This window comes from Andrographis paniculata, unplaced genomic scaffold (genome assembly GCF_009805555.1).
Source record: "Andrographis paniculata isolate CXL003 unplaced genomic scaffold, ASM980555v1 Contig62END, whole genome shotgun sequence".
Classification (NCBI taxonomy): domain Eukaryota; kingdom Viridiplantae; phylum Streptophyta; class Magnoliopsida; order Lamiales; family Acanthaceae; genus Andrographis; species Andrographis paniculata.
Window position 1 is genome coordinate 4643146 of NW_026137598.1, and position 116577 is coordinate 4759722.

At 34.4% G+C, this 116577-nt stretch overlaps 16 protein-coding genes, 1 long non-coding RNA gene and 1 other non-coding gene across 40 annotated transcripts in view; 8 read left to right on the forward strand and 10 right to left on the reverse strand.

Moving 5' to 3' along the window:
* Positions 1-9939, reverse strand: part of LOC127260795 (BRASSINOSTEROID INSENSITIVE 1-associated receptor kinase 1-like) — a 15690-nt gene extending 5751 nt beyond the window's left edge. The window contains exons 1-4 of one of the 4 annotated variants that reach the window (XM_051288726.1): positions 9656-9939; positions 9121-9253; positions 8947-9018; positions 8125-8268 (exon numbers count right to left, since the gene is read on the reverse strand). In XM_051288726.1, coding sequence (XP_051144683.1) covers positions 8125-8268; positions 8947-9018; positions 9121-9253; positions 9656-9740 — 434 coding nt within the window. In that variant the 5' untranslated portion in view covers positions 9741-9939. The remainder of the gene's footprint in view (positions 1-8124; positions 8269-8946; positions 9019-9120; positions 9254-9655) is intronic. The other 3 variants (XM_051288727.1, XM_051288725.1, XM_051288724.1) reach the window with 3 other exon arrangements.
* A 21288-nt stretch (positions 9940-31227) lies between these two features.
* Positions 31228-34777, forward strand: LOC127261065 (beta-xylosidase/alpha-L-arabinofuranosidase 1-like). Of its 2 annotated transcripts, XM_051289226.1 has the most exons (6): positions 31228-31424; positions 31546-31984; positions 32245-32535; positions 32626-33244; positions 33310-33720; positions 34105-34777. In XM_051289226.1, the coding sequence occupies exons 2-6, from the start codon at positions 31556-31558 to the stop codon at positions 34683-34685; spliced, it is 2331 nt and encodes a 776-aa protein (XP_051145183.1). In that variant the 5' UTR covers positions 31228-31424; positions 31546-31555; the 3' UTR covers positions 34686-34777. The 2 variants fall into 2 exon arrangements, with proteins under 2 accessions (XP_051145183.1, XP_051145184.1); XM_051289227.1 differs by having other exon boundaries at positions 31228-31984; positions 32248-32535.
* Positions 34778-40073: 5296 nt separating this feature from the next.
* Positions 40074-46513, forward strand: LOC127260606 (sulfate transporter 1.2-like). Of its 6 annotated transcripts, XM_051288428.1 has the most exons (14): positions 40074-40192; positions 40475-40626; positions 43425-43785; positions 43881-43929; positions 44032-44236; positions 44332-44506; positions 44618-44683; positions 44771-44884; positions 44963-45079; positions 45152-45278; positions 45356-45833; positions 45905-45990; positions 46071-46153; positions 46248-46513. In XM_051288428.1, the coding sequence occupies exons 3-14, from the start codon at positions 43474-43476 to the stop codon at positions 46383-46385; spliced, it is 1950 nt and encodes a 649-aa protein (XP_051144385.1). In that variant the 5' UTR covers positions 40074-40192; positions 40475-40626; positions 43425-43473; the 3' UTR covers positions 46386-46513. The 6 variants fall into 6 exon arrangements, with proteins under 6 accessions (XP_051144385.1, XP_051144384.1, XP_051144387.1 ...); XM_051288427.1 differs by lacking the exon at positions 40074-40192 and having other exon boundaries at positions 40238-40626; XM_051288430.1 differs by lacking the exon at positions 40074-40192 and having other exon boundaries at positions 40238-40626; positions 43429-43785.
* A 168-nt stretch (positions 46514-46681) lies between these two features.
* On the reverse strand, positions 46682-47490 carry LOC127260610 (non-specific lipid transfer protein GPI-anchored 11-like). Its single transcript, XM_051288437.1, has 3 exons — positions 47055-47490; positions 46945-46971; positions 46682-46870 (listed from the first exon to the last, which is right to left on the reverse strand). Exons 1-3 carry the CDS (start codon positions 47368-47370, stop codon positions 46716-46718), a joined length of 498 nt encoding a protein of 165 aa, XP_051144394.1. The 5' UTR covers positions 47371-47490; the 3' UTR covers positions 46682-46715.
* A 234-nt stretch (positions 47491-47724) lies between these two features.
* Positions 47725-50330, reverse strand: LOC127260609 (uncharacterized). Its single transcript, XM_051288436.1, has 4 exons — positions 49957-50330; positions 49810-49870; positions 49576-49720; positions 47725-48204 (listed from the first exon to the last, which is right to left on the reverse strand). Exons 1-4 carry the CDS (start codon positions 50189-50191, stop codon positions 47953-47955), a joined length of 693 nt encoding a protein of 230 aa, XP_051144393.1. The 5' UTR covers positions 50192-50330; the 3' UTR covers positions 47725-47952.
* Positions 50331-50338: 8 nt separating this feature from the next.
* On the forward strand, positions 50339-51903 carry LOC127260608 (uncharacterized). 2 transcript variants are annotated; one of them, XM_051288435.1, is made up of 5 exons: positions 50339-50664; positions 50743-50860; positions 51234-51396; positions 51486-51745; positions 51843-51903. In XM_051288435.1, exons 1-4 carry the CDS (start codon positions 50458-50460, stop codon positions 51706-51708), a joined length of 711 nt encoding a protein of 236 aa, XP_051144392.1. In that variant the 5' UTR covers positions 50339-50457; the 3' UTR covers positions 51709-51745; positions 51843-51903. The 2 variants fall into 2 exon arrangements, with proteins under 2 accessions (XP_051144392.1, XP_051144391.1); XM_051288434.1 differs by having other exon boundaries at positions 51486-51903.
* An 861-nt stretch (positions 51904-52764) lies between these two features.
* On the reverse strand, positions 52765-54804 carry LOC127261356 (uncharacterized). Of its 2 annotated transcripts, none has more exons than XR_007840899.1 (2): positions 54532-54804; positions 52765-53431 (listed from the first exon to the last, which is right to left on the reverse strand). It is a non-coding gene; the product is annotated as an uncharacterized LOC127261356 (long non-coding RNA). The 2 variants fall into 2 exon arrangements; XR_007840898.1 differs by having other exon boundaries at positions 52765-54154.
* A 1514-nt stretch (positions 54805-56318) lies between these two features.
* On the forward strand, positions 56319-63103 carry LOC127260776 (potassium transporter 7-like). Its single transcript, XM_051288693.1, has 10 exons — positions 56319-56768; positions 57775-58009; positions 58088-58336; positions 58466-58516; positions 59466-59726; positions 60114-60166; positions 60284-60398; positions 60616-60870; positions 61217-61739; positions 62320-63103. The coding sequence occupies exons 1-10, from the start codon at positions 56502-56504 to the stop codon at positions 62861-62863; spliced, it is 2553 nt and encodes an 850-aa protein (XP_051144650.1). The 5' UTR covers positions 56319-56501; the 3' UTR covers positions 62864-63103.
* Positions 63104-63125: 22 nt separating this feature from the next.
* LOC127260775 (copper-transporting ATPase PAA1, chloroplastic) lies at positions 63126-74164 on the reverse strand. Of its 2 annotated transcripts, none has more exons than XM_051288691.1 (17): positions 73620-74164; positions 73426-73479; positions 71142-71295; positions 70367-70441; positions 69756-70033; positions 68411-68644; positions 68046-68144; positions 67587-67736; positions 66338-66484; positions 66038-66088; positions 65776-65945; positions 65121-65259; positions 64928-65025; positions 64450-64690; positions 64078-64281; positions 63915-63995; positions 63126-63790 (listed from the first exon to the last, which is right to left on the reverse strand). In XM_051288691.1, the coding sequence occupies exons 1-17, from the start codon at positions 74028-74030 to the stop codon at positions 63578-63580; spliced, it is 2799 nt and encodes a 932-aa protein (XP_051144648.1). In that variant the 5' UTR covers positions 74031-74164; the 3' UTR covers positions 63126-63577. The 2 variants fall into 2 exon arrangements, with proteins under 2 accessions (XP_051144648.1, XP_051144649.1); XM_051288692.1 differs by having other exon boundaries at positions 73575-73648.
* Positions 74165-75513: 1349 nt separating this feature from the next.
* LOC127261264 (uncharacterized) lies at positions 75514-76783 on the reverse strand. The gene is made up of 3 exons (XM_051289533.1): positions 76114-76783; positions 75828-75948; positions 75514-75746 (listed from the first exon to the last, which is right to left on the reverse strand). The coding sequence occupies exons 1-3, from the start codon at positions 76136-76138 to the stop codon at positions 75551-75553; spliced, it is 342 nt and encodes a 113-aa protein (XP_051145490.1). The 5' UTR covers positions 76139-76783; the 3' UTR covers positions 75514-75550.
* Positions 76784-79041: 2258 nt separating this feature from the next.
* Positions 79042-81310, reverse strand: LOC127260760 (ubiquinol oxidase 2, mitochondrial). The gene is made up of 4 exons (XM_051288673.1): positions 80768-81310; positions 80033-80161; positions 79465-79953; positions 79042-79361 (listed from the first exon to the last, which is right to left on the reverse strand). Exons 1-4 carry the CDS (start codon positions 81173-81175, stop codon positions 79302-79304), a joined length of 1086 nt encoding a protein of 361 aa, XP_051144630.1. The 5' UTR covers positions 81176-81310; the 3' UTR covers positions 79042-79301.
* A 6816-nt stretch (positions 81311-88126) lies between these two features.
* Positions 88127-90469, forward strand: LOC127260762 (probable protein phosphatase 2C 9). Of its 2 annotated transcripts, none has more exons than XM_051288676.1 (6): positions 88127-88395; positions 88589-88685; positions 89108-89347; positions 89433-89706; positions 89778-89932; positions 90026-90469. In XM_051288676.1, the coding sequence occupies exons 2-6, from the start codon at positions 88647-88649 to the stop codon at positions 90158-90160; spliced, it is 843 nt and encodes a 280-aa protein (XP_051144633.1). In that variant the 5' UTR covers positions 88127-88395; positions 88589-88646; the 3' UTR covers positions 90161-90469. The 2 variants fall into 2 exon arrangements, with proteins under 2 accessions (XP_051144633.1, XP_051144634.1); XM_051288677.1 differs by having other exon boundaries at positions 88616-88685.
* On the reverse strand, positions 89961-92421 carry LOC127260761 (metacaspase-1-like). 3 transcript variants are annotated; one of them, XR_007840806.1, is made up of 6 exons: positions 91981-92421; positions 91551-91875; positions 91354-91465; positions 91071-91256; positions 90623-90771; positions 89961-89977 (listed from the first exon to the last, which is right to left on the reverse strand). XR_007840806.1 is itself a non-coding variant. In XM_051288675.1 (5 exons), the coding sequence occupies exons 1-5, from the start codon at positions 92270-92272 to the stop codon at positions 90715-90717; spliced, it is 951 nt and encodes a 316-aa protein (XP_051144632.1). In that variant the 5' UTR covers positions 92273-92421; the 3' UTR covers positions 90530-90714. The 3 variants fall into 3 exon arrangements, 2 of the variants coding, with proteins under 2 accessions (XP_051144632.1, XP_051144631.1); XM_051288675.1 differs by lacking the exon at positions 89961-89977 and having other exon boundaries at positions 90530-90771; positions 91572-91875; XM_051288674.1 differs by lacking the exon at positions 89961-89977 and having other exon boundaries at positions 90530-90771.
* A 195-nt stretch (positions 92422-92616) lies between these two features.
* On the reverse strand, positions 92617-92702 carry TRNAY-GUA (transfer RNA tyrosine (anticodon GUA)). Its single transcript is given in 2 exon segments — positions 92617-92652; positions 92666-92702. It is a non-coding gene; the product is annotated as a tRNA-Tyr (tRNA).
* Positions 92703-102156: 9454 nt separating this feature from the next.
* On the forward strand, positions 102157-103306 carry LOC127261298 (protein EXORDIUM-like 2). The gene has a single exon (XM_051289592.1). The coding sequence runs from the start codon at positions 102189-102191 to the stop codon at positions 103086-103088; it is 900 nt and encodes a 299-aa protein (XP_051145549.1). The 5' UTR covers positions 102157-102188; the 3' UTR covers positions 103089-103306.
* A 1163-nt stretch (positions 103307-104469) lies between these two features.
* LOC127261025 (phospho-2-dehydro-3-deoxyheptonate aldolase 2, chloroplastic-like) lies at positions 104470-107539 on the reverse strand. Its single transcript, XM_051289158.1, has 5 exons — positions 106908-107539; positions 105981-106258; positions 105606-105882; positions 105253-105498; positions 104470-105047 (listed from the first exon to the last, which is right to left on the reverse strand). Exons 1-5 carry the CDS (start codon positions 107436-107438, stop codon positions 104781-104783), a joined length of 1599 nt encoding a protein of 532 aa, XP_051145115.1. The 5' UTR covers positions 107439-107539; the 3' UTR covers positions 104470-104780.
* Positions 107540-109631: 2092 nt separating this feature from the next.
* On the forward strand, positions 109632-112262 carry LOC127260601 (dicarboxylate transporter 2.1, chloroplastic-like). Of its 3 annotated transcripts, none has more exons than XM_051288414.1 (5): positions 109632-110466; positions 110736-111049; positions 111169-111617; positions 111710-111872; positions 112142-112262. In XM_051288414.1, exons 1-4 carry the CDS (start codon positions 109705-109707, stop codon positions 111823-111825), a joined length of 1641 nt encoding a protein of 546 aa, XP_051144371.1. In that variant the 5' UTR covers positions 109632-109704; the 3' UTR covers positions 111826-111872; positions 112142-112262. The 3 variants fall into 3 exon arrangements, with proteins under 3 accessions (XP_051144371.1, XP_051144373.1, XP_051144372.1); XM_051288416.1 differs by having other exon boundaries at positions 112152-112246; XM_051288415.1 differs by lacking the exon at positions 112142-112262 and having other exon boundaries at positions 111710-111963.
* A 58-nt stretch (positions 112263-112320) lies between these two features.
* Positions 112321-116209, forward strand: LOC127260602 (bifunctional riboflavin biosynthesis protein RIBA 1, chloroplastic-like). 6 transcript variants are annotated; one of them, XM_051288421.1, is made up of 8 exons: positions 112321-112466; positions 113285-113651; positions 113721-113942; positions 114240-114562; positions 114800-114929; positions 115189-115485; positions 115587-115828; positions 116086-116209. In XM_051288421.1, exons 1-7 carry the CDS (start codon positions 112417-112419, stop codon positions 115818-115820), a joined length of 1623 nt encoding a protein of 540 aa, XP_051144378.1. In that variant the 5' UTR covers positions 112321-112416; the 3' UTR covers positions 115821-115828; positions 116086-116209. The 6 variants fall into 6 exon arrangements, with proteins under 6 accessions (XP_051144378.1, XP_051144377.1, XP_051144375.1 ...); XM_051288420.1 differs by having other exon boundaries at positions 115587-115843; positions 116086-116189; XM_051288418.1 differs by lacking the exon at positions 116086-116209 and adding an exon at positions 115927-115996 and having other exon boundaries at positions 115587-115843.
* The last annotated feature ends 368 nt before the right edge of the window (positions 116210-116577 follow it).

Genomic DNA, 116577 nt, shown 5'->3' on the forward strand with positions numbered 1-116577 from the left:
AATTAGGATAAATATAATTAATAGATAATTAAGAATATAATATAAATAATTATAAATTAAAATTAAGATAACTAATTAATTTAATTGAAATTAAAAAATTTAAAATAAAATTAAAGTGTGTAATATTTATTAAAAAAAAAAAACTGACATGGGTGTGCAATAGGTAGAAACTACAATGTGGATATGATAGGTTGGACGGGAATAATTATTTTATTTAATAATAATAATAATAATAATAATAATGTAATAATAAAACTAACACTGTACTAAATGTAGATGTGAGCAAAATATCCGAAATCTGAAAATCCAATCCGAACCAAACCGAAATTTAAAATTTGGTTCGAATTTTTCGGATTTTCGGATTGAATCGGATTGAATTTTTAACAAATTTTGAATTTTCGGATCGGATCGAATCGGTATACTTAAAATCCGAACCAATCCGAAATCCGAAATATAATATTTTAATATATATTTTTATTATATATTTAATATTTTATTAGAAAATATTATATTTTAATATAAAAAACTCAAATTTATTAATTATATCTTAACATATTTAATTTTTATATATTATATATATTTAATATTATAAAATAATAATAAAATATAAAAGAATTTAAAATTTTAAAAAATAATAATAAAAATATTTAGAATTTCGGATTTTTCGGTTTGGTTCGGATTTTTAGTTCGGATTACGGATTTTTGGATTTCAGTTATTTCGGTTCGATTCGGATTGATTTTTTCAAAAATTTTGAATTTTCGGATCGATTCGAATTTGACAAAATCCGAACAAAAAAATCTGAATGCTCATCCGAAACTAAATGCCTGTGCACAATGAATCACTCATCGGTTACAGTGAATCCACACATTTAATTAATTAATTAATTTATTTATTTATTTTATTCAATTTTGCTGTGGGTTTCTAATCATGAATCAATGCCAAATAAATACTTGGATATCCAAACAAGTGTATGTTTTTTATTAAATTAATTTCAATCTCAGTTCCGTAGATTAGTACCGAATTGATCAAAATTATTATTATTTTTATTTATTTTATTATCTTTCTCTTATAATTAGATATTCATTTGTTTTTTATACATAATTTTAAAAATATTAATATTATATTTGTGGGATATAATATGAATAAAATAGAAATGACTAAAATAACCTTATTAGTATATGTGATATAAAGATAATGACATTAGTGTAATATATTGTAAGTTGTAAGAGTATTTGTAATGTTAAGTAAATAGTACAATTACTAAAAAAATTATAAATAAATATTTTGTTATGATACGGAGGAAAAAAAATAATAATAAATGAATTCTCGTTTTGCTATGTGATAGAGAAAATAGATTATAATAATAGATCAATCAATTACGTGAAAATAGGTCGGAACGGCGGTCAAAGGGCGGCCGCCAAAACGAGAATAGAATGACATAGAAATCGTGTTTTCAAATGTTCCTAATTCTTCAAAAGATCGCATTTTAACTAACTTTTTTTATTCTCATTACTTAACCAAACATTTAAAATATTAATGAATTGGGACAGAGTATTTATTTTCAATAAAAAATAAAAATAAAAAAAAAAATCTGGGAAGATGTATGGGTGGGGTGGTGGTTAATTAAATTATTATTGCCGAAGAAAATAGAAAGAAGTGAAGGTGATTGAGATTTGAGTGGAGGAAAAATAAATAAATAAATAATTAAAAAGGAAATTGAATTTAAATAAATCCAAGTGATGTTTAGTTGTCTGCCAACGAAGTAACCAAACATGATTATGCACGTGCACCATCATCATCTCTATCCCTATTTTCTTTCATTCACTTTTTCTTATTTTTCCACATCACAATCATCACCACTTCTATTTATGTTATATTTCATGTATATATACAAGGATGATAATTGAGAAATTTAAATTTTTTTTTTTAGAAATTAATTGAAAATAATAAAAAATAGCTATGACATATACGAATATATATGATGCAAGAGAAGTGCCCCTGTTTTCTACCTAATAAATACGTGTAATGTGGTTGGGACATAATACTGACCGAAACCGTTAAATCTGTAAAATAGTACTACCTTCGTCCCACATTTGGTGTTTTGGTCACTGTAGACACGAAAATTTAGGACAAGTATAATTAGTAAATAATTAAAAATGTATTAGTAACCATAATTTATCTATCATATAAATTATTATAAATTAAACTTAAGATAACTAATTAGTTTAATAAAATTTAATAAATTAAATTAAAAAATTTAAAATAAGATTAAGATGAGTTATCATTTTCCAAAAAATTAAAAATGACATGAGATATGAGACGAACAAAAAACAACAACCTGAACATTGAGTAGTAATAATAATAAATAAATAAATAAATAAATAAATAAACTGATAAATTGTCACTCAAAACCTTTTTAATTATTTAAATTGTAGCCATTTCGGATTCTTATGTACTCCATAAAAGAGTGGATTGATATAATTTTATGTTCCACATAAGGTGGTTATTATTTATATTTTTATCATCTCATATACTCTCTCCGTTTCATAACAATTATCTATTTTCTCATTTTAGTCCATCATAACAAAGTATCCATTTTATTTTTTTTAGTAACTATACTATCTACATAACATTATAAATACTCTTACAACTTACAATATATTACACAAATGTCATTATCTTTGTATCATACACAGTAACAAAGTTATTTTAGTAATTTCTACTATATTCTAATATAATACTAATATTTTTAAAATTACTTGCAAAAAGCAAATGAATACTTCTTTTTGGGACAGAGAAGTAATATATTTACTTCTCTGGTTTTGTAACTATATATTTATTTATTTTTTAAATATTAAATTTTAAATATTAATATTATACTAGTATAAATTATATATATATGTTTATTAGTGTTCTATAATAGAAATATAATAATATTTATATAAAATATCATACAAATATAATAATATTTTTAATGTTAAGTATAATGACATAAAAGATAATTAGATACTTTGTTAAGGGACGAATGAAATATTTTTTTTAAAAAAATATAATTATATTATTGAATCATATTTTAATTTTTATTATTTAAATCTTAATTAAATTATTTAATTATCTTAATTTTTATTTATAAATATTTTTATTAAGAAATAATTATTTTTATTAATATTTTTAAATTATTCATTAATTATAATCTTCATAAAATTTTCTTATCTAAGGACATTTTATGTGATAAAGTATCTAATAAGAATTAGTTGCTATTCTTGATCTCCTGCATTTTGTATGTTTTTATATGAAGTTAATTCGGGTGGGGTTGCTTGGGGTTTCGGTTTTTTTAGTTTCAAATATTATTATTCCATTCGTCCATTTTCTAATATCCTATTTGATATTTATACGTATTTTTAAGCAATTAAAGTTTTTGTTATAAAATGACAAATTAGCCCTTAATCTTGCGTATAGAAAATGAATGAGTAAATAAAGTAAGGGTAAAAGAGTAAATTTTGTGTATAAAAATAGAAAGAGGACAATAATTGTTGGACATTCCAAATAGGAAAGTAGGACGTTAGTTTGTGGACGGAGGTAATATAATTTATAATTTATAATTTAAATATTTATTTAATATTTTAAATTTCAATTAAAAGTATTATATTTAATATTTTTGTCTATTTTATTCAAATTTTTAATTTTACTCCCTCCGTCTCATATTTATATATCAATTTGTTTTTTGCACAGAGTATTAGAAATATTAGTACTTCTTTCGTCCCATAATTAGATATGCATTTGCTTTTTGCACGTAGTTTTAGAAATATTAATATTATATTGGAATGTAGTAGGAATAAAGTAGAAATTACTAAAATAACTTTATTAGTACGTGTGATATAAAAGTAATGACAATAATATATTTTAAGTTGTAAAGATATTTGTAATGTTAAGTAGATAGTACATTTACTAAAAAATGAAATAGATACTTTATTATGAGACGGACTAAAATGAAAAAATGGATATTTTGTTATAGGACGGAGAGAGTATTATATTTGGATAAATTATAAATAAAGGTAAAAAGACTAAACTAACCATATTAGTATTATATGATATAAAAGTAATAACATTTGTGTAATATATTGTAAATTAGAAGTGTATTTGTAATGTTAGGTAGATAATACAATTACTAAAAAAAGAAATAAATACTTTGTTATGGACACATCAAAATAAAAAAATGGATAGATTGTTAAGGAACGGGGAATATATTACAGTAAAAATAATCATACATTAATATCAAAATATTTTTAATTTTGTTTATAAATTTAAAATAATCACTACATTTAATTACATATAAAATACAAATAATAAAATTATCAAAATTATTGTACATATTTTCACTAACAAAAAAAGTACTACTATTTACAATGTACTATGAAACTCAAAAAACTATATTGTGTTTGTCTGGGGGTTTGGATTTTGAGCTGGGATTTGAATAGTAAAAATTTTGAATTTAAATAGTTGTATGATGTGATATAAATAGATATTGATGTGATGTTTTGAATGTAAAATTAATTTTTAGTATAATATAAAAAAATAAAAAATAGGTGTTTAGTTTGATATTTTTTGGGGGAAAAAAATTTGATGAATAGTGAAAATTAAATCAATTCCCCAAACAAACACAACCTAGAGGAAAAAAATATTATGTTTTGAATATAATATTAAATTTTTAATAAAAATATATATATAAAAAAAAATTAGTTTTACATTTGATATTTTTTAAAATAGTAAAAAATCTATGCAAACTTCACCCAAACACGCACTCAACTTTTTTCTGGATTTATTGGGTTTGTTCTCCTAGTATTTTTTTTTTTTTATGATATGATTCTTTATAAATATTATTTGTTTCATCCCAATTCAAGTGGCTTTTTGGAATATTGTAGTATTTCTCTCTTCGTTCATATACAAAGTAAATATTTATTTTTGGCGCGATGTTTAAGAAATAACAGTACTTTAATAATAACGGATAGTTAAAAAAATTGTAATGACATTTTTTGCACATGCTTTTTGGTGTAAAAATAATAATGTGATATAAAGTAAAAGTATTTAATGAAATGTTTACTTTGTAATTGGACATCCCAAAATATAGATATGTATATTTTTTAACTGGACAAAGGGAGTAGTAAAAAATAATAATAATTTATTGGTTAATTGAAGTATTTAAATAGTTTTGACATTTTTTCCTATTGATTTGATGTATAAAATAATTTTATGTGTAATGGTATATTTGTAATTTAAGTAAAAATTAATGATATTTTATTATTAGTGTATAATTAATTTTACTAAAATAGAAAAACGATATTTTAAAGTGAGATTACTTTTTTTTATTTAATGTTGCCTTTTTTTTTCTCCCAATACAATCGGGTAAACAAGAAGAAAAGAAAAAATAACTAAGAATTAAATTTTTAGAAAAATATTTAAGAAAAATTAATAAAATTCAATAATTTCTACGAAAAAATTAAAACCTAAAAGTGTAAATTAGCAAAATTACAAAAGATTTATTAATTTTTACACTATAAAAAAAAAAAAAAGCATTGACAAGTAAAGAGGGCTAAATAATAGAAAATATATCATTTTATTATTTTTAAAGCTAGAAAAAATTGGAGATCCTACCCTTTATGTAGTACCATCACTGTATACGTCATGTTAATGCAATATACTTCCTCTGTCCAGTCAGAAAGTATACATATTTCTATTTTGGGACGTCCAATTACAAAGTAACCATTTTATTAAATACCCCATTTTTTCTACAAATACCCCTACTTTACATCACATCGTTACTTTTATACCAAAAAAACAATGACAAAAATGTCATTTTACTATTTTTATCTGCCCATTATAATTAAAATACTATTATTCCTTAATCTCCGCGCCAAAAGTAACTGTATACTTTTAGCTTGGACGAAGGGAGTATAATATATATAATCAATTTATTCACATAAAATCAACAACTCAACACACATATTATTTTATATTACTAACACAATTTCTAATACTAACATAATAAACACACACACACACACACGAAGTGAACAAAACTTATTCATGTTTATATATATATATATATTTGTACTTTATAATTACCAATTTTTTTACTATTTAATTATTCATTTCTAAGAATATTAAAGTATCATTCTTATAGCTTAGCTATTTCTAATTATAAAATGTGAAAAAATAAATATACAAAAAGTACTACACCCTAACCTTAATAATGTACTTTGTATTATTAGGTAGCACATCCAAGTCAAAATACTTTTTCTTTTATACAAATATATATACTTTATCATCGCATTATTAATATTACATTAAAAACATAAAAATAATTTTTTTTATACTATTTTTAATTATCAATTATAATAAAAATATTCTTATTTCTTAAATTTTTTGAAAAAAAATAAATCTATATTTTTAAAATAGAGGAAAAGAATATATACTTTTATAAATTATTATCCAATAAAAATAGACAAAAAAACAAAAATATATATAGTTTTGTTTATTTTACGTCTTATGTTTTTTTTATATTTTTACATTTAAAATATAAAATAAAATATGTTTAATTATAAATAAATATTGAATTAAATAGTCGACAGATTATAGTGAACACATTCAAGAAAACCCATCCAGTCAAAACGCCTCCAAATCCATTACTATTTTAGAAACTTTTAAAGAGTGCATTTTTAAAGAATAAATTGGGTAAAATTCATAATAATTCCGTATTTTTATTATAAATATATAATATAATATTTTATTTATTATATAAAATTTTACTAAAATATAGAAAAAAAAAAAAAAAAAAAACAACAACACTTTCTCGACTCAAAGGCGATGTTAATTGTAAATACACGACTAATTATGTGTGATACAAATAAATATATTTGAATGTCTTGAATATCTTTTGATGAATGAAAAAAATCATTTATTTTATAATTTCTAAAATCAAGTTACAACACATTTCACCATTTTTATTTATAACAACATGAATTTTGAATAAAAAGAATTTTTTATGCACATTTTAATATGAAATAATTTTTAATAAAAAAACAATAGGACACTATAAAAAAAAATAATAATAATAATTAAAAAAAGGTCCAAAATCAAGCTCAAATAAGCATGGTAACATGAGAGCAAAATTAATGTTCATAGGATGTTATTTCAATTCCCTAAAAACACATATATCACACAAACTTATTATTCATATTACTTTCCAAAAACAATTAATATACACATTCATTATTTTTATATTAATTACACTTCTATCAATTTTTTCAATATATCACACATACTAATTATTTTTATATTTATTACTTTCCAAAATATCAAGAATATTCATTATTTTTATATTCCTTACACCCCGGCTGCAATAGCTCCGGTAGCACTATTGCCAACTGCAAATTTTAACATATTAGTAAGACTATGTTGTTTAATTGGATAACAGATTGTTACTGAATGATGCATTGTTAGCTGAATCACAGAAAGTAATGCACAATGAAACAACAATGGGGGAGGCAAACCTCCAGAATTAGCCGGTGTTATTGGTGAAACCGGAGGGGCGGAGAAGCAGGAAGTGGTTCCAACAGATTATTTTCAAAACTGGGAAAGGGAAGAAAAAAGCAGAAGTCATAAATCAGCAGTGACAATAATCGAGGAACACCTTGGCATATAAGAAGTGAAAAAACTTCATGGGAAACCTGATAGGAGTGAAAAGCTGAAAGGATCCATTAACAGGAATCTGCCCTCGCAGACGATTATTTGAAAGATCACTGCTTGTGACAATAAACAAAGAAATGGAATATTAGCAAACGAAAGAAATGGAAACTAAAAGGCACCATAGAGAGATTATAATAAGTGTATCGACTTCATACGTACAGAACATGGAGTGTAGATATGGTAGTCAGATTCCTGGGGATTTCTCCGTCCAAGGTATTATTGTTGAGCCTCCTACGCAATAGAAGAACTATTCAACATGATTCAGGTTTAAATAAGTCAAAAGTTCTGGAAGCAGGATTTAATACCAAATCAAGAAGATATTTTGGGTCATAAAGATAAATGGATAAATGGAAAGTTCAGTAGAGAGAAGCAGGTACAAGAATCGTAGCTTCTGAAGCTTGCCCAAGGTGTCGGGGATCGGACCACTTAGGTTGTTCAAATAAAGATCCAAGCTCACCAAGTTGGTCAAGTTTCCGAGCTCACTTGGAATTCTTCCAGAAATGTTATTACTGTAAAGTTCCCTGAGGAAACAAACAGCACATGAAGATAAAGATAGGGATCCGTCACGACATTAAACTGACAACCAGTTTGTAAAACCATCATAAGAAGTACAATGCTTCTATCTATCCTGATCAAAATCAAAATCATTACAAGATTAGTCTAGAGACCAATGCATTTTGCAGAATATTTAACAACTGAAGAAATGCAACAGAACAAAAGCATTGTATCCGCCAAGCTAATATACTGGTCAAAGGAAGGACAAGAAACCAGTCGCAAACTGAACTTCCAAACTTACAGGTAAATGTTAGATACGTGAGCCCTACAAGACATAATCGACAATACTGCCTGCCTATTCTGACAATGAAAACACAGTTCGTTCGTGTGTGTAAGTGAAATGGAATGATTGCTCGTGTTGGGTGGAAGAAACGAACAAATAGAGAACCAAAGAAGCAAGGGGTGACGCCATTGATAGATTTCACTTCGTAAGTAGAGTAATATACCCTTTGGGGACATGTTAGTATCGCTCAAATGAGCCGAATGATGAATAGAAAACATACGACCATGTTCAAGTCATTTCATACCGAGATGAACGAATACAATCTAATTTAATTGTTGAAAGCGTGCGAGAAATACTAATACAGAAACTATATAAACAACATAATGAAGCAAGTTTGGAGCCGAACAACCATTGGACTCACAAGTACTGTAAATACTGAAGCTGACCGAGCTGCGGAACTAACTGACCACTCAAATTTGCATTCCCAAGATCACTGCAACAACCAAAAACATAATATCATCATCATCTTCATACCAATCAGATATGATTCCATTGCAACAAAACTACATAAAATCAAATGTATGAACAAGCATACACTCGAGTAACGCTATTGTTGCTATTGCAAGTGACATGAAACCAGGTGCAGGGATTGACGAGGGTCGGATCCCAACTCTGCAGAACATTGTTGGGATCGGCCAAATTGCTCTTCAGAGCATTCAAAGCATCGCCTGCAGATGAATGAACAATTGGCTTTCAATAAACATAACCTTCAAATAAACTGCACACTAATGATCACCAATCAGGCAATCACCAAACCAACAAGTAACAATCAATCACCTAACATTTATTAGGTTTGGCAGAGATTTTTGGTTCACACAAATCGACAGAAATGCTTAAAATTGAGGACTGGACACAACAGATTCATTCAATGACATCCCCAATTAACACCAAACCTCTTCATAAAAGTATTTCACCCTCAATTGATTTCCAAACCCTCAAATTCAGAGTTAGCCATGAATTCAACAGATATGAATGCTCTAACATCCACTTCAGCTCAACGGTAAATTAAAGACAAACATCAGAAACCCAGAAGAATTCAATCGGCAAAAAGCGAAAGGTGAACAACAAACCTTCGGCGTTAGCAGAAACCCGCAGAAATCTGCCAAACAGGAGAATCAAACAGTACAAAATCGTGGCCATTGACAACCGATCCATGAGAAATTTCGAGCCCCGCCCACTCCCAAATTCACCAACTAGAAAAACCACAGATTATTCATCAAGACCGCTGCCCCATTCCAACTCGGTTATTGAAACCAAGTAGCTATCTACCCAACGAATCAGTCAATCCAGCTGAACTGAAGAACCCAGAATTGAAATTTGAATTCAGGAACAAAAATTATGTCGGAAAACAATAATACAGAATGTTACGTACGAAATTTAGAATTAGGTTAAAAGCCCAAGGTAAAAAGAATAGTGGGCTTGGCAATAGAGTTGATTGAACTGACTGAAGGGCACCATGAGGAAATCAAGAAAAATAGGTTTATTACTAAGGAAAATCTTCAGGTCGGTAGGTCCTCAAGTCGGAAGGTTTTCAGGTCGGGAAGTCCTCAAGGCGGAAAGACCTCAGGACGGAAGGTTCTTTGGTCGGTAGGTCCTCAGGACGGAAAGACCTCAGGACGGAAGGTTCTTAGGTCGGTAGGTCCTCAGGACGGAAAGACCTCAGGTCGGAAGGTCTTCAGGTCGGGAGGCCCTCAAGATGAAAAGACCTCAAGTCGGGAGGTCTTCAGGTCGGAAAGTCCGCAAGACGGAAAGACCTCAAGTTGGAAGGTCTTCAGGTTGGGAGGTCCGCAAGATGGAAAGACCTCAAGTCGGAAGGTCTTCAGGTCGGGAGGTCCGCAAGACGGAAAGACCTCAAGTCGGAAGGTCTTCAGGTCGGGAGGTCCGCAAGACGGAAAGACCTCAAGTCGGAAGGTCTTCAGGTCGGGAGGTCCGCAAGACGGAAAGACGATGAGTCGGAAGGTTTTCAAGTCGGGAGGTCCTCGATACGGAAAGTCGTCGAGATGGGATATCCGCAGGTCGGGTAAACTGTAGGTCGGATAGAAGGAGGAGTTGGACAAACGCGGAGGCCTTTGATCAAAGACAGGGGGCGGTTGATATGGAGGTCGGCCCAAGTGGGGTCGGGCGAAGAAGTAGGTCGGACGAAGGACGAAGTCGGGCCAAAAGAGCGGAAGGTCTGTGGTCGGCTCAAGGAGTGAAATATAGGGAATTTTGGTCTGCTGGGGACACGTGTCAGCATGAGAAAGGTTGGAAGACGGTTGAGAAGGAGACGTTGTAACCGTTCGGGTGACGGTTTTCAGTACGGTTTCCCAGGGAATATTTAAGGATTTGGATCATCATTTGGCAAGGTATCTTCAATCAACTTCAACAAAGCAAAGTCAGATTTGGGGATCACCACTTTAAATTTCAGTCTTTTATTTTCCAGTTTATTTTCTGTACCATACAGTGTTTAGAGATTCTTAATCTCAGGCACTAATTAATCAAGTTTAAGGATATTTTCTATATCTTTGAATTTTACTTTATTTTTGTTGAAAAATTACATCAACAAATTGGCGACCACAGTGGGAGCAAGGCAAAATTGCTCATTCCAATTCCGGCGATAATTACATACGTCTAAGATCCGGCCGTATCATCGGAAGGGTCCATATGGCAGGTTCACAACCTCAATCATCGTCGGCACCGGTGGGAGAATCCGTTCCACCACCTAATGTGCCAAATGCCGGGGAAATCCCACAACCACCAACAGATTGGTGGTCTTATGTTCAACAAATGTTGCGTGAGCAACAAACGAACATGTTGCGTGAGCAACAGAGTATGATGCAGACCATGATAGATCAAGCACTGTCTAGGGTTAGTCTTCAACCCACTCAAACTCCACCAGGAGTATCACCGTCCAGACTACAGACAAATTTCGCAGGGCCATCATTCGTGGATAGTGCATTTCCAAGTGCCACAAATCCCAACCGAATGGATAGGGGAAAGTCTCCTCTAACTTTTCCAAACACTGTTCCGCTGGGACCAAGGGTTACCAATCCGCAGACGAACAATATAAGGGAGGACAGGCCTGAAGGATATATACATGATCCTATTCATATTCCTGTGCAGGATCCGTTCCATGTTCCTGATCATCAACGCTTTCATGTAGATCCTGATGAGCTTGCACATATATTAAGGGATCAGTATGGATTAACTCCTCAGATGGCTAACCGCCCTGCATATCAGAAACCTTTCCCAGAAAGGGTCATTAATGAACACCCTCTCCCAAGGAATTATCGACCACCCGATTTTCATGCATTCTCAGGGGAGGACGGATCTTCCACCATAGAACATGTTGGTCGGTTCACAGCACAATTGGGAGAAGTTGGTAATAACCCTTTTTATAAGTTGCAACTGTTTGGCTTATCTCTTACTAGAACCGCGTTTTCGTGGTTTGCAAGTCTGCCTCCTGGACAAATTCAGACGTGGGAAGGACTGGAGACGGCATTTCATGCTAGATTCTTCAATCCTTTACCAACTGTTTCTTTAACAGATTTAATGGAATTGAGGCAGTATCCAGAAGAATCTGCTTCACAATTTATAGAAAGGGTACGATTGATGAAGGGACGATGTCCTACGGTAATCAGTGAGAAAGAGATGACCAATTTAGTGGTCCGGAATATGCATACTCGTTTACGAAAGGCACTCACTGCCCTGGACGTGGAGGATTTGGCAAGTCTTGCATCCAAGGCAGGGCGTCTAGAGTCCTTGTTCAGAGAGGAAGATCAGCATAACAGGCGTAATAGAAACCAACATATGGCGAATGTGGGAACAGAAACATGTGACTTTGATTTTAATAATCAGTCAAAAGAGATGGCAGCCGAAATCCTTTCTGGAAAACCTTATGTATGCCCTAAGTTGAAGCCAGTACTAGGATCTGAAGGAAAAGAGCAACCGACGTTTGATAGTTCAAAAGCTGACGAAATTTTTGATATCTTGCTGACTGATGGGCAGATCCGTATTCCAAAGGGGCAAAGACTTGCCACTAAAGAAGAAATCAAAGGGAGACCATATTGTAAATGGCATAATTCTTTCACACACACTACAAGTCAGTGTACTCATTTTAGGAAGGAAATTCAAAAGGCCATCAAGACAGGTCGGCTCAAATACATCACTCTAGGTGTAGACCAGCAACCGTTTCCGAATGTAACAACGGCAATGGTTGACATCCAACCAAGTTCGGAAACAAGGAAAAGTTCGGCCAACGATGGACAAAAAAGGGAACGAAACCAGCCAAGCCCCGAAACAAAAAAAGGAAGTCGGTCAAACAGCAGCCGACCGGAAGAACGACTCAAAATTTTTGAGAAGCCAGTTGCTGAAAAGTGGGACCATCCAGATGGTTCTTTTAATGTGGAGGTGAAAGAAAGGGCGTTAGTGCGTGACCACCCGACCAGAAAAACAGGGTCAGTCGGGAACAATTGGGCTCGAAATAAAAAGCCTTTGCCAGTTGATATAGATCCTCGTTTCCCAGGTATGAATCGTACACAGATTCGCAATGCCAAACGCAGGTATGCTGCAAAGTATGGGAAACGAGTCCCTTCAGCAAAACATCTAACCGACGAACAAAAAGCAACCAACCACTTGGCAGGAGATCGGTCCGTTAGAGTCTCTACAGAACAACCGACCAACGAGCAGGGAGTAGCCATTCAGTCTCCAATTGGTCGGTCCAGTCGGGTCTGGTCAGGAAAGCAACCGAATGACGAATCAGGCGCTTCCGACCATTCCAAAAGAAGTTCGTCGGGACAGGGGAAAGGTAAAGGAATGGCAGATGAAATAATTAAAGGGTTTAGATGCCAACATTGTGAACGGATCAACATCAATCCATCTCTTGAAGATTTCCGTATAGAATCTTTGACGTTTCAACCTCAGAACAAGACGAAGGAAGAAGTTATAACTACAGAGGAAAGTTCAAGATCTGTTAAATCTCGTCTGGGACCTCGCATCCCTTGTCGGATGACAGAAGTTAATCAGATGAGAGATGAACCGATATGGGCGAGTCTGGTAGATGATATTATGGACGAACCGTTATGGGCATTCTTGGCAGATGATGAATTAGAGGAAACAGAGTGGGCAAAGACTTCAAATTCTGAGCCTCAGTCCGAAACGCCTTCGATAGTGTTTCCTCCTATTCCAGAGGGTGCAATCTCCCATTTGAAACCTCTGTATGTTAATGCTCACATTTGTGGGAAACCAATTACAAAGGTTTTCGTGGATAATGGAGCAGTCTTTAACGTTATGCCATTGAAGACTCTCAAGAAACTAGGGAAAGGAATTCATGATCTGTCTCCTGTGGAATTCGAAATGACAAGTTTTACAGGGCAGCCGACTAAGCCTGAAGGGATGATGGTTGCCACCATTGAAGTCGGACCAAAGAAGATTTCCACTGTTTTCTTTATTGTGGACGCAGATACTACATACTCTCTCTTGCTGGGAAGAGACTGGATTCATGCCTCCCAATGTGTGCCATCAACCCTGCACCAACAATTGATGTTCTGGGAAGGAAATCAGGTTCTCAAAATGGAAGCGAATGACAACCCCTTCGATATATCAGAGCAAGTTGAAGAGTCAGTGTTTTATTCCAGTCATTTGGCTCCGATGTCTCAGTTGTATATGGCCAGGGAGTACCCATACAAGGGTTATAAAGTCACTGGCCAGAACTCGATGTTCTATTAAAAGAACACCTTGATTGTATGGCTCATGATAAAGCCACACCCATTCCCATATAATTTGTTTGCAATGGATGATACAAGTTTAGAAGTATGTAGTTCTCTTATTAATAAGTTCTATTTAAAGCAGTTATTACATAAAGCAGAAAATAGTAAAGAGATTCTTGATGTTCACCTCCAAGAAGATGAACAATTTCGTTGGCCTGATTTATTGGAGAAAACAGAACCAACAGCTTCATCACAAGACCCATTATTGGAGTTTAATTTAGGAACCGAATTGGTTCCAAAAGTGATCAGGTTAAGTGGTTATTTGTCTAAAGAGCAACAAACAATGATGCTCGAAGTTATTAGAAACAACATTGATTGTTTAGCATGGGATTATTCAGAGATGCCTGGTTTGACAAGAAGTCTAATAGAGCATCGATTGCCTATCAAAGAAGGTTGTAAACCTTACAAACAACCTCCAAGGCGAATGAGCCCGGACCTAATGCCTCAAATCAAGGAAGAAATCCAAAAACTTCTCAAAGTGGGTTTTATTCAGCCTTGCCGTTATGCGGAGTGGCTGGCTAATATTGTGCCAGTGGTCAAGAAAAATGGTAAGATTAGGATATGCATCGATTTCAGGGATTTGAATCTAGCTACCCCTAAGGACGAATATGTGATGCCTATGGCCGACATGTTGATAGATGCAGCAGCAGGGCATAAAATCCTTAGTCTGATGGATGGTTATGCAGGTTATAACCAAATATTTCTGGCAGAGGAAGACATTCCTAAGACAGCATTCAGATGCCCAGGGGCTTTAGGTATTTATGAATGGACAGTCATGCCATTCGGGTTAAAGAATGCAGGGGCAACTTACCAAAGAGCCATGAATTCAATCTTTCATGATTTAATTGGCAGATCTATGGAAGTGTATATTGATGATGTTATTGTTAAATCTGCCAGTTTTGATGAACATCTGAGAAATCTTGAAGAGGCATTTGAAAGAATGAAGAAGTACAATTTAAAGATGAATCCAACCAAATGTGCCTTTGGAATATCAGCCGGGAGCTTTTTAGGATTTTTAGTTCATGAGAGAGGAATTGAAATCGATGCCAACAAGGCTAAAGCCATTCTTGATAGTCGGCCACCCAGGACGATTAAAGAAATCCAAAGTCTTTTGGGTAAGGTGAATTATTTGAGGCGTTTCATTTCTAATGCTGCTGGCAAGGTCAGACCCATCACTAAACTGTTGAAGGCTGGAAAAAATGCTTTCGAATGGGGTCCCGATCAACAAATGGCTTTAGATGCTATCAAGCAGGCATTGGTTCACCCTCCAGTCTTGATGCCTCCTAAACAAGGTCGGCCACTCAAACTTTATTTGGCAAATACATATGAAGTGGTTAGTTGTTTATTGGCACAGGATGGTGATGACGGGAAGGAAAGGGCAATCTACTATCTCAGTAAAACCCTTACAGGACCAGAACTGAATTACACTATGCCAGAAAAAATGTGTTATTCATTGGTCTTCGCTTGTACTAAACTCGAGCATTATTTGCTGCCCAGAAGAATTGAGGTCATATCAAAGGTGGATCTCATCAAATTAATTTTGCAGAGACCTACTATGAAGGGCAGACTTATGAAGTGGGCCATCAAATTGGCTCCTTTTGATCTTCAACATTCCCCGCTGAGGGCAATCAAGGGACAAGCAGTAGCCGACTTCTTAGCAGAATTTTCACAAGTCGGATATTCTCTTTGTGATAGCGTCCGACCACCTGGTCGTTCATCATATTTGGATAATCTACAGGTCGGATGTGTGCCATATATAAGTACCAGAACTTGGTTGATGTTCTTTGATGGTTCTACCTCTGGAAACAAATCAGGGGCAGGGGTCTTTTTGCAAGGACCTGATGGTCAAAAGATCAACTTACAATTACGATTGGAAGCCATGACCCATAATTCGGCAGAATATGAGGCTTTAATTTTGGGTCTGGAGGCTTTAATAGCCAGGAAGGTCCAGTCTGTAATCATAAGAGGGGATTCTCAACTAGTAATCAACCAGGTAAACAACCAATATGTTTGCAATTACCCTCATCTTCGCAGATACAGGGACATTGTAGGTCGGTTACTGACGAAAATCTCAGAAGTAATAATTGAGTTCATTCCGAGGAAAGAAAACCAACGTGCCGATGAGTTGGCTCAAAGGGCCTGTAAAGGACTTCTGGAGGATATGTGGTCGGAGGTCAAGTCGGGCATAGAAAAAAAGACAGACCCAATATGTGACCGAATGGTCGGGCAAGAGACGGTCGGTCAGGAGTCCGACTGCGAAGTTACGGTCGGGCAAGAGGATATTGGACAGGAGCCCGACTGCGAAGTTACGGTCGGGCAAGAGGATATTGGACAGGAGCCCGACTGCGAAGTTACGGTCGGGCAAGAGGATATTGGACAGGAGCCCGATTGTGCAGTTATGATCGGGCAGGAGAGTGTCGGACAGGAGCCCGACTGCGAGGCTGTCGGGCAGGAGACGGTCGGTCAGGAGCCCGATTGCGAAGTTATTATCAGACAGAAGTCCGATGGTGAAACAGTGCCCGATTGGAGAACAGAGCTTATCCTGTATTTACAGAATCCTGGTGCGAGTGTTTCAATTGCGACACGATTGAAGGCTTTACGTTTTCAATTGATAAATGGAATTTTGTACAAAAGATCATTTGAAGGTTTACTTTTGAAATGCTTGGGATCTAAAGAAGCTCTAGAAGTGATGACAGAAGTACATGGTGGGATATGTGGAGCTCATCGAGCAGGTCTGAATATGAGATGGGCCATTCATCGTTTGGGGTTTTTCTGGCCAAAGATTTTTGAAGATTGCATACAATTTGCCAAGGGCTGTCAGGAATGTCAAAGACATGGAAACTTAAACCATTTGCCAGTAACCGAACTGCAATTTTTGGCAAAACCATGGCCTTTTAAATCATGGGCTATGGATATTATTGGTAAGATACATCCTGCTTCATCGAAACATCATTGTTTCATATTGGTCGCGACTGATTACTTTACCAAATGGGTAGAAGCAGTTGCTTTGAAAAATGTGGATCAGAAAGAAGTGATAGATTTCGTTTTGAACCAAATTATTTACAGATATGGTATTCCTCAGTCTATAACAACCGACCAAGGCTTGGTCTTTACAGGGGAAAAGTTCTCTAATTTCTTGGCAGAATTCGGTGTTCGGTTACATCATTCTTCACCTTATTATCCCCAAGCCAATGGACAGGCGGAAGCAGCAAATAAGATTATCATTGGGATTATAAAGAAGATGATTGAAGGGAACCCAAGAAAGTGGCATTTGTTATTGTCTCAGGCTTTATGGGCACATAGGAATACCAGAAATACGGCCACAGGGTTCTCACCTTACCAACTCACATTTGGCCAAGACGCTGTTTTACCAGCCGAAATCCGAGTATCATCTGGCCGAACAGAATTTACTGATGGTGATCTTACAGAAGAATACCAACAACTTATGATGCAACAGTTAGAAGATTTGGATGTCAACCGACTCCATGCAATAGGGCGAAGTGTGAAACAGAGTGAAATCAGAGCAAGGAGTTATGGAAAGAAAGTTCTTCACAGGACATTCCAAAAAGGAGACCTAGTCTGGAAAACCATTCTTCCTACATATAAAAAAACTGATCAATTGGGAAAGTGGTCACCGAATTGGGAAGGACCATACATTGTTCAAAAAGATATTGGAAATGGCGCGTTCATTATTGTAAATCATGAAGGTAGAAGAGTACATGAGTGTATTAATGCTAAATATCTGAAGAGGTATTATCCTGCCTTTTCAGATAACAAAACTGCCTGAAACAAAATATTATTCAGAACCCATTTGTAGGGTTCGAACCTATTTAAAGGTTCATTTCAGTTAGTCATCATGTATTGGTGAGAAATTTTCTGCCTCTGAATCAGACTTTTCATCCCAGTGAGTGGATATTAGCTCTGGTTCTTCTTCAATAAGATCTTCCAAATCTGGTCGGTACCTTTCCCATTGGCTTTGCATTTCGTCTAAGTCTTGATGGGTACGTGCTTGCATGTCTGTTATGGCTTGATGTTCACGATCAACAATGGTCCGTAATCTTGAGAAGACTTTTCGTTGATTGGAAAAGATGTTATCCCAACCAAGATCTGGAAGTATAGTTGCTGCGTGATTTTCTATCATTTCCATGTGGTGATGGAGATCAGGAATGCGGCTAAGGATGTCACGAAGAGGTTCATACCCCTCAATGACTTTTTCCATCAGGCGGATGGCGCGATGAATGGTTCTTCTTCCTCGTTGGGAGAATCGGAATTTGAAGTCTAGTTGCTTGAGTATATGTAACAAGTCTTCTGCATGGCTTCCAATAGGGTGATTACCCACAAAGAAGGGTTGAAGAACACCCTGCCAGTTGTTTGATGGAACATAAGGTCGGTCATTCGCCATGTTTGTTAATACTTTAAGTGTTGTGATTTTCAAAATATGCCTTGGAATGTGTTTCTTAAAATGTGAGAAACAATGTTCTTTTAAAGAAGGAGTTTGTTTCTATTCCTACAAAGTTGGAAATTGAAAGGTGATCCTTGTTTTGTGAGACGAAAGAAAAAATGGATTACTAAGTCAAACGTTGTTACAGAGGGGAAAATATTACAACAATGCCCCTAGGGCAGTTTTTATATGGGTCCATTTGATTTCATCCCTGGATAGCCTTCTGGTATTGGCAGCCGTCTGATATCTTATGATGAATTGGGATCGGGCTTGGGTTTTCAGCTCTTGATCCAATTCAGCCTCATTTTTGGTATACTTCTCAAACAGACGCTGTTCATTGGTAATTTGCTTATCTAGGGTAGACTGTTCTTTCCTCAGCTCCCGTAATTCTGCCTCCTTTTTCTGAATAGCTTCATCAACTTGAGCTTTTGTGCTAAGGAGACCACCCAGCCTTTCAGTAGTCTGCTGAAGAGATTCTCGGGTCTTAGCCAAAGAATTCTCCAGCGTTGTTTGATCGAAGTCGGGCTGGGGGGTTTCGGCTGACAGGAGTCCAATGACTAATACTTCAGTCTTGAGCTCTGTAAGTCTTTCCATCAGCCGATGCAGAATGGGGACGGCTGGTGATTCCGTTGGAGTGTAAAAAAGAAGGCCACCAACCGTCTGAATGAGCTTGTCCAATAAGTCGGACCTTAATTCGGACAGGGGACGGTTAATGGCCTCAGTGAACACAGTCTGGGCCTCCGCTGGTACCGGAACAGTCGATAGGACAGCTAAGTCCGAAGGCCCCTGCAAGTCCTACAATGTCAATAAATATTCCAAGGGAGTTGCAAATTTGTTCGGAGAAAATATGTGGTACCTCTGGGCGGACTGCTGTCAGTGAGGGGGGCAGCAATGAGGTCGGTCGAGTAGGGCAGACAGCTGGTATAATAGCAGCCGACTCGTCGGCTGCTGCGAATGGTCGTTGAGGTGCCGACCTGGGTCCCTATGGAAAGCAGTATATAAAACAGTTAGTGTTTTCTGAAAGAAACGTTGTAGCATGGATTGGTTTTGATCTTACCAAATTCACAGAAGTCTCCGAATCGGACGAAGACACTTCTTCCATTTCTGGAGGTTGGGCTGCCACAGGTGGTTCTTCTGCCTGCCACTCAATTGCTGGAGGTAACGCTGCTGCTGGCTGGGCGGCTGCAGGTTGGGCGGCTGCATCTAGAGTCATTGCAGTCGGGATCTCTGGAGCACCTGAGATAGCCTCAGCAGGGACACCTTCGATTTCGGGATTAGCAGCATCAAGGATGTCGTTTTGAGGGTCAGCTTCGGCGAGGGCGGCTGGTTCTTCCTTTGACATGGATGAGTCTGATGCTATGTATGGCGGTCGACCCATCTGGGAAGTAGTTCCCTCGCTGTCAGAAGAGACCCCGGCTGCTGATGCGATGGGTGAAGGTGTCTGTGAAAAATCATGGAACTGTTGTTGGTTAAATATATCAAGGTTGATCATTAGAATCCTAAGTATTGCTGATGAGGGAACTTACTGATTCTCTAGGCACTACTGGTAAAGATTGCCTCCTGGTCGGGTGCCTGGCCCGACCACTCCTCGGTACAAGAGGAAGAGTTTGCCTCCTCGTCGGGTCCTCTGTCCGACTGCTCATTGGCAAAGTGAGAAGTGGAGTAGGGGTTTGGAGAGGAACTGCCTCAGTCGGGACCAAAGGTTGGTCGGCTGGAGTTGGCGTCGGTTGTGTGGTCGGTGCTGCCAAGGTCGGTTCTGGTGAATGATATGTGAAATCAAAGTTAAGATATAGTGAATTGGTTTACGGTTTTAAGAAAAATTACCTATTCGGGGTCGGATCCTTGCTGATGTTTTCGTAGTTCCAAGGTCCGCTGGTGCTTGCTGGTCGGCCCCAGAGGTCGGGGGTGTTGGCAGCCGGGACGCCTTCCTTTTTCGTGTTGGAACAACAGACCCGGTCCCCGGGGCGGCTGTTTGTTGTTGTGTGCTAGTATGTCTAGCCGCCCCTAGAACCAATCCTTGGGGTGGAAGGAGTATGTTCAGTAACCGACCCTCATCAGGGGAAATCAGGGGCCATACAACCGACCACCATTCATTGAAAGTATCTACAGTCTCAGGGTTGGAGCGGAAAGGAATATAAGAATTGGAAGTTATATACGTGGTAAGCTGGGAGATATAAGAAGGGATTGAATTCGGTAGGACTCGTCGGTCAGGGCTTTGAAAAATTATATGCGGACACGCGACGGGTCCAGGGATACCTTGGCAACAGCCGAATTGGCGTGCCATGAATTGAGGTTCATAATTATAAGTGTAGAAGGTTTTCTGCCCCTTTTTATCAAGTTTTTTGCTACTAAAAAGAGACCTAGGTTTGAGGGCAACGTCCCAGGCAAAAGGATAAGTGGAATGAGGACAAGGCTCAGGAGTCGGAAGCGGATTTGGTACTGGAAAAGGCCAAAAATGGTCGGGAGCATAGCCCGCATACTTTTTATACATAGAAAATCGAGAGTTACTGCGGGTATCTGTTAAAACTGCGATTATTATTGGATCGGAAGATTGGAGGTTATTGCGTCCTGAGCAGAGTCGGTTAAGGGCTAATCCCAAATGTTTTTCAGCTGTTGGCATAGTGGGCGGAGATCCTAAGTTAAACGCGTTGGGGAAGTAGAGCCGGAACCAAAGTTCTAAAAACCAAAAAGGACCCGACGCGGCAGTGTCTAATTTTCTATTATCATTATCTGTTAAACGAAGGCTAACTCTAGTGAGTCCTTCAAACAGATTGGCTAAAAACAGGGTGCCAAGAGAGAAAAAACGACCTGACGCGATTTGAATGGCTAGGTCGAGATGAGAAGGAAGAACACATTTGGAAGGGGAAACAATGACGTACCTACAAAGCCAAAAAAGGATAAAGGCAGTATGCTCCCGGTCGGTTACAGGGGTCCCTGGAGCCCCTTGCTGGTCGGTTGCGAACTTTGTCCAACCCCATTCCTTCACACCTTGTAAAGACCACCCTGGATGGTCTTCTGACGGCTCCTGCCCATCTAGGGCTCCCATTACAGGGTCTTCACCCACGACTGGGAGATGCGCGATCATTGCAACGTCCATAAGAGTTGGGCCAAAAGGGCCTGATGGGAAGAGGAAAGTCCCATTTTCCGCATTCCAGAAGGCAGACATGGCCAACAACACCTTCTCATGCAGGTTGATAGGCATGGTGGACAGTAGTATTGCTTGGTCGATCTTTTGGGAACGCCATTGGGTTTGGAAGTGTTCTGCTACCCGTCGATACCAAGCGCGGTAAGGATCTTTTGGGTCCGTCAGATGGGTTTTGATGCTGTCTCGAATGCGAAGTGCTTGGTAGTTAGGGTTGTTGATAGCCAAGAGATTTCGGGATTCCAAGACTTCCCTCATCCGATTTGAATCTTCAGGAGTAGTGCAATATGGACGGATCGTCGGAGTTAGTACTTTCGAGGCTGAAAATGGGCCCTCCGGGAGGGTTCCGTCGAAGGGAAGGGCAGGAATGTATTGATTCGCCATGGTTCGAGTGCTTTGGGATTGTGATTCACAAAAGCTGGGATGGCGGAGGAGGAAGTTAATCAGGAGTGTTGCAGTAACTGGTGCAGTTACTAAGGGAGTTTTTCAAGAGGGTGGTGCTTTATGAACTTCCAAACATTGATTGTTAAATGGCGTTTGAAAGTCCCTTGGCGGCGGGCAAGTTGTTACGTACGAAATTTAGAATTAGGTTAAAAGCCCAAGGTAAAAAGAATAGTGGGCCTGGCAATAGAGTTGATTGAACTGACTGAAGGGCACCATGAGGAAATCAAGGAAAATAGGTTTATTACTAAGGAAAGTCTTCAGGTCGGTAGGTCCTCAAGTCGGAAGGTTTTCAGGTCGGGAAGTCCTCAAGGCGGAAAGACCTCAGGACGGAAGGTTCTTTGGTCGGTAGGTCCTCAGGACGGAAAGACCTCAGGACGGAAGGTTCTTAGGTCGGTAGGTCCTCAGGACGGAAAGACCTCAGGTCGGAAGGTCTTCAGGTCGGGAGGCCCTCAAGATGGAAAGACCTCAAGTCGGGAGGTCTTCAGGTCGGAAAGTCCGCAAGACGGAAAGACCTCAAGTTGGAAGGTCTTCAGGTTGGGAGGTCCGCAAGATGGAAAGACCTCAAGTCGGAAGGTCTTCAGGTCGGGAGGTCCGCAAGACGGAAAGACCTCAAGTCGGAAGGTCTTCAGGTCGGGAGGTCCGCAAGACGGAAAGACCTCAAGTCGGAAGGTCTTCAGGTCGGGAGGTCCGCAAGACGGAAAGACGATGAGTCGGAAGGTTTTCAAGTCGGGAGGTCCTCGATACGGAAAGTCGTCGAGATGGGATATCCGCAGGTCGGGTAAACTGTAGGTCGGATAGAAGGAGGAGTTGGACAAACGCGGAGGCCTTTGATCAAAGACAGGGGGCGGTTGATATGGAGGTCGGCCCAAGTGGGGTCGGGCGAAGAAGTAGGTCGGACGAAGGACGAAGTCGGGCCAAAAGAGCGGAAGGTCTGTGGTCGGCTCAAGGAGTGAAATATAGGGAATTTTGGTCTGCTGGGGACACGTGTCAGCATGAGAAAGGTTGGAAGACGGTTGAGAAGGAGACGTTGTAACCGTTCGGGTGACGGTTTTCAGTACGGTTTCCCAGGGAATATTTAAGGATTTGGATCATCATTTGGCAAGGTATCTTCAATCAACTTCAACAAAGCAAAGTCAGATTTGGGGATCACCACTTTAAATTTCAGTCTTTTATTTTCCAATTTATTTTCTGTACCATACAGTGTTTAGAGATTCCTAATCTCAGGCACTAATTAATCAAGTTTAAGGATATTTTCTATATCTTTAAATTTTACTTTATTTTTGTTGAAAAATTACATCAACACAGAAATTAAAGCGGCAGAAGAGGCAATGAATTAGTCCAATTGGTATGATGTAATGTATTTCCACTCATTAAAAAAATGAGAAATTTTAATTTTAATTTCCAAACATTAAATTCTATCTACTATTTCACCTATAACAATTTGACATAGTCTAGAAGACTAAATCATCATAATAAGTTGGTACTTTGTCACACTTACCGTATTTACTTTTATATTTCCGTCCTGTGATTTTCTTTTTTTTTAAAAAAAAAATAAAAATTATACACTTTAATTTTATTTTTAAAATATAAAAAATTATAATTAGACTAATTAATTAATTTAATTCTAATATAAAATTATTTTTATTATACAATAATTATTTTCACTAATATATTCTTAATTATTTACTAATTATACATCTTCTAAATTCTCGTATCTACTCTAAAGGAACACCGTAAGCCGGACAGAGGAACTATTATTTGGGTTTAATTGCATTTTCTTGCGTAACGTAATATATATTTGTTCTATAAAGTCTCATTTATTTTTTACATGTTGATATTTAAATATTAATTATTATATGAAAATATAGTACAAATCAAGAAAAAATGACAAAAATACTTCTTATAATATCATTATAATGACATTTGTGTAAAAATTATACAAATATAAGGATACTTTTAATGTTAATATAATAACGCAAAATGTAAATAAAACCTTAGAGCCGATTAAGGAATAGTATATTTCTTCTATTTTCATTTTTAATAGATTTATTCATTTTAAATATAATAATAAATATAAATTAATTAAATTAAATTCATAATACATAATCATTCAAAATCCTTTTATTTGTATATATTTTGTATAAAACTAGTTTAAATTAATTATAAATAAATAAAAATATATTTGTATTATATAAATTTTTATTATTTTTAAATAATATTTATATTGTATAAACCTTTTTGAAATATAATGTTAAATTTATTTAAATATATATTTTAATTTTTTTAATTATATATCTTAATTCATATTTTTAAAATATAAAGAACACTATTTATTTAAAAATAATAAAATAATATCATAATTTATCGTTTATAATTTAATAATCCACACTACATACAAATAAATGAATTATCTATTACATAATAGAAGTAGTATTTTTTAAAATAACATAAAATATCTTGTTTTCCATTTAAATATCAAATTTATTTTTTTATTTAAAATTTTATATTTGATATTTATTTTTATTCAATCTTTATTGTATGTTTGGTTTGTCTAGAGATTAGTATAATTTTTAATTCAAACAATTATTCAGTAGTATCTATTTTAAATAAACAAAAAAATTGAAATAGTATCTATTTTTGGAATAAGAATTGAGAGAATAACTCCCACAGTCTTGAAACAATAGTGTCATTGGACTGCAGTACTCGATTTAAGAAATAATAATATTATACTCTCTCTTTTCCACATATCATGTCCACGTTACTGTTTCTGTCCGTCTCACGTACCATTTTTTGGAAAATAATTATACACTTTAATCTCATTTTAAATTTTCTAATTTTATTTTTTTAAATTTTAATTAAACTAATTAGTTATCTTAATCTTAATTTATAATTATTTATATTATAGGATAATTATCAATGATATATTTTTAATTATCTACTAATTACACCCCTCCTAAAATACTGTGTCTACAATATAGCAGACACGGTATATGAGACGGAGGGAGTATTAAATTTAGAAGAAGAGTAGATAATAAAAAAATACTAAAAATATCATTGCGTGTATTGTGTAAAAGAAATATAATAATAATAATAATAAAGTACGAATAATTTTAAAGTGATACTCCCTTCGTCCCGCAATAAGGATAGATGTTTGTTTTTTGCACGTAGATTTTTTAATATTAGTATTATATTTGATTGTAGTAAAAAAGACAAAAATACCCCTATTAGTATGGTGTAATATAAAAGTAATGACATTTGTATAATATATTGTAAGTTGAAAAGGTATTTATTATGTGAAGTAGGTAGTACAATTACTAAATTAGGAAATGATAACCTTGTATTGGGACGGACGAAAATAAAAAAATAATAACCTTTCAATGGGACGGAGGGAGTATGATTAATTTTGAAAATAGACTATTATTTTAGATTGTAAAAAATAGAAAAATAGAAAAATTAAAAATTTATTTTGAAATGAAATGAGAATAGTTAAATGATAGTTGGTGGATATTTTTTGTGTAAATTTTTTTTGCCTTTATATTTTTCAATTCAATATACATTAATGATATTGATACGAAAAAATACAAATTTGATAGTAATATTTATGAAGTTGCGGGGTTACACATTTACTAAGAAAGTAAAACACTATATACATTGTCCTTGGATAAACGAAAATAATAAAATATATTTTATATATCCGAAAAATTAATATAATTTATTTGGACATAAAAATTTTATATTTTTAATATTAATATTAAAATGAAGTAGATAAATATATATATATTATAAAAAATTTATTAAAGAATGATAAAGTATTATGTAATTAGAAAAAAATATAATAAAATGGTTATAATTTGTTAAGCCGGTAATAATAAAATTTTAGATTGATAAAATTATGTACTATAAATAAATTAAACATAAAATTATTACAAATTGTATCACGCTCCCTTATATTTTCAAAACGTTGTATGAAACCTACCGTAATAAAACTTTTTTTGTATGACAAGAAGATGATCATTTTCTATCGATATATTTTGCATGACGGGGTTTTCATACAATAATTTTGAAGTATAAGGAGACACCCTGCAATTTTTAAAGTAAAGTGGAAGAAATTATTCAGAGTTTTGAAATCATATATTATAAAAATATATACATTTGTAGTTTATTGTTTAATTAGTGTTTTTGAATGAATTTACTTTTATATTAAGTATAAAGAATTATATTGATAAAGTAATACTAGTACTATTTTATTTTGAACTTTGACTTTTTGAATAATTAAAATATACTTCCTCCGTCAGCCTCTAAATGTCACATTTATCTTTTGCGTCATTATATTTAACATAAAAAATATTTGTATAATTTTTTTTTGTACAAATATCATTTTATTAGTATTATAAGACACTAATATAAGTATTTTTACAATTTTTTCTTTAATTTGTACTACGTTTTTTATATGATAAATAATATTCAAAGATCAACGTAGAAAAAATAAAATAAGACCTTAGAGCCGGATGGAAATAATATATTATATATATTGTATTAATGTGTAGTGTTTTTATTTATAATATTTATAAAATTTTCTCCCAAGGCAAGACAAGTACACAAAATAAACAAGCCTTAAGACAATATCGTAAACACCCTAATTAGCAATCAAACAATTTTATAAGGGTGTTTTTGTTCGAGGGTTTAGATTTTAAATTGAGAAGTGAGCAGTAAAAATTTTGAATATAAAGTTATTTTTAAAATAATATAAAAAATAAAAAATAAATTTTTGATTTGATATTTTTGGGGAGAAAAATTTGTGTGAGTAGTGCAAATCCTTTGGAATCCTTCAAAGTTTGAAGGATTTTGGTGGATTTTACTATTCACACAAAATTTTTCTCCCCAAAATGTTAAATTAAACATATATTTTTTATTTTTATATTATATTAAAAATTAATTTTATATTCAAAGTATCAAATAAATACATATTTATATCATATTATACAATTTATTCCAATTCAATTTTTTTACTATTCAAATTTCAATCCAAAATTCAAACTCCTGACAAACACACTCTTAAATGTACTTTTGGAACTACATATATATATATGAAGATATATAGCCATTTGTAATATCTTTCTCAAGTAAATCTAAAATACTCTTCAAGTTCAAGATCAAGATGAAGATCCGTCCATTTAACAGTCGGCAGCAGCGGCGGAGGGCCTCCACTTACGGCGGCGGCGGCGGCGCTGCTACGGCAGTTCAGGGGTGACGTGTCCCCTCAATTCCGCCGTCAGTCACAATACCTTATTTTAATTGGTTTCATGCCCATGCATGCACGCATCATACACATGTATATTTTAATTTATTTCTTAATCAGTCGATTCTAAGTTTTTTTTTTTTAAAAAAAAAATTATTATTTAATTTCTATTATATAATATTATAAAAAAATCTGTATAAAAATATTTTTATTTTTATATTTTTTGGTGGACAAGATAATCAATTCTTTTGTTTAAATCAGGATAACTGAGAAATATAACAAAAAAGTAATTATTATTTATTCATAAGTATATATAATATATATATAAATTAATTAAAAATATAATGATCAATGGAAAAAAAATTCTGTAAATAAAACTTTATAATAATAATAATTATTATTAATATTATTATTATTATTTAAATAAGTGTTGAATGTGATAGATTTATAAAAAAAATGTTACATACTAGTCCCTCCGTCTCATATAATTTGTCCCTATTTTTTATTTTCGTCAGTCTCACATAATTTGTCCTTTCTATTTTTGGAAATATAATTATGCATTTTAATCGCATTTTAAATTTTAAATTTTATAATTTTTTTAATTTTAATTAAATTATTTACTTATGTTAATTTTAATATATAATTATTTTTACTAAATAATAATTATTTTTACTAATACATTTCTTAATTACTTACTAATTATACTTTACCTAAATTTCCGTGTCTACAGTAATACACCCGTATTATATGGGACGGAGGGAATAATAAACTTTTATATTAAATCTTAATTACTGTACAATAAAAAAATTGAAAAATAATCAGTAAGTAATACAGCTTATCGTTCTAAAATTAAAAAATTTGGATGTGTTTGCTCTGGTTTTGTACTATTCATTTTTTTTTTCAAAATTATGTTTTTTAAATTTATTATATTTTATATACATACATATATATAACTCAATTTTCTTTCTATGTTAAATACATAAATATTATATTTAATAAAAATTTTTATTCAAATTATTATTATTCTCAAACTCAAAACTAAAATCCAAAATCTAATAACACACCATTGGTTTGTTTGATTTTGATTTTAAATTGATGTTTTTATTTACATTTTGTTTATATAGCATTCTAATGTGATATTTTGTAATATAAAATAGTATTTACGCCATTCGCTATTAAATTTTTTATTTATCATTTTAGATTGTTCAAATCAAAATTTTTATTTTTATTTTTTTTAAAAAAATTCTTAGTTAAATATCAAAATATTTATATTTTTTACTTTTTAAGAACATAATGAACATTATATTACTTTATTACACTACATATTTATAAAATACTAATTTATATTAATCATAAGTATAAAAAACAAATGATCAAGAATTTAGTCAACACAAGAAGTATATTTTATATTAAAATCATATGAACTAAATAGTAATGAATTTGGTTCAAAATGCAAACCAAACATACACTTATACACTTATATACACTTATCATACACTTATATCTAAAAAGTAATGACTATACATTACTGTTAAAATACTTATATTTCTTAATCTGTATACAAAAGATAAATATAAATCTTAAATTGGATGAAAATTATTATTTTATTTGCATGGTTGTTAATTAAAATGTGTAGTATTATTTATATATATATATATAAAATATTATATCAAAATACTATTTAAACTAAAATTCAAATCAAAATTTTAAACCAAAATCAACAAACCCTAAATTCCAATAACAAAAAAAAAGCTATTCTCTTTGATTATATTTTGAACTTTTTTATTATATAAAATATTGGGTGTGTTTGTTTTGTATTTTAATTTGAATTTTTTGTAATATAAAATATATATAATTGTGTAGATAATATAAAAATAATAAATATATATTGTATATTAATTTTTGAAGAAAAATATATTGATTTTGTTTTTTTTTTTTTTTTAAAAAAAAAGCAAATCCCAGTTATTGTCATTAAAATAATTTATTTTACATATAAAACACAATAGTATTTAAAACTGCTTTGCCTTAAAAATAATAAAAATTGGAAAAAAAAAACCACTCTCTTCAAGTGACTTTAACTGTATTTTTATTTTTATATTATTTATTATAAATACTTTTTCAAAAAATATCATATCAGAATTTATTTAAAATATTATAAAAAAATAATTTTATTTGAAAGTATATTTTATATTCATTCAAATCATAATATTAAAATAATTCAGCAAACTTTTAAAAGGGATTATTATTTTTTAATATGCATAGTAGTATATTGCAAGTTGGTAGAGCGAGAAACTAAAAGGAGCCATGGGGAGGAGCGAAAGTGGCCTGTGGCCTCATTCAAATGAACCTTTTACTTATTAAATTAAATTTCAAATATATATACACAAAAATTGTCTTCTCTTGGATTGGATTTGTGTTCGCCTAATATTTTATTTTTAATTTTGAACTTATTTATTAATAATAATTCTTTTAATAAAAATAATTAAATTTCAAGATTAATTTTCTACATAAAAAAATATATTGAATATTTATTTATATTATAACAAATACTAGTACTTATTTTTATTTAATATGATTAGTACTTTTATTATTTTTAGAAACTTCTAAAGAATACTATTACATTTTTAAAGAATAAATAGGGTAAATTTCATAATAATTCTGTATTTTTAGTATAAATATATAAAAAAATTCATTTTTTTTATAATATGAATTTTTTTCATGTTACATTAAAAGATAAAAAAAAAAAAAAAACACTTTCTACGTCCAAAGTCGATGTCAACTATAAATACACAACTAATTATGTGTTATGCAAATAAATATGTTTGAATGTCTTAAATATTTTTTTGTTGGATAAAAACATATTTTAAAATTTAATAAATAATTTACTTTACAATTTTAAGCTACAACACATTTCGCCATCTTTATTTATAACACATGAATTTTGAATAAAAATAATTTTTTATGCACATTTTAATATAACAACAGTATTTAATAAAAACAATAGGATACTATATAATATTTTATTTTTTTAAAAAAAGGAAAGTCCAATATCAAATTCAAATAAGCAGAGCTATCATGAATCTGGGTTACCGTAGATACAAGATTTTATAATAAATATAATTAGTAAATAATTAAAAATATATTAATAAAAATAATTATTTTATAATATAAATAATTATAAATTAATATTAAATAATTAATTAGTTTAATTAAAATTTTAAAAAAATTAAATGAAATTAAAATATATAATTATTTTTTTTTAAAAAAAAAAAAGATACGATACAATATAAATATGGTAGGTGTGACAAAGAGAGTATTTCTTTGTCCAATAATGATGACTTGAAGGTGTGAAGATTGTTTTATCTGGATCTATTTTGAAGACTATCAGGTTCGACTGAATTATTAAATTATAAAAATTATATACTTTATTTTTGCCATATTTGGATTAAAAGAAAATATTAAAACAAAATAAAAACAGATGAAGTATCTTTTCCAGTGGACGCCAAAATTCTAATTGATTTGTACAAAGATTCCTCGAATTAAATGTGTTAAGTATAAATGTGCATAAATTAATTCCATTTATATCCTTCCTTAACCAATGAACGAACACGAACACGAACACCTTCAGTTTCACTGCCCACAATATACATACACCAAACTGTATCTATCACCTTCTCCCTTCCTCCAATATACAAAAATCCCTTCACGGGCACGTCCCCTTTATTTCTTGCATCCAATTTCTCTGACTTTTCTGGTTTCAGAGCAAACCAGGGTGGATAGTTTCCTTCCCCGTTCATTAATGTTCCCGAAATCTCATCCCTCACGGGTTCCCTTTCAACCGCATTTCCTCAATTCCTACAAATTAAAATAATTAAATATATTCCTTCGATTTCAGTTTCACCATCGCTGCATTCATTTCTTACCGCCTCTGTATTTTTGCTTTTTAGGTTTTTGTTAATGGCAACGGTTCGAAATGCTTTTTCGATCCCCTGTTTTTCAGTTCTGTGCGTCGCCTGGATGATTTCCGGCGCGGCGGCGGAGGCGCCTTCGCCGGCTAAGCCGCCGTTCGCTTGCGACGTGGCGAACAATCCAGGGCTGAGGAACCTCAGCTTCTGCGATACGTCGTTGTATTTGACGAGCCGAGTCGATGACCTGGTGAGCCGGCTGACATTGCCGGAGAAAATCGGGTGGCTCGTGAATAAGGCGACCGGCGTGAGCCGGCTCGGGATTCCGAGCTACGAGTGGTGGTCGGAAGCTCTCCACGGCGTCTCGTACGTCGGTCCGGGGACGAGGTTTTCGTCCCTGGTCCCCGGAGCCACCAGCTTCCCGCAGGTCATCCTCACCGCCGCCACCTTCAACGAGTCTCTGTTCGAAGCCATCGGAAAGGTAAAAACTCAGACACCTTTGCTGATTGTGTCTTTTTTTCCCGACAAATTTCATTCCCATCGCCATTGTTGTCCGAAACTGAAAGCTTTGAAGCTGTCGGTTAAGTTTAATTCCACACGACTGGTAATAAACAAGTAGTTTATAGTTTGGTTTGGCAAATTAGGTGAAGAAACTTGTGTAAGGAATCAAAGAAATTCATCATTAATTACATATTGTATAGTCTTTTGATTCATTGAATGAATTCGATGTATGTACTAAAGCAGGTGGTTTCGACGGAGGCAAGAGCAATGTACAATGTAGGATTAGCAGGGCTAACGTTCTGGTCTCCGAACATCAACATATTTCGCGATCCGAGATGGGGCCGAGGCCAAGAAACTCCCGGAGAAGATCCATTCCTCGCCAGTGTATATGGCGCTGCGTATGTAAGAGGATTGCAGCAGCGCGAAGATGGCGATTCAGACAGCCTCAAAGTCGCGGCGTGCTGTAAGCACTACACGGCGTATGATTTGGACAACTGGAAAGGGATTCAACGATACACTTTCGACGCATTGGTAGCGTGCCGGATTCAAATTTTTTCTTACATCGTTTATAAGCCATCGATCGACTGAATGTCTTGATTCTGCGATGATCCCCTGTGATAGGTGACGCCGCAGGACATGGAGGACACGTTCCAGCCGCCGTTCGAGAGCTGCGTAGTCGATGGCAATGTCGCGAGCGTCATGTGTTCTTACAACCAAGTGAATGGCAAGCCGACATGCGGCGACCCCGACTTGTTATCCGGCGTCGTAAGAGGACAATGGAATCTTAACGGCTACATTGTCTCTGACTGCGATTCGCTGAAGGAGATGTTCTACAACCAGAAGTACACGAAAACGCCGGAGGAGACGGCGGCATTGGCCGTAAACTCGGGTTTGGATCTCAACTGCGGATCCTTCCTCAGCAACCACGCCGAGGCAGCCGTCGACCGTGGGCTGCTGAATACAACGGCGATCGATCGAGCTGTCTCGAACAATTTCGCGACGATGATGAGATTGGGTTTCTTCGATGGCGACCCGAGGAACCAATTTTACGGAAATCTCGGCCCTAAAGACGTGTGTACGCCGACGAGCCAAGAACTTGCGCGCGAAGCTGCTCGGCAGGGGATTGTGCTGTTGAAAAACATCGAAGGCTCGCTGCCTTTATCTCTGGCGGCAATCGAGTCCTTGGCGGTCATCGGGCCTAATGCTAACGCGACGCACACCATGTTAGGCAACTACGAAGGTATTCTCGGCTATTTACGCGCTAAACGCCGGTCGGTGTTTCATGGATTCTAACTGTAATTTTAGGCAGCCCGTGCAAGTGCACGAGCCCGTTGCAGGGTTTAACGGCATCTGTCAGGACGGTGTACGAGCCGGGCTGTGCGACGGTCTTGTGTCCGAAGGCTCGAGTGGATGCTGCGAGGAAAGTCGCGGCGGCTGCTGATGCTGTGGTGTTAGTCGTGGGCTCGGATCAGTCCGTTGAGCGGGAAAGCCTCGACAGGACGGCGATCACTCTACCCGGCCAGCAGCAGCTCTTGGTGTCTCAGGTCGCGAATGCGTCGAAAGGGCCGGTGATTCTTGTCATAATGTCAGGAGGAGGGATCGACGTGCAATTCGCAAAAGACGACCCCAAGGTCTCGAGCATCCTTTGGGCCGGCTTCCCCGGAGAAGCCGGTGGCGCTGCCATTGCCGACATCATATTCGGATACTACAACCCGAGTAAGTTCTAACACGGCATATTGATACTTAAAGTATGATATTGTTTGCTTTTGGACTTCTCTAAGGTTAGATGATCAGAACGATTGTTTTACCTAAACGTTTATTTTTTGACTTCTCTAATGTGAGACGATCAGATCGTCTCATTTAAAAATTTAAATTATTAGGCTCTGAAATCAGATTAGATGATCAAAATGACTATCTAACCTAATAACTTAAACGGTTAGAGATACGCATCATTAATTATTTTTCAAATATAGGAGAGTCCCCAACATCTAAAAGATCTCGTACTATGTAGAGTTTGTTGGAGCTTCTCCTTTGTGCATATATAAATTAATGGCTGCATTTTTCTGACAGTTCTAACTTTTTTTTGTCTATCTGATGTAGGTGGAAGACTACCGATGACTTGGTACCCGCAAGCGTACGTAGAAAAAGTTAACATGTCGGACATGCACATGAGAGCCGATACCGAAAAAGGGTACCCGGGCCGGACGTACCGTTTCTACGAGGGACCAACGGTGTTCTCATTCGCCGACGGCCTGAGCTACTCGGAATTCAGGTACAAGTCGGTGAAAGCTCCAACGTCGGTGTCGCTTGAGTTGGATGACGGGCACGAATGCCTCCGGCGCAATTCGACGGCTTGCGAATGGGTCGATGCTTCGACGATGACCACGAATACGTGCAAGAATACGAGAATGGAAGTCCGGGTTGTGGTGGAGAATGCAGGGGAAAGGAGGGGAGGGCACACAGTGTTGCTGTTCTGGGAATGGAAATGGAAATGGAAGAAGCTGGTAGGGATAAAGAAGATGGAGATGGAGGGGTTGGGGGAAGGGGTGGGTGTATTGGAGGTGGATTTGTGCAGACATTTGAGTGTTGTGGATGAGATGGGGAAGAGGCATGTTCCCTTAGGACAGCATCTTCTTCGTGTTGGGACACTCACACATTCATTTGTTCTTGGGATTATTTGAACATTGATTCTTGATTTGTTTGAATCCTCGTATTGTCTTGTCTATTTGTTTGATTCGACATCAAGATCAAGAAAGAATGTTAGTTGGGTTTTTTAATTTGAAATTGTGCATAACGAATTGTTAATCTGCGTGTGTACTGTACTGTTAACTGTAAACTGCACTGCCCCTTGATAATTTTAAAGATGGCCAAAAAAATATTGGGTATACTCCAATTGGAATATATATATATATATATCTTCCTACGGCTCTAAAATTTCATTTACTTTTTTTGTGTGTTGATATTTAAATATTAATTACTTTCCTCGTCTCAAAAGTAAGTATTCATTTACTTTTTGTACGTAATTTTAAAAATATTAGTATTATATTGGGATATAGTAAGAATAAAATATAAATTACTAAAATAACCTTATTAGTACGTGTGATATAAAGGTAACGACATTTGTGTAATATATTGTAAGTTGTAAAGGTATTTGTAATGTTAGGTAGATAGTACAGTTACTAAAAAATGAAATGTAATGTTATGGGACAAAGGGAGTATTATAATAAAATATAGTTCAAATTTTTTAAAAAGTACAAAAATACTTTAATTAGTGTATTATAATACTAATCGGATGACATTTGTATATAAAATTATATAAATATAAGAATACTTCAATGTTAATTATAATGGTGTAAAAGATAAATGTGACCGGTAGAGACGGACAAAAGGAGTACTTTTTTTTTACTACATATAAATTCGCAGCCGCTATCCGAAAGTGCGCATTGGGTAAACCCCGATCGAACCTAATACCCTTGCTAATTAGGCATGGTAAAACAAGTCACACTAACGAACCATGTGTAACAAGTGGACTCCTTTGAGTTAGACTTAAGTTTTAACATGGTATGTAGTTTTTACCTTTTATAATAATAAAATTTTGAAAAATGATTGTAAATAATGGAACTTTTTACTAAAATACACAACTCACGCAATGAATGCTTTCATGGATTTATGGTCGGGAGATCATGAATTTAAATTATGATACCTCTAAGTCTTATCTGTTACGCAGGATTTGTGCAGTATGACTTGACTTGTCTTACCAAATTTAAAATAGCAATGAGCCAAATTTCACGTCATCAAAATAAATAAATAAATAAATAAATAAGAATGAAATTTTTTAACAATACCTATATTTATAGAGTATGAGAAGTTGAAATTTGGAGGATAGTATTGAAAATATTTGCTGTTAAAAAATGATGTGTTCACAAATATATATTTTTAGTTAATAATACAAAAAAAAAAAAAAATCTATACATACTCACACAAATATAATAATATATTATATCCATTTACAAAATAGATAATAATTCAATAAATATATATATTTTATATTATCAATATGATTATCTGAATACACATAAATATATTTATTTATTTAAAAAAAAAACAAGAATTATTATAAGTAAGCTCCATTTCATTTTTTTTTTGTTTTTTTTCAAAAAAACTTGTTTGTGGTAAAAAAATATTGAAAACATATTGCTAAGTTTGGTCCAACTAACATCCAAACGAACCCTCAATGCCATAAACATATTGAATTTTGGCATCATTTCATTCTATCAATGCTACAAAATAAGAAAATTTGTTTGGAGAATGTCAAAATATTGACACAAGTTGTTGATACACTCATGAGATCCATTGAAAATTTGAGGAGTTGCAACAATTCAAAGAAGAAATGTTATATATTAACAGAGGTGCTAATAACTTACAATTTTCAAATAACTTTTGTAGCTACACCTTGACATTTCCAAATTTTTATACTCCCTCTATCCTAGAATTATAGCCGGGGTTGAATTTGATACGAGATTTAACGAATATTAATATTATATTGGTAGTTAGTAAAAAGTACATGTAAAAAGATTTTTTTCTCCTTGTGAGTGTATTAGTGTAAAAAATAGTGACAATTGTGTAATAATAAAGAAAAAGTAAGGGTAGTTTTATAGTGATATGATTATTTATGGAAATGAGACTATTGTTTTGGAACGAACAAAAATAGTAAACAGAACTATTGTATTGGGACGAAGAGAGTATATCTAATTCAAACTTTGCATGCTTGTTTGAATCTACTATAAAAATTCAAATATAAGTAAATGCAAAGCAATCAATTAAAGAAAAAAAATTATAAGAACCAAAAAAGAAAAACAAAATGCAAGTATTTAGAGATATTGATCTTATAAGAGAGTATGTCAAAACTTTCCCTTTGTCATTAATATCATATTACATTATTCGTGGTGTCGTAAATTATACATACTATACAATTTTTTAAAGTTCAAATATCGATTTTCCCCCAAATATAACAATCAATTGAATTTTATATCATTTCTCCACTGATGTCCTCAATTTCATTTTCATTGTCTTCTTCTTTTAGCGGACCACCATCTAACCTCGCCTCCTATATATTCTATTCTATTTCCATTACCACCATTGCACGTGTATCTCAATCTTTCACTTTTTTCTCATCTATATATTTTTATCTCGTTTTATCATATGTGTAGTGTTAGTCAACTCTACTATAGTTTTTTTGTGACGCTATTGTTTCAACTCTTTGCCCATCTTAGTTGCAATTTTCTCCTCCACTTCAATCTCCTTCTTGCCATCTTTTTCGATGTCGCTGTCTTTTTTTGTTGCTCTTCGTTATACCAGTCGAGATTATTATTATTTTTTTTTTTAAAAAGAATGATTAGAAGAATTAATGATAAAATAGTGACTAAAACACCAATATCATTCATTGAGGATTAAAATTGGCATGGGTATAATAATAATAATAATAATAATAATAATAATAAAGGGTAGATACTAAAACACACTGAAATTTGTTTGAAGATTTTGAATTATACTATTCAAATATAAACAAGTTAGATCTAATTTCAATATTTCCCTTTTTTTTTTTTTTTTTTTTTAATGACTATTGAGTAGAAGTCCGTGTGGAATATTGATTTGAAATTGTCTCATTTGTTTGGCATGATTCCATGAATGATTCCTCCTTCAATACTCACTTCATCTCAGCATGCATCCATTCATTAAATCATTGCAAAAAAATATCTAACATTTTTATTCTATTATCACTTTTGTCCAAAATATGTCTCGTATATTTACAAAAGTTGTTATTTATGTTCTTTGCCCGCGCGGCCAAATGATAAAAATAACGACTTTTGCAAATATGTAAAATATATTTTGTCAGTGAAATAAATATAGGACAAAAGTAATGATTGAGTATACGTGTGAGATATTTTTTGCAATTTTCCCTTATTATTATTATTATTATTTAATCTTTCAATTGAACTCTAAAATTAAACATTACAACTAACATCTATTTTTCATGCAAAAGATAACATTTAGCGATTATTCCATCTAAAAAACAAACATGAAGCAAAAAAAAAGAAAAAAAAAATTTCGAAGAGTTTTTTTATTTTTGTTTTTGTTTTAATATTTAATATTCATAACTTTTATTCTTTTTATTTTATAATTTTTTTCTTATTATTATTCAATTAAAATAAATTTCAACTCCTTTTCTATTACTATTTTCAAACTCTCGCAACAAGAAAATATCAATTTTGTAACAACGTTTTTTTATCTCTAAATCACTTTTTCCGTTATCAATGACATTAGAGACAAAATTAAAAAGAGAATTGTGTTAACTACGTAAACTTTAGAGACGAAATTCCGTTACTAAAATATATATATATATATATTTTTTTTTTGTGTGTCTAGGCCCAAACCTAGGAAAACTTCAAATTCCCTGTCAATTCGATCTACTTGTCTGCAAATATCCTTAATTATGCATTCTATTGGTTATTTTGAATTACAAATAAATAACTAATTTATATACATATACATATATGAGAAATTAGAAATTAATACAAAGTCGAGTAGTTCGACCTTCTAGAAATTCATACATTACTTATTTATTATTATTATTATTATTATTAGGCTTTTTTATTATTTCGCATAAGCTCCATCGTGTGGACATAATTTAATTAAAGTCAAAAGTTTTACATATGTAACATATTTTCTAACATTGTTAATTAATTAGAAGAATAAACTTATAATTAACTGCTACGTTGAATATTTTGCATGACATGACATGAACATAAAGTATTTTTATAAAGATTTAATTAATTATTATTTATTTCTCGAATAAATAAAAATAAATAATTTTTACTGGGGCAAACATTCATCATAGTCATTTCTATATAATAATAATAATAATAATAATAATAATAAATATATGTTTCTCTTTTTTGTGAATTCTAAACCTCATATAATATTTAAATTTGATTTTGTAATTAATATTATTATGCTTAGTTATTTGATCGTAGATTATACTCCGTCCCAAATACCGTGCAACATTTTATTTTTGATATGTCCAAAACACCTGCAACATTTTCAAAATATGAAATAATTAATTATACTTAATCTCTATTTCACACTTTATTCCATCACATCATCCAAATAAAACCATCACATCACCTAATTTCTAAATTATCCTACTTAATACTACCCACCTAAAAATTTGTGCCCAAAACAAATATTGAACCTTATTTGGGACGAGGGAGTACATTTTTGTCCCAAATTATTGTATTTTTTTATGAATCCACCAGCCATAAGGCCCACAACCCAAATACCAAATATTGTGAATTAGGGGAATTAATGACAAAGAACTCAAACTTGCATTTGCATCCAAACTAATTACGTATTTGTAAACTAACCACGTAAGTTACGCAAAATAGTAAATAGTATAGAATAAAGAATTAATGCAAAGAATCAAGAACAATCTTTTGCCAAAAATACATTTTATTAAATTGTTAAATAGAAAAACAGCCAGTAATAGTAAGTTCAATCATTACCTTAGAATTTAATAAACCACATAAGGTCAAATGAGTCTGTATTGTTTAATTTATTTAAAAAGCTGTGTACGTCTCTACCTCATTGGAATTGACGAACCTCACCATATCTTCAAAAAGAAATCTAACAATATAAAATATAGTCAATGTGCCTTTTAGTCATTTTTTTATTTTTTATTTTTGCTAAAAAAAGAAAAAAATCTATATTATTATTATTATTTTTAAATTTATGTCCAATCAAATAAACACACAATTAAATGATATAGAAATATTAAATAATCAGTAATATATACCCAATTAAATTATTTCCGAAAAAAAAAAAAGAAAAAAAAAGAGGACCTTTCTATATATACAGCCCCACACTAACGTCCAATTTGACGATCATATTAATGAAATAAATTCGCTGAATAAAATTAAAAACAATGCATGCATAAGTTAATTTATTAAAGATTTTTAAAAAAAGGGAAAAAAAATAAAATAAAATTGTATGTATCTACGTCGTCGTTGACTTGAAACTCTCTCTCTCTCTCTCTCTCTAATTTAGCTACAACTGTTTTGTGTATACTCCTCCTCTCCTCCATTAATTCGTATTTTCCCAGCTCCTAAGACTAGGACGGATGCATCTTCAGGTACATCGAACCTGGACTCAATTCCGACCGCCTATACTTGTAGATATATATATACACACATATATATAATATATATTATCGTATTATTTATTTATTAAATATGTATCGACGACGATGATCTGTCGCTTCCGTCGTCGTACGTCGGAAGAACGTATCGGTCGGTCGGTCGGAGCGAGCGATATTAATTCTTAAATACTCCTATTACGTAGTGTTTGTTGAAATATATATCTAATTATTTTTTTTTTATCAGATATATATATCTAATTTAGTTTGTGACGACAGAGTGTTAGTTTGTTGGATCGAATTACAAAATGGTGATGTAGATGAAGGTGCAGAGGTGTAGAGAGAGCATTCATTATTCTCAATTTCCGGTAAATGCAGAAGTTCGCCGGTGACCGATTAGGGTTTTGACTAGTCAACCGGTTTGCCAAGAGGTAAAACTTTGCCATACTGTTTACAGTTTACTCACATTTTATAAAGATTTTTGTTATTTTATTTTATTTTTAACAAAATTATAGTTTTTATTTTATTTTTAAAAATGTAAAAAACTTTTATCTTAACGTTGCGTATTACTAACACACTGAATTATCCAACCGGGTGGAGTTTGGGAGCAATTAGGGGTAGACGAGTGGGAACTAATAAATAAATAAATAAATCTTGGGCCTAAGCCGAAGCCATGAAGCTACCTAGGTATAGGGGGTAGGGTAGGGTAGGGTAGGGGGCTAGGGGCGTTTGCTCTCGAAATTTCTCATCGATTTTGTGATCATTATTAAAGTTGTTTTTGTCTTCATTCGGAAATAAAGATTTGTTTGATGTTGGGTTACTCACACGCTGCAATATTTTTTTTTTTGTATGTTTTAAATACGCTGTAACATTTTTAAAATAAAAAATAATTAATTATACTTAATTTTTACCCCACACTTTATCCCCTCACATTATCTAAATAAAAAAAAATACTCCCTAAGTCCAAGCTAAAAGTATACAATTACTTTTGGCGCGAAGATTAAGAAATAATAGTATTTTAATTAGAGTAGGTAGGTAAAAGTAGTAAAATTAACATTTTTGCCCTTACTTTTTTGATATAAAAGTAATGATGTGATGTAAAATAAGGGTATTTGTGGAAAAAAATGGGATATTTAATAAAATGGTTACTTTGTAATTGGACGTCCCAAAATAGAAATATGTATACTTTCTAACTGGACGAAGGAAGTATATATATTTCTATCTCCATCACATCACCTAATTTCTAAATTATTTTACTTAATACTATCCGCCTAAAAACTAATGCCAAAAATAAATATTACATTTTGTTTGAAACAGAGGAAATATTATTTTTATTTGAATTTGAATTTATATAATATTTTATATAAAAATATTTGTGCCAATTAAATAATAATATTGGTAGATAGGCTAACACTTCATTTCAAAAAATAGATAGGATAGAAGTGTATTATTATTATAATGAACCATTATTAATTTTAGAATGTAAGTAATAAATGATAAATTGGAGTATAGTTTTGTGCAACTGTAAGTAATAAATGATAAATTAGAGTATACTTTTGTGCAACTTTAAAAATATCAAATCATACACATATTTTTTATTTTTTATATTATACTAAAAATCAATTTTACATTTAAAACATTACATAACACCTATTTATATCACATCATACAACTATTTAAATTCAAAATTCTTACTATTCAAATCGCAATTCAAAATCCAAACCGCCAAACAAACACACCCCTAGATTACGGATGTGTTTTGATGTTTTGTGAAAAAATAAATATATTTGATGTGATATTTGTGTTGTGATTGAACCAATTAACACTAATATGATACTATGTAATTTGATGCTGATGTTTTTGGACTTGTTTCAAAAAATCTCATTATTAGTGGAATTCATTTGAAATTTATTTTTTCACTTCTAATGTGAGAGTTGGGTTTCTATCCCATCAACAATGCAACATATTATCATCGTAATATATTTATAAAATATTGGATTTCGTTGTAACGATTTTGCTCATTAGTGATCTATTTAGATTTTTAACCATTCAATTGTCATTTTCTTTTTTAAATCAAAACTCAAACTCTAAATTAAAGAAACAAGTAATATAATAAATCCATCCTTTTTTTAAATGGATTTATTGTTTAAAGTCACACGCATATATAATTAACTAATTAAGTCATTAAATGGAATATAGGATTAAGTAAGTAAAAATTTATTTATTTAATTTAAAATATAAGGATAAAAACATCTATTTAGTACTAGTAATTATAAACTGGAAAGAAAGGAAGTGGGTAATAAAAATGTCAGGTTTCTAGAAGATACGCGGCCACCCTGATTGGGAAGGTTCCGTTCCATTATGCTGCTGCTGATCAACATTTACATATATACTTATAGACTGCTTTCTATCATTATTATTATTATCATTATTATTATTATAACGTCCGAATCCGCAGCCGATACACTTAGACGAACCAGGTATTATAAAGACATCAAAATTTGAAATTCGTGAATTCATTCATTCCCACACCCACTAGGCCATACTTACGGACAGGCTAGGCCGTCCCACCCACTTGCAATGGGAATTAGAGAAGAGAAGAGAAGAGGCTGACTTATTTGTCTGATTCTGCCTTTCATTTAATAATTCCAGCCATTCTTAATGAATTAACTAATTAATTAAAGGGACAGATTGTCTCTTCTTTCTCTCCCTCCCTCTGTCTCGTGAGAAAATTCTAAAAGGTAGGCTGTAAGTGGGGCAGGGCAGGGAAGGGCACCCAAAGACTACTACTACTACTACTACTACTACTACTACTGTGTGCATGTATTGATGTTATGTATGTCTCGTAGACTCACCCACCCACCTCTTCTTAAGTCAAGACACAACCCTTGTCGCTCTCTATCTCTCTTGCTACTCAATCTATTTAATTAATGTATCTAAGTGTAATCACAGGATATATATACTACTACTACTAGTATGTTGTTGGTTGGTTAATCTAATCTCTAATCTCAGGGCAGTTTAGCCTTGCCTTGCCATCCATATATACATACTCATTCCCATCAGTTGACCTCATCTCACCTCATTATATAATGATGCATTGGGCAATCCTAACTCTTGCATTCCATTTCATTCACTGCTCTCTCTCTGCCCTTGAGCTTTTCTTCTTCTTTCTTCCATGTTTAGATTACTAACCATCCATATACATCTCTCTTTTCAATTAATTCATTAGTTAGTTGGTACGTAGCAGCAGCAGCAGGTGGAGGGAGGGAGAAGGAGATATGGGAGGTCCAACTGCTGCTTCTAATTCTCAAGGAAACTCAAACTCACAAGACAATTCACCTCCCTATGTTCACAAGGTTGGAATACCTCCAAAGCAAAGCCTCTTCAAGGAAGTCAAGTTCGGCATCAAGGAGACCTTCTTCCACGACGACCCTCTTCGTCCCTTCAAGGATCAGCCCAAGTCCACCAAGCTTCTCCTTGCCATACGTGCTCTCTTCCCAATCCTCGACTGGGGACGCCATTACAAACTCCACATGTTCAAAGGTGACCTCATCGCCGGACTCACCATTGCCAGTCTCTGCATCCCTCAGGTACCCCTACCCCTACCCCTACCCCAACCCCAACCTACTACTTACCAATCATTTATACTAATTCAGAATCATCAGCAGCAAATATAACTATGCAGGACATAGCTTACTCGAAGCTGGCGAATTTGGATCCTCAGTTCGGCCTATGTCAGTGAGCTGAGCTTCTAAACTGCATTTACTTCTTCTTCTTCTTCCTCAGATATATGACAGTCTCTTACCCAATGAATTGCATCTTCCATTTGCATGCAGACACTAGTTTCGTCCCGCCCTTGATTTATGCTGTCATGGGGAGCTCCAGAGACATTGCCATTGGCCCTGTGGCTGTCGTGTCTCTCTTGCTTGGAAGCATGCTTCAGAATGAGATCGATCCCAAAAACAAACATGAGTACCAGCGGCTCGCTTTCACTGCTACATTCTTCGCCGGAATCACTCAATTTCTCCTCGGATTCTTCAGGCATTCATTCATTCATTTGCTCTTCTTTTCGCACATTTAATTAATACTGCCAATTTGTCTTTCCTAACAGCTTCCATCATCTCTGCTTCTTTCAGGCTCGGTTTCTTGATCGACTTCCTCTCCCATGCTGCCATTGTTGGATTCATGGCCGGAGCAGCCATCACCATCAGCCTCCAACAACTCAAGGGCTTGTTCGGCATCAAGCAATTCACCAAGAAAACTGACATAGTTTCCGTCATGCGCTCCGTGCTCACTAGAGCCCATCACGGCGTAACATCATCATCATTCATTCTCTCCAACATTCTTTCTACACCTTAAAAAACATTTGTAGATGATCATCCTCGAACTAATTCAGTACCTACTTACATTTATATGTGGCAGTGGAATTGGGAGACAATCGTTATCGGACTTGTATTCTTAGCCTTACTTCTCCTTGCAAAGTTCATCGTAAGAACCCCCCCAAACTTAAATCCAGCCAAGCTCCACACAACACCAAAGCTCACCACCACATTTGTTCTGTTTTGTTGAATTCAGGGAAAGAAGAACAAGAAACTGTTCTGGATTCCTGCCATAGCTCCACTGCTATCAGTAATCATCGCAACCCTCTTCGTCTTCATCACGCATGCTGAAAAGAACGACGTTCAGATTGTGAGTAGTAACCAAACATGACAAGATTCTCCTTCATACCTATATATGCATCCTTCTTTAACATCACTCTGTATGAAGGTTAACCATATTGACAGAGGCATCAACCCTCCATCATTAAATGAGATCCATTTCACAGGCAGCTATGCCGCCACTGGCTTCAGAATTGGCGCTGTCGCTGGAATGGTTGGACTTACGGTAACTACAAACTACTCCTGTGTGTCTTGTCTCCCTGACTCGCGCAACTAGCTAACATCTTGTGTCTCCCAGGAAGCAGTAGCGATAGGTAGAACTTTTGCATCAATGAAGGATTATCATCTAGATGGAAACAAAGAAATGGTAGCATTAGGCACCATGAATGTCGTCGGCTCAATGACATCTTGTTACGTCGCCACAGGTCAATACCTGAATTTCTTCGATTATTTCTTGCCAAACACATATCTGATCTACACGATGTTCCAACTTCTATCTTAGGGTCCTTTTCGCGCTCCGCTGTCAACTTCATGGCTGGATGCAACACGGCAGTATCAAATATCGTAATGTCCTGTGCTGTCCTGCTGACGCTTGAAGTGATCACACCTCTGTTCAAATACACTCCGAATGCGATCCTGGCTTCGATCATCATATCAGCTGTAGTTGGGCTGTTCGACTACGAAGCAATGATCCTCATTTGGAAGATTGATAAATTCGACTTTGTCGCCTGCATGGGAGCCTTTTTTGGCGTTGTCTTTGCCTCTGTCGAAATTGGGCTTCTGATTGCAGTGGCCATTTCCTTCGCCAAGATTCTTCTCCAAGTGACACGGCCACGGACAGCAGTGCTCGGAAAAATCCCCAGAACTCAAGTTTACAGGAACATTCAGCAGTATCCGGAGGCGACTAAGATCCCCGGACTCCTGATCGTTAGAGCAGATTCCGCCATCTACTTTTCCAACTCCAACTATGTCAGGGAAAGGTATAGACTGTCTCTATAAATCCATAACTCAACAACAGAACAAAATGGTTCATCTTTCAATCCAAATCCAGGATACTGAGACTTCTGGCTGATGAGGAGGAAGAGATTAAAGAGAATAGCCAGCAGAGAATCCATTATTTGATAGTCGAGATGGCGCGTAAGTGATCTATCTCTGAAGCATGTCGAAACATTCCTAACCCCAGCTCAAAACTTACAGTTGTTCTCTTGTTTGTCTAGCTGTAACTGATATCGATACTAGCGGCATTCATGCTCTGGAAGATCTCCACAGAAGTCTACATAAGCGCGACATAAAGGTACAGGTGACTCCATGTCGTTCAATAATAAATAGTACTTCATCAAGGAGCGATTCATCCTTCCCGAACGTGACAATGGTTTCTCATGTTTGTTTCACAGCTTGTTCTAGCAAATCCAGGGCAGGCAGTGCTGGACAAGCTGCATGCATCGAGCTTGGCCAACACAATCGGAGAAGACCATATCTTTCTGAGTGTTGCGGATGCTGTCATGACTTTGGCCCCAAAGACAGAACCTTGAGGTCTTTTTTGTGTCCGAACAGGTTAACAGATCGATAAGAATTAATAATGTTAGAGGTTAAAGGTATATATGTAATCCAAACAAAGTAGTACTCGTAGTCTCACAAATAGGATGAAGATTTCATTTTATATATGCATACACTGTAAACATTATCCGGGCGGGATTGCAATGACTACATTTTCAAATGACTATTTTGAGAGAAGCTCGTAGTAAATATATGACTAATCAACAATTATAAGAGGCTGCCATCAAGGTGATACTGCCAAATTGGTAACAAGAACATAGAAGCCTCTCGAATGGGATAACAGAATCAACAATCACCAGATGCTGTTAGAATAAAGTAAGTGCTGATACAAGGGTTACCACGACGAGCACGAGCAAATCATACGCTGTGGCTAGTGAAGCAGAACTGAGGGTATGAGGGTCTGGGGGAGGTGCAACTTCAGTGACTCCACCTGGTGCCGAGCTAGCTGATGGAGGGGGTGCTGCAAACATCGATTTTAGTATATAGTCATGGTTAAATAGAAATGGAAAAATCTGAGTGCAAAATCTGAAATACCTGGGGGAGGACTTGTACCAAAGCTCACTGTTGACAGAGAAGGGAAGAGCAAATTCAGGTTAGATTCACCTTGTACAAAATAACAAGAAGAACTCAGTAATGAAACTCACAGCTACAATGGCTGATGGATAGATCGGAGACACGACAGATGGAGGGGAGCGTCAATGCCATGGTCACATTGAAAGTCACACCTAAAACCATGGTGTTGTTGAATGCCTCACAGAGACATTCAACGCCAGTTTCAAGTACAACCTTGAGCCCTGAACAGCACATTTCATCAGGGTTCTGCATTGTGCTTCCAGGTGTCATAATTGGCAGACAGGCAGCCATGTTCAGCATCAGCATGCTGGAGCAGTCCGTGCCAAAAGCTACGGGGAAGGTGAAAAGAATGTAGAGTAGGAGAAGTCTCGGTGCCACCATCGCCATTCTGCTTTTCCAAATCTGAAAAATACAAGTAATGTGTGATTAATGAGTGAATGTGTGTGTGTATGTATATATAATTATATATATATATATATATATATATAGAAGCCATGGATGAGAGGTTAGGTGCTCCATGTCTTGGATGGCAGTATGGCACCCCTCCACACTAATCATGCCGCTGATTCACATTGTTCACTCATGGTGTGGATTTGACCCCACCCAATTGGGCCATGTGTGCATCCTACTAGAAAATTGAAATCATGAGTTATCAGGAGTCACATGTATAATGAAGATTGTAACTGATCGAAACAACCTTCCATTTCAAGATGACAAAAACCTTATTTCATAGGCAACATATAAAGCTGGAAAAGGAAAGACCACTGATTTTTATTCTTGTCCCATGATGGCCAAACACCATGTCAAAATAGGGGTACCTCTTATCTGAGGAAGTTTGAAGACAAATCACTTCTATCAAATAACATAAAAACCCGATCGATCTTAGAATTTGACATTATCATTCGAGGAAAAACAGGAGACGGATGCTGAGCTTGTCAAACAGCAACATACAATACATGGTTAAGAGTATCATTCATTCCCCATGGCCATCAAGAATTCGCCCTCACAGGCAACTTCGCCACCTACGTATGCTTTTCCTTCCATCTTTGCTATTCCAAAGCGTTTCTGGAGCTTGACAAGGTTCATTCTCATTACCAAGGTGTCTCCTGCGATAACTGGCCTCCTGAATCTTACTTTATCGACTCCAGCAAAGAAGAAATTTTCACGTGAGCCTCCCACTTCTGGCTGCAGCATGACCAATCCTCCAACCTGGGCCATTGCCTAAATCCACCAGCATAGAATACATCATTTTACGTACCATCATTGAAAATATGCATTTCATAACTATGGAAGTAAGCAGCTCCTATCATTGTTATAATTCACATTTGAGAGAGTAAATTAGTAATAGAGAAAAGAGAGAAGGCCAGATAAAGCGGAAATTCTTCATAATTTGGCAAAGGAACTATCTCATAAAAATCAGGGGAGTTGAAGTAGGATAGAGACGTTGCATTGAAAATAAACCAAAAAAGAATCACAGAAAGCTCTAATGCACTTAAGTCTGCTACAGCAAACAATAACAAAATTTGAAAATTCAAGAAAGGGAGAAATGAATACCAAAAAGAAATTTTATTTTTCTAGTTTTCTAACTTCCTACATCCTTCCAATATATATACATATACATATATATATATATATTTCCTCCTACTTTGGAGAAGAGAATCAATAATGATTTAAAAATAATAGCAAATAAATTAATAATAATGAGGAATCCCCCAGTCTGAAGTCGTGGCAAAGTAATTTTAGCCAAAAACCTTAAAAGATGTTACCATTTTGGCCTTTCCAATCGATTGAGTTTTACAATAAGAAACACATAATTCAACAAAACATAGTCTCACAGTCACTGAACAACTGAAAGTAGATCTTTATAGTTAAGAATTTCAACAGCTTGTATAGATCTCGACAACAGTAACTCAAGCACAATGCTGGAAAAATGCAGACACTTTTCAGATGTAATGTACAGCTTCCAGGAAATATTAAATTCCAAACTTCACATGCAGATTTGGCATTCAGATCCAAAGTGACCCATTAACATCGATCCAAGATGTACATAATGTACCAGAAAACCATAAGGTATATCAAGTTACAACATTTTCCACCATTCAAAGACCCTCACGCAGACCATACATAAAATGCTAACACGAATGCCACATTATTGTGAAATTTAATCAAGGCACTTAATAAATGAGGATTTAGAAGCACATAATAATCAATGTGTTGAGAGCTTAAGTTGATTGAAGCACTAGTGTTATGTTAAAATCCGCTGTCAAATAGTTTAGACGAGAATATTAATTTGTTAGGCAGGTTGAACAAGATTCTTTATTTCTGGAATATATAGATAGGGCTCTGTTTGTTTGTGGCCCTGAATTTTGTTTTGTTTTTCACTCAAAAACATCAAATCATCCTCTCATGCCTTTTTTTCGGAATTTTTTTTTACAAAGATCATTCAAAATATCATAATATCAAATAACTTTTCCGGTTTAACATTTCACTATTCAAAACCCCAAAAACAACTCCAAGAGCAAGAACACAGAAATATTGACTGAAACGTCTCAGCGCATTTAATCATAAGCCAACAAAGAGTTAAGAGTTCACCTCAACCATGAGCACTCCAGGCATGATCGGTCTTTCTGGAAAATGACCAGGAAAGAAATTATCATTTATGGTCACATTCTTGATTCCAACCGCAGTCACACCCGGAGTATATTCAATCACTCTATCCACTAGCAAAAAGGGGAATCTACGATCCAAAATGTCAAAAGCCAGGCAGAAAATCAAATCAGTTTCTTATCAAGAGCTAAAAAGGAAATCAATTCAAAGAGCACGCACCGGTGAGGCAAAATCTCGCGAATCTGATTAATGTCCATGACCGTCGGAAACGGGGGGTACTCTGCAAATTACAGCTCCAAACATGAGGAACAAGTTAAACAAAATTTGTCAAATACGTTAGCAAGAAGGATTCATTACTACTCTTACTCAATTCAATCGGTGTCTCCGACGAGGAGCCGTCGGAAGTGCACTTGGAGACAAAACTTTTCCCCGCCTTGCTGGAATGAATCGAAAGGGCAAGAGATCCACTCGAATTAACCGAGTGCTTGACAGAAACATTAAAAGGCAGCACATTCCCGGCGGCGCCGTTCCTACACATCGGCGACGGCGAAGAACATCTCTGGGCGGAGAAAACAGAGTGCGAGAACACCGAGGACGTCATTGTAGGCGAGATCAACGGAGCTCCTATGAGATGATTCGATGGCGGAATGCGTGACCAGCTATTTAGAGACGGAAGCAGACGGAGAAACCGAAGAAGTGCAAAACGAAACCACACCAGTGGCACAATCGTAATTTTACAAAAGACGGAAGTTTCTCTCTCTATTAAAAATTTAATTGTAATCTAAAATATCTTTCAGAGAATTCTCAGAGAGAGAGAGAAGCGGCGGACGAACGCACCGATCTGCGGCGGCGAAGAGACCGGCGACGATGAGCTTAGCGCTGCTGCAAGGCTACTCTTCCGCGGAAGAAGACAACAACGACGACGACGGTCACCATCTGCTACAAGAGGAGAATTCGTCCGAAGACGAGCAAAACGGCCCCGTTTCAAAAACAAGTCGGTCGTACAAACCATTGTTCGATCCCAATCCTCCCTCCGCTTCGTTGTTGCCCTCCGCTTTCGACGCCTTCTCCGAGGTAAATTGCTTGATTGATTTTCCTCCTGTTTTGCAAATCTAGGGTTTCGCGCTCAAAGTGTTCCTGTCATTACCGGAGGTTGCAGGACCGCCGCGGTTTCTGAACAACAGTGTAGAAGACACCGAGAAAGAGGACGGGCAGCGGCGGAAGCACGGCGGTCGGAGAAATCGTAAAGATAAAAAGGACCTTCCTTCAGGTGGTGAAACCCCGCCTCTTTCTTTCTCTGTACGTTCAAAGCAACTTCAAATGCAATTTTTTGTCCATGGCTTCTTCTGTAATTAGTTTTTCATGACTATGAGAACTTCAATCCATGGCAGCAGTTTAGTTAACAAGATAAAAGATCTAGCATTGTGTTCGAACATTTGCCTACATTACATTTGTGTTCCAATTTGAAAATCTCCCAATGCATCAAACTAAGGAATGTGCAATGTTCTAGGCCAAATACCTTCTAGATTTGATTTTGAGTGTGATCCAATTGTTGATCCTTACCGCCTGATAGGATTGATTACCTACTTGCAAGTGTATGAAATCAAGACTTGAATTTTCTCCTGCACTTTGCATATACACAGGGGCTGTAGTAGAGTCGAAGCCTCAGTTAGTCGGGATACACGAGAGGGTGAGGAGTGATATTGATGGCAACAGCTCCCAAGCCATATCCGGAAGTGCACAAGGTGGGAAACGCATTGCAACTGTTGGAAACCCCGGCCCAGAAGATGCAGCCGAGCTCTTGGGGTGTAAAATCTAGCAACTATTCATATTGTGCTGATGAAGATAATCCTTTGTGAAGTATTAACATGTGGTTGCCCTTGTGATCGATTTAGGATGTGCGTGAGATGTGGGATCCCCAAAACCTACTCTCATGGGAAAGGTGTAGTCTGCCCGATGTGCAATGATCGCCCTCCCGATGAATTGGATAAAGAACCTTCAAAGAAGAGGGGCTCTGCCATGAAGGAAAAGGAAAAGGGTAAGAGGATGAGAGGCCAATCCTCGCATGCGACATGGAAGAGCGAATCGGAGATGCAACTTAGACAGCAATTTGATTAGAAGCTGTTTGAATTTAGTCGTCGTCATCGTCATTGAGGTTTGAATTTCTCGGACCCTGGAACTGTTGTTACCTGAATGTGTAGTTTTACTTTTGGAATGTGTATTTGCTAATTGCTATATATGATCGTGCATAGACAATCTTGTTCGAAGGATCATCAGATTTAATTGAGTCATCGTGAAGAATCTTTAGATCCATTCGTGGAACAAACTGAAGGGCAACATAAGGCAAGAAGTTTGAAATTTTGTCAAGAAGTTCGTTCCGGTAGCGTTAGCGTTTGACATAATAAATATTGTTTGGTCGTTTTGAAAGTTTGTGCAAATAGTCGAACTATACAAAGTGAGTACGTGATATGAGTTATTGTATGTAACATACATATATGTAGTTTTAAATGGAACTAATTTGGAATCTTTAGCTACGAAGAAATGTTATTCCAAACACACCAAAAAACTTTTCAAATAATATTCATATAAAAAAAAAAGGATCAAATTTGAAATTGAAATACGGCCGTGCTTGTGCTTGTGCTTGTGCTCATGCTCCTAACTTTCGTACACTATCAGCGGCGGAGCCAATGATCCTCCACTGAGGGATTGAAGGTTTCGTTGAATTCAAAAATTCAAACGGCAGCAAATACTCCTTTCGTCCAATAGTCTCATTTTCCTCTTAAAAATATCTTTATATTTATATTTATATAATTTTTTACATAAATATTATTGTAAAATAGTATTATAAGCAAAAAAGTAAATAAGACCATTAGAACATTAAGTAATATTTTATTTTTTTATAAATTACTTACAAAATCTTACTTCCTCTGTCCTATATAAATTGTTTACTTGTTTATTTTTTTCTATTTTTGACTATCTTAAATAATTTGTTATATTTTTTTATAAATATAGAATCACATTTTAAATTTTATTTTTTTATTGATTAAATATTAATTATATTTTATTTAAATTATCGTATTTAACGGGGCACTTTAACATACACGAAGGGTATAGTATATAATGATAATTGCTTGATATAAATACACTTATTTTCATATAAAATACATATAACGGCAACAAAAATATTCGAATTTGATATATTTAGCCCATGAGATTAAGAATCTATCTTTAAATATTGTACAAGTAAAATACTGGAAATTTAAATGATGATCCCCGAATCACTGACTTTGCTGTCGTTTGAAGATGATTGAAGATCCCCTGTCAGTTGCAAGTCCCGATCGTTAAATACTCTTCAGAAATGGTACTGGAAACCGTCGCCCGAACGATTACAACGCCGTTTTTTCAACCATCTGCTAACTCTTCTTCTGCTAACTCTTCTTCGGCTGACACGTGACCAGCCGACCAAACTATTACTCTCACTCGCTCTCAACAGTATCCGACCTCCGCACCAACCAGTTTGCCTATCCACCCACGAATCTTCCGACTTCCTGAACCGACCGCAGACCTTCCACTTTATTGGTCCAGCCGTAAACCTCTCGACTTGCAGACCACCCGATTTGTTGGTCCAGCTGTAAACCTCTCGACTTGCAGACCACCCGATTTGTTGGTCCAGCCGTAAACCTCTCGACTTGCAGACCACCCGACTTGTTGGTCCAGCAGCAAACCTCCCGACTTACAGACCATCCGACTTGTTGGTCCAATTGCAAACCTTCCGACTTGCACATTGTCTGACCCGCAAACTTTCCGTCTTATGGACCACCCGACCTGCGGACCTTCCGATCTGCGGATTTTTCGACCAACGGATCATCCGACCTGCGGACCTTCCCACCTGCCTATTTCCTTAGAAATACATCTATTTCACTTTATTTTCTCGCAATATCCCTAGATCAAATTGTATGCCCATTTTTCCTTTGTAACTTGGGCTTTTTAAATTAATTATAAATTTCATACGTAACAATTTTTTCCCCTCCAATTCAATAGAAAATATATATCTTTTATAAAAAATAAATTTTACACAATACAAGATATAAATACAAATTATTAAAAAAAAAAACCAAAAAGTATAATTTTATAATTTTTTTAAAATGAAAATGATGATGTCCCGTGATGAGGTAGGTATCTAAATGCTCTAATAATTTCGCTTTATTTTTTTTTTTAAAAAAAATTATTATCCGTAAGAAAATGTCATAAACATAATATTGAATTAAATATATTTTTTATTTTTTTATATTATATTTAAAATATTATATCTCACAAATACTGAAATATAAAATTTTCTATTATTTAAAATCCAAACAAATAGAAAGAACCACCAAAATCAAAACATGAAATATGAAAAGAAACATGAAATATGAAAAGAAGGCATCCAGTTAATTTAAGGAATACTAATGCAGTATAGATACGGTATTATTTCACAACGGAAGTAATTAGTAGATAATTAAAAATATACTAGTAAAAATAATTATTTTATAATATAAATAGTTACAAATTAAAATTAACATAGCTAATTAATTTAATTAAAATTTAAAAAATTTAAAATAAAATTAAAGTGATCATTTAAAAAAAAAAAAAAAAAAGTGAGACCAAAGAAACCACAATCGTGGACATGGTAACCATGTGGAACGGAAAGACTAATATTTAGCTAAATTAGTATTATATGCACGAATATTATATATATATATATATAGAGAGAGAGAGAGAGAGGCAGGGAAGAGGCAGTGCATGGAAAGAGCACAGCAGGACAGAGAGAATGGAGTGGAGTAGTAATTGAAAGGAAAGGCAAATTAGAGGTCGTCAATGCCCATCCCCATCCCATGCTCGGCCTCGTCCCTGTCTCTCTCTCTCTCTCATTAAATATTTATCAACAAGTGTTTCTCTTACCATTACCAGTGCCAACAACACGAGACATGCTCCTCTTCCTCCTCCTCTCTGCAATTTGAGAATAGTGAATAGTACTTGCATATATTTATAGATAGCTAATTACTACTTCACTGGATAAGGATTGATGGGGAGATTGCATCAGAGTATTGCTTATTGGAAGGGAGAAAGAGAAAGAACTAGGGTGAGGGTGAAGGTGAAGGTGCTTGGTCTTCAATGGATGGATGGATGAATTGGTGCAGAGGATAGGAGAGGAGAGACAGATCGACAGATGGATATTTAATTAGGAAATCAAATCCATCCATCCATGTACAGTAAGTACTATTATGTATGTATGTTTGTAGTAGTACACGAACTAACTAACTGCTTTTTCAGTAGTAGTACACAAAACAAGAGAAGATCCGACCCACCCCACCCTGGTCTGCCCCATCCCAATCCCCATCCCAATCCCCATCCGTACTTGTTACTACATAGATAGCTGTACTGTACTGCCCTGTACTTTTAAACTTTCCAACTGTACTTCTCTTCTCTTCTCCTCAACATTAGTATTTATTTTACTTTCTTTTATTATAGCAAGGCAAGTCTTCTTTCCCAAAACTGAAAGTGGGTAGCACAGCACAGTACAGAAGAAAGTACATGCTACGGTATGCAGCAGCTTAGGCTATGTCAGACCAGGCTCCGGACGGATTTTGTAGGCCGGTCACCCACGATCCAAGATTCGCCACTTTCGCTTCACTCCAGCTCCCGGACCGGGCCAATTCTACAAATCCATTTTTTAAAAAATATATATATATAATTTTTTAAAAATAATTTAATATTTAAAAAGACATATGGATTAAGGTACCAAAAAATTATAGTTTTAAAAATAAAAACAATCAAATATAGAGCAGTATGTTTTGAAAAAAATATTTAGAATTAACGTTCAATATTATGTTTAAGATATTTAAAATAAATAAATATATGAATAAATTATAATAATTATTAATGTATTCGGGTGCAAGTCCAGGGAATGACGAGTTAGTAAAATCTGTGATTCGTCCCGAATTCGATTGGATTTAAAACTCAAAATTCACAGTCTACTCCGAACTAAAATTTTTAAACCCAATCAGCCCAATCAAGGTACAATTGTTTGATGTCTTGAATGGTATAAACCATGTATTTGATTTAGTTAAAGACTCCCTTGATTAAAATCACCCTAATATAGATTTTGATACCAAACTGGATAAACAAATCGAATATGTTGTTTTCTTTTTCGCACTTATTCCGCATTGATTTGTGCTCTTATACACTTTTGTTTCAGCTGCGAGACAACCATATTGTAAAAATTATGTTTACGTCAGTAAGTTCAATAACTCCATTGTGCAGGAAATTCGGAGGTGTTGGATCTCTTATTCATCCAGTGACCCATAAATAATACTCATTAACTCAAGTCTTGTTTAGTAGTGAAAGTGACAAGAGCAAGACTATCACTCTTTTTAAAATGAAAAGTATCAATTATGCGAGGATGGATGAAATACTATTTAATTAAAAAATTTATTATTATGTATATAAAACCTATAATAGAACATAGTTAGCGTGTTATTTGTATTTTTATAAAAAATTCAAATAGACGCCTTCTTCGTAATAAATTATCATTTAATTCGAAAAATGAACTAATGTAATGAGTTATAAATGGATTAGCGTTTATTTTACAAATAATGAAGTACGCTTATTATTATAGTAGTCCAATTAATGAAACACGCTTATTAGCACGACGTGGAGTTTTTTCGGTGTACGTATGTATTGTATGGCATTCGCATGTTCTGCCACATTACCTAGCATGGACATCGTTCCTCACTGACGTGACCAATCGATCCAGATGCGTTATCAAAATCGAGAATCCGAGTTCGAAACTGTGAAATTTTGTATGATCTGTTGTGTGGATCCATGTTTCCGCACTGGTAGAAATTCTCGGGGCATTTGCTGAAGTATTCATGGCGGAGGAGCGATCGGGGACGGGGAAATTGACGCTGAAGTCCGTGGATTCCGCCGAGTGGCGATGGGTATATCAAAGCGATGAGGGATCCGAAGTCAATAGCGATGGTGAAGCCTGGGCTCCCGGGGACGGTGAGGATGCGCTGCTGCGGGATTCCGACGACGAAGAATTTTTCGAACAGAAGTTGATTCGCACGGGGTGTAAGGTCGATTCTTTTGATGTTCAGGTCCTCGAAGTTCCCGGTGTTAAGAGAGATGATTTTGCGGTACCTTTCTATTTCATTTACTTGTGGTTGTTCTTTAGGATTGCCATGGTAAATGTTCTGCACAGTTTATGGATTAATTTGGATATGCTTTATGCAAATATGAGATTGGATTTATGATTAATTAAACGGTATCTTCCATTGTGATTTTGGACTTTTAAATCAGTGTAGTACTTAACCAGCTGCGGAATTTCGCCCCACTTGCATATTTTACCGTTGTTGATAATATTTCCAGTCGATGAGATTTCAAAGATATGCAGAACTTTTTAATACAGCAGTGCTGTGGATTATGGATACACACAAACGGATCATAATGCCTGGAAAGAATTGAAAGCAAATTTTGGTGGGATCTTCTTCTAGCAATGCTAACTTTATCTGTGAAAATATCCCAATTTAACAATGGCAAGATTACCCTATTTCTAAGAATATTAAGTTGTAGAATCTTGGTATTTAAAAGAAAAAGAAAAAAAGGAAACAGCAATAAATTAAAGGATGTCACAAAAGCTAATATTTGGCGGATGATAAAACCAATAAAAGATTAAAGATAAGGCCTTCTATTTTGATAAGGTATTGATCTATAGTTTCCTGGTAATTTGCTCAGGGCTCGGAACCTGTGTGATGGGAAAATTTAATATGTCTAAACGGACAATTCATGAGATCTAAATATTGACACACCACACAATGTCTAGAAAGTTTATTTGCTTTTGATATTTACCTTCATATTTCAGTTGTACAGCAATCAGTATCTGAGACTAACAAGAATATATTTCCAAATTTGATTAAACTTGCTCCATATATATATATATTAAGTTTATATATCATTTTACTAGCACGAACAATTTTGACTAATTAATTTGTACAGAGTCCCTGAAATTGCTTTTGATATTCATTCTTAGCACTGCTTGAGAAATTTAGCATGGGAAGAACGCATTCCTCGAACAACTATTTCCTTATTAAAATTTAAAACTATTAATCATGAATGTTTTGTGTATTTGGCTTTGAATTGTAGTCACAGGATATCTCTTTGGGAAGGAGAATCATGCTGGGTTTTCAGATTCTTGCGGTTGTTTTTGGTGATGTGGGGACTAGTCCGTTGTACACCTTCAGTGTGATGTTCAGCAAGGCACCAGCCAACAGAAAGGAAGATATTCTTGGTGCAACGTCTCTAGTTTTGTATACCTTAATTCTGATTCCACTTATGAAGTATGTCTTTATTGTTCTCTGGGCTAATGATGATGGTGAAGGTATATTTCCTCAACTGAGTTTTTGTGTGACTATTTATGCATTCAAAAGTACAGTTTACCAGTTGGTACTTTCTTCAGGTGGTACATTCGCCATATACTCTTTGATATGTAGGCATGCTAAAGTTAGTCTTCTACCAAACCACCTTCCATCAGATGCTCATGTATCTAAGTTCAAACTGCTACTGCCAACTCCTGAACTAGAAAGGTCACTGAGAATAAAGGAAAGGCTTGAAACTTCTCTAACCCTAAAAAAGCTTCTTCTGATGTTGGTTCTTGGTGGTACTGCAATGGTGATAGCCGATGGTGTTGTTACACCTGCAATGTCAGGTGGATGCATTTCAGGACATTTACTTATAATCTGTGTTATTGTCTAGTGTATAATTGCTTTGTTTGATAACGAAGAAGGAATTATAACACTATGATCTCGATAAGCTTGACAGATTTTGATTTGTGCAGTTATATCTGCTGTTGAAGGTCTCAATGTTGGAATTATATGGGTGGAGCAAGGTAATTGATGTCAGTACACTTTCGATTTTGTAATTCTATTTTCTGCTGTCCAAATTGTTTTCCATTTGTTGAATTTTTCATACTGTTGACTATAAATTTTTGTCATGAAAAACGTTGTTGGTTTCCAGTTGTTGATTTGTTAAATACTTCAAAGATAAAATTCAATGGTGAAAATGATTCTGGGATTAATTATTAATAACTTGGATTAAAAGGACTGGAGTTCTGAGCGACAGATCCTAGTATCTTACATTATAGAGATTTGCATACCCAAATTGTGTGAAACTTCTGCTGTTTGAAGTTTTCCTGTGGGTTTGTTACACTGCTGAAGTATAAGACAGTTAAATAGAGGCACAGTGTGCACTGCAAAACTTTTCAGTTGTTCAAATAAAAGTCTTGAATCATCCTCTGGGATGGCGTCCTGTTAATTATCGTTTGCTCAAAGCTGCTGTTAGGAAAGTAGATCTAGGGTTAAGCTCATCAGGATTATGGCCATTAGTTCATCATCCCTACTATTGTTACAATTTGAATTTAGGAATCAGCCCATTGGCTTGGACAGGGACACTAGTAGAAGAATTCCTAAAATTCTTTGTGTTTTTTAGTTTTAATTTTTATTTTTGCTTCGTAACCAAACTAGGTCTTAGTGCAATGAAAACAGTAGAGAAAATTGTTTAGATTTATATATTTCTGTATCACTTTGCATAATAAGGAAATGTTGCATTTTTCAACACTCTTAGATGGGGTCGTGAGTCGTTATTACACTTGTCCTAGCATGTAAATTTATGTCCTCATCATAAACACATCAGGATGCAAGCCAATTTCGTAGTACTAGTGGTTGGCATGAAATGTCCTGGATCTTATTCGACTTACAAGTTCATTTGATATTAAGATTCTTTGTAATTATGAATTAAGTATGCTCCATTTAAGCTGATTATGTGTTTTTGAACTGCAGATCATGTGGTGATGATTTCAGTAGCGATTCTAATAGTTTTATTCAGTGTACAAAGCTATGGGACAAGTAAAGCGGGTCTTGTATTTGGTCCTGCATTGCTCGTCTGGTTTTGTTCTCTCGGAGGCATTGGTATATACAACCTTGCCAAACATGATTCTAGAGTTCTGCAGGCATTTAATCCAATTCATATTTACTATTACTTTAAGCACAATACAACCAAGGCTTGGTATTCCCTTGCAGGCTGCCTCCTTTGTGCTACAGGTAATTCTAAAGTATGAAAGTTGTATGCCAATGTTTTTACACCATGTAGTTTTGTAACCACATGTTTCGATTGACAACTTATTGCTATCTCTCTTGTGTCATCTAGTTCTGAGTTAGGTTTCTATTGTTCTGCAAATAATAATTGTAAAGAGTTATTTTCTCCCTTCTTTGTTCTCTACTTGTATCTTGGGCTTCAGTTAGATTGTCATATCTAGCGCATACAAATGTAAGTCTCTTTATATAATCAATTTAATTTCTGAAGGAATTATCAATGTGCTTTAATGCTCCCAATTAATCAGTCTTAAAATGCATCAACTTCGAGAATTTTTGGCCCTGTTCTCTCATAAGCATTCCTCTTTGATTCTGATGACCTGCTATGCAACTCAGGTTCTGAAGCAATGTTTGCTGATCTTTGTTATTTTTCTCTGAGGTCAGTGCAGGTAAAGCAACAATCTCAGCAATTGTTTGACTTGTGTTTGTTTTTTATTATGAGAACATTCTTTAATTTGATCACAATTTAAGATTTTCTTACCAAGGAATGGATTTGGTTGTTGCAGCTTACATTTGTGTTTCTCATACTGCCTTGTCTTCTATTGGGTTACCTTGGTCAAGCTGCTTATCTAATGGAGAACCCTGCTGACACAACACAGGCATTCTTCGCTTCTGTTCCAAGTATATTATAAAATTTTCTTGTTATATACTTCTGTCATATATTCTTCATTATAAATGAAGAAAATGTACACATAAACCCCACTTGCATGCATCTAGGAAGCTAAAGTTGCAGTCATATTTTTGGTCTCCTTTCAATTTAGACACTTGCTTCTATGTTTTTCTATAACATTTGATTTGTTATGTTTCATAAGGATTCAAGATTTCGTATCTATTGCAGATGGAGCTTTCTGGCCTGTCTTCCTCATAGCCAATATTGCTGCTTTGGTTGCTAGTAGAACTATGACGACTGCCACTTTCTCGTGTATTAAACAATCAACGGCACTTGGTTGCTTTCCTCGTCTTAAAATTATACATACCTCACGGAAATTCATGGGCCAGATATATATTCCAGTTATGAATTGGTTTCTACTGGCTCTGACCCTGATTCTAGTTTGCAACATACAAAATATTTATGAGATTGGCAATGCTTATGGTAATTTCTTGTTACCTTTCCTCGACTACTGTTTACAGATAAGTCTTCTAATAGAAGTTGATATACTTTCTGAAAGTCTCATCAATTTTACGTATTACAAATATGGTTCTCACACAACGCTCTTCAATGTGTGTCGGTGTATGTCATCCCAAGCCGCATAATGAATGGAAGTACATGTATTTTGATAATTTCAACTGATATTGAGCATGGGAAAGATCTATAAAGCTTGAATTATTGTTGAAATAGATTAATTTAATGTTCCGTCTGTTTCTCAATATTAACTTTTAACAGTTAAGCTGTGACTGTTCTAAGTTACCATGGTAACATTTTCTTTTTTCCCTGACAGGTATTGCTGAAGTTGGAGTCATGATGATGACAACCACCTTAGTAACTCTTGTCATGCTTCTTATATGGCGGATAAATATTGTTATTGTGCTGTGTTTTGTGATTATTTTCTTGGGGTTGGAGTTGATATTTCTTTCCTCAGTTTTGTGGAGTGTTGGAGATGGAAGTTGGATCACACTGGTGTTTACTGTTGTCATATTTCTGATCCTGTCTATATGGAACTATGGAAGCAAGCTGAAGTATGAGACCGAGGTGAAGGAAAAAATGTCAATGGATTTGCTTCGGAAACTGGGACCTAACCTGGGTACGATTAGGTCTCCTGGAATTGGCTTGCTCTACAATGAGCTACCAATGGGTGTACCTGCTGTGTTTGGACATTTTCTTACCACACTACCTGCAGTGCATTCAATGATCCTATTTGTGTGTGTGAAGCATGTTCCAGTATCCTTTGTCCCTCAAAGCGAGAGGTTTCTGTTTAAGCGAGTCTGCCCCAGAAGCTACCACATTTTTCGCTGTGTTGCCAGGCAAGTCTCCAGGTTTTCCTTGCATTGGGTTAGTGCATATGTCCTTAAAATTCTACATTTCTTAGTAAAAGAAGGTGTGCATGTACTTTGATGCATGAAATTTTCTATATTAGCACGAAGTCTAGTTTAGAAAACTCTTCACAATATTTATTTATTGGGTAAATTATATAACACATCCTTGTGTCTTACTAAAAATGCATAAGTGTTTTATTTATTACATGAAATCCATGCAAACTTTACATTAACACAAGTAGATTTCACACAATAAATAGAAACATATGGATTTTTGTGCATCTTTACTATAAAACACAAGGGGTGTTATATAATTTACCTTTATTTCTACACAACACAAGTTTACTGACATAATGCCCGCGTGAGAGCTTAGTTGTCATTACTTTTAAACGGATAGGGTATTCTATGCTAATTTCATGATAAAAAAATGAGAAGTTTATACAAGAAATATATATAGTGTGTTTTGTGTATTTTTAATAAAAGCAAGTTGCATGTATACTGCATAATCACTTGTTAGAAAAAAAAGAAAAATTGGGATTTTATGTTTGTGTACTCTGTCTTACAACAGATATGGCTACAAGGATGTTCACAAAGAAAACCACCAGATCTTCGAGCGATTGCTGATGGAGAGCCTCGAGAAGTTCATCCGTCGAGAAGCTCAGGACAGATCGCTGGAGAGTGATGATGATAGTGACTCAGTCTTTGAAGAAACAGAGGCATACTCAGAGACATTCAAAGCTCCCAATGACAGTGCTTTTTCACTTCAAGCTCCTCTTCTAGGTGACTTTACTACAGACAGGGTCAGGTTCGCCCCAGAAGCGAGCACATCCGAAGAAGGGACAAATGAGCCTTCTTCTGCTCGTCACAGCAGAGAGAATCCAGAGCAAAGCCTTGAAAAAGAGCTTTCTTTCATACACAAAGCAAAGGAGTCTGGTGTTGTATATCTTCTCGGCAATGGCGACATCAGGGCGCGTAAAGATTCTTGGTTTTTTAAAAAACTTACCATTAATTACTTCTATTCTTTCTTGAAAAATAACTCCAGGAGGGAGACTGCAAATTTGAGCATTCCACAGTCGCATCTGGTGCGGGTGCGCATGACGTACATGGTCTAGCATTGCTCATTACAGATCACACAAACTTGTACAAGTTATGATCATGCTCAGGTAAGTCTTAGGCATTGCTTTAAAATCACAAATCTAGTAGATGAATCTATACCATACATAGTATACATCTTGGATGTTTAGAGGCAGGTTATGCATTTGGAAAATACTCCAGTTTTGGAAAGTGTACATTTGTAATTTACATGTCAATAAAACTTGGATATTTTTACCATGCAATAGTTAACCTGCAGGCTGCAGATATGAACAACAACCAGCATGATTTCCAGGTACATTTATTTAGATTGGATTGAATAATGGCATCCTCCTTAATAGTATACAAGAACACAAAATGACCAGCACAATGGCGTGAACAAACAAATCCTAATCAGTATCAGCTTAGCTTTCATAATGGAAATAATCCAATGACTAAAAAACATATGATGCTATAGTCGTATTAGATTATTTTTGCAAGTACCTTATACTATTACTGGACTTGTTCCATCTTCTTCTGCAATAACTTCGACTGATGTTTCTTCTGGCTTCTTTTCTACCCATAGAATAAATGTGATCAATGCATTTGATTCGACACCAACTGTTGGTTTTATTGCATCTTCAGCCAAATGCCTATATTAGCTTTGCATCATCTCTCAATTGGTGTTTATTTTGTATCGATTCAGTGCTGATTTCGATCATTTCATCTAGCGGCAGTGTGGGCGTTGCAGAGTGTCATTTTCTATCATTCCCAGAATTCGATAGGGCTTTGGCATACAGCGGTGTCTTTGCCAAGGATTCCTGTCTCGATAGGAACTTCAATCTCAGTAGCAGCGAATTTGTCATCACGCCAATAGAACTCAAACCCATGAGCGCACCGGCAATTGAAGGTGATAGCATGGTTCCAGTAACAGGCAGCAATGTTCCTGCTGCTACCGGGATTCCAACCTGCGACACACAAATCCCGATTAGGTAATCGAAGACTCTGAATTTACCTGTCTCCTAGGCATGAAATGTGCAAAACCACAAGTTTTTCTAATGAAGTCCGGGCACAAAACACTAGTAGACTTACAATATTGTATGCAAAAGCCCACCAAAGGTTTTGCTTCACAGTCTTCATAGTAAGTCTGCTCAGCTCCAGAGCTTCGAGCAACTGAAGGAGAAAAGCCATCAAAAAGGTCCCTCCATAACAAAGCAATAAATATTTAAAATAAGGTCAGAGTCGCGAATAAAACCTGGGACAATCGGTTCTGCATCAGGACAATAGAAGACACCTCACTGGCTGCCCCGACACCGCCACCAAGGGCAATTCCTACATTTGATGAAGCCAAAGCTGCTGCGTCGTTTATTCCGTCCCCCACCATGGCAACAATGTTCTGATCCCCTTGAAGCCTGCTTATGAACATCTTTTTTTCCTCTGGCTTGACTCCGTACAGCACCTGCGATTAACCGATACATTGGCTAAAATCCTTTCATTTTCTTATAGAATGGAGTATAAAATGGACACAGGAAAATAATTTAGAGTTATAATATGCTTTCCAGCTTTTGGGGCTTTGTCTTCCAATTTTATATTCAGATAACGATGCTCAAATATGACAAAGTCTTACCCTTTCGTTTGGAATACCGACAACAGATGCAACATATTCAGCTGCACTCTTTTTATCACCAGAGAGAAGGTAAGTGTTGATTCCTTGGCGATTCAACGACTCGACAACATGCCTGGCATCTTCCCTGATCTGATCTTCGACATAAATTATTCCAGCGAGGACATTGCCGACACCAACGTAAACAATTGATTGGTTCTTGAACTCCTCAACTTCTTGGAGTGGAATCTCTCCAACTCCATTCCTACATGTGTTTAAAAAACACTCATTTTAATTAAATAACACTCATAGGAAAAGTAAGATGAATATCCAAGCATTTAACCGAACCAGATGTGATTTCAAACTAAAGCTTAGTTGCAAACTTGGAAAAGGTAGTGCAATTCATAGTGATACGTGAACTGGGACTATTGATTTTCAACCCCTTGCAAATTTTATTTATTTATTATCATTATTTTAATTCTGTAGATAAGGATATAATTACCTTTTAACCCACTCCAAGGTACCGACGGATACCTTTTTATCATTGATAGTCGCCACTGCACCAGAGCCAGGTTCCTCAGTGAATGTTCCTTCTGCTACCTGAAAAAGAATCCTCAGGACGACCTTAGTACAAGAACAATGAAAATAAGTGCTAATGTGGAGAAGATAAGCTGAATGTACATGTAAAACGGTACCTTCAAATTTGGACAGTTTGAAGCCCTTGCAGCCTCCACAATTGCTTTGCCAATCGGATGAATTGTGTTGGATTCAACACCAGCCGCTAGCTGAAGTACATCAGCTTCGGACCATTTATGAGTTGAAGTCGTATCTAGTCTGCATCGGCATACAGCTTGTTAGTGCAATGAAAGCAAAAGAAATGAAAATTAGAACATTGCTAACAAGAAGACAAAGAAAGAAAATGCACTGAATACTTGAACACAATATCCAGAGTGTAAATTTACATATATAGGGCATGAAAATTACATGGGAATATTAAAATGGAACTCTCATCACCAGTGATGCAGTGGAAGAGTTAAGAACAATCAAGACCATCATTGGTGAAAGGACGATCGTTAACCAAAAAATAATGAGAAGGCAAGTTTAGCAAATGAAAAAATGGTAAGATAAAAAGGGTGCAAAGACACATTTTCACAGTACATGTTTATTTTGAGTCGATACAAATGTTCGTTATACATCCAATAACAATTTCTAATGACCATAATTTATACCAACAATGATATAATGATACCAATTTCTAAAAATAGCTATGAAGCGGGAAAATAGGCAGAAAACGAACCCAAATACACTTAGTTCAAAAGAGTGATTGAATGGGATAGTTTCATACTCAACTGTGCGATATTTACTTGATCATCATGTGTTACTACTTTGGTCACAGTAGGCCTCCCAATAGTTAGCGTTCCAGTTTTGTCAAATACAATAGTATTCACTGTCGAAAATTTTTCCAGGATACTGCCACCACGCAATAGCAGTCCTCTAGTAGCACCGAGTGAAGTTCCAACCTAGATGTTAATAATATACAGACAATACCATCAAGATCTTTTTAACCTGTGGAAACATAAATTGAAACCACATTTTTCATACATAACATTACCAGGACAGCAGTAGGTGTTGCAAGCCCAAGTGCACATGGACATGCAACAACCTGTACACGATAAACAAGAGGGGGATCAGTGAGTTCAGTATGAGCGATGAGCAGCATAACAGGAACACACACGATATTTATAATATGAAGAATTCAATTACTATCGGAAATAGGACAGATGCAATATAAAGGCTAGGTTATATGAGTCATAACAATCGTAGCTCATGTAAAAAGGCACATTATCTATCTGTTTATACCATTGACATACGGGGTAGGGTCTTAGATAAATCACCAAAGTTGCATTCATACCAGAACACTGCAAGAAAGCTGCAATGCAAGCGACATTGAACTTCCATGCTGAAGGGCGACAGGAATAATTCGTGAACCAAAAAGACTCCAGAACATATATGTGGCAGCAGAAAGTGCCATTACACCATAGGTAAAGTGTCCAGCAACCTAGTTTTAAAAATAAACATATCAAAAGAGTGGTTTAATATCAAGCAGATGTAATTTCCAGCAATATAGCATACTCCATTAATCAAATGTATGGTGATGATGATATAGGAAAATTCTATAAGGGCGATGTAAACATAAAAGTACATAGTAAACAGAAAAAGATTCCATTTTCCAATCCAACTGGGAATAGAGAAGCATACCCTTTATCCAATGAAAGGTGCAGTTATACAATATAATATTGCTGTGACACTATGACAAGATCATAAAATAAGTATGTGACCTATGCGCTAACACATCCAAAGCATTTTATGTGGAGAAAAACCTCTTAGTTTTAGACGACTGAAGCTTCTTCCACCCCAACCTATCATAGTTCATCGACTGTGAAGTTTAACTACAACGGTGCAACCACCCTATTTAGACTGTAATTTTATTTAACTTATCATTGTTTATCAGTAAACTATAAACATTAAGTTGGAAGCAAATTTGCACAAATGGCAATAACAAAAGATACTGATTTTTTTATTGTAGAACAATGATATTGATTTCCCTAACATTTGCTTTATGATAAATTCAAAAAGTGTAGAGACACATAAAGCTTGTATCGCACAAAGATCTCAAGCAGGCATTGGTGGCATGTCTGTTGACATTTCCTACACAACAAGTTGGACTTTCTCTGTGTGTGTGTGTGGGGGGGGGTTCCGAGGAGTCTAAGTTTGGGAGTGTGTGTCCAAGGATCCTTCGTGATGATTTGTTAGTGAAGTTTACATTTGATGTGTGGCATCAGTGGAAAAAGAAGTGTCCCTCCCCAGAGTAGATAGTTACCAAATTGGTTTACCAAGTTCTTGTGATCATTTTACTTTTACAGTTTTACTTAAGTATTCTGTTTAAATTTCAGTTAAGACAATCAAAGTTTGGGTAATAACACGACAAACCATGTGGGGACATGTCAATTGCCCTTCAATTTCCTATTCTGATACCTACTATAAGATTTCCTAAAACTGTTTTCTATTCTGATTGCTAGAAAAGATTTCTTAAAACTAGTACTGTACGATAGTACTATCATAATCAATGAGAGACAACAGGCAAGGTACAAATAGCAGACCTTGTCAGCCAACCGTTGTACGGGAGCTTCTCTAGTCTGTGCTTCTTCTACCAGCCGGACAATGTCACCAATAGCAGTCTCACCACCTGGTCTTCTTACCTCAACAGTTATTTGTCCATTTAAATTTATGCATCCAGCTGCAACATCATTCTAGTACATAAATGCATTATATGAGTCTGGATACTATGAACAAAACAAATTATGAAATAAGAATTCAAGAATGAAATTATTGACTCCTGCGATATCTGAAAGGCAAAGAAATTAAATACAAGGAATTAAAGTTACTTCCTTAGATTAAAAAACCCCAAAACCATTGACAGAAGTCCTGTATCCATCAAAATACATAATAAAAATAGGATAGTATGTAAGCAACGTAGTGTATCTATTAAGATGTTTTTGCTTCACTATTTGACATGTGAAAACATAGGGACCAAAAAAAAAAAAAGTGTAATGGCTTACCCCTGGTAACTTGGTGACAGGAAGAGGTTCTCCTGTAAAACTTGACTCGTCCACACTGCTTCTGCCAGCTACAACAACACCATCAGCTGGAATTCTGTCCTAAAATATGACAAAAAAAAAAAAGAAAGAAAGAAAGAAAGAAAGAAAGAAGGAAGGAAAAGACAAAAGGCAAAATTAATATGAAAGGCTATATGACATTTGCTCAAGCCATGTGCTAGGAATTTTGAACAAGTTTGACACATAAGAACATAGATCCCCAAGCAAAAACACAGCTACACATAATGAGAATGTCTTCTCATAATATAAATAAATACTCTGAAGGATCAAGGAATTCTATCTGTTACAATATTAAATGGGGTACTTACACCAGGCAGTACTATAATTTGATCTCCCACAGAAAGACTGTTAGAAGGTACTTCAACAATTGAGCTCGAATCTTCCGCATTGCCATTGATCAGAAGACGAGCTTTGGAAGGCAAAATACTTAAAAGGCCAGTCATATCACTAGTTGCTTTTATTTTGGCTCTTTGTTCAAGATTTTTGCCAAGCAAGACAAAAGCTATCAACATTATGGGTTCCTCAAAGAATGTTTTCCATCCCTGGTAAACCAAAAAATCATTCAATAGAATGCAGTTTTCACATCAGTATAACAAAAAATATCAGTAAAGGTCAACCTTCCAGACACTTAACAGTGCACAGAAACTGTTTGACTTCTAAAACAATTAATAAGTGAAGTAAATTTTACAGCTGAAAAATAAATGATGTATCTGGCTACCTTCTCACTTTTTCCACACCCAAAAACGTATTCAAGACTACTATATTCCGTTTCTTATTGAAACAAAATTTCAAAATCATTACTATCCATTCACTGCATTCAAAGTAAAATCCAAATTACTACCTATGCATGCACATATACTATGTAATATCACAATTCAATCAGTATCACCTTCTCAACATCAGCTCTATCAATCATTGGATAAAACTAAATATATAAATGTCCAAAATCTAATCAATCCAAACTAAAATTACCATCCACTAAATATAATTACCAAAACACACATTTTCACCCATCAAAAAGGAGAACCTGAAAAGGTTTTAAAAAAGAAAAGGTAACCACTAGAAAACCCCTTCGAACTATGTTGAAATAGCACAAAAGTACACTGTTAATTTTATGCATCATCCCCTCTTGTTTTATAAAAAATATGAAAAAATCTTGTCTAATTTTTAGGGTATTTCTAGCAAAATATTTTATAAAACAATGGTATATAGTGCAATTAAATTAGTATAAGATATTTTATGCTATTTCAACATAACCCAGGAAATCATAGTATTTAGCATAACCAAAAACAACAAAAAAAAATAATGCCTTCAGTTTAGAATCAAACAAACCAAGATAATCATACAACTGAATGCTCTCCCGTCCAATGCAGAAACATATCTAATGGGCATGAAGATTGTCTAACTTAAAAACATTAATCACGGAGATTCAATCAAGACTTACCAGCTGGACAGCAAATATATTTTCATAACATATGTTTTTGTGGTCATTGGTTCACTTATCAATATATACAAAAAAATTATTTATTCTATCTTCAGTTGCGGCTCTTCAAATAAGAAACAAAACCAGATCCAAGAAATTATGAATCACACGATATGCTTTACATTAAATTAAGAAAAAATGCATCCGGAAGTTAAAAATAAATACTTAACCAGTTTTGGTACAAATGCCGCCAATGAACTGACAGCAAAGGATGATAAAGCCCCAAGACCAACTAGTGTATTCATATTTGGGGCTCCTCTTAGTAGACTTTTCAGACCATCCAAAATGAGTTGACGACCAGGTCCAAGCAATGTGAACAGAGACAAAGACATATGAAATCCTGTGGAGTGCAATGCATGGATCCATGCAGCTTTTGCTCCAAAAAAATGAGAGAGGTGACCAATAATGCACACAGCACAGAGGGCCCAAGAGACTGCTAGTCCACGACCTGCCAAACATAATGTTTCAACTACATGGAAAAATAAGAAGTTGCTATATTACTTTGAATTGCATCAAGAACAAATTTAAATCAGATTTGGTCAGGTCAAACTTGGATTTTTTAAGTCGTAGAATCTCGTGGACGAAATGATGAGTTAAAAAGGGAGACAAGATACATTAAGTAAACTAGCATCTATTATCCATTATTTAAACACATGAACCGATGCAAGTAAAGCTGATAAGAGAAGTTTCATACTTTGGCAATCGATCTCGTGTAATTAGAAGATAAACCACATAGACATTTCCAGTAAGGCAGTAATAATAAATACTCAAGAATTTTTACCACTTTCTTTTAACAATTTGCGCTTCTCATTTATTTTCTTCTCAAATGTCTCATAGATGTTCCTCTTCCCAGAATCTGCATGTATACAAAGAAAAAGGCATTACCATATATAACAATACAAAGTGATTATTCTAGCACATATTTGGATCAATCCTCATTCTATTGCATTCATGCCAACACAATCACTAATTGTGTGCAATGATACTGTGAAGTCACTATTTAAGCACAGGAAAGTTCAAGTAAAACAATAATGCAGTCTCAGCCATCAAATTTATGGCATCAAGGTAGACATCATAAGAAATAGAAAAGATAAGAATTGCTTACACAACAGAGAAATGTATATATATACAAGACCCTGGGTTATAAATCAATTTGAAAACCCAATTAGCTCTATACTGGCATTTTAGTAGTTTATACACTGGCATTAGAAAAACCATCTTACCACCAACAGAAATGCAATATAAAAATGAACAAAAAAAGAACGTGTGATTATTATCATTACAGTAGTATTTGGAAACAACTTTGCATAAATGTGGAGACCATAAATGTTGGGAACATGTCAATGATTATGACCTCTTTGAATCTTCACCAGCAAGCCCACGGCCAGAGGAGAAGCAAGATTTACATATTTCTTATGCAAAGTTCTCAAAGTGCAATAGTAGCTACTATATCGTTGAGGTAAAATTACAGCCTTAAATGCATTATCATGAGTGACATAAACACAACAATAGAAAGAATCTATAAACAATCCACTCAAAGATACTTGATTGCTGACCTCTTAGATTAGATTTGAACCCACAACTGGTTAAAATATTAGCAAGTAATTCTCCTAAATCATTTTGCCACTTGGGTGCAACCTTGGCTTCAGATTCGGGCCATACGATTGCCGTCTCAGTCGTGAGATTAACACTGGCGGAAGAAACCTGTGGCTGTTCAGCATTTGAAAGCATTGGTCATCAATTATACTACCAGGAGTAGACTTTACTAAAACGTCTGATATAAGATATATGCAAAGAACTGTAGATATAATTAATTCCTACATTAAGACATCAACAATTGTTTTAAAAGTAATGACACTGACTATCTTCAAGTTTTAATGCAAACATCTTACAACAATCAGCTCGTCCCAATTGTACACACTCAAATTAAGTTGTTCTTATTTCCCAACGTCCAACCCATCCCATTTTCCTCGAGTTCCTCTTTTCCTAGCCCATTCATTTGTCTTTCTTCAAAGGAATAGAAGAATTAAGATGAAAAAGGAAAGACAACCATGGGCAGGGAAATGATTGATTAAAACAGAAGATAAAAGTCTGAAATAAGATAGTAAACAATTAAACATACAACATTCCAAATGGGCCTTAATCGTTGGAGGACTCCACAGGTAAAAAAAAAAAGAAAGAAATGAAAATTTACCACATGGAAAAATATTTTGATATGAACATTAATGAAAGTTCTATTGCACCACACAAGCCCTAGAAGCATTAAATTCAACATCTTCTTTATTCAGGGAAGAGAAGAAAACAGTTAGAAGTGGCACTAGGCCAGAATTAGAACAACTGATAAACCCTCAAAAAACAGGAACATAAAAAGGCAGAAACCATTTGAATATCTAGGAAGAAAAGAAGACGAATGAAGGAATGACTAATGAAGAATGCAAAATTGATATAGACCATTAGAACTTCAAATTAATGAAGTAAATAATGCCTCAATCTATTTCTAAACACAAAAATACACAAATCTATACACTTGCTAGAAGATATGAAACGCCAAACAAAACAAAAAAGAAATAGAAGAAGAAACAATAGGACACTAAATAAAAAATCTAACACTTTCCTAAAAAGCAGGAGCTTACATAAGCTCGCATATGTTTCTTATTCACACAAAATATATACTCCTGTATCCACCAAATCTATGTTGTTTTCCTTTTTTGTTTGTCCACAAAAAATATGTACTTTCCATTTATAACAAATAACTCTTGCACACTTACTAATCTATAACCTTCAACATTACATTTATTTTAAAATATGTCATCACTACTTACACTCTCAATTTATCAAAATTTTTCTCACCTCATTAACTCATTTATATACTTGCCAAAATAACCTTACTTTATATCACAATCAACTAATATAATATTATATCCATTAAAATCTGTGTCCAGCTCAAATGAGCACAAATTATGTAGACGAAGGGAGTAATATATATGCTCTATCCATTCAAAAAAATCAATAATTTAATACAAAATATTATTTTTTTATATTACTGACACATTTCCACATACCTAACATAAAAACTAAAAATACTAAAAAAACACACCCCATATTTCTAAAATAAAATACCTTGTCTAGTCACCTTTTCAGGTATCTTATAATACCAATTGCAACATTCCAATGGATTTTTTAAGGTGAAGGTCATAAATTGACTAACTTTAGACAATTCAATTTTCCAAAACACCTATATATTTCAGATCTTTCAAGCATTTTTCAGATTAGATTGATAAGAAAAAGCACTAGAATCAATAGCAGACTTAAGAAGACCAAGAGCAATGTGAGACTCAAGCCGAAGTAGAAGCTAAAGAATCATCCTGAGAAAGAGAACAAAAGACAAACTAAGTAATCCTCAGGGGCCTTAAAGTTATCTTATAGAATATGACATCAAAAGATGTAAAGAAACAATTTAGGGATAGACTAAAGCATTTATACCCTTTCCGAAGATTAAGAATGCCCAACAAAGAGACAGTTGATAGATGTGCTATCTATCTTTTCAATCTCAAGGTATATTACATTTTATAGCATTAGAACTAATCCAATCCCAGGACAAAGTCAATTAGTTAAAAGATAGTAATAATATTGCTTTATGATTGGAAACAGTTCAAACTTGAAATTGGCGGCCAAGTGTCAGAGCTCAAACAAGAACACATTGTTTAACAAGAAACGTAAAATAGCAAATATATGAATAGCTCGACTCTTCCTGATTGCAATGTAAATTAAAAACTTTATTTTCTTTCTTTTTAGCAAATGTAAATGGAATATAGAAGGTATCCCCTTCAATGTACTCACTTGATTTTCCAAAATTCGCTTCACACTTGCCGCGCAACCCCCGCACGTCATTCCCTGCAACATAAGCAAACTTATAAACATATAACCATAAATCGTCTACAGAAGTCCCATAAAGTTCATTTACAGTAATGGAACACAGGAAACAATACAGCTTTCCAGGAAAAGCATCATCCCTCAATAAAGCAAGCGCTTACTCCAACATCGAGAATGATAACTTCAGAGCTCAAAGATGAAGCATCCGCAGCCCCTGACGCCACTGCTCGGGGCTTCCCGCCGCCGCCCTCCGACGCACCATCCCCGCCGCCGCCGCCATTCCCACCAATTCCGCGAAACCCACCCCCGCCGGACGCAAACGACGCCGCATAACTAGCAACGAACTTCAGCCGTCTCAAATCAGCCGAGTCAACGCCCTGCCTCAAGCAACCGGATCCCACCTGCCGCAAGTCGCTTCCCCCGACACGAAATTGACGAAATTGGAGCGGTGTGGTCGAGGGATAACGGGTGTGGAGCTGAAGAACGAGATGGATTGAAGCGAAACTGCGGAACTTGGAAAGGGCCGCCGCCGACATTGTGGAACCCCCAACCGAGAGCAATGCGGACTCCATAGCTGGAGCCCTCCGCCCTGCCCTGTTGTCTATACGCTGTATGTATGTATGTATGTATAGGCGGGTTTATGGATTGGGGTCAGAGATTATGGATTGGGAAAAGTAAAGCTGAGAGGAGAGAAATAGGACTAACTCGGGTAGTTGAGGGAAACGAAACCCAGCACTATTATTTATTGATTTATTTATTATTCATACAATCATACGTACTCATAAATCACGTGCCCATTTTATACTTAAAGACATCTTTCCCCTGTGTTTGCCCAACTTTATATAATACTCCCTCGGTTGTCACAAATCTCTTTTTTTTTTTTTTTTTTTTTAAAACAAAAGATGATCTATTTTAAAAATATAAGTTTATTAATTTTAATTATATTTAACAAATATAAATCAATCTAATTAAACTTTTAATATATGATCCATTAAAAAAAAATTATTTAAAATACCATTCAGTGTGCATTTTTCGGTAGCCGTTGAGGATTCATATGTCATTCAAAAAAAAATATTATCATAACTTATTATAATAACTTACTAACCTGTACTATCTAAAATACTGTGTTTCTAACAAAATTGGTTCATTTTTTGCGGGACTGAGGGAGTAGATTTCTTTTTCTAAAAATGATTAATAAATGAAAAATACTTTTCTCATGTAGTTGTAACATTATATTTTTTTTTCACTTATATTAAAGAATACTATGGTGTGTTTGTTTTGTAAAAATAATTTGAAAAAATATTTTTTATATAAAATATAGAAAATTATATAAGAAATATAAAAATAATAAATGAATGTAATATATTAATATTTTTTTATAAATGGGTCGAAGAAAAAATTAAAAAAAATAATAATTTTTTTATAGAAGTGAAAAGATATTTTGGTATAAAATGTAAATGCTACAAGTGCACAAATGATATAATGAATCAAAAAGTTATGGTGTTCATTTTAGATTACTAGTTACTGACAGGGTTTACTGTTACTTAAAAAATATAAACATTTGAATTAAATTAGGGGTATATTTATTTGATATTTTATTGAATTTTAAAAAATCTATTTCGCAGAATTTGTTAGATTTTATTAATATATTTAGATGGATTTTTTTTTATACATTATGATTATTTCTGTTTTTATTTTTGTCATTTTCATTTTCATCACAATTATACATACGGCCTCATTTTTCATATAGTATTAGAAATATACATTTATCATGTATTTATTTTTGTTCTTTGTTGTTATTATTTTCATAAAAATATTTTAAATATTTATTTTTCATGTCTAAATGTGAGCAAAATCTTCATCTTCAAAATTTATTATTTTTTTAAGTAAATGATTTTTTTTTTGAAAAAAATAAACTAACTGTTAATTAATATAAATACAATATATTCTTTCACGGCGTTAATACTACTATAACTAATTTCAAATACAAAACGTTATGCCTAAACGGTAGTACCAATTCAAATTACTAAACCGAGCAAACATACAATCAATTTCGATAATCTATTTCACAACATTCGTTGGCAGAAATTTTCTATGGCATACATACACATAGTATCACTAGCATAACACAACATACTACAGTAATAAGTTTCAATTTCTTAACTTGTTGCTTCAAATTTATAATTTCGGTCCCTCGATCATTCATCTTTTTCAACAACCCCGGGGCTAACAACCTTAGCTTGAGGATCTTCTCACCGAAAAAAACCGCACCCGGAGTGTGTTCCTTTCTACACATAATCCACATGTAATACAATGAGTGTTCATCTTATACTATATCGTATGCACTAATTTATAACATAAATTCTTACCTTGGATTTGATACAACAATTGAATCTTCTCTCGGGATTATCGACCGTCCATGAAGTCGCAATACCGATTTCATTCCACAGTAGCATTCCACCTCACCAGATGCAAACGAAGATATTCTACCTTCGAACATCAACACATTTCGAAATGTATAATTGATACACATGAAGCAACACCCAATTATCAATAACTTCACCAAGATTGGAAGATTAATCACCCTACGAAATACAAAGTTTAGTAAAAGGAAAAAATAAAAAAATAAAAATAAAATAAAATAAAAAAACTCACTGGAACTACTATGATGCTTCTCCATTCTCCACTCGTGTCATGTCGACGAAAGAATCACGTTGGAAGACAAATGATTTGATGTCCGCAAGCGAAGGGAGCAGCGGTGAGCGGCCACAGTGGACGAGATTGACGATTTACGGATCAATTGGGGAATTTAGGGTTCTTGAGAATCGATTGGGGGTGTGTTATGGATCAATCGGTTGTGGTAAATTTGTTATTTTTTGCAATTTGGTCCAATCGGGCCAAATTGCAAAAAACAACAAATATTAATTTCAATTTTTTAATTTCCGCCATGTCACTTGCCGACGACGACCACGTCATCTGACATATCAACACCGGCGAGTTACACGTCCGCAACGGCCAGTTCACGTCTACACACGTGACCGGCACGTGATATTTTTCGGCATCGGATGACATAAATAAGGCCGGCGAAAGAGCTACTGTCCTACTTTAAGAAATTGAAAAATATATGTCTAAAAACAATAATTTGACCACATATTGGACAATTTTTGCGATTTTTCCAAAAAATTAAAAATATTAATTTGTCATATATCCATAATATTTATTGCAATTTTTTCTCCCCTACTCTGGACGGAGATATTCTCTATATATCATCATTTTCTTCCCTTCAAATTTAACAACTATTGTTCACTCCATCTTGTTTTTTTTTTTTTTTCCCTCAATTCTCTTAACATACAATATCACTTTTGTTATACCAAAATATAATCAAAAGAAAGAAAAGCACACCCACCAAAAAGAAAAGCTATTAACTCTAATTTTTGCATTCAAAATCCACACCTTTAATTATTTGGAAAAAAAGCATTCAACAAATTCCAACAAAGAAAAAGTTCGACTTCTACTACACTATTTTCAATTCATTATTCTGCCTATTGCTAGTTTCTTACAAATTTATGGCTTGTATCTATATATAGACCACTTTCAACACACACTTATTCACACATCTCTCTCTTTTTTTTTCACTCACACATTCATAGACAATCTTAAATATCGTCAAATTTTTCAGCTGCGTAAAGTAATACTAAAATTCGAGTCGATTTAGATCTGAAAAATGTATAGTTGATTTGTCAGTGACATTAGTTGGAAGCGCCGTGTGGCAGTCTTGGATTTTGAATTGTTTTCATTCTTTTTTAATGAAACTTTTGCAAAATCGTTGCGTTGCGCTTTCAACTAGTGTTGCATGAAAATTTAAAATATATGGTACTTGCCCGTGTTAAAATAATTGTGGATTATTATCGCAATTTGGTGAAATGAACACGGACAAGTCATTATAAAAAATGTAGTTGGTGTTTCCATGTGTCTCGTGAGTTATTGCTTCCGGAAAATGAGTACTTATCTGTTTTTATGTGCTTCACGAGTTATTACTTTTGACAGGAGAGCATATCCCGACTTTATTTTATAAATATGAAACTATTTATTACATTGTATGTAAATTCATTGCATTGGTTATACCGACTCAACCGATGACTATAGAGGTTTGAACATGTTGATCAGTGTGACAGATTACAATACCGAGTCTTGACGGTAGAAATCAGATATTTTTATTGCGGAATAAATTTCAATTTTATTGTAACATCAATGCAACAATTTTTTTATTTTTACGCTTGTAACAATGTTATTGTATTTATTCAAATGTACAATTTCTTGAAACGTGCATTTGTACACTTGTAACATTGTTGTTGTATTATTCAAGTGTACAATTTCTTGAAATGTGCATTTGTTGATGGAAAAAGTTGAAATGTTCAATAAAATATGAACAATCAAATGGCCAATACCTTAATAGTCATACCCAAAATTTGTAAATAGCATTTATATATCATAAATAATTGTGTGAGGAAGCCTACAATTAATAGTCATACCTGCTTAAACCCGATGTCCTGTACAGAACGATAAGATAATTTTGTTTTGATTATTTTTGTTCAAAGTGTGTCACAAGATGAATACGTTGAATTAGAATTTGTTGATGAACAATGTTATGCCAAGAAATTCATAAGATGGCGTGTAGAATCAGTGTTCGTCGGAGATTGTGTAATTTTGATTAATGACGATACCGATGATCCTAAACCGCCCTGTGAAAAAAAATCGAAAGTTTCTTTACGTCTATATTTGTTGGTCCAAATTGTGAAAATAATTCTTGACAAATCAATCATTGGATTTGTCAATCATTGGATTGTAGTGTCATAAGCCATTATGAGGTCGACGCGCCTGCTCCTAATACAATAGATAGTTGGATGAGTTACACTTGAATCAAAATTTCGACTTCCTTAAAAAATATATATATATATATATTTATTGAAGTGTCGCTTCTTTTTTTGTACGCCATTGAGGTAAATCTAGACTTATTGGAACGAAATAGAAACATAAAATTTTGATAGTTTATCGAAGGTTGAAAAAGATGATGTTTTTTGTGCTTTGTTTCGCTGTTTAGGCCATTTTTGGATTAACAATGATCATTTATTACATATTTGTGCGTCAATCATTTGTTGTTGATTCATTTGGAGCCATGTTTTTCTCTTAATATTCGAATTGGAGAAGATGAAAAACATTTTATAAAAGGCTGTTTGGTTGCCGAGGGATTTCTAAATAAAGTTGGTGGCGAAATTAAGGACTATTAATCAAAAAAACAAAAAAACTGGAAGTAAAGTTTTAACAATAAAATTAATTTAGAATTTGAAATTTCAATATATATATATATAATTTGAAAAAAGAATTTTACAATAAAATAACATCCATGATTTACAACAATTAATTATATTTGTATACTTTTTAAAATTAATTTGAAATGAGACATTAGATTTAAAATGTTATTTAAATGTAATATTTTATAAGAAAATCATGTTACATACAAAATTGAATAGCGATATTTCTTATTTGAAATAAAAAACAAACTCCAATCTTACAAATCATTCCATCAAATATTTTAACTTTTACTATTTTTCAAATCTTGTCTAAGCAGAGAACATGCATGCACTTCCAAATTCAATAATATATATATATATATAGATATAGCCTCATTTCATAAATTACACACTTCACCACTTATTTTACCACCACTGGTGTCACAAACATCACATATATATACATACACATATTAAATAAAGCATGAAGAAGATAGTGAAGTACGTACCACATAGAGATAGATAGCATTGTAGTCAGAGAGATCGTCTTCCTCAATGATACCCTATGGGTGCGGGTGCCTCCCTCAGCTCCTTCCCCTGAAAATGAATATCCTGCACAACACCAAAATTCCCTTTAAATTACACTGCCGACTTAGTTCCCATGGAAGATGGATTCTGTTATCTGTTCAATCATATTCCTCAAACTGAAACTTACCGAAGCAAAATGGTTGACATCACGATGGTGAGCTTCATCGGCGCGAATCACCGTAATGACATCTTTCAGCCTCGCGTCTTTAGGAAGTCTCCAGTAGTCAATTGCGATGGCAGGAGCAGGGACGTTGTTAATGGCGCCGCTTTCAATGTCTTTCAAGTACTCTGTATAGGAATGTATTGCTTCTTCTTCCAGATATCCGACGACTCTGTGCGCCATTTTTGGCGACATCAAGTAAAGGATGAAGAAGGCGTTGAAGAAGACTCCCTGGACGGCGAGCACCAACAGTCGCTCGTACCATTTGGGCTGCACCAGCTCCACCATCGTCATCAAGTGCATCCTCTCGTTCTCTGCTTCTTCGAGCAGCGCTTTGATCCAACCTCCGCTCTGCTGGAACTTACGCAGGGACCTCAGGTGCAGCAGCATCCCTCCCACCATGCCCGGAACTGCAGCGACGGTTTCAAGCATCATTGCACGGCATCCGTACCGCCTCTGTAGCACAAGATGTTGCCTTCGGCTCGTCAGGAGTGTTCTCGGTTATTAAGCATTGTGGAAGATTAAGACAACAGACCTGGAAAAATATATCTGTTGGAATTCTGAGAAGCTTTACTGTTCGATATGCTACTTTGTCGATAAATGTCTTGGGAACATGGTGCTTCGAAAGATCGATTGATACATTGGATTGATAGCTCTCCCAAGGCTGCGCAATGAGAAGTAATCAACTAAATGTTCAGACTACTGAAAAACTCCATTCGTATGAAGACATTACCAGTTGCTAGTTCATAATTTATGCAAGAGGCTGGCAGCCAGATGCCATTATCATCTATGTATGAAGCTATTTGGCAGATTCCATTTCCGATAATGTGCAGATAATTCAACATCCAGCCTAAGATGAGTAAGAAATTCCAAAATTGTCCCATACCAAATCAGATTCAGATCAAGATTTAACTATGACTACAGAAATTCATGGACTACAGAATCGTTTTCCATTTCAGATCAAATGAATCCACAAGGTTAATCCAACACATTCATCAAAATTGCAGATCTTATTACCTAGGGCTTCTACAAACAGTATTTGCTACTGGACTGAGGGAGTATAAAATTTATGGATCTGTTCAGAACAAAACATGCATTCAATTGATTGACAACACTGCTATTAACAGTTCATAATTTCACTTGAATCAGTCCGCTGATTTTTGCAAGCCAGAGTAGAAAATTTATCCATAGAAACAGATCGAATCAACTAACAGAGAGATATAGCCATTAACTACAGCAGTAGACGTCGATGATATGAGATTCGTCTTACCATAAAACAGTTCCAAGGCCACTCGGTGCCATCTTCTCTTGTAATTTTAGGTCTAGAAATGCCCCAATAGCTCGAGACCACAGCACCGGTTATGTTCACCTGCTCCGTCGCCACGTCGCTGCTTTTCCGATCCTTATCTACCACCGCCTTCGACTCCGTTGCCACGTCGTTGCTTTTCTGATTCTTATCTACCACCGCCTTCGGCTCCACCGACGCGCTCATCATCCGCCGCCATCCGATCAACACCATACCTATCCCCTGAGCTCGGACACCTCCAACCGCCGACGCATTGCTGTGCGTCCACACTCGCACCCCCTCCGATGACGGCGAGTATCCACCGGCGACCACGCGCCGGAGCACTGCCCTCGCCGCCGAGTGGTTCATTTTCATAAGTTCACGCATAATCATTAATCAAAATCAATTTCGTACAGATGACTGCAGCGCCCTATCACGGAAGAAAAGAATGTCTACAGCGACCACACGTATACCCTCCGTGAAAGTGGGCAACAAGATGACGTGTCGTGATGCAAGTGGTTGGTCTATGTAGACCAAGTGCACCGGAAAATAACGACGACGGTGTGGAGAGTTATTTGAATTGACCGGATCGTCAACTTACGGAACTGCCCTTTAATATAAAATGAATACTTATATGGTGTGTGCGGTTGCAGGATAAGCAACGTGAAACTAACCGTCCGATCATTTGTTCAAGACTCAAATTACCTGAAAACATGACCTGTCAAATTTGTTATGTAACATGTTGCGATTGTTTATTTAATGAATTTTATTGCTCCTCCGTCCCGACAAGTAACATTTTTTTTTTTTTTTTCACGCATATTTTTATATTAATATTATACGGTGTTGTAGTAAAAAAATTAAAATATTTTTATTATTATTGTGTAATATAAAGGTGGTGATATTTGTATAATATATTGTAAATTAAAAATATATTTATTATGTTAGGTACTTAGTACAATTACTAAATTATGAAATCGTACTCTTGTTTTGACACGGAAAAAAATGAAAAATAAAACTTTTTCACTGGACAAAGGAAGTGAGTAGTATTATTTTTTTTAACCCTCAAATTTCTTAAATTTTAAATTTTGAATTTTCGTTTTATAAAAAATACTCCCTCCGTCTCACTTATCATGTTCATATTGTCGTTTCTGCCCGTCTCATGTCTTATGTCACTTTCGTTTTTTTAAAACTGATTATCCATTTAATCTTCTTTTAAATTTTTAAATTTTTTATTTATATTATAGATTAATTATTTTCACTAATATATTCTTAATTATTTATTAATTATATTTATCTTAAATTTTCGTGTCTACGCCAAAACACCCTGTGGGATGGAGATAGTATTTTTTTTTACAAAATATCTCAATATATATTATTTTAATATTAAATACAAATCAAATCAAAATAAATACATCTCGGGTGTGTTTGTTTGTGAATTTTAATTTTTTTGTTTGAATTTTTTAATATTAAAAAATTGAATTTAAATAATTATTTGATGTGATATTTTGAATGTAAAACAAATTTATAGTATAATATAAGGAAAAAAAATAATTATTTGATTTGATATTTTTAAAGTAAAAAAGAATTTGAATAATAATCTCTTCTCTAAAATCTACAAATTACACAACTCTCATTTCTTGACCTTTTGGCTAAGATAAAAAATAGTAATCTAAATATAAAAGAAAATTATTAAATTTATTTGATTTCTATGTCAAAATTTAAAATTACTATTTTCTATATTTTCCAAATCTCAATTCCTTTATAAAATACAAAAGAAATTAACACAAATTTTGATAATGGAAAAAATATTACTCTCTTCTCTCCTATTGAAAGGTTATCATTTTCTATTTTTATTGTAAAAAAAGTTATCATTTCCTAATTTAGTAATTGTACTACTTATCTAACATAATAAATACCCCTTCAATTTACATTATATTACACAAATGTCATTACTTTTATATTATACCATATTAACAGGGGTATTTTTGTTCTTTTTACTACAATCCAATATAACGCTAATATTAAAAAATCTATGTGTAAAAAGCAAATGTCACACTTCCAACTGGACAGATAGTGTATTTTGTTTGTACAATTTTTATAATATTGGTATTATTTTATTTTATAAAATATTAAATTCAAATTCAAATAAAAAATCAAACAAACTCGTATAATAAAATTTTAAAAATAATTGTCACATTAATTTATTTTATTTAAAGGATTGGAAACGGAAAGCATCTTTACAAATAATCACTTGGTCAGACTCTCGAACCTTCACCTAAATTTTATATTATAATCTACCAATAATCACTTTGATTAATATACTTATCAGTTTGTCCATTTGTATCCATGGTTTTCGTTTTATGAGTTTGGTTTAGGTTTAGGTAGCTACTCTATTTCAACTGTTTGAATAATTAAATAATAAATTTAATTATTTGATAAATTAATTTTTTGAATAAATTTATTGAATTTAAAAATTATATATGTTAAACAGTGATGGAGGCGCAAGAGTTGCTCTGCCTTAAAAAAAAAAGAATTTTGGTGAGATTGAAAAATATATATTCTTATCATTTTGAATGAAATTAATAATGAAAATATACATTTTGATATTGGTGGGTATTAAAATATTTTAAGGTTTTATTGGACATAAATTCAAAAATTTGGACCTGTAGACAAACTAGTAGGGCAGCATGTCTGATTTCGTAGTATCAGAACACTAAAAAATGGGTGGGTTTGCACACATTAACTAAGGGCAACAGTCAGTAATCTGTTTGGTCGGTTGGTCGGTTGGTCAGTTGGTAGCATCAGAACAATTACTAAAGACGGTTGCAACTATAAGACGGTTCTTTAGGGCGGTTGCAACCGACCGGTAATCCGGCGCACACGATCCCATAACCGACTTGAGAGATATAAAATGGCATCTCGCATTTGGCAAAAGATATCTTCAATCAGCATCAATTTCAAAGAAATTCACGTTGGAATCACCTTTTTTATCTCTCATCTGTTGCTTGTATTTTTTTTCATATTTTATATTTCAAATTCAAAATTTTTACTTTTTATTTCAATTTCAAAGAAATTCGCGTTGGAATCACCTTTTTTATCTCTCATCTGTTGCTTGTATTTTTTTTCATATTTTATATTTCAAATTCAAAATTTTTACTTTTTATTTCAATTTCAAAGAAATTGGCGTTGGAATCACCTTTTTTATCTCTCATCTGTTGCTTGTATTTTTTTCATATTTTATATTTCAAATTCAAAATTTTTACTTTTTATTTAAAACAGCATCAACCAGATATATTCAATTAATATGAAAATATTAACTTGATAAATATTGTTCCAATATAATCACTTAGACAATTCATATAATCAATAATGTAATTGATGTATGCGGCGAAAACGACGGCTCGATAGGCTCGAGCTACCCAAACCCCCATGTGGCCTTGCCACTTATCTCAAGAGATTTTTGAATTAAAGAGGAATGAGATCATACTTAATTATGAATAGAGTTAGAATTTAAGATTGTGTTTATTTGTCTTAATTTTTTTAATTATTATTTGAATTTTATTTTTCCTAAACTATATATATATATATTACAAAATATAATACCCCATCAATACAAGTAAAAGGTATACATATTTTTATTTTGAAACGTACTATTACAAAATAAATATTTTATTAAATATTTTATTTTTTTTCATAAATATTCTTATTATACATCACATTATTACACTGCTTCTAACTACCCACCGCGCCAAAAATAAATATTTACTTTGTAAGTAGACGGAGAGAGTATCAAATATTATTAATTTTTTACCTACCTCACTTCAACATCAAAATATCATTATTTTTTAGTATTTGTGTCGAACCAAATCTATATAATTATATGATTGATGGAATATATAATATAGATAAAAAAAAAATGAAAAATTATACTCCATAAAATTTGAATGTATATAAATATATTTATTCATTAAATAAAAATATAAGATTGTTCATTTTTTTAAAAAAATAAGTGTGATGAATTTTAGCCCATGACCCTGTCAAGGCCCAATATCCAAAGTCTGGTCCGTCTCACCAACAATTTTAGATGAAGTAGTTTTTTTTAAGTGTGATATAAAAATTATATTAAAAATATAAAATATATTATTTTAAGCTGAATATTTGACCTTTGATTTTTTGCTTTTAATTTTTTTTTTAATTTTTAATGAGTATTTGAATTTTTTTTTATATATAAAATATTTGATGGTTATTATTATTTTTTAGAGAATGGTAATTAAAAATACTGCTAGAAGAACATAGCAATGAGCCAATGATGTGTGATCTCTCTATGTCCATATTTGTACTTGAGATGGTTTACATTTGTGATTTTGATTCATTACTTGAGTCACTTTTGAAAATGTATATTGTATTCTAATGTAAAGTTTTTATTTTAATAGAAATAATTCAAAAACACCAATAATATTAAGCACACAAAATTAAAATTAATGGGCAATATATTTTATGCAATAAAACTTGTTGTAGTTGGATCAAATAAACGAAATACAAGTATAGTAATAAAAATAAATGAAAACAAGCTAAAAAGGAAGGAAACAAATATAGATAAATAAATTGCATGAAATGAAAAGGACATAAGAAATACAAAAATAAAAAATAAAAATAAAAATTCAGCATCTGCTTCTGATTGTTCGGGAGTTTGAATTTTAAGTTGAAATTTGAATAGTAAAAATTTTACATTTGAATAGTTGTATAATGTTATATAAATAAGTGTTGATGTAATATTTTAAATGTAAAATTGATTTTTAGTATAATATAAAAAATAAAAAATAAGTGTTTGATTAGATATTTTTGGATAAAAAATAAGATGAATAGTGTATTTAAAATCGAATCTCCAAACAAACACATGTAACTGTAATCCTTTATGACCATTTATCCTCTCTATATATATATATGGCCGGAGAGTGCTGAATTTTTCCGAACTGTATTGAACACGATATGTTGATAAATACACACAATATACTAATAAACAACACTCGATTATATTACTATTAGCAACACATCATTTATATTAATACTTCTCTTTTATTCAAATTTATTCTCATTTTTTTTTGTCATCTAAATTATTATAACTTTTTTTTTAGTAAAAAAATATCATTTTCTTTTTTTACTCTAAAAAGAAAAGTTTATATTTTTATCTATTTTTCTTAAAAAAGTTATGCTTGGTGAAATAAACACACAATTGGATAAGGAAGATGGTATCATATCATATCATATATATATATAAAAGAGCTCAAAAATGGACCCCACATTTTTGTTTTTATTCTTAGATTTAGAGTTTTTTTTTTTAATTATCAAGATAAGTGATAGAGGATGTGAATGACAGTTTTGAATTATTGATAATATTTTTTTATTGATAATATTGAATTGTTTTGTTATTCTTCTTTATTAATAATCTTATATATATTTATAATTTTTAGATTTTTTTTTGTTCTTTCAGAATTGTTTATTTTGTTAGTGTTTTTTCGTGCAGCCATAAAGTTGGAATCCCAAATACTTTTTTGATAAAAAATTTTTTATTGATAAAATTTTTGGTATTATCAATAAAAAAAAATATTATCGATAAAAAAAAAATTATCAAAAAAGTATTTGAGATTCCAATTTTATGGCTGCGTCAGAAAAAATACAACAATAAAGAAGAATAACAAAACAACTCAATATTATCAATAAAAAATTTTTATCAAAAAAGTATTTGAGATTCCAACTTTATGGCTGCACAAAAAAACACTAACAAAATAAACAATTTAGAAAGAACAAAAAAAAATCTAAAAATTATAAAAAAAATATATATAAAAAGATTATTAATAAAGAAGAATAGCAAAACAACTCAATATTATCAATAAAAAAAACAACAATTCATTGTAAATGCATCAATGATAATAAATTTCAATATTCTTATTCTCACCGTTTAGTCGTATTATCCTTCCCTCACATGTCTATATATATAGAAAAAAAAAAAAAAAGTTTTCCTCCATTAACATTAAAACTACCATCCCAATCCTACTATTTCAAAACTATCATTCACATCCTCTATCACTTATCTTGATAATTAAAAAAAACAATAAACTCTAAATCTATGAATAAAAATTAAAAAATTGTAATTAAAAAAAAAAAATTTCAAAATTCTTGAGATTGCAGGATTACAGAATTTTACAAAAATATGGGTCCAGTTTTGAGCTCTTTTATGTATATATATATATATATATGATATATGATGATATGATATGATATGATATGATTTGTTTATTGTGGAGTGGTATGGTAGTGTGGTGTGAACTCGTGATTGCCCGATGCTTGTAAATTTATATGTCATATATGGTTCACCTAGTGTGATTTGTTTTGTCGGTCCTAGTTTGGAGGATATTGGATTCGGTCGGGGTCCATTTGCTACACATAGTTCGTCTAGTGTGACTTGTTTAATTTGCAAGGTTCAACCAAAAATTTACCGGAGTGTACTTATGAGTAGCAGGTTCGAATTCCAAATTATTATAAAAACAAAAATAAAATTGTTTATTGTTCTTAAAATTATGCTGATAAAATTTTAATTGAAATAAAGGTTTCGTGTAGCAAACGTGCAATCTTAATTACTGTCAATGTGAATCATATTTTTATTAACTTTTAACCAGTTTACTTTTCTATAAAATTTTACAAATCAGATCTCATGTAATTATAAAAGTAAATAAAAGAATAAATTTTTTGACTAAATAAAACACACGCAATAAAATTTACCATAAATTAACAATAAGTATTCCAAGCCAAACATGCAAAGTAACATTGAACAGACGTCCTGTAATTTTCTATACATTATCTATTGTCTACAAAAGGTATGCTTTTAAATTTATTAGCAAACAATATTGATTTTAGAGATTTCTACAAGTATCTCATTTTGCAAACTTTTGCATTTAAAAGAAATAAAATTAGTGCAGCCTTCTCCCTTTAGTTTATTGATTTTTGTTTTTTAGTTTTTGTATTTTGAAATAATGGGTTGACTTTCCTTTTCTTTCTCTTCTTTCCACAAAGATGAAAAAGAGAAAAAAGACAGACAAAAGACGATGAGGGCAAGGCTTAGCACAAATCAAGAAAGCCGTCGTTGGGATTGGAAATAGTTTCCCTTTGAGATAACCAAAGAAACAAGAAACAATTAACAGCGACGAGCAACAATCGAAAAACAAGAAACCCCCAAATTTGAAAATCTTCTTTCTTTAAAAGAAAAACCCACAAGGGCTGACCAATAAAAGGGCCCCCACACCCCACCTCACCACAATAAAAGAAAACAGCAAACAGATGGAGAGTGGATGGATGGATGTAATTACTAACCAAATCGAAGAGGTGACTGTGAGTGATGAATGTTTGGGAAATCTTTATATTTTGGGGAGATTAAAAAGAGAGTAGTAGTAGATAAAAGGAGACAAGAAAGGCAACAAAGTCAACAGGGGAGAGACAAGCCAAGCCAAGCCAAGCCAAAGCAAGAAGAGGGCTTTGGCAAACATTCTCGCCTGCATATCATACCACCATAAATACCACTCCCCTCCCATTTTGAATTCGTCTTCCAATCTGCAAAGGTAGTCTAATTTTTTATGTTTTTGGTCTTCCAAGTTTATTTTTTGATTTCGGGCTTTTTTTGTTCTAGTTTATGGAGGTGTGATGAGGGGTTGTTTGTCTGATTCTTTTGGGGGTGAATTTTGGTGCTGGATGACCTCTAGTTTTGATCAAGATTTTATTTTAGTTCATTTTATTTTTTTGTTCTTGTTACAGGTTGCTGTTTCTGGCCTTAATTTGCAGGTGGATGTTGGGTTGAGTTGTCCTGGGAATAATGGATAATCTGTGCTGTTTCAATTCTGTTTATTCGCAGGTGAGGCTTTGTTCGATTGTTCTTGTGTGGAAAGTTTGGCAAAACTTCTGCTGCTTTGCCCTTTTCTTATTTTTGGATTTTGAAAAGAAATATATATGTAGTTGGATGATGGTTGTGTGGAGTTAAGAATTAATCAGGCATCCCTATTCTTTGCAAAACAGCAACTGATTTATTTGTTTTTATAGTTTCTATTAACGAATTTATCAGACAAGTCTGAGTTTTGCTTCGTGAATAGACCATTAGTTGAGGTTTTGGAATTTGTATCAGGCTTCAATTTACTTTCGTGATTCAACTATTAGGGAAGACTTATTGTAAGGATGGTCATCTATGTCTCAATGGATTGCATTTTCTTACCCAAATGTTGCATTGGATTGAATTCATGCGTGGCGATTTTCATAAAGTTAAGTTCTTGTTTCCTTTAGATTTCGGGAGGAAGCTCGTCGTGCAGCTCAGGCAAAGGAAGCAGCAGCCGGGGGCGCGCCAAGTATGGATACAGCTTGGTAAAGGGAAAGGCAAATCATCCCATGGAGGATTACCATGTCGCGAAATTTGCCGAGTCTCAAGGTCGTGAGCTCGGCTTATTTGCTATATACGATGGGCATTTGGGAGACAATGTACCGGCTTACTTGCAGAAGCACTTGTTTGCAAACATACTAAAGGAGGTTAGGTTCGATATGAGTTATCTACATTGTCCTTGTGTTTTTTTTGTTTTTTCGTATCTTTAATTTTTTGTCGAATGCCAAACAGGACTTTTGGACCGACCCCGGAAGTTCTATCAGCAAAGCTTATGAAAGAACTGATCAGGCTATACTCTCTAACAGCTCCAACCTCGGAAGTGGTGGTTCGACTGCTGTCACCGCAATTCTGATAAATGATCGACATCTTTGGGTGGCAAACGTTGGAGATTCACGAGGAGTACTTTCCCAGCGAGGGAAGGCTGTGCAGATGACTGTCGATCACGAGCCCAACAGTGAGCGTGGCAGCATTGAAGATAGAGGTGGATTCGTATCGAACATGCCAGGTACTAATTTAGATGTGAAAAATGGTAATCTCGGATCAAGTTGATTCATTAAGCTTTTAATGCTATTCCAGGGGACGTTGCAAGAGTTAATGGACAGTTGGCTGTTTCCCGAGCTTTCGGAGACAAGAACTTGAAAATGCAATTACGGTCCGACCCTGACATCAGATTCACTGAAGTAAATTCTCAAACAGAACTTCTGATTCTTGCCAGCGACGGCCTATGGAAGGTTTTTTCGAGTTCTTTTCCTCTCCCACCGAATCCTTTCCATGAACTGAGTGACAAAACATTCTTACTGTGTTATGTTAAAAACTAACTTCAGGTAATGTCGAATCAAGAAGCTGTAGACATTTCGAAGAAGATTAAAGACCCTCAGAAGGCGGCAAAGCAGCTCGTGATGGAAGCATTAAAGAAAGGAAGTAAGGATGACATATCGTGCATTGTAGTCCGTTTCTAGAAAATGAAAAAAGGGGAGTGCCTTTTTATCGATTTCTAGCTACGCCACATACTATTTAAACCTCAGAGAAATCTTCTTGCCTTCGAAACATGACATATTGGATGCTCTTGCTTGTGTAAAATTTCATCTGCAGTTAGTAATTTCCTGTCATTATTTCATGTAGGAGAAAGCCTTTCTCTCTCTCTCTCTCTAGTTATATATATATATATATATATATTAGGGGATGCAACCATTGTTCTATGTATGGATGTGTTGGTGTGGTGATGAAGACAGAACATTATCATCTATATACAAATTTATTTTCATCGATGAGTTTTACTTCTTTTGCGAATCACAGTCATTCTTTTGTAATATTAGTAAAGGTATCGATTCTGAGGAATCCGGTGTACATTATTTGTAATCAACATGATTATTTGAAGCTTGTCTACAGAAATACAAAAAGAACTTCTGAGAAGATGAAACCTTTTGCAGTAGACACAAGAAAGTCTTCTTTCTGCCACTAGGTTGCAGGTTGTAGAGTGTTCCAACCATCAGTATCCCAATCATCTCCATGATCAGAGAACGAACTTTGTGTCTGTGTTGAACACGTGGGATGAGGAAAGCAGAGGATCCTGAACATGTTTTTGAGATTCATATCAGGTAAGAACCTATTGCAGGACTTACTTAATGTTTAGTTTTGATTGCAAAATGTGTACAAAATTGGTAGCATTTGTCGATTATGATTATAATTGCAGAGTTGCTGCAATTTGATATGAACTTGATCGATAGGTACTTGATGTGATATACTTTTTTGAAAAAGATGAATAGTGTCAAAATTGAGTCCGAAACATATGTAAGAACGAAGATTTATTTGCTACTTATGAAAAGAATTAAAACTATTTTGCTTTTTTTGCAAGAATGGAATGAAGACCTGTAAGATCTTGCGCTGGAAAACTCTCCGAAGTCCGGCACCTACACATCCGACTTTATCGTCTTGCTTGAGGGAGGCATGCATATCGTCAAGTATCCCTTGGTAAGTTATATTTCTGTTGTTTCGAACAGCTTTTACGAACGTCCATGTCATAGCTCCGCTCATTTCTTTCGTTGGTGAGAAGCCCTGCAGGCGGCAAAGTCATATTTTATTCGAACAATGTTATTCGAAGCGTATAATTAGTTGTCGTTGTTTTACAGTCGAATAAGAAAACATAACTAACCGATGTATCTGCAGCGAGTTGATAATCTTCGCAGGCACTAATGCTGATAACCTTTCCTCCGCGCGTGCCTTTGAAATGGTTAGACGATATATGGTTCGCGTCCCATTCTCCTCTGACAAAACATCACATGCAAAAAAATAAATGGTGTTAGCGCATCGAAGATAAGAAACAGATGCGTATTCGAAAAATCGACGTACGTGTTCATGTTGTGCACGTACGGCAAGTCGAGAACAGTCCCGCTGTGACAAGAATCGATGATCGCGTGCAGTTTGACATCTTCGATCATTGGCTCGACTAATGTTTTGTTAATGTAGTTATCCAGAATCACTCCGTTCGTTTCGAAATCGACAGGGCAGATGGATTCGTCGAATCCATCAACCTCGTCGCCGTGTAATCCTCTTTGTCTCAGGCCGTGCCCCGAGAAGTAGAACACCAATGAGTCCCCGGCTTGGATTCCCCTCGTCAGCCATTGAAAGGCTGCCTCCATGTTTGCCCTTGTCGGAGGTTTGTACGGCTCTTTTTCTGCAAATATTGTCCCATTGCTCGATCACTTACAGAGATCGTAAGTTTCGATTTATCTTAAAGATCGATACATGAGTTTTCGAAACGATTCTGTTTCTGAGGTACCTGCGAGGACCAGGATAGAGCTGCGGGGGAAATCGAACTGGCCGACTAATAAATCCATCATGTTCTTGAGGTCGTGGGAGGTACCCTTAAGCTCGAACTTCTGATTTTTGTAGCTAACACAGCAGAGGACGGCGCGCTTTCCAGGCGGCGCTTGGCCGGAGGTTATTTCAGGCGGAAGCGAGCATGCCGGAGGCCTGATGTTTCGACTGTTGGCTCTCGAGTTTCGTCGTCGACCGGTGGAGCAGAACCCCTTTGGTTCAGCCATGATTTTTTTCTCTGGTATTTGGCTCATCTGCCTAACTGATCATTCATTTGATCGATCAATTCTGTGTTCTAACGGCCACATTTATTGTTGTATCTGCTCAAATCTTTACCAAGAACCAGATGCTCTTTACCATTGTGAATCTGATAAAAAGATGTTGTCGTGGAAACAAATTTGAATCGTTTTTCCAGGAAAGGTATGATTATCAGTGGCAGAAGAATTTTGCATATAGATTTTAAATCGTGTTTCTTGTTCAGTGGAGATCACTTTTTTGCGATTCTTTTCTTTTGAGCAATCTGGAAAAATGAAATATAAATAATACTATAAGGAAGGGAAGATTCGAACCAGCGACCTAAAAATTAACTTCAAAAAATTCCGACCTGCCGGATTCGAACCAGCGACCTAAGGATTTCAGCAAGTCCACTACAGTCCTCCGCTCTACCAACTGAGCTAAGGTCGGTTGCTGTTGTATTTTTGTTTAGACTAAATTATATATATAAGATCCTTTTTGCTATTTTTTATTATTTATTCATTAATTTTACTGTTCAATAATCACTCCTCAATATTAATTCAAAACGTTTACCTCAAATTTTCGGGTGTGATTGTTTTATATTTTTTTGTTTTTGGTGTGTTTGACTTGTATTTCTAACCATTTTTTTAATTCTAAATATAAAAATAATATATTTGAAATATAAAAACTAATATTTTATTTATTTTATTTTGTTTTATTTTTATTAGACATGAGTATTATTATTTTTAATTTTTATTTTATCATTTTAGAGTGGATCAATTTTCCAAATTATATACTACTTTCGTTCTGCTGTAAGGTCTCATTTATTTTTTGTGTATTGATATTTGTATATTAATTATTATATCAAAACGTAGTACAAACTAAGAAAATTTTGCAAAAATATTTCAATTAGTGTCTTATAATATTAATAGAATGATATTTGTATAAAAAAATATAACAATATAATAATATTTTTAATATTATATAATAATTCAAAAGATAAATGTGACCATTAGAGACGGACGAAGGATGAAAGATACGTTTCAATTACAAAGAAATTAAGCATATTTTTTATTGGACGAGGAAAGTTCAAAATAATAGAACTTAGTGATGTCCTATATAGATTGATAATGGATGGTGTTAATATATTCATACATTATTGACAAATTTTACTAAATTTTAATTATGTTCTATGATTGAATATATAATTCTCAATAATATTAATAAATTGTTGGCATATATGAAATATGAAGTACATGCACAGGGGAGCTGATCCAAAGTTGATAGCGTTGTCCAGTAAAAGATAATCTGGTGGTGTAAAGGTTGGATTTGTGACTGTGAGGTCATGGGTTCAAACCTCCGACGCTTTAAGTTACTTGCCACAGATGGTTCGCCTAGTGTAACTTTTCTGTCGGGCCTGGTTTGCAGGGTATTAAGTTCGACCGGAGGTTTACCTAATGCGCACTTTCGAATAGTGATTGCGAATTCCCACGTTATTAAAAAAAAAAAAAGAAAAAGAAAAAAAAAAAGAAAAAGTGATAGCGTTAAGGCGGTGAGATGTCAAATTGTGATGGTTGTACCGAAGTTATATATATGTCGTCAATTATTGAAATTTGGACAATCATTTATTATTATTATTATTATTATTATTGTTATTCAATTGAATGTGGGAATGAGGAGGCCTTACTTCTTTGGCAATGATTATATGCTTCGGTTTCAGTGGTCATATATTTTTAAGATAAATAATAATAATAAATATAATAATTTTATATTGCATATATTGTAATAATATATTACTCCATCCGTTCAGTTACAAAGTATACATATTTCTATTTTGGGACGTCCAATTAAAAGTAACTATTTTATTAAATACATACTTTTTTTTTACAAATACCCTTACTTTACATCACATCATTACTTTTATACAAAAAAAATAAGGGCAAAAATATCATTATACTACTTTTACATACCCACTATAATTAAAATACTATTATTTTTTAAACTTCGCACCAAAAATAAATGTATATTTATTGTTTGGACGGAGGGAGTATATCATTTTGCTTAACATAATATATTAATAATTTCATTATAATAGATACATATACAACTTTATACATTTTTATATGACACAATATTTCATTATGTTATACTTATTACGTCCCTTAACAATTTATCTATTTTTTTCATTTTTGTTTGTCTATAACAAAGTATTTTTTTTTTTTTTAGTAACTGTACAAATAGATTACACAAATGTCATTATCTTTAATCATACAATACTAATAAGAACAATTTAGTCTTTTTACCTTTACTTCTACTACATTTCAATATGATACTAATATTTCTAAAATTCCGTACAAAAATAAAATAAATATATAAATACGAGACGAAAGGAGTATAAAATTTACATTGTCTATATATGTTATAGTGCTGATTGAATCAAACAGCATTGAAACTGCCGTCATAATTATATACATGGTTCCAAATTAATTATTAAATGCATAGATAAATAAATAAAGGGTGGCCGACACAACAGACGACTTATGGATATGTTCTCACACAAATCATTAATTAATTTTGTCATTTAATTACCTAATTAAATTATAGGATCATTATGCGAATTAGACCTCAAAAAATATTGTCACCACTAGTAACATTTCTAATTAATTATATCCATCTCCAATCATTCGAGACCAAACATTTCTAATTTATTATTATTATTATTATTATTAAAATATCATATTACATCACTGTTCAAATCAAACTAGAACTCAAAACCTTTAAAAAATTAAAATCAAAAGAAATAGACCATATCCAATAATCTAATTCTTTCTAAAATTGGAATTATAATTACATCCTTCAAAGTAATGCACTCTATCTATATAACTTGGGAAAATTATACACACATATAATTTGGGAAAATAAAGTTTAAATTTATTAATTAGGATTTATAAGTTTGCTTGGTTTGTAATTCAAAAAAAATAAATAAATTTACTATTACAATATTATTCTCAATAAAAATATAATAATTTTATATAATATTCTAAAAGTATACATTTACATTTGGCGCAGTAGGTAAAAATAGTGAAATGACATTTTTGCCTTTATTTTTTTTTTTGTATAAAAGTAATGATGTGATGTAAAGTAGGGGTATTTGTGGAAAAAATGAGATATTTAATGAATATGTTACTTTATAATTGGACGTCCCAAAATACAAATATGTATACTTTCTAACTGGACGGAGGGAGTATCACATTAAAATACTATTAAAATTAAAATTTAAATGAAACCTTAAAGTTAAATGCCAATCAAACAAGCCCAACAGAAATTTTGCAACAAGATTATATAAAAATATGTGCAAAAAACAAATTGTTATTATTGGTACCATAGCTAGATTAGTAGTATTTTCGTCACAATCTCCATTATTGAACCCCTCCCGTGACAAAAACCTAACTTTAATTTTTAGCTTATTATTGGTTGTCCTTTTAGATTATTTTGAATTTTATTTAAAAAAAAGAAAAAAAAGAAAAACTGAAAGTGATCGAGTATCTTTTTATTACTTAACTATTACACTATAATTGTCTATTTTATTTTTTAGTTTGAATTTTTGAATAATAATATAAAAAATATAAAGTAATTATTTGATTTGATTTTTTTTTTTTTTTAAAAAAATAGAAACTAGATAATAAAAATCCACAAAAATAATTCAATTTTTATATTTGATGTGAATATACTTATGTGAGACGTATGATAAAAGTTTGACTCATATATATAATTAGAAACAAGAATCAAATGCGTAATAATATTTTGGGGAAAATATATATATATATATATACTATTCAAAATTTAGAATTATGTCATTTTTAGAATGCTTTAATATATAATATATATTTGAAATATGATCACCATTCAACACACTATTATTGATATATAATTACATTCATTAAGCCACAAAGGAATTTAAAGTTTTCGAAGTTGTTTGTGGTAAAAAAAAAAAAAAAAAAAAAAAAAAGTCAGCAATTTGAATGTAGTTTTTATCAACCCGACGCATATCAAAATAAGTTATAAGTTAAAAAAATTAAATAAAAAATCAACGATTGCCGGACAAGTTTGCGCATAGTAAATATGGCCCTCCCTTTCAACCCATGAAGCTAGCTTATTAATTGAGGGCAATGCCGGTTTGATTGTGCATGGAAATGGTGTGTTTGGAGGAGCCCGGCATTCATTTCTTCTAGTCTTATCTTTTCCATTGAATCGTCCTTAATTGATTTTTTTTTTTTTTTTTAATTTTTTATTTTTTTTTTGCGTATGTTTTTCTTGTTAGTTTTTTTATTGAAAAAAAAAAAAAAAATCAATGGAGAAAATGATACCCAATGAATTGTTGGAACATTGGACACATGCATGACAAGTTTTTTTGAATTTCTACATATAGATGAAGTTGGGGTAACAATCTTACAATTCAAAGCTTGTACTATCCATTCTCATAGAGTTTTTGGGCATTTCCTTGTGCTATATATGCTCTTTTAGATGATTATTATTATTATTATTATTATTATTATTATTATTATTATTATTATTATTATTATTATGTAACAATGATAGTTTTCAATAAAAATATAACTACTTTCGTGTAAGGATTCCATTTACGTTTTGCGTGTTAATATTTGAATATTAATTATTATATCAAAACGTAGTACAAATTAAAAAAAAATTACAAAAATATTTTTATTAGTATCTTATAACAGTATTATAAGAACATTTATAGAAAAAAATTATTATTTTTAATGTTAAGTACAACGAAGTAAAAGATAAATGTGACCCTTAGAAGCGGACGAATGAAGTATATTTTTGTTTTGCAAAGCATCATATTTAAATAATTGTTCAAACAATAAAAATTAAAATTATATTTAAAAGAATACATCCAATTGTTCAATTATATAAGACATATATGACTTATAAATGTACTGATTGAATCTAATCAATAAAGTGATGATACAAACAATATATGATCTCAGTTAACATAAAAAATGCATATGTATTGTGTTAATTGAAATCATACGTTACAATATATAGAGTGCGTTGTATAAACATATTTTATGTATTAACTTTAATCATACTATGTACAATATGACTATTAGTGTAATATTAGTTCACCGTATTTGAATTATGTTAATATGTTGTATTGTAGATTTATGTTTTATACTCCATCCGTCCCGCTGCAAGGTTGTTATTTGATTTTTTGCGTCATTGTACTTGACATTAAAAATATCTTTATATTTGAATGATTTACTCTAAAAATGTCATTGTATTGCTATTATAATAGACTAATAAATATATTCTTGAATTTTTTTTCTCGATTTGTATTACGTCTTAATATAATAATTAATATTCAAATATCAACATATAAAAAGCCAATGACAACCTTGCAGATGGACGAAGGGAGCATTTTCTTTGTCAATAATTAATATGTTGTCAATACAATACTAAAACAAATTATTCAATACCATAGTGGTGGCCAAGATACACACATCATATTTCGACTCTTCAATATTGTTTGTTCTTTTGGATAAGTTAATTTTTTCACCCACTATATTATTAATTATTTTTAGGGTAAATTAATTTTTTAGTCATGTATCTGACATTCTTTATTATTTTAGGACTTTATGTGGAACTCTGTCTGAAAATAGTCCCGTAAGTAAAAATTTTTCGCTAAAATGGTTATCTGGTGCCGGAGTCACCACACTGGCCTGCCGTTGCTGACGTGGCGTTGACGTGACTGACATGTTATTGCCACGTAGATGTCATGTCAGAGACACGTGAAATTTTTTTATTTTTTATTTTACAAAATGTCTTGATAAGCTATTTTTTTAGTCCCGTATATGACCTCCTTTATCAATTTTAGGACATATAAGTGAACTTTGTCTCAAAATAGTCTTGCATGTAAAAAAATTTTGCTAAAATGATTCTTCGACGTAATATCTATGTAGTGATGACATGTTAGCGCCATGTTAGCAAAGGTTGATAGCGTAGCGAGTCCGGCACAGGAGGACCATTTTAACGAAAAAATTTTACTTACGAAACTATTTTCAGACAGAGTTGACTTAAAGTCCTAAAATAATAAAGAGAATCAAACACGGGTTAAAAAAACAATTTATCCTTATTTTTAGTTTTATTTTCTACACTATATAAGAAACTCCTCTTCAATAAATATAATTATTATTTTTTTTTATCAAAAAGTAAAAGAAATTACATTTATAAAAATATTCAATTTTATTGTTAATTACATAAAAATAATAAAACAATATCATAATTCGTTATTATTAACTAATTAAATATTATTATATTAAATATCGTAGCACTAGTGTCAAGAGTCAATTATCTTGGTACCGAGAAAATATTATTATTTTTTTTTATACCCCTAGTAATTAATTAATTATTTTTTCAATTTAATATATTGTGATATTATTTTAATTTTCATAGTGTGACATAATGAAAAAATTTCTAGATCCGCTTGTATACACTGATATTTTATAAATTCTAAGTGAAGAATCGATTTTGTACTAGCCAACTGGATATATCAATTAATACATATTATAACTAACAGTTCATCACTACGTACGCATATATTAATTGTAGCATGAAATATGCATGCATGCATCTATCTCTATCTTGTGAATACATCATGCATGCATATTGAATTAGCATTAAAATTCTATTCATATAATTTAATTGCTACAGATGTATATTAATTGTCAACTTTAATTTGACGTAAATTACTGCCACATTATTGTATGTAGATAATATAGGTGTGCCCGCGCACACATATATATATATATATATGGGGCCCACCTATACTTCATTAATATTAAGATAATAATTTTATTTTGTTTGTTTTAAAATAATAATTTTATTCTTAAAAATAATTATATTATCTTAAAAGTATTTATATTTATTATTATTATACAAATATCATTATATTTTACGCAAATGCATTTACAAGATATTTTAGTTTTTTATTATCATTTTATACTCAATTTCAATAGAATATTACTCTCTCCGTCCTACTAAAAGGTTACTATTTTTCATTTTCGTCCGTTCCAAAATAAGGTTATCATCTTCTAATTTAGTAATTGTACTGACTCTTTCACATAATAAATACCCTTTCAACTTACAATATATTACAAAAATGCTATTACTTTTATATTACATCATATTAATATGGGTATTTTTGTTATTTTACTAAAATCCAATATAATATTAATATTAAAAAATCTACATGCAAAAAACAAACGTCACTCTTCCAACGGGACGGAGGAAGTATTATTCTTTTAAATTCTGTGCCGAATCCCAATTACATTACTGTTCGAGACGGAGAAAAGTATAATATTTTATAAAAAAAATAATACTCTCTCCGTCCACATACAAAATAAACATTTACTTTTGGCGCGGTGTTTAAGAAATAATAGTATTTTAATTATAATTGGTAGTTAAAAGTAGTAAAATGATATTTTTGCCCTTGCCTTTTGGTGTAAAAGTAATGATGTGATATAAAGTAAGAGTATTTGTGGAAAAAATGAGGTATTTAATAAAATATTTATTTTTTAATTGGACGTCCCAAAATAAAAATATGTATACTTTTTAGCTGGACGAAGGGATTATTATTTATAATTAAGTATAAAAAATTTAAATATTTATATAACAACCAATATTTTTAAATGTTTATATAATATTTATAATAATTTAATAGAAGGACTGAATTATTTTCCATCATCTTTTGAAAAGTGATTGAAAATTGCATTAGGGCAAGAAGCATCTACATATAAATGTACAAAATTGACCGCTGAAAACTCATTTTATACATCTTTCCCGGCGCCTCTACATTGTATATTTCATTAATAAACAAATAATTAGAATGATGTATTTTATCATTGATTTTACTTAGGGTGTGTTTGATTGGGGGATTGGATTAGATTTTTACTATTTATCCAATTTTTTTTCCAAAAAAATCAAATAAAACACCTATTTTTTATTTTTTTATATTATATTAAAAATTAATTTTACATTCAAAACATCACACCAACACCTATTTATATCACATCATACAACTATTCAAATTCAAAATTTTTACTATTCAAATCCCAATTCAAAATTCAAACCCCCAAACAAACACACCCTTAGAGAAAATTTATTTAAAAATAATTTTATTTGAAAATAGGTTCTTCCTTTACTATCTGTTGAACCTTTTTTTGAAAAAAAAAAAATAATTAAGGTATGTTTTTTTTGCTCAAATTCTCAGGTTTTTATTATTTTGATTCTGTATTTTTCGAAAAAAATATTTTTTTTTTCTCATAAAATATCTAGTCATATACTCCCTCAATCCCAAACAACGTGCAACATTTAGTTTTGGTACGGATTTTTGGGCGGGTAGTATTAAGTAGGATAATTTAGAAATTAAGTGATGTGATGGAGAGAAAAATGTATATTTTATTTTTTTATTTGGAAGATGTGAGGGGATAAAGTGGTGGGGTTAAGTATGATTAATCATTTCCTATTTTGGAAATGTTGCAGAGTGTTTGGGACATACCAAAAAGGAAATGTTGCATTGTTGGGACGAAAGGAGTATTATTTTAATACCAAATTCAAATCAAATTTTTTTCAAACCCATCTAAACAAACATACCCTAAAAAAAATTAAACTACGACAAAAAAAAAAAAAAAAGCAAATTAGGATGTGTTTGTTTGGGTGTTTAGATTCTGAATTGGAATTTGAATTGTAAAAATTTTTAAGTTGAATAGTTATATAATGTGATATAAATAGGTGTTGATACGATATTTTAAATATAAATTAATTTTTAATATAATATAAAAAATAAAAAATACTTAGTTTAATTTGATTTTTTTTTAAAAAAAAAAAGGGAGGCGTAATATATTTAAAATCAAATCAGCCAAACAAACACACCCTTGTATAAATGAGTGGGGTCTAGTGAAACAGTCAGAAAGAGGCGAATCATATCAAACAGAGTCAACATCAGCTGAATTGTAATGATTCCACGTCACTATCGCTACTCCCCCTATTCAACTTAGACCTTCCACGTCATCACACTCTTGTTTTGACTCCACAGCTGGCTCGCCAGCCTGCCCCGCCCTGCCGCTATTTAAATTCACAAAAAACAAAACCACTTGCCAATATAAATAAATTAATAAATAAGTATTTATTTGTATTTCAATATTTTTTAAAAGAAAAATTATTAAATATGATATTTTTTATAAAATACTTTCGTATACTACTTCAAAAAATATAAACACACACTTACAATGTAATATGACACCATCTTTCTATCTACTACATTTAGTAGCTATATACAATAAATTTCTTTCTAAAGAGACAAAACAAGGTCCGGATTATTAGTTTAAAAAAAAAATAAAAAAATAAGAAAAGAGGATAAAAGCTACTCTCTCCGTCTCATGTAATATGGGTGTATTACTGTAGACACGGAAATTTAGGTAAAATATAATAAGTAAGTAATTAAGAAATGTATCAGTAAAAATAATTATTATTTAATAAAAATAATTATAGATTGAGATTAAGATAAATAAATAATTTAATTAAAATTAAGAAAATTATAAAATTTAAAATTTAAAATGCGATTAAAGTGCATAATTATATTTCCAAAAATAAAAAATGACAAATTATGTGGTACCGAGGAAAATAGAAAATAAGGACAAATTATGTGGGACGGAGGAGTATACTATTACAGGGTACATGTCACGCCCTAGAAATATACAGCCTGGCAACCTCGACCTGCAGCCAATCACATTATCCCACGTGTCGAAAGCTGATGTTGACTGTCACCTCCTTGTTACAGCTGTTCCCTAATTGCCACTCATTTAAATACTCCTCTCGAACTCATAACCTTTGGCATCTCAATCCTTAAAGATCATGGCGTGCAATTACCATTTTGCCCTCCTCCTCAGCCTCCTCTGCGGTACCGCCACTTCCACGGCCACGGCGGCGCTCGTGCAGCAGCAGCCGCTCGTGCTTAAATACCACAACGGCGCTGTGCTCAAAGGCACTGTAACCGTTAATCTCATCTGGTACGGAAGGTTCACGCCCATCCAACGGTCGATAATCGTCGATTTCCTCCAGTCACTTAGCTCCGGCAAAGCTCCGCTGCCCTCCGTCGCGTCGTGGTGGAAGACGACGGCGAAGTACAAAGGCGGCGTCGGCGCCACCAGTGCCATCGTCGGGAAGCAAATCCTCGACGAGAACTACTCCCTCGGGAAATCGCTCAAGAATTTTCAAATCGTTGCCCTGGCCGCGAAGGGAGACCGCACTAACGGCGCCGTGAACGTCGTTTTAACGGCGAAGGACGTCGCCGTCGAAGGCTTCTGCATGAACCGCTGCGGCAGCCACGGGTCGACCCGCGGGCCGACCCGATTCGCGTACGCGTGGGTGGGTAATTCCGAGACCCAGTGCCCTGGCTACTGCGCGTGGCCGTTCCACCAGCCGCTGTACGGCCCGCAGGGACCGCCGCTCGTCGCGCCGAACGGCGACGTCGGCGTCGACGGAATCGTGATCAACCTCGCGACGGTGCTGGCGGGGACGGTGACGAACCCGTTCAACAACGGGTACTTCCAGGGTTCGGCGACGGCGCCGCTGGAGGCGGTCAGCGCGTGCACCGGCGTGTTCGGGTCGGGCGCGTACCCAGGGTACGCCGGAAACCTGCCGATAGACAAGACGACGGGGGCGAGCTATAATGCGCATGGGGTGAACGGCCGGAAGTATCTGGTGCCGGCGATGTGGGACCCGCAGACGTCCCGGTGTTCTACACCGGTTTGAATGAATCCCCAATGGTGTACGTTTGTAGATATACGGACGCTGGTGGTTGGGTTTGTCGTTTTGTGCGATTGTACATGTCGTTTTATATCATATGGAAAATGTGGGGAAAAGCAAGATTGAGTGTGAGGTAGGAAGGGAACTGGAAATACAGTAAAATACTGTTTAACTCTTGTCGTAATGTAATGGGATCAATAATTGTGTATGGTTTTATATTTTAAGTGAGTCGGATCCACTCTATTGGCAATATAATAATAATGTCAAAATCAAGTGTTAGTATTATGGATTAGGAAGACACAATAACAATAAATAATTTGCTTGAAATGAGTAGGGTTTGAGTTGAGGACACAGTAGTCAGACAAACAAGCAAGTGGATCTTATAAAAATATACTACTACTACAAACTAGGTAAGTGATTTGGTGGGTGGCATTATGTTAAGACTGCTTATTGATTATTAAATAATAATCACTTGAACTAATAATGATATTTCTCAACGTAGTGTGATGATGACAGTGCAGAGCCTAATCAATGAAGAATACAGATTGGAATCCGAATCCAAATCCCAATCCCTAGGACACATTGATGATATGATACACACGCACGGGTGGGGGTGGGGGTGGGGGTGGAGTCATAACTAAGACAGACAGGGACTATGCACATCCTCCTAATAAATGGCCTCTGAGCTGAGCTGGGCTGGTTGTAGAGATGTTGACAGATTGATGACTGCTGCTCTTCTCTTCTTTCTACCTATTTCCACTTCTGCAACCAACTCCTGTGTTTTACATGGAGGATTTTTGTCAACTTTGGCTGCAGTGGTGGGGTAAGGACTGACTCACTATATATCACTAATTCCTAGATACTTGGCCCACCCTGCTTGCTTAGGTGTGTTTGAAGAGGATGTTCAAGTGTTGTTAGCCATATCTGTGTACATTGCTCACCTATTTGGTACTTCTTATTGTGGGGAATACCAATATACCATCCACACTAATTTTACACTGTATCTATTAACTTTCTTCATTCCTAGTAAATATAGAGACATCACTCTCTTCCAATCTGTCCAAAATTCCTCAACCAATAATAGATACATTATTGATTTAAGGACATCCTGGAGTGTATTTGTTAGCTCACTAGCCAGCTCATATGCAAAATCTCACATTAAAATACACAGAAGAGGTCACTACCGGAGCTAATCCACACACACACACACAATATGGGGACTGACTTGTTCAAGACTAGCAAGGATATAAAAGCTCTATACACACCATTCATGGCATGGAAAGGAAAGGACCACCATGTGGACCTTGACATGATGAATGTTGAAAATCTATCTAGTTTGGGTGCTCCAAGAATCGCCACCGATCCAGTAATTTTCTACCATTGAGTATAGCAAACATGGATCCAACACAATCTTATTGATTAGTATAAATTAACAAGTAGTGTAATGTTATACACATATAAACAGAGGCATGAAACCAAAGATCGCAAGCATGTATTTAAGCATATCATGATTGAAAAGACCTTCACCCGGGTTCTCCTATTACACCCCAAAACTAATGATATGCCATCTCTATATTTTACTATTATGGGACATTGTAATGCGACACACAAACATAGAACATTATGCATGATTAAATACATAGGCAAAATGCTGATCTTCATCCTTAATTAATGCAATCTCAAGGATGGATCGCTCTTCTAGTACCTTACAGAAGTAAGAGAACGCTGTGATCCAATTCTTCTCTTTCGGAGTCGCTCAGCAATGATAAAAGCTAGCTCCAGAGACTGAGAAGCATTGAGCCTTGGATCACAGTGTGTGTGATAGCGCGAGCTCAGATCATTGTAAGTGATAGTCCGAGACCCGCCAACACACTCTGTAACATTCTGTCCAGTCATCTCCAAATGCACACCTCCAGGGTAGGTCCCTTCTTGATCATGAACATCAAAGAATGCTCTCACCTCAGCCTAACAAATCATAATTAAACCCAATTAATAAAGGCATTGCTTGGGTACCATCTATTATAATATGCAGAAATCTCCAGATCAATAAATAAGTAATCACAGGTTAGCTTTGTAATGAAGCATCATTTCCTATCAACCATAGATGATTTAACCTTGGATCAGTATATATGTGGCTTGGGAGTAAGAAAAAACTAGAAGAAAGTCATACCCTGATTGAATCAAAGGAACGGGTCTTTAGTCCACAAGGAGCTTTTATGGTGTTTCCATGCATAGGATCACTGACCCAAGTGACAATTTGACCAGCTCGGCGAACTGCCCTAATCAGATTAGGAAGTTTCACCCTCATATTCTCAGCCCCCATTCGAGCAATCACTGCTATTCTTCCAGGTTTATTTTTAGGATTCAGAATCTCAATGAGTTTCACTAGCTCATTTGGATCCATCTTATCACTGACCTGCATCCAAATGCCAAAACAACAACGAATATAACATATTTATATCTCAAGACATCTTGTTTTCTCAAATTACTACACGGAATATGAGAGAGATAAGCTCTGAAGACCTTGATCCCTAGAGGATTGGATATTCCTCTCAAGAATTCAACATGGGCGCCATCCAACTGTCTTGTACGTTCCCCAACCCAGAGCATATGAGCCGAGCAGTCATAATACAGACCAGAAGTTGAGTCCTCTCTAGTGAGCGCTTGTTCATAAGGTAAAAGTAAGCATTCATGTGATGTCCAGAACTCTGTAGAGGTCATGATCGAGTTTTCAGATGTAAGACCACAAGAAGCCATGAAGCCAAGGGCCTCATCAACCCGATGAGCCAGTTCTCGGTACCTTGTAAAACATCAAATATAATAAAGACCTATCCACTCATATAGAAATCATGAGCCTGAATATATGGTTAGAACAAAGGAGGCTAGTGGATGGCACACCTATCACCCTGCTCACTGTGTTCAGTAAAATCAAGGTTCCACTGGCTGACCCGCTGCATCGCTGCATACCCTCCAGTTGCAAATGCCCTTAGCAGGTTCAGCGTAGCCACCGATTGGGTATATGCCCTAATCATTCTATGAGGATCTGGAATGCGTGATTTTTCATCAAAAGCATCCCCATTAATATTGTCCCCACGATAACTTGGCAGCTTCACACCATCTTTCTCCTCAAATGGGTCTGATCTTGGCTTAGCAAACTGCCCTGCCATTCTTCCAACCTAAAGGGTATAATGCAAGATGAAATTTCCAATGCTTGATATCATTTACTCTTTTTGCAATTTTCCTTTTTGCCTTTTTTCAAGTAGCATCACAAATTAGTGGGAAAGCTGAATATAGACAAGTTAGCAAAATAGAATTGGAAACAAATCAATACACGCAGGACTCCAAAATCTCAAACTACAAACACTCATAAAAGTGTTGAACAAAATAATTAAAAGGAAACAGCAGTATTTTGAATTGGGCATAATTATTGCAGAACCTAAACCTCTTTATACGAAGTGATTTTCCAACAATTCAAACCATAAGGTGAAATGAAAGCAAAGAAACTAAATACACCAAAAGCCACCGACTGCCAAACTCCAAAATTTGATTAAACAATATAAAATGCTTTATGCTTAAAAAGAATTTACTGTGTAAAAGTAACACGAATACCAGAAAGTGAAGTTACTGTTCAAACAACGAATTTTAAATGACGGATAAATGATTACTTCTTGCCGCATAATTTCAATTCAAATCACAGTGGCAATTAGGCATCCTTAATTTCTAAAGGATTCACATCAAACAAATGAAACCAGTAGCTTACATAATCAATAGCAGACAATCTTTAAACAAATTATTCAAATTATAAAAGAGGATAAGATGGGATACCTTTATAACAGGCATCTGACCGCCAAACATTAGGACAACGCCCATCTGCAAGATCACCCTAAAGGTATCCCTGATATTATTGGCGCTGAATTCCTTGAAACTCTCCGCACAGTCGCCTCCCTGTAGAAGGAAAGCATTTCCGAGAGCAGCCTGCCCTAATTTCTCCTCGAGGCTTCTCGCCTCACCCGCGAAAACGATAGGAGGGAACGATTCGAGAGTTTTGAGGACCGATTCCAGCGTAGCTTCATCCGGATACTCCGGAAGCTGAGACGCTTTCCGGGATTTCCAGCTGTCGAGGCTCCAATTTACCGATAGCGGAGGGGAGGTCGCGGCGGTTGATGGCGGCTGATCAGAGGATTTGACGGCTGAGATTGTTTTCGATCCGCGCTTGAAGAGGAGAGAGGAGACGTTGGTGGATATGGAAGTCCGGGCGGAGGAGGGGCCGGGACGAACGAAGCTGTTGGGAAGGCGCGGAGGTGCGGTGGCGGAGGTGGGGGTTGCAATCGTCATGGCTTTGGCCTGCATCAGCATCAGGGACGGTCACGGAATGCAAAAGGTAAGCTGGGTGGAATTGCATGGAACTGTAGGGTTGGTCACTTGACGGGTCATAAATTATGGCCGCAGTAAGATTTTGGGATCACCCATCCGCAGGTCACATCTTTATTACTATAATGCCGTCCGTCCTTTCTATGTTACTCCTTCCTTGCATCCATTTAAATGTCCACTTTAAATTATATTTTAATAAAAATAATTATTGATAATAAATATTTTTAATTAAAATAAAAAAAAATTATAAATTATAAATTTTAAAATATGATTAAAATATATAATTATATTTTTAAAAAATATAAATTATATGGAAAGGGAATATTTTTTTTTACTCAACTATCTCTATTTTTTGTTTGTCTTATTTATTATTATTTTAATTATATTTTAAATTTAATAATCAATAATTTTTAATTATAATTAAATTAATTAGTTATTTTAATTTTAATTTATATTTTACAATACTAGATAATATGGTATATAACTAACTAATTAAGAGATAGAAAAGAATGACCGACTGGTGTAGAAAATGAACTTGTGATATCAAAGATCATAAGTTTAAACTGGCTTACCTTATCGAATCTAATTTATAGAATTTATTCGATGTGTATTTCCGCATAAGAGCCCACGTTATCAAAATAAAATTAAAAAATTTAAAAAGAAAATTAAGAGATGAAGAAGGATCTATCATTAGAATTTTCCTTGTGACAGCATCACATGTGTCATTCAATCCCATTAGAAAGTTCATTACAACTACTTCTTTATCTGGTTTAGGGGATTTCTCCTGTGATAAACATTCATTTTCTTTTGCCACTAAAGATCTCATGATGCATCTACTTCTGATCAAATGATTGGCATAAAATGGTGGACATGGTCATTTTGGAATTATCAGAAGCCAAAAGTTCCAAGTGAGCCATAAATATAGCATAAGGGTTAGTAGAATAAGAAGATGAGAATTCAACAAACATTTAGCAAGAGGAAGAACAAAAGCAGGTCTAATCTCATACCATGTGAACATGGCCGGTCCTGGCTTTCGAAGGGCTCAGAGCATAAGAAAAAAACATGAGCCCCTAAATATATATATAAATATTTTTTTTATTTATAAAAAATATAAATAATTAAATAAAATAATTTTTTAATATTTTTAGATAAAAAATAATATAAAAATATATTTCCAAACTTTTGATATATTTTTCACCACCAAACTACTATCCTTTATAATTTAATATAACAAATAGATTATATATATATATATAAATTATAAATGTATAATATAAATATATATCGGCCCATATTGGGTGGGAGGGAGTAGTAAAATGTTTGCATTTTTTATTTAAATTTATTAATATCACTATTTTACTTTATACTAACTCCGTCCTGTTTGCTACACTGTAAACATTAGGATTAGAAGAAATATAATTAGTAGATAATTAAAAATAATTATAAATTAAGATTAAAATAACTAATTAATTTAATTAATTTTTTTAAAAAAATAAAATTAAAAAATTTAAAATGAGATTAAAGTGTAATCATTTTCTAAAAAAAAAGTGACATGTGGGACGGATAGAATCGGCAACGTGGACATGGTATATGGGACGAAAGGGAGTATTATACATTATACTTTTCCATATCATTATTTATAATTTACAATATATCAGTATTTATTTATATTAAATATGCATTATATTTCCATCAAATTTTATTTGTTTTATTTTTTTGTTTATCTTCAACTAACAACATACACTAGCAAATAATTTTTAGACACGTTTTATTTATATTTTTTAATATTTTATTTATTTATGTATACACATGTCACTAACATTTACATATTTAATTTATTAAAAAAAATTTTATTTCATTAACTAACTCATATACTACTATTTAAAAATATTTTTATTTTCTATCACAATCAACTCATATAATAATATATTTATTAAAATTCATATTTAACTTATATAACATATAATTTTTTATGAACAGAAAGAGTAGTGTGTATATATATTCTAAGTTTAAAAAACACACCGTTGGTTAAAAAAAATACAGAAGAAAAAGTAAAAGACCGTTGGTTTAGAGAAACGATTTGTTACGGCACGGCGTGACTTCGGACTGTTGACTGTTGCTGTAATGACTGACAACAAGCAGTGGTTGGGAGATCCCGGGAGTCGGACACCACAAGGATATACCGTCTCCTGTAGTTTCGACACGTCATCGGCGTCTTCCTCCACTCACCTTCCTTTCAGTCCAACCAACAATGGCGACCACCGTCGCCGCAATTTTCATCCCTTCCGCCACCACTTTCTCCCGCCTGTCTCCCCCTTATCTCTACTCCTTCAATTCCATCTCCGCCGCCGCTACCCTTGACCGCCGCAGGAATTTTCTCCATTTCCGTACTGTGCACAAAACCCCCAAAAGAACCCTAACTCTCTCATCCTCTTCTTCCTCCAATCCCAATCCCGAACCCGAAACCTCTCCAGGAGGCGCTCGTCTTGTTCCTCTGGTTGCATCACTCTCCATCGGCGGCGTATTCTGCTTCCTCATTCCCCGGCCGGACGAATTAACTCCTCAGGCCTGGCAATTGCTCTCCATTTTCCTCTCCACCATCGCCGGCCTAGTCCTCGGCCCCCTCCCCGTCGGCGCGTGGGCGTTCCTTGGACTCACCGTCTCCATCCTCACCAAAACGCTGTCGTTCCGCGCCGCCTTCTCCGCCTTCACAAACGAAGTAATTTGGCTGACCGTATTTTCGTTTTTCTTCGCTCGCGGCTTCGTGAAGACGGGATTGGGCGATCGCATTGCAACTTACTTCGTCAAGTGGTTGGGGAGTAGCACCCTGGGGCTGTCGTACGGCCTGACTTTAAGCGAGGCACTGATTTCTCCGGCAATGCCGAGCTCCACCGCTAGGGCAGGCGGCGTGTTCCTGCCGATCATCAAATCCTTAGCATTGTCGTCCGGAAGTAAGCCTGGAGATCCTTCCAGGAAGAAGCTTGGCTCTTATCTCGTGCAATCTCAACTTCAGGTTGATTCTATCCTGCAATACCTCCAACTTCAGATAATCGATTCTGTTTCCAATTTGGATCTCTCGTTCTTCGTGCTGCTTTGCATCTGTATGATTAGTTAAATAGCTGCAGAAATGGTGAACTTCTGCATAATTAACCTGCCATTGTTCTGTTTCCAGTGCATTAGCTTTCTTCATCTTCTTTGATTGTAATGACTTCAGCTTCCTTTCAATGGCTGCTACCTATTGTTTCTTTGTTGCTCATGTTCGGCTCTTTTCGCTCATGACAGTCTTCTAACAACTCAAGTGCTCTTTTCCTAACTGCCGCAGCTCAAAACCTCCTATGCCTGAATTTAGCTGCAGGATTTGGAGTGGTGATTCCGAACCCGTGGATTTCTTGGTTCCAGGCTGCTAGTCTACCCGGTTTTGTATCTCTAATATCTACGCCGTTAATATTATACAATCTTTTCCCTCCCGAAACAAAAGATACCCCTGAAGCCCCTGCCATTGCTGCCGAGAAATTAGCGCTAATGGGACCTGTCACAAAAAATGAATATGTGATGATTTCCACTATGCTCCTAGCAGTTTCTCTGTGGGTTTTCGGGTATGTGGATCATTTCCTAACTGGTCCCGTAACGTCGTGATGGATTGGATTTCAAAATTCGATAAAAACTGTTGTTCTCTGGAGCATCTTTCATTTACTAGATAATTTACCCTCTGCAGGGATGCTGTAGGTGTTTCGAGCGTTGTTGCTGCAATGACGGGATTATCTATACTCTTATTATCGGGAGTTCTTGACTGGGATGACTGCTTGAATGAGAGAGCAGCGTGGGATACTCTCGCGTGGTTTGCTGTCCTCGTCGGAATGGCAGGCCAGCTGGCTGACCTTGGGATCATTAGCTGGATGTCGACATACGTAGCTGCATCGCTGCAGTCGTTATCTCTAAGCTGGCCTGCTGCATTCGGCGTTCTTCAGGGTAGTTACTTCTTGATTCACTATTTATTCGCAAGCCAAACGGCCCACGTCGGAGCTTTGTACCCTGCGTTTCTCGCCATGCATTTGGCATCGGGAGTGCCGGCCGATCTCTCGGCCTTGGCTCTTGCCTACAACACCTGCCTGTTCGGCGCTTTGACTCATTACAGCAGCGGTCAGGCTGCCGTATATGCTGGAGGTACAATGCAACTTTTTTTTTTCTTGATGTTTTGCAGTTGAATTGTTATTAACATGTATATGGGGATGTTGTTTTTGTCGACAATATAACAGCCGGGTATGTAGACATTCCTGAGGTGTTCAAATTCGGGTTTATGATGGCACTGGTTAACACTGCGATCTGGGGCTTGGTAGGGACGTTTTGGTGGAAGTTCTTGGGGCTGTACTAAGCTGGAAAGTATGAGAAATTTTTATCCTACAACAAAATTGGTATCAGGTTAGAAATAGAATTAGATGAGACAGTGGATTGGAATTTTATGGTGATCCTGTTTCTGTTCTTTGGTTGGTTAATATACAATGTTGGCCCAGTACCTACACTTTTTGGTGTCCCATACTGGAATCAAATTGCCACTTTTAAATATTATGAAGATACCCAATATAAAAATCGATTTTAGTCGTTATTATTATTTTATTTTATTTTGTTATTATTATTATTATTATTATTATTATTATTATTATTATTTTATCTTATTTTGTTATTATTAGTAATGTGAAGGCCATGCACATGGGCGGGGAGGGCATTTATTTGCGAGTGCGTGAGTGTTATCCAGTGGGCTGTGATGGAGGAGGCGTGTTGATAATTTTACCTGCGTTTGTCGAAGACAGCTTTGTTAATTTCTCTTGCCTTTTGCTTTTGCTCCGTTTCGTCCTGAGGGAGTCAGTGTCGTCGAAACTCGTATATCAGTTAGGATATATTGTCTATATATATATCTGCCGCTGCGGTGCAGTGCGTTGCTGTTGGATTCAAATTTTAGGCAAGGATGGACTCCGTTAACTTTGCTTGCTCTCGCGCCACTCTGCCTCGCTATAGGTAAGGCGTTCTCTCGCGCTTATTTCGATTATTTTGGATCGTGTTTGGATTGATGATTGTGTGTCCGAATCATCGGGAAAATGTCTGCCAGGATAGATATTTTGTTTTCTGTAAGTTACTTGCATAGATCCAGAAGCATGAGATTTTCCATCAGTGCTTCTGACGTGCATATTTTGGTTTTGGATGGATTCTAAAGAGCTTTTGCAATGATCTGTTTTGGTTGTTCTTGTCCATGTTTTTATATAATCTTGACCTGCTGGGGAGAATTCGGTAGTATGGAGTTGATACATGTACAACCATGAGCTCATTTAACAACAGCAGATTTTTGTCTATCTCTATATAGACACACATATATATGCATATGTGTATCTTTTTTCAACAATACACAGAAATTGATATTAAGGAATAGCTGGGGAAGGCTTATGATTTGTAGTTTTCAGAAATACTAGTTTCTGATGTACACAATCAGTCACAAAAAAAAAAAAAAAAAAAAAAGTACAAAAACAAAGCCTTGCAAGATTGTGCAAGACTCAAGAGAGTTTGATGCGCTCATGCTGGATGATATTCATATGGAGGATTTTAGCATTGAGCCTTTTTATGATTTAGTAATATTTTGAACTTATATAGAGCTTACTTGCATACTTGGCTGCTATCCTGCTTATATACTTATGTGTAGTATATTTCTTGTACATTGTCATTTGGTATGTACGCTGTCTTGATTGCTGGAATCAATGACTAATGTCATAAACTCACCTGTATCAACCTTTTAAAATTGCCTTTTCCATTTTGATCCTCTTGGTGTCTACAAATGCATCCAGACAGTTCAATTGTCTCTATGGTGGAAACATTCATACTCTGACAACAGTCAAGTCTTTCAAGCAGCTGGATGCAAAAGTGGGTGTCAGTATCAAAGTGAGTTTGAAATTAAAATCTACAGAGTTCTCTGGGGAAGGCAACCATCTCAGTCGTTCTGTTGGTTGTAAAATTGCACCTGAGGCTCTCATTAATGACTTATCAGCTGGAGTTGAGTTGAAACCTGATCCTGGTGTGTTAGAAAGTCTTTCAGCCAATACTGCTGCAACTGCTAGTGGTTTCCCTGGTGAAAACGATGAATGTGATTTGGATCTGCCATCAGAAGGCTTCTCATCTATTTCAGAGGCCATTGAAGACATTCAACAAGGAAAGGTTAGACTTTATTTAGTGACATTTATGAATACTGAAACAGTTAACAATTCTTTTGGATCGACATTGCAGATGGTTATTGTTGTAGATGACGAGGATAGAGAGAATGAAGGAGACCTAATAATGGCTGCATCAAAAGTCACTGCCGAGGCTATGGCTTTCTTTGTGAAGCATGGAACTGGGATAGTTTGTGTGAGCATGATGTCTGACGACTTGGAAAGGTTGCAGCTTCCCCTGATGGTAAGCCACAAGGAAAATGAGGAGAAACTTTGTACTGCGTTCACTGTTTCAGTGGTAAGTTGTTTCCCTACTAACAAACTGCAAACACAACTTGTTTCATTTATTAATTATCATAGTTTAACTGTTTCATGGGCAAACCTTTTAATTGGCTCTCAAAGTTTTTTTGTGCCTTTTTTTTTTCTTGGGGATAAACAGACTTGAGTGAACTCAAGAAATAGTCGAATCATGATCTTTTTTATATGTGCAGTATCACACAAAACATCTGTTTTTCTTTACTTGTTTAGATCTTTCATTGGATACAATATCAGAGAATGAATTAATGAGGGAGCAGAAGTAATACTGCCATTGTAGGACGCTAAACGTGGAACAAGTACAGGTGTTTCAGCACACGACAGGGCAACGACAATAAGGGCTCTTGCATCAAAAGATTCAAAGCCTGAGGACTTCAACCGCCCGGGACACATATTTCCCTTGAAGTACAGGGACGGTGGTGTCCTGAAAAGAGCTGGGCATACAGAAGCTTCGGTAGATCTTGCGACACTGGCTGGATTAGAGCCTGCTGGAGTTCTGTGTGAGATTGTTGACGATGATGGTTCCATGGCCAGACTAACAAAGCTTAAACTGTTTGCCAGAAAAGAAAAGTTAAAAGTAGTATCTATTGCTGATTTAATTAGGTACTCTCTTAAACTGCCTTTGTAACTATTTACACTCCAAAGTGGTTATGATTTATATTCGTTGAACTTACTCCATTGCAGAGCATTTGTTTCTTTTCATTTTTTCCTACGTGTATAAGTGGTGGGTACACACTTATGACAGTGGAGCTCCTGAACGATACACACTAAATCATGTTGTTTTTGCGTCTTTTGGAATACTGTCTAAATTTGGAGTCTGACCCGCGAAACAATTTTCAGATATAGGAGAAAGAGGTCTAGATTAGTTGAACATGCATCTGCTGCTCGTATACCAACCATGTGGGGCCCATTCACTGCATATTGCTACAAATCAGTTTGGGATGGAATCGAGCATATAGCCATGGTTAAGGTGAGTATTTGAGAAATTGCGATGTAAATGCTTATTTGAAGTTCCTTAAGCTTTCTATTTGGGGGTGTTTGTGGCAGAGTAATTTCTTTTAGCTCCATTGTTGTCACACATTGACCCTATGCGTTGCACACTAATAATGTAGATTGTTATTTTCCGTATAGTCATATACAAACTAAAGGCAAGTGGTGGTGTATTGTGCCTTTGGCCTTATTCTTCTGTAATTACAAAATATTCATATTTGCGATGACATTGTAAACAGGGTGATCTTGGTGATGGACTAAATGTTCTGGTCAGAGTGCACTCCGAGTGTCTCACTGGAGACATCTTTGGATCAGACCGATGTGACTGCGGACACCAGTTGGCACTCGCAATGCAGAAGATTGAAGCTGCAGGTAGGGGCATCTTGATTTACCTCCGTGGTCACGAGGGCAGAGGAATTGGTTTGGGACACAAACTTCGAGCCTACAATCTACAAGATGATGGACATGACACTGTTGAGGCGAATGAGGAACTGGGATTACCTGTTGATTCCAGAGAGTATGGTATTGGTGCTCAGGTATAGCTTTTTAAAACATCAAGAGAATGCATACAGAATATAGATGGGATCAATCCAATTACTTGTTGCATTTAAATACAGATGAATTCATCTCTGTACAGATACTAAGGGATCTTGGAGTCCGAACAATGAAGCTGATGACTAACAATCCTTCAAAGTACATCGGGCTCAAGGGCTATGGCTTGACCATTGTAGGCAGGGTGCCCTTAGTGACTGCCATCACAAAGGAGAACAGGAGATACTTGGAAACAAAAAGATCCAAAATGGGACATGTTTATGGACTGCATGTCAATCCCTGCCCAGACATCAACATGGAAAACGGCCACCCGAGTTAATCTGAATGGTAATAGAATGTTTGGTAAGGTTTGTTGCTGGATCAATGAATCTTTGAGGGAAATAAGATTAAACTGAAGCATAATTTATTTCCAACATTCTTTGTAGAAATTAATTGGGGGTATATCTTCTCAATTCTTTTTCTGGGATTCTTAATGGTATGGGTCCTATTTGTTCACTTGGTGGCTGGCTGCATCAGCATCTGCTTTGCCTCTAATTTTTTTTTGTTTTATCTTTTGTTTCCATGGATCTTTTTGTTATTTTTAGATAATACATCTAACAGAGTCACGGAAAAGAGGAAATGGAGACTAGTACACAATTACCTTCCACGGTCCCAGGTCGGAGGACCAAAAGTCCAAAACCAACTACTAAAGGTGAAACTCTATCTACACCGTTTATCAAATTCGGGGATCCAACGGATTCGCGCTAAAAAGTCATAACGTGGCAGAATTTTATTGGCTATAACGGACGTGCAGTAACTGCATCGCAGAGCAGGAATATTCATTGTACCGAACTCTCGTGGTTGTCTTCCGAGAAAGACCCGTTCGTTCGTGTACTTTAATCCATACCTGTTTGCCCTTAATTAATGTGTTTGTTACTGTTTACTGCCTCGCTTTCGATATTTTGGTTCTTCGATGGGATAGCGTAGTTACTACTTTATTTCAAGAATTCTGTGTTTCCCTTCGTAAGGGGTTCGGTTGAGAATTTCAGACTATTCTAGGGTTTCGTATCTGCATCGTTTGCTAGGAAATTCGGCAA

Coding starts and splice junctions, on each gene's coding strand:
- LOC127261065 (XM_051289226.1), top strand. CDS start 31,556: ATGGCAACGGTTCGAAATGCTTTTTCGATCCCCTGTTTTTCAGTTCTG. Junction 33,245..33,309: donor CATGTTAGGCAACTACGAAG/GTATTCTCGGCT, acceptor CTGTAATTTTAG/GCAGCCCGTGCAAGTGCACG. Junction 33,721..34,104: donor ATTCGGATACTACAACCCGA/GTAAGTTCTAAC, acceptor TATCTGATGTAG/GTGGAAGACTACCGATGACT.
- LOC127260606 (XM_051288428.1), top strand. CDS start 43,474: ATGGGAGGTCCAACTGCTGCTTCTAATTCTCAAGGAAACTCAAACTCA. Junction 44,684..44,770: donor TTCTCCTTGCAAAGTTCATC/GTAAGAACCCCC, acceptor TGTTGAATTCAG/GGAAAGAAGAACAAGAAACT. Junction 46,154..46,247: donor AGCGCGACATAAAGGTACAG/GTGACTCCATGT, acceptor TTTGTTTCACAG/CTTGTTCTAGCAAATCCAGG.
- LOC127260610 (XM_051288437.1), bottom strand. CDS start 47,370: ATGGCGATGGTGGCACCGAGACTTCTCCTACTCTACATTCTTTTCACC. Junction 46,972..47,054: donor ATCCATCAGCCATTGTAGCT/GTGAGTTTCATT, acceptor CTCTGTCAACAG/TGAGCTTTGGTACAAGTCCT. Junction 46,871..46,944: donor TGGTACAAGTCCTCCCCCAG/GTATTTCAGATT, acceptor CGATGTTTGCAG/CACCCCCTCCATCAGCTAGC.
- LOC127260609 (XM_051288436.1), bottom strand. CDS start 50,191: ATGACGTCCTCGGTGTTCTCGCACTCTGTTTTCTCCGCCCAGAGATGT. Junction 49,871..49,956: donor GGAGACACCGATTGAATTGA/GTAAGAGTAGTA, acceptor TGTAATTTGCAG/AGTACCCCCCGTTTCCGACG. Junction 48,205..49,575: donor CTGGAGTGCTCATGGTTGAG/GTGAACTCTTAA, acceptor TGGTGGATTTAG/GCAATGGCCCAGGTTGGAGG.
- LOC127260608 (XM_051288434.1), top strand. CDS start 50,458: ATGAGCTTAGCGCTGCTGCAAGGCTACTCTTCCGCGGAAGAAGACAAC. Junction 50,665..50,742: donor CTTTCGACGCCTTCTCCGAG/GTAAATTGCTTG, acceptor TCATTACCGGAG/GTTGCAGGACCGCCGCGGTT. Junction 50,861..51,233: donor TAAAAAGGACCTTCCTTCAG/GTGGTGAAACCC, acceptor GCATATACACAG/GGGCTGTAGTAGAGTCGAAG.
- LOC127260776 (XM_051288693.1), top strand. CDS start 56,502: ATGGCGGAGGAGCGATCGGGGACGGGGAAATTGACGCTGAAGTCCGTG. Junction 56,769..57,774: donor TTAAGAGAGATGATTTTGCG/GTACCTTTCTAT, acceptor TTTGAATTGTAG/TCACAGGATATCTCTTTGGG. Junction 59,727..60,113: donor CTGCCTCCTTTGTGCTACAG/GTAATTCTAAAG, acceptor TATGCAACTCAG/GTTCTGAAGCAATGTTTGCT.
- LOC127260775 (XM_051288691.1), bottom strand. CDS start 74,030: ATGGAGTCCGCATTGCTCTCGGTTGGGGGTTCCACAATGTCGGCGGCG. Junction 71,296..73,425: donor AGCGAATTTTGGAAAATCAA/GTGAGTACATTG, acceptor AATGCTGAACAG/CCACAGGTTTCTTCCGCCAG. Junction 66,485..67,586: donor TACAACGGTTGGCTGACAAG/GTCTGCTATTTG, acceptor TTTTAAAACTAG/GTTGCTGGACACTTTACCTA.
- LOC127261264 (XM_051289533.1), bottom strand. CDS start 76,138: ATGGAGAAGCATCATAGTAGTTCCA. Junction 75,949..76,113: donor GAAGCATCATAGTAGTTCCA/GTGAGTTTTTTT, acceptor TGATGTTCGAAG/GTAGAATATCTTCGTTTGCA. Junction 75,747..75,827: donor ATTGTTGTATCAAATCCAAG/GTAAGAATTTAT, acceptor GATTATGTGTAG/AAAGGAACACACTCCGGGTG.
- LOC127260760 (XM_051288673.1), bottom strand. CDS start 81,175: ATGATTATGCGTGAACTTATGAAAATGAACCACTCGGCGGCGAGGGCA. Junction 80,162..80,767: donor GGCCTTGGAACTGTTTTATG/GTAAGACGAATC, acceptor CTCATTGCGCAG/CCTTGGGAGAGCTATCAATC. Junction 79,362..79,464: donor ATGTCAACCATTTTGCTTCG/GTAAGTTTCAGT, acceptor GGTGTTGTGCAG/GATATTCATTTTCAGGGGAA.
- LOC127260762 (XM_051288676.1), top strand. CDS start 88,647: ATGGATAATCTGTGCTGTTTCAATTCTGTTTATTCGCAG. Junction 89,707..89,777: donor ATTCGTATCGAACATGCCAG/GTACTAATTTAG, acceptor ATGCTATTCCAG/GGGACGTTGCAAGAGTTAAT. Junction 89,933..90,025: donor CCAGCGACGGCCTATGGAAG/GTTTTTTCGAGT, acceptor AACTAACTTCAG/GTAATGTCGAATCAAGAAGC.
- LOC127260761 (XM_051288674.1), bottom strand. CDS start 92,272: ATGAGCCAAATACCAGAGAAAAAAATCATGGCTGAACCAAAGGGGTTC. Junction 91,876..91,980: donor CTCTATCCTGGTCCTCGCAG/GTACCTCAGAAA, acceptor CAATATTTGCAG/AAAAAGAGCCGTACAAACCT. Junction 90,772..91,070: donor TCCAGCGCAAGATCTTACAG/GTCTTCATTCCA, acceptor AAACATGTTCAG/GATCCTCTGCTTTCCTCATC.
- LOC127261298 (XM_051289592.1), top strand. CDS start 102,189: ATGGCGTGCAATTACCATTTTGCCCTCCTCCTCAGCCTCCTCTGCGGT.
- LOC127261025 (XM_051289158.1), bottom strand. CDS start 107,438: ATGCTGATGCAGGCCAAAGCCATGACGATTGCAACCCCCACCTCCGCC. Junction 106,259..106,907: donor GTCAGATGCCTGTTATAAAG/GTATCCCATCTT, acceptor TATACCCTTTAG/GTTGGAAGAATGGCAGGGCA. Junction 105,048..105,252: donor GTTCCTTTGATTCAATCAGG/GTATGACTTTCT, acceptor ATGATTTGTTAG/GCTGAGGTGAGAGCATTCTT.
- LOC127260601 (XM_051288414.1), top strand. CDS start 109,705: ATGGCGACCACCGTCGCCGCAATTTTCATCCCTTCCGCCACCACTTTC. Junction 111,050..111,168: donor GTTTCTCTGTGGGTTTTCGG/GTATGTGGATCA, acceptor TACCCTCTGCAG/GGATGCTGTAGGTGTTTCGA. Junction 111,618..111,709: donor GGCTGCCGTATATGCTGGAG/GTACAATGCAAC, acceptor ACAATATAACAG/CCGGGTATGTAGACATTCCT.
- LOC127260602 (XM_051288421.1), top strand. CDS start 112,417: ATGGACTCCGTTAACTTTGCTTGCTCTCGCGCCACTCTGCCTCGCTAT. Junction 113,652..113,720: donor AAGACATTCAACAAGGAAAG/GTTAGACTTTAT, acceptor TCGACATTGCAG/ATGGTTATTGTTGTAGATGA. Junction 113,943..114,239: donor CTGCGTTCACTGTTTCAGTG/GTAAGTTGTTTC, acceptor CTGCCATTGTAG/GACGCTAAACGTGGAACAAG.